This window comes from Pezoporus flaviventris, unplaced genomic scaffold (genome assembly GCF_033815535.1).
Source record: "Pezoporus flaviventris isolate CSIRO_AGI_PZ_B2104156 unplaced genomic scaffold, CSIRO_AGI_Pfla_v1 ptg000103l, whole genome shotgun sequence".
Taxonomy (NCBI): Eukaryota; Metazoa; Chordata; class Aves; order Psittaciformes; family Psittacidae; genus Pezoporus; species Pezoporus flaviventris.
Window position 1 is genome coordinate 681,054 of NW_026892651.1, and position 142,695 is coordinate 823,748.

Here is a 142,695-nt window from a genome sequence, read left to right on the forward strand (position 1 = left end):
ACAAAAAAGTTGCACAAGACCAGTCCCGATACCAATCCCTGAGGGACACCACTCATTACTGGTCTCCAGCTGGACATTAAGGCATTGATGACAACTCTTTGCATGCGGCCATCCAGCCAGTTCTTTATTCACCTAGTGGTCCACCTGTCAAAATTGATTGACAAATTGATGTCTCTCCAATTTAGATGGAGAGATCATCCATCATTTAGATGGATCTCTCCAAGGATGTTGTGTGGGACAGTGTTGAACACTTTCTGCAAGTCCAGGTCGATGACATCAACTTCTCTAACCCTGTCCATCAGTCCTCTGTAGCCCCATCATAAAAAGCCACCAAATTGGTCAGGCAGGATTTCCCCTTAGTGAAGCCATGCTGGCTGTCACCAACCACCTTGTTGTTTTTTATGTGACCTTTTCATGCCTTCCAAGAGAATCTGCTCCAAGATTTTGCCAGGCGCAGAGGTGAGACTGACTGGTCTGTAGTTCCCTGGGTTATCCATTTTCCTCTTCTTGATAATGGGGGTTATATTTCCCTTTTTCCAGTCATCAGGAACTTCACCTGACAGCCATGATTTTTCAAATACGATGGACAGTGGCTTAGCAACTTTTCCTGGGTTCAGCAGTAGCAGTCATTTGGTCTCCTTAGAAGCTGGTTCAGTGCTGTGGTTTTGACTTTCGGCCTGGGAACAGTGCAGATAACACCGATGATTTTAGTTACTGCTCAAATGTTTAGTCTGGCCAACGACTTTCTGAGTCTCATGCTCTGCCAAGGAGGAGGGGAATCCGACAGGGAGCAGAGACAGGACACCTGACCCAAATTAGCCAAAGAGGTATTCCATACCACAGCACATCATGCCCAGCATGTAAACTGGGAGTTACCCAGAAGGGCTAGTTCACTGCTTGGTCAGGCTGGGTATCGGTCGGTGGGTGGTATTGTATTCTCTTCCCTTGTTATTTCCCGTATCATTATTGGTGGTAGCAGCAGTGATTTGTGTTATAACTTACTTAATAAACTGCTCTAATCTCAGCCTGCCGGAGTTACATTCCTTCGATTCTCCTCCCCAACCATCCGGGAGTGGGGGAAAGAAAAGGGGGGGGGGAGGGGGGGGAGTGGACTGCGTGGCTGACCTGCCGACAGGGCTTAAACCATGACAAAACTTCATTCTCCAGCTCCTTCAGGATCTGCGGATGGATTTCATCAGGTCCCAGGGACTTGTGTACGTTCAGGTTCTTAAGATGGTGTTGAACCAGATCCTCTCCTACAACAGGCCTAAAGCCTTCATTCTCACAGTCCCGGCATCTCTCTTCCAGTTCTTGGGTGCTGTGGGCAGAGCATTTGCCAGTGAAGACTGAGGCAAAGAAGACATTGAGAACCTCTGCCTTCCCCAAAACCAGGGTAGCCAGTTCTCCTGATAGGTTCTGGAAAGGACCCACTTTGTCCCTAGTCTGCCTTTTATTTGGAATGTAACTGTAGAATACCTTCCTGTTATCTTTCACATCCCTAGCCAAGTTTAATTCTAACTGGGCCTTAGCTTTCCTAACCTGGTCCCCAGCTTCCCAGACAACATCCTGTATTCTTCCCAGGCTGCCTGTCCTTGCTTCCACCTTTTATAAGCCTCTTTTTTTTCCCTCTAAGTTTCCTCAGCAGCTCCTTATCCATCCAAGGTCTCCTGGCCCTCCTGCTGCACTTCCTTCTAGTCGGGACGCAACACTCCTGAGCTTGTAGCAGGTGATCCTTGAATATCAACCAACAGTCTTGGGCCCCCCTGCCTTCTAGGGGTATATCCCATGGAAACTTATGAAGCAGGTTCCTGAAGAGGCCAAAGTCTGCTCTCTTGAAATCTAGGGCAGTGAGCTTGCTGCACGCTCTTCTCACTGTCCTGAGGATCTCAAACTTGACCATCTCATGATCACTGCAACCAAGGCTGCCCTGGAGCATCACATTTCCAGCGAGCCCTACCCTGTTGGTGAGCACGAGGTCAAGCATTGCACCTCTCCTTGTTGGCTCCTCTATTTCTTGCAGAAGGAAGCTGTCTTCCACACAATCGAGGAACCTCCTGGATTGCTTGGGCCGGGCCATACCGTCACTGCAACAGATATCAGAGTGGTTGAAGTCCCCCATGAGGACATGGGCCTGAGAGCATGAGGCTGTTCCTATCTGTCTATAGAGGGCTTCATCCACAGAGTTTTCTTGATCAGGCCATCTGTAACAGATCCCCACAGTAATGTCTCCCATCGCTGTACTCCCATTAACCCCGAACCACAGATTCTCTGTTGACTGATCACTGTCGTGCTTTAAACCCAGCCAGACAGCTAGTTCACCCACTCCCCACCTTCTTGCCCTCCCCCTACTCCCAGAGGGACGGAGAGGAGAATCGAAAAGAATGTAACTCCCACGGGTTGAGATAAGAACAGTTTAGTAACTAAGGTATAACACAAATCACTATTGCTACTACCAATAATAATAATGATAAAGGAAATAACAAGGGAAGAGAATACAACACCTCGCCACCAGCCGACTAATAACTCGCCCTCCCCAGCCTGACCAACCACCGACCGATACCTCCTCCAACCCCGCAGTCTACCAGCCCTTCCGGGTAACTCTCCAGTTACATCCTGGACATGATGTGCTGTGGTATGGAATACCTCTTTGGTCAGTTTGGGGCAGGTGTCCTGCCTCTGCTTCCGCCTGGCTTCCTCTCCTCCCTGGCAGAGCATGAGGCTCACAAAGTCCTTAGCCAGACCAAAACATCATTGTTATCAGCTCTGTTCCCAGGCCGAAAGTCAAAACACAGCACTGCACCAGCTACCAAGAAGGAGAAAAATAACTGCTACTGCTGAACCCAGGACAATCACCTCTCCCCACACGGAGTTCCATACACTCCAGCCTATCCCTAACATAAAGGGCAACTCCCCCTGCCCACCTGCGGGGCCTGTCTTTTCTAAAGAGCCTGTAGCCTTCCATTCCAACACTCCAGTCATAGGAGGCATCCCACCATGTTTCTGTGATACCTATTATATCCTTGTAGACGTGCACAAATTTCTAATTGCTCTTGTTTGTTCCCCATACTATGGGCATTTGTATAGAGGCATCTGAGCAGAACTCCAAATGAAGCTGGCTCATTGACTTGGGCGGCTGGAATATCTCTACATTGCTCCGAGCATTTACTGTAGGTGCTGGTAACCGACTGGGAGTGCTGGGATGGAATGATGCCCCCCTCCTGCAACACATCTAGTTTAAAGCTTTCTTGACCAGCCTGGGAAGTCTCCTACCAAAACCTCTCCTCCCCTTACGTTTTCAGATCCACCAGCCTCCAGTAGACCTGGCCTCCAAAATTGAGTCCCATGTTCTAAATACCCAAACCCCTGACTATGGCACCACTGTTCTAACCATTTATTAACCTGGAAAATCCTCGCAGCCTTTTTAAGCCCCTCCCCCTTTATCCTGGAGAATTGATGAAAATACTATCTGAGCTTCAGAGTCCCTAACCACCTCGCCCAGGACTCTGTAGTCCTTAATGTTCTCTGGGCTACTGCTGTCTATATCACTAGCACCCACATGGAGAACTAGAAGTGGGTAGTAGTCATTGGGACTTACTAGACCAGGCAGCCTCTCTGCAGCATCCCTGATCCGAGCCCCAGGTAGGCAACACACCTCCCTTGAGACTGGGTCAGGCTGACAGATGGGTGCCTGTATGTCTTTCTAAGTAGAGTCCCCTACTACTATGACCCACCGCTTTTTCCTGGCAGCACCAACAGTAATCTTCTTTTCCCGTACATCAGCTGGTTGTTCATGTTGTGAGGTGTTTCCTCTTTAGCCCCTTGCAGAACTGCAAAGCAATTCTGGGTGAGGACATCAAATTTAGGAGGAAGCCCCTTGCTTTTAATTGTTCTCTTCCTCCTTTTTTTTTTTTTGTTGTTGCTTTGTTTTGGCTTGTATTTTTTTTTTGTTACTAGTTCCCAGCTTCCTGCGTTTAATGGCCTCCTTCTTTCCTCCATGAGCTAGAGTGAAAGCTTGAGGCCCCTGCACATTTTGGGCCTGGGGCAAGCAGTCCTGCTTCGTCTCAGCTTCCCTGACATCCTTCAGCCTATTGACAGCATCCTGTAGCTCAGCCACCTTCTGCAGGAGGACCTTCACCAGGGCGCACCAAGTACAGCCCTGCCCATTTTGCACCCTCGCCTCAAGAGACCAAATGAGGCACTCTCTCCCCTATGAGCTCTTCACTGCAGCGTCCCCTCTCATTGGCTCTGCCTGGGTGCCTACGTTGGCCACCGCTGGGGCAGCCAGAGCGGAGCTCCCAGACCGGGCCCTGGTCATAAAGCGAGTGCTCACCACCCTATTCACCTGCCAGCGCAAACTGACACACCACAGCCTATTTGCCCGCACTCCCTGGAGCGGGTTTTTAACCAGTCAGGGCTGGTAACGCCCCTCATGGCTCCGCCCCCTATGAGTCAGCTGCTCCTGTCAGCTGAGCTGCCAGCTCCTGGGGAAGTCCTATCGAGGACTTGAGGCTCTCTCGGTGAACTTCTTCATTACGAGATTTTCTTTTTTTTTTTTTTTAAAGACTTCAAGTGCAAATTTGTGTTGGTTTTAATTATATATCCTGCTCTATGTTTGCTATGCAAAATAACAATATAACCCTCACAACCCTCTCTGTGTATTTTGTCTTAAAAACTCAGCTTTTAAAGAAGCTGTCCCAACATGGCACCTTGCTAATGAAAGCATGATGACCTGTCAACAATTGAGTGTTTTCCTGAAGTAAGTATTTTTAGAGCTCTTGCGTTGCTAGAAAGAAAGGCTGTGGAGGAAGGAGTGACTATATAACATAACATGGAAAGGACTGATTTATAATGAAATATATGATATTGATTGTAGAATCACAGAATGGTTTGGGTGTGAAGGGACCTTAAAGCGCTCTTAGTTCTAACCACCTGCCCCAGGGGGGGCAGGGGGAATGGACACCTTCCGCTAGACCAGGTTGCTCCAAGCCCTGTTTAACCTGGCCTTGAACACTGTCAAGGATGTGGCAGCCACAGCCTTTCTGGGCCTCGCCAACCTCACAGGGAGGAGCTTCTGCCTAAGATCTCATTTCAATCTCCCCTCTGTCAGTTTAAAGCCATTCCCCTGTGTCCTATCCCTACAGGAACTTGTCAAAAGCTCCTCAGCCGTGTTTGTTGTTGGCCCCTTTAGGCACTGGAAGCTGCTCTACGGTCTGCCCAGAGCCTTCTCTTTTCCAGGCTGAACAAGCCCAGCTCTCTCAGCCTGTCTCCATAGGAAGATGAGAAAAGCAGTCTCAAGCAACTCAACTGAAATTATACTGACACAGGAATATCAAACCACCGTGTAGAAAATGAGGAGAGAAAAAACACCAGTGACACTCCCTTGTATTTACAAAACACACTCAAACATTGCGATTTTTACATTAAGTCATACTTTCAGATCACATTTATGGTGGCGTGCCAGAACATTCTGCCTGCACTGGGATAAAAGAGCTGGAAGCCTGACTGTGATCAAGCTGCTGAAGTTTTACCTGGCAACCACTACAGAACCCAAGAGACAAAGTTGCCCAAATCCCTCTGAATTTGAGGAAGGCTGTTAGGTCTTTGAAACCAGTTACACAAAAGTGGCATGAGCATACTTCAAAGGCACCAGCGCACTATATTCCTGAAGTTTCAGCAAAAAGCACAAACAAGAAGGAATGTTAGGGCAGCCAAGAAGGCAGCCTTTGATGGGGCTATGAAAACAGAGACCAGGGGAAACCAAAGCACAGACAAAATAAGATTCTTAAGGAGCCAAACTTTTCCTGGAGCATCTAAAATGATGCCAAAGTTTATCCTGAGGGAGAAACACCCCCTGATTAGACATATAGATGACTACGGTAAATAAAATGTAGGAGAGTAGAGATAGTCTACTTTTTGACTTATCACACCTATTCCAAAATATAAAAATAAGGCCTGTGCTTTTTAAGGGGATGCATTTAATCCATCCTCATTAAAAAAAGCATCTGGGTCCTCCATTTCATTGAGTTCGCTGTTCAGCTCTTCTATTTTTTAAGTCTATGGTGGAACACTATAGCTCAAAAAACACATTCCATATGTTCCACAATTTAAACCAGATATTTTAGAAGAAATTTTGACTAGTGACCACTAACTTAGACGAATATGAAGAACACAGTTAACACTGAAAAGTCTCAGGAACTGAAGCACTGGCTACATTTAGCATCAAAGCAAATCCAGCAATGCTACAAACTTCTACATGACAACAAACTTGTTTGCTATCCAGATTACATAGGTGCAATTCATATTACCAAATTCTCTTTTACCCATATATAATTTGCTACATATTTCCTATATATTTTCTACTGGGGAAGTACATTTTTTCTCAGTCAGTAATAAGGGCTGGTCTCAATTACGATGCATCCACACCTCAGAGGAAGTTTCATAATGATGCTTGGGAGGCCTGGTTTGTATGCTTGGCAAAAATATTCCAGCCAGAATCATTTATGTTGCTGAGAAAAACGAATGTCTCAGGATGCTCCAGAATCCCACTCTCTTGTTAACCTTGCCCTATAGCTCTTTTTTATTATTAGATTATAAAACTTTGTTCACTGAAGCAAAATATTTTTCCTGTGAAAGCCCACAGCTATCAAATTCTGACTTTAAACTGTTCTTTTAATTCTTCAACAGCATCTATTGGTCAGAGAAAATAATGTTAAGTTTGTATTTTGTAACCGCTGTGCTAGCTGTGACACCATCATTCCCCAGTGGTATTCCAGTCACAGGCTTCAGAGAGGCACATGGGTTTTTTTTCCTTTTTAAAGTAGCTATTCTCAGAAAATCTATCTTTTTAGCTACAGACCTCAATCGTTACACTGTCCATAACAATGATAGATATGAAGGAAAAAGTGTAATTTTAAAGTCATTTTCTCTAAGAATGCATCAAACTCAAGGCCACAGCATCATGCTGAGAACAGTCACAACTCACTCCTACAGTCTTCCAGGGTTTTGATTCAACTTCCCCAGCACCTGCAACTGAATTATGCAGGCTACACAGCCGAGCAAACATGCATATGCACCTATTCTTAGTTTCACAGGAATAAGGACCACATACATTAGTAATATTTAAACACAGATGACTCTTTAACAAACAAACAAACAAACAAAAAAAAAGCCTCAAGCTCTTGCTGCTTACATAGCCTGGTGTGAATCCTTCCTTCCAGTAAGATGGTATCAGCAACAAAGCAGACAGTGTCTTATGAGCTGTGAAACTTAATGGACCAGAAACCTAAGTCTATTACAGCCACAAATGGGGCAGCTACCACTATTATTACTCTGCAAGTTCATACTCTTTAAAAAAATGATTCTAAACTAGAGTAGATTTTTTATTATTTCTTTAAACACAGAGGAATTTTGACTTCTCTTTTTCCCCTCACAGAAACATTTGGACAAATTTTTGTTTGAATACTGCAAAATGAAGTTGGGTTTGGGTTGTTTTGTGTTTTTTTTTTTTCCATGTTTTTACCCCATATTTACTGCTTATTATACTGCAGTTTTTCTCACTAAAGTAAATACAAAAAAACCTTTCCAAATCAGGAAAGAGGAAGTCTGGGGATGTGTTTAGCTTTTGATTTTTGCACTTGGGTTGAAAAAAGCAAGAATTTTTTCAGTCAAACATTTTTTACCAATTTCTGCTTTAATAATAACTGGAGTAAAAGAGCAAAGAGATGACAAATCAATTTATCACTTTAATGTTTTACTTGAAATGGAAAATGCAATTCTCAGCATATTGAACTTCTGGAATTAATCTGGCATTTGTATGGAGAAAAAAAAAACAACACAAAAACCAAAAAAAGCAAAAAAAAAAAACCAAAACCCAAAATAAGTGTCAGTTCTTGTACTGACATCAAGGTCTGACTAATGAAAAACAAGCCAATTAACCACAGTGGCTGAAGTCTGTTACTTTTAAGTTCTCTTCTTGATCATTAGCATTTGAAGATGCTCTGAATAAGACCTGCTGAATGCCATCTGCTATTACAGAATCAGAGCTAGGGAAAATGATCTTGTCAGTTGTGTTTTTCTGGTCTAAGCATAACAGATTTAAAGAGATACTATTCACTTCTGGGAATAATTGAAACAGCATTGATTTTCTTTAAATACAGATTTGTCTGGAAATGTCTTAAGCTACTTCAGGAGAGAAACAATGAGAAAGTTAAAATCTCTTTCAGTATTGACAAAGTCTGAGATGTAGGATTCCACTTATAATTTTACAGTTTATATAGATTTTAGATAGAGGCTGAAAGGAAAAGGCTTTTCCACTTAGAGATTGGACTTGATGATCTTTAATGTCTTCTCCAACTTAGCTGATTCTAGGATTCTATTCTATGATTCTATACTTGATGTTTCAGGCAGGGAAAAACTGTAAAACAAAATAAATACTTATGAAACAACCTGTCTTAGTCTGATGCAATAGAATAGGAATAGGATTAAAACCTTGTTAAAAACAGGGAATACTGGTACTTCACTCTAGAAGATGCTGGCTTCCAACACCCCACAGGAATCATCAGGCTTGACCAAATCTAACAAAGCATCAAAGCATTGACTTCGCTAACGGTTCACTGTAGCATGATTGCGCATTGAAAAGTGCTCCAGGAAAGAAGAGACTGACAACACACATGCTGCTGCTGGCAACAAGATCAAGAGCAGGAATAGTGCCCACTTAGTCAGCTCTTTTGTAACATTCTAGAAATTCTTTCATTCCTCTGACTCTGTTGGCTTTGCTGCAAGTTTTCATCAGAGCTTTCCAGAAAAATCAAATTATATGGAATTACTATACAATGAGAACAGTTAAAATTTAGCAGAATTTAACTGTGGCTTCTAGTAGCGTTGCAAGGTAGTAAATGTGTTGTGATACTCTTAAAAAGAAAGATACCTTCACAGAAAAAGAGGCCCCACTTCAGATGTGCTGAGTTTTCTCATTAACCAAGTCAGTCTCTATCTACGTCATCAGTGAGACAAAATTCTGCTCTTTTAAAGGCCAGTGACAGATTGCTAAAAAATCCAGTCTGACAGCAGTCCCCAAATACATTCCACTATCTTCCCATAATAATGAAGAAGACACTATTCAATGCATGGAAAACTAAAGCACCTGTGTATCTTCAATAAAGCAACTCCAGAAAGTCCCAGATATTGGTATACCAAGGCTTCTGTTCTTCAAAACAAGTGATCCAAATTACCTTTTCCCAAAGGAAAGGAGCATTTCTAATGAAGACATTTATAAGCGTACATAGGAAATGTTCTTATATAATGGTATTTTCTAAAACAACAGAAGAAAGCACCCCCTGAACAGTTTCCTCTACCCATTTCTAGGACAGTCATTCAGAATCCTGGATTTCCTCAACTACTATTTACCTACTCCAGATAACAATCGCAGAATCAAATTTCCATCTTAATTTGGAAAATCTCCATGGAAGAAGGAGCATCTGTTCCCTGTGTTTGGGAATTTTAAGTATATACTGACATGAATGCTCATGCAATACAATACAATCAGGAAACTCAGAAGTGATTCTTTTGCTGTCAAGAGTTCAGTGGTGGACTAAATGGACTCCAAATAATGGTAAAGCTGTTAGCATAGCCTGAAAAAGAATTAGGCCAATGACAAGAGTTCTTGACAGCTCCATTCCCATTATGCAAGTGTAAGTAATTTTGTTTAATTCAGAACAGATGATTGACTGATCACTCCTTCAGGTTTCAGAGTGGCTCTTTCACATATCACCATTGACAATGAAAAATAAACACCATCATTTGGTATTTTACCACACACCTTTTAAGATCAGCATCCTGTTCTCTGGTAGTGTATGTGGAGCAGTCATTACTTTAGGAGATTTAAAACCTGGGTTTGCACCAAAATGAAGCCCATCAGCACATGCTGTGCGAGACATAAACAGGGAATATCATATGCCAACCTTATCCTGGCTGCATCAAAAGGAGCGTGACCAGCAGGTCGAAGGAGGTGATCCTGCCTCTCTACTCTGCTCTTGTGAGACCTCACTTGGAGTACTGTGTACAGTTCTGGTGTTTTCAACATAAAAAGGACATGGAACTGTTGGAACAAGTTCAGAGGAGAGCCACGAGGATGTTCAGGGTGCTGGAGCACCTCCTGTATGAAGACAGGCTGAGAAAGTTGGGGCTGTTCATCCTGGAGAAGAGAAGGCTGCGTGGAGACCTCATAGCAGCCTTCCAGTATCTGAAGGGGGCCTATAGGAATGCTGGGGAGGGACTCTTCATTAGGGACTGTAGTTATAGGACAAGGGGTAATGGGTTAAAACTGAAACAAGGGAAGTTTAGATTGGATACAAGGAAGAATTCTTTACTGTGAGGGTAGTGAGGCACTGGAATGGGTTGCCCAAGGATGTTGTGAATGCTCCATCCCTGGTGGTGTTCAAGGCGAGGTTGGACAGAGACTTGGGTGACATGGTTTAATGTGAGGTGTCCCTGCCCATGGCAGGGGGGTTGGAACTTGATGATCTTAAGGTCCTTTCCAACCCTAACTCTTCTATGATTCTATTTGCAAGCAAGTAACAAATCGCCTCAATTTATTCTTTCCACCAGTCTGAACATTTTTACAAATGAAAACAAGTCATTTGTGGAAAAAAAATACAAATCCTAACACCAGTATTATAATAATGGCTGATTTTCACATCCCTGTACATTTTACTACTTTTCATCAGCAAGCCAAAGAAAAGCAACCCGGTTTGTGATGTGAGGAAGGTAACAGTGCAAGGCTCCACAAGCCAGTAAGAAAGATATATTTGGACCTGAGGCTTCTGAACAGAAAACCAAAATAGCTGTGTGACATAATGTCTAAATCTTGAGAAGCACAAGGGAAAAAACTCTGTGTTTAAAACATAGACACTATATTATGTGATTACAGCGAAATATCTGTTGGAATTTACTGTTTGCTCCTAAAACAAATCTTTGCCTGAGTCACAGAAGGGAAGCATAAAACCAGGGTAAAATAGGAATCTTCTGTTATTAATAAGACACTATTTCTTTACTGTCACACTTCGCCAAAAGCTGAAGTGACAAAAAAACCAAAAACCAAAACATTGTGTGGCTGTTGATGATGGCAATTAATAATAATTCCTAGATGGGTAAAAATTTCTTAAAGAAGTTGACTTGAAAGGCAATTGCAAATTTTTTTACATGTTATTTTAGGTGCTATACTAAGATACTGGATGAGAAAAAGTATCAACACAATAAAATTAAAGACATCACAATTACAACTGCCCACAGACAAGATCAAGGACTTCACATAAAAAAATCAGAGCAGATGCCAGGAAATAACAAAGTGACTGATGAGGAGTTCAATAGAAAGTTAAGCATTTTTGAAGCAGTGCTACATACTGAAGATGCTTGTCCTTTTACCAAATGGCAAAACAAAACTGGCTTTATAGGTCTCTGACCAGAAACTATGCAACCCATGCACATTAGTGAACTTCAGTGGAAATAGAGCAGAGGGGAGACATGCTCATGATCTCCCAAGCCCACATTTTAAACTGTAGATTAACAACAACTGATGACCTTTGAGAGACTACAACATATAAATATCTACACACCAAACCTTAACTACACTAAAATGACTTAATATTTGCTGTGTCAACAGAGCAGCAATTCCTTTCTTCCACTCTTGATAAAACCAGTTAAGCCTGTTTCTTTCTTCCTTGTTTCCTTCCTTTCCTACCATGTAAAAACTATTTGGATACATTTATCTCAAAGTCACCATGAAGTCCTTTTTCCACCCTCTATTACATTTAGATGAAAATTTCACCACACAGCAGATCAGTTCAGTTGTGCATTAAGGACATAAAAGTGTAATAGGCATTACTTGTGCTATCCCAAACTTACACAAAGATTTCGCTGTTTATTTCACCATCATATAAAGGCTGCTATAAAGTTGGCAGAAAATGCAAAAATACTTGCTAATTCTGCAGTCTTTAATCAGTCCCCCCTCAAGGTTGATTAAAAAAATCAAGTTAACCCAGCACTGAGGAGCAGCAACCAGAAATGAAAGACCCTTTTCAAAAGCTGGAGATAACACAAAGAAAGTAAATTTATCCAAGCTACTTTTTTTTTCTTAGCAGCATGGCATTTAGCTAGCTAATTTCAGTTAAGTATTAAAAAGGCTGGGAAATTGTGTCAATTGTTGTACAAAAGTTGTACATTTTCTGCATACACCAGGGCAAGGACTCGTTTTGGCTTGTCTGTTCTTCCACCTGCTTCATGTAAATTTAAGTAACATATGGAAAAGAGGCAGAAGCTCTAGAAGTCCCTGCTAAGCACTCTCAAAATGAGGAAATATTTATCCATCACGATTAATGAAATAAAAGCGCAATTTCAGGAGGACTAAACTACTTCAAAGGAGTGACAATGTATACTTGCTACATCTTAGAATGCAAAATGTAGTAAAAAACGTGTCTTAGAGTGGAAAACGTTCACATACTGATGGCAGTCAGGTGTAACAATTTACATTTGAGAATGGGCCATGCTGCTGGATAAATGTTTTTCCTCTTGACCCAGTTCAGGATACTGTGCTTGGTGATGTATCAGCCATGGACATTGCTGAGTGTCTCCAGAAAATAAATCAGTATCTTCTGGCACAAAATACTGTGGAAAGAAAACTGAATGTAGCCATTTTGTAAATGAAAATTATGACCCAACAACATCTGCAGGGATCTGATACCACTGACTTTCTGCTACAACAGAGATTTTTACTGCCTTCCCAGCAGCATGTACCATGAGTAAGAGGATGGAGCCAGCACAATAGAAAGAAAAACTTAAATCTCAACAAGGTGAAGGATAAGACTGGTAAAAAGTATCAGCAACTATGTATCCTTTGTTGTACTGTTGTGGTTTAAGCCCAGCCGGTAACTCAGAACCATGCAGCTGCTCGCTCACTTGCCCTGTTCTTTCCCACCCCTACCAGAGGGATGGGAAGGAGAAGCAAAAGAATGTAAACCCCACAGGTCAAGATAAGAACAGTCCAGTAACTAAGGTATAATACAAAATACTACTACTACCACCAATAATAATAATGATAAGGGAAATAACAAGGGGAAGGAATATGAAACTAAAAGGGGAAAGGGGAAAAAACAATAAACACAAGTGATGCATAATACAATTGCTCACCACCTGACCAATATCCAGCCAGACGTGAGCAGTGATCTGGGCCTTCCGGATAACTCCCCCCACTTTATATACTGGGCATGATGTGCTGCAGTATGGAGTACCCCTTTGGCTAATTTGGGTCAGGTGTCCCATCTCTGCTTCCTCCCGGCTTCCTGTGCCCCTCCTCACTGGCAGAGCATGAGAGACTGGAAAAGTCCTTGATTGGGGTAAGCATTACGTAACGCACCAGTGTTTTAGTTGCTATCAGCATAGTTCTTGGACTAAAGTCGAAAACATAGCACTGCACCCACTACTAAGGAGAAAAAGAACTGTTACAGCTGAACCCAGGACTTGTACTCTGCTCAAAGTTTGCCAGGGTCATCCTTCCAACCTCCTTTTAAACAAATCTTAGTTTAGGAAAATAATTAATAGGTTATTGCAATGAAACTCTTTCCAAGTTTAAAAAAAAAATAATAAAATTTTGCCTTTTCTCTCTACTCTAAATCTAAAAAGAATAAATTAAAAGATATTTTAAAAACCCACAACACTACTAATCACTTGTTAAGTAACAGATTAAAAAATGTGCTAGCAAAATATTCAGGTTTTCCATTCTTTAAGGAAAACAGAATATTGTACACATTTTGAAATTTAAAACCTTTATAATAAAATTTAAGCTATTCTCCAGTCATGGTGGCTTTCACTATCTGATACAATTTTCTATGCTGATTAGTGACCTCCGTCATCCAATAACTAATTTCTGAAGTTTTCCATAACTAGACACAAAGAACCACTCCATATTCTCATTATTAAAAGTACATTCACTTTCAGGCTCTCCAAGGAGGATCTCCCATCTCAGTAGCACAGACACGGAAAGAAATGGTCCTGTCACCATAACTGCATCAGAATTGAAGCCTTAACAAACAATACCAAATCCCTGGATTTGCAACATAAGTTTTTTTCAGAACTGTTGATTCATTTACAGAGCAAGGCCTGCTGACTTTGAGTGAGCTTCAAAACCACTCAGTATTCTCCCCACAAGTGGATAATTTATGTTATATATTAAAAACCATATGGCATGTTCAATGAAATATCCAAATTAGTTCTTCATTCTGTAACTGCAGAGAATGTCTTTTCCCATCAATCTCTCTTAAGTAGTGGTTCCCATTCTGTCATTTTGTTCCTGTTTTGTGATGTTTTGTTGGCTGCTCTGGAGACTGTCTCCCCTCCCCTCCCCCCCCCCCCCCCCCCCCCCACTGTCTCCTTGTATTCCGGTAAAAGAATCCTGTTGTTCTATCATCAAATGTAACAACCTGGAGCAACCAATTAGCACAGATTCATTTCAGGAATCTTACACAGAGTGATGACAACCAGGACCACCGAAGATCAGTTGCTATCTACTGGACAGTGTCTCACCCTACTTTACAGCCACAAAGTAGGTACAAATCTACAAATGCATTTTAAATTCTGCAATTAAGCTACACTTAATATAGTTTATTACAGCTACTTTTTTAATTACCCATGCTTAATAACAAATATGTTACTATATTTCTTAGAACATTAATTTTTCTAGAGCTATTTTGCATCACCACTTAAGCAGTAGCATTTTTTCCCCAAGCTTTTTTAATCCACACACCTTTGTAAGTCTTAGTATACTTAACTGTTTTAAAATTTTATTTCTCAATTTTAATTTGCTAAAATACTACTTCCTCTAGCAAAGAGCTTTCAGAACTAAAAATATGGTGGGTGTTTTTGATCATCGACTTTGAGGAACAGTCAAAGTGGAGAACACCTCTTTTGTGAATGTCAAATTAAAAAGTGTATGTGCAGGAAGGACTATTGTAAAAAAAAAAAAATTGTAAAATGCTCACATTTAGGTATTTTAAGCAATCTTCACCCATAAATATATTATGCTTCTCAGTGAAATTTGCATAAAGCACATTTTGTTTCAGAACTATTCTCTTCATTTTTGCTCCTAAAAAATAGAGCAGACCTGCGAGACTTAGGTACAACCTCTTAGCGAAGAACTATCAGTTAGAAATAATCCTTTATTTTTTTTTACATAGTTTTTAAGTTCCAGATGAACTATATTGGACTTGTAATTTTGTTGGTTTTCTTCTAACAATCCTGATTATTTCTCTGTGCATGTTATTCAAAGCAGGTATGCTGAAACAAGAAAAAACCTTTTCAACTGACTACAGAGGCTGGTACAGAAGTTAGTCACCTTCCTTTCTGCACACAGGCACATGCTCACGCACACAGCCCCCATGCCAGCAATGCATGCATAAAGACTCGCACTGTGAATGTGTCTCTGTCCCCACGGTGTGAAAGTTTACAAGGGTGATGTCAGAGCAGCACATTTCTCATACTTCAGTTTTCCTCCTCATTGCTTCAAGCTTTTGCAGAGAAAGGAACTGATAATCATCTTACTACTACTGCCCTCTACTGCTCAGAAATCAGGGACAGGAAAAAACCCTATATTGAATTAATTCTTGACTGAGGAACTTGAATAAACTTTTTAATTAACTGCATTATAAGAAAACTAAGAAGCACGGAAAATGGTTCTTTCCTCTGTTTTGGACAATGTGTTATTATTGAGGTTGTTAATATTGACAGAAACTGCAGTACCTATTCCAAAGGCTTAGGAAAAGCAATTAAAATGCATATTCAAAAAATATATTAAGCGGCTTCCCAATAAAATGACATCTGCAAAATGAACATAAGTGAGCAAAGATGAGCTCATATGTCAACACATTTTGTTTATATATCTGAAAATCATGCTCGAGTGTCGTGGTTTAAGCCCAGCTGGTAACTCAGAACCATGCAGCCACTCACTCACTCCCTCCCTTCTTCCTCCCCCACTCCCGAAGGGATGAGGAGGAGAATCAAAAGAATGTAACTCCCACGGATTGAGATAAGAACAGGCCAGTAAGTAAGGTATAATACAAAACCACAACTACTACTACCAACAATAATAATGTTAAGGGAAATAACAAGGGAAGAGAATACAACTGCTCACCTCCCACCAACCGATACCCAGCCCGACCCGAGCAGTGATCGAGCCCTTACGGGTAACTGCCCCCAGTTTATATACTGGGCATGACATGCTATGGTATGTAATACTCCTTTGGCTAGTTTAGGTCAGGTGTCCTGTCTCTGCTTCCTCCCGGCTTCTCCTCCTCACTGGCAGAGCATAAGACTGAGAAAGTCCTTGATCGGAGTAAACATTACTTGGCAAGATCTAAAAACACTGCTGTTATCAGCATTGTTCCCAGGCCGAAAGTCAAAAACACAGCACTGCACCAGCTACTAAGGAGAAAAATGACTTCTGCTGAACCCAGGACTTAGATTCATAGATTCAATTGGACCTTTAAAAATATGCAGTACCCTCACCAAAAAAGCAAGGTGTGACTATCTCACTAAAGATCAGGGGGGTAAACAGAGATAAAAAAATTAGATGTTAACAGAGCTGGTTTAAGACTGACCAACAGGTTTGTTAATAATTTCCTCCACAAGTCAACCTATTTTCATTTTAGTTTGATCCAGTCACAAATAAGATTCACTGGATATTACATGGAATTACTAGAATAGGTTTTCTTTTTTTCCCCTGAACATTTTTAACCATTTCCTATGCTTTCCTCCAAGATTTAACAGCTTTCCCTTTGCTTCAGACTCAGCAGAGCACAGAAAGTAGACAAATGTTTCAAATGTAGATGATGAGGTCACATCTCCTCCTGAGCTGCATTACAGGCTTTTACTATGTGTATTGAAACCAGATCTGAACAAAGCATCAGATTCATACTCCTCCAGAGGATATAAAAGACAACCTCTCACTGATCTATTTCTCCCACATCTATATTCTAACCCTTCAGGCCCAACAGCAGCTAGATGCTATTAAGCAGCACTGAAGTCTGCCCTATTTTCTCCATCACTACAGCAGTTTTACAAGAACATATTTTCCCATTATGTATTTGTTTACTCTCGTATGATCATTACACATTACAAGGATGCTTTTCTAAAGCTTAGTTGGTGATCTACCCCCACAGCCCTGCATCTGAACTCTTAGACCTTAGAGCTGCCATAAAGCTCACAGCAGCAAGGTCAGAGTAAAGGTTCAGAAAAAGGCAATGAAATCACTGCTCCATACCTCATTAAGCACCAGAAAGATGTGTTATTAATGTGAACCCCTCTCTCTACGTATATGTAACTCCATAGTTATGGATGGGCCTCAACGCACAACTGATTACAAACTTATCTGCAAGAGACTGTGTCTACAACTATGTAAGATGCCAAGTCCTTATGCAACAGAAGCAACTCTGCATGTTTATTTGCACATGGTATTCATTTTTATGCATTTAAGACCAATTAATACAAAAGCAATTTTCACTGGTTAGTTTTTTGCTGCTAAACCTAACCTACATGCTGTTTGTTCTCGATTCTCCTGCTTTTTCTAACTTACCTACAGATACTGATTCTAAGTGAACTAAATACAGCTACTCTTATTAATTTTTCATTCATGGAGCAGAACAAGCTGCTAGCTCTCCAAGAATACATATGATCATATTTTAGATGTTAAAGTGCATTAACTTCTTAATTTAAGAACTAAGGTTATTAGTTGAAGACCATTTGCCTGGTGTCATTTTAATTAATTTATAAATTGGAGAAACACTGGCTTGTAAGGACATACAAATGGAATGTCTAAAATACAGAATCAAGGACTGTCAAACCACTGAAACTGCTCCACCTCGTTAAACCCCACCTGTACTTCTGAACACTATGGTACTACCTCATCTTATACAGGACACACATGAAACACCTCCTAGGATACAGAACGCTGAAGCTCAAAGGGAGAAAAGGATGGAGTTAGGGAGAAAGGAGGGCAGGTATTTAGAGGAAAGACACACAAATTAGAATACTTGGTAATTCATAAGTATGAAATGCAAAGTCCAAAAAAATCCCTGCTGGTCCGAGGCTTCAAGTATTAGTTAATATAAACTCTATTTTTTGCAGTTTGGTGTTTTTATTAAAAGTGCACTGAAATATGAAAATTTCAGCTAATAGAACACGTGTAGGTAGACAGCATTCTTTTTGGCATTATTTCATCAGTTCCACGAACAATGATGCCAGAAAAACAAAATTAAATTTGGTGCAACTACCCAAACTGACAATTCAAGAGGGGAAAAAAAGATAAAAATCAACAACTGGCAGCATTCTGCAGAGAAGCTGCTATTTATTACTACTGTTATGAAGCTTAAAACATACCTTGGAAATTTTACTGATAAAGTTTCACAGTAGATTTATGCCATTTTATGCTTTAGTTCATATGAAACTAACAACTTTATTCTTTGCAGCCCCAGCTTTGGTAAAACTTTTACTTGTGATTCAGAGTGAGAGCCTGCATCAGGTGGCAGTACTAAACCTCATCTGAATCAAGAGAATACCCAAAAATCTGTGTACAGTAACAGATGGAAAACAGCAGCATGAGATGAATTTCCAAAGGGAGCATTTGGTAGCCAAGTTAAAATCTAGTACCATTAGTAGTCAGCTAAAAACATTCAATAACAGAAGTAACACATTATTCACTTATCAGTATTCATCAGTGTCCCGTGGCAGCACGTATTTAGAGTTCAAAACACAGAAGAAAAGTAATGGACATGTGAGAAAACTACAGAAGTCTCCTTGCACACAGGTCATGTACAGATGACTGCAAGCTACTGGATTGTTATGACTTACATGACCACTGAACCATATCATATGACAGGTTTTTGTGCTCTTATCCCACTACAAGCACCAAAGAAAATTTCTTAGTTTCAACCTCCATTCTTAAACCAAACATGGTATAACTCATTTTCATTTGCAACTTTTATGAGCTAATAGCTCAAAAAAAGTTACTTAGCACAGATCAGCTGATTAGCAGCAGACAGTTGAGGCACAGAGATCCCCTTTACCCCCTCATGTTAATGCACGCATGGAGCTGTTGCAAGGAATCATGTGAGTGCTACTCATCCACTTCAGTGTAAAACAGGCCCACATGGCTTAAACTGCTGATGAAGGGTTAAATATCTAATGAAGAATGGAAATAAAAATTGCCTAAATATTTGCTTGCTCCTATTTTTTGCTCCACTGGAAAATAGTTGAGCAGCAAATGCTTCTGGAGGAGCTTGAGGGTTCCTGGGGATTTGCAGATTCCAGCTGAAGCTTGACAATGCCTGTTGATGCTCAAGAGGCAGCAGTTACTCTTCTGCACCAAAATGCTGCTAAGGGTGTGAAGAAAAACAACCCCAACACTTCACTATTTGTTTTCAAGGAAAGTCTAAAAGCAGGGCCCAGAGAGTACAGTTAGTTAAAAACAAAAAAAATGGATGCTAAAGTGATTTCCTACATACAGATGTGCAGCCACAACCACTTTGGCAGAACTGAGAATATCCCAAATATGACATACAAATACTATATATACAAATATGTACTATGTCATAGTACAGATGCCTTTTATATAAAGTGATCTTGATTTCAACACAAAAAATTTGATTAAGTCATGCTTTTCTTCCCTATCTTGTGCTCTTACACACCCCAACATATATCATTGTCCTGGGTTCAGCAGTAGCAGTCATGTTTTTTTTCCTTTGTGTTAACTGGTGCAGTGCTGTGTTTTGACTTCTAGTTTTGAGAACAGCGTTGGTGAAGCCGATGTTGTCGGTTGTTGCTAAGTGATGTTTACCCTGACCAAGGACTCTGTGAGGCTCATGCTCTGCCAGGGAAGAGGGGAGGCTGTGAGGAAGCAGAGGCGGGGCGCCTGACCCGGGCTAGCCGGGGAGGTATTCCATACCACAGCACGTCATGCCCGGGGTGGGGGGTAACTGGGAGTTACCCGGAAGGACAGGAGCTTCCGGGTGGAACTCGTTTTCTTGGCCGGTGGTATCGTATTCTCTTCCCTTGTTATTTTCCCTTATCATTGTTTTAGCTGATAGTAGCGGTGGTGATTTGTTGCTGGACTGTTCTTGTCTCAACCCGTAGGAGTTGCACTCTCTCGATCCTCCTCCCCGTTCCTCCGGGAGCAGGGAAGGGGAGAGCCCCGGTGCAGGGAGGGGGGGGGAGACGAACACGGACCTTGATTGTTGTCAGCTCGGCACCACTCACTGGGAGTGAGTGAACAAGTTACCTGACTGGGTTTAAACCACGACAGTTCTTTTTGGCGCCCAACGTGGGGCACGAGGGGTTGAGATAAGAACAGATCTGACTGGATTGATAGTCACTCGTCACAATGCTGATTTATTGGCTCTCAAGGTTTTTCCTCTTGATCTCACAGTTTCAGTATACCATATCTTACGTCCATCCGGTATTGGCTGTATTAGTGTTTTTTAAGTGTGGGGCTTGGGCTAAGGTTTTTATCCCATTGTACTTTATGGTAATGACTTGTAATACAATAGAATCATTGATCATGAAACTGATCTGGTTTATGTTCCCAGTGTGGTCACCACCTTTATACTTTGGGAGGTATATGATGGAGGTGCTTAGCAATTACACATCTTTTTTCTCCTTCTCAGGTGCTCAACCTGTGAAGGAGACATCCTTTTACCCTCCTAGTCGTCCCCCCAGACCATTTACATTTGAGAGTTTTGAATTTTTTAAATGGCCTTTTAATGCTCTTGAGACTTGTTTGCTGATGGTGATGGGAATCACCATGCTAACACGCATACAGAGTGTGTTTTGCCCACTACTGATTTCAAGAGTTAAGCAGATTCAGGTTTGGGTCTTGTCTGGGGTCAAACGACGATGTAGGAGGACCGAGAGATTTTCCCAGAGGCTGGACAGCCATGAGTGGCAGGGTGTGTGGGATAGTATGGGCAAGTATCTAGGTCAGTGGGCCCCTCCAGTATTTTGGAATTTCACTACCGAACAACTGCAAAATCCAGAAGAATTAGTAAAACACTTAAATGAGGTGTGTGGTCATTCTGGCCATACCAGAGATGGACAAATCACGGCAACGTGCTGGGGCTTGGCCTATGCTTACAGGGCCTTGTTCAACACTATCCAGCACCTTCAAAAGGAAAAGAATGTCGGCGGATTTGAGGGCAAAGTGACAGTCGCTACTCAAACTTTGGCTGCAATGAACTGCGCAGCTACCCCAGCGGCAAGTACAGCAGCTGCTCAAACTTCAACTGCAACAGACAGCGCGGTTACCCCAGCTCCAAGCACGGTAGCTACACCACCCCCAGCAACAAGTACAGTCGCCACTCAAACCACAGTGATAATCACTGCAGCCAAACCAGAGGACCAATTCGTACCAATATCGGTTGCCCCTGTACGCAAGAGAACAAGCAAAAAGGAGGCAAAAAGGGTGAAACGAGATGAAGAACCAATGAATTCACCACCCGGTCCAGAATCTGATCAGGAGTCATCCTCACATGACGAAGAAGAAGAAGAAGAGGTAACTTCTCGACCTCGGACCTCAACCGAGCTGCGGAATATGCGAAAAGATTTTACCCGTCAACCAGGGGAGCACATCATCACCTGGTTACTCCGATGCTGGGACAATGGGGCCGATGGTCACGAACTAGAAGGTACAGAAGCCAAGCAGCTGGGATCACTTGCTAGAGAAGGGGGAATTGACAAAGCAATTGCAAGAGAGAAAAAGTCCCTCAGCCTTTGGAGGAGGCTCTTGGCAGCTGTGAAAGAAAGGTTTCCGTACAAGGACGATGTTACGAGTCATTCGGCCAAGTGGACTACTATAGACAAAGGCATCCAGTCTCTGAGGGAATCGGCCATCGTAGAGATGATCTATCACATCAAGCCGAATAACGGGGATACACCTATAGATCCAGATGAAGTTGAATGTACACGACCCATGTGGCGAAAACTTACACGGAATGCACCGTCATCATATGCCCATTCATTGGCAACAGTGACCTGGAATGACATAGTACCACTAACAGTGGATGAAATGGTTCATAAACTCCGAGAGTTCGAAGACAATCTCACTCCTTCCATCATCTCAGCTGTGAAAAAACTGTCCCAGGACCTCGACAAATTGAGGGACGATGTATCTGATTTATCCAGCTCCTCACGTGTACCAACACGCGTCTCAGCTATTAACAAAAGACGTCCTATTGTTCAAGAGAGGAGATACAGAAGGTATACGCCACGGGGTACCCTATGGTTTTACCTGCTGGATCACGGAGAAGACATGACAAAGTGGGATGGAAAACCTACTTCAGCTTTGGAGGAACGGGTGAGTGAACTGAAGAGGGGAGCAAGGGCCAAGACTGATCGTCCCATGAGAGCTACGGCTTCAGTCTCTGGTGAGCAGTTTCCCAGATGGAGTGGAAGAGCTGATTTTACTCCAGCTCCTGTGATAACGAAGAATAATCCCTTTCACCACGACTTAAGTGTCCAATGCTGTGACGACCATTAGAGGGGCCCTGCCTCCAGCCAGGTGGAGGTAGGGGACAATCGGATTTACTGGACTGTGTGGATCAGATGGCCTGGCACATCAGTCCCACAGAAGTATAAGGCTCTAGTAGATACCGGTGCACAGTGTACCCTGATGCCATCAAGCTGTCAAGGGGTGGAACCCATCTATATTTCTGGAGTAACAGGAGGATCCCAAGAGTTGACTGTGCTGGAGGCTGAAATCAGCCTGACTGGGAGGGAGTGGCAAAAGCACCCTATTGTGACTGGTCCAGAGGCTCCATGCATCCTCGGCATAGACTACCTCAAGAGAGGGTACTTCAAAGACCCAAAAGGGTACCGGTGGGCTTTTGGTATTGCTGCTTTGGAGACTGAGGAAATTGAGCAGCTGTCCACCTTGCCTGGTCTCTCAGAAGATCCCTCTGCTGTGGGGTTGCTGAAAGTTGAAGAACAACAAGTGCCAATTGCGACCACAACAGTGCACCGGCGGCAATATCGCACCAACCGAGACTCCCTGATTCCCATCCATCAGCTGATCCGTAGACTGGAGAGTCAGGGGGTGATCAGCAGGACCCGCTCACCCTTCAATAGCCCCATATGGCCAGTGCGAAAGTCTAATGGAGAATGGAGACTAACAGTAGACTATCGTGGCCTGAATGAAGTCACACCACCATTAAGTGCTGCCGTACCGGACATGCTAGAACTTCAGTATGAACTAGAGTCAAAAGCAGCCAAGTGGTATGCCACGATTGATATTGCCAATGCATTTTTCTCCATTCCTTTGGCAGCAGAGTGCAGGCCACAGTTTGCTTTTACTTGGAGGGGTGTCCAGTTCACTTGGAACCGACTGCCCCAGGGCTGGAAACACAGCCCTACCATTTGCCATGGACTGATCCAGACTGCACTGGAACAGGGGCAAGCTCCAGAACACCTGCAATACATTGATGACATTATTGTGTGGGGCGATACAGCGGAAGAAGTCTTTGAGAAAGGGAGGAAAATAATCCAAATCCTGCTGAAAGCCGGTTTTGCCATAAAACGGAGTAAGGTCAAGGGACCTGCACAGGAGATTCAATTTTTGGGAATAAAATGGCAAGATGGACGTAGACAGATCCCCACAGATGTGATCAACAAGATAACAGCAATGTCTCCACCAACTAATAAGAAAGAAACGCAAGCTTTCTTGGGTGCAGTGGGGTTCTGGAGAATGCACATCCCAAATTACAGTTCGATTGTAAGCCCTCTCTATCATGTGACCCGGAAGAAGAATGATTTTAAATGGGGCCCTGAGCAGCAACAAGCCTTTGAGCAAATTAAACGTGAGATAGTTCATGCAGTAGCCCTTGGACCAGTCCAGACCGGGCCAGATGTAAAAAATGTGCTGTACACTGCAGCTGGGGAGAACGGTCCTACCTGGAGCCTCTGGCAGAAAGCTCCAGGGGAGACTCGAGGTCGACCCCTCGGCTTTTGGAGTCGGGGATACAAAGGATCTGAGGCCAGCTATACCCCAACTGAGAAAGAGATACTGGCAGCGTATGAAGGGGTTCGAGCTGCTTCGGAAGTGATTGGCACTGAAGCACAGCTCCTCCTGGCACCCCGGCTGCCCGTGCTGGGCTGGATGTTCAAAGGCAGGGTCTCCTCTACACATCATGCAACTGATGCTACATGGAGTAAATGGACTTAACAATGGACACTATTGCCCAGGTTATTCATGAGTGTGAAACATGTGCTGCAATTAAACAAGCCAAGCGGTTAAAGCCTCTTTGGTATGGAGGACGATGGTTGAAGTATAAATATGGGGAGGCCTGGCAGATTGACTATATCACACTGCCACCAACCCGCCAAGGCAAGCGCCATGTGCTTACCATGGTGGAAGCAACCACCGGGTGGCTGGAAACATACGCTGTGCCCCATGCCACTGCCCGGAACACCATCCTGGGCCTTGAGAAACAGATTTTGTGGCGACACGGCACCCCAGAGAGAATTGAGTCAGACAATGGGACTCATTTCCGGAATAACCTTATAGATATTTGGGCCAAAGAGCATGGCATTGAGTGGGTATATCACATCCCCTACCATGCACCAGCCTCTGGGAAAATCGAACGGTACAATGGGCTGTTAAAAACTACACTGAGAGCGATGGGTGGGGGAACTTTCAAGCATTGGGATACACATTTACCAAAGGCCACCTGGTTGGTCAACACCAGAGGATCTGCCAACAGGGCTGGCCCAGCCCAGTCAGAACTTTTACATATTGTAGAGGGGGACAAAGTTCCCGTGGTGCATATGAAGAATTTGCTGGGGAAGACAGTCTGGGTTATTCCTGCTTCAGGTAAAGGCAAACCCACTCGTGGGATTGCTTTTGCTCAGGGACCTGGATATACTTGGTGGGTAATGCGGGAAGATGGGGAAGTCCGATGTACACCTCAAGGGGATTTGATTTTAGGGGAAAACAGCCAGTGAACTCAATTGTATGCTGTTGCCTGCTGTGTAATGCTTTTATAGCCCATCAACTAGATGTCTCCAGGTCACCAGCGACTGGCCCTGACTTCCCTCCAGCCATCATCCCAACAGAGAATGAACTTGGAACATCATGGACCGAACGGACTCGGCAGCATTATAGGGATTGGTCCATGCACTAAGAAAATGATTTTTTTTCCTCTTGGTCTGTATGTATATGGATGTATATATGTGGGAGAGCGATGGTGTATTGAAAATGTGGGATCTGAGCACGACGTGAATGGTATGGAATAAGGGGTGGATAATGTCCTGGGTTCAGCAGTAGCAGTCATGTTTTTTTTCCTTTGTGTTAACTGGTTCAGTGCTGTGTTTTGACTTCTAGTTTTGAGAACAGCGTTGGTGAAGCCGATGTTGTCGGTTGTTGCTAAGTGATGTTTACCCTGACCAAGGACTCTGTGAGGCTCATGCTCTGCCAGGGAAGAGGGGAGGCTGTGAGGAAGCAGAGGCGGGGCGCCTGACCCGGGCTAGCCGGGGAGGTATTCCATACCACAGCACGTCATGCCCGGGGTGGGGGGTAACTGGGAGTTACCCGGAAGGACAGGAGCTTCCGGGTGGAACTCGTTTTCTTGGCCGGTGGTATCGTATTCTCTTCCCTTGTTATTTTCCCTTATCATTGTTTTAGCTGATAGTAGCGGTGGTGATTTGTTGCTGGACTGTTCTTGTCTCAACCCGTAGGAGTTGCACTCTCTCGATCCTCCTCCCCGTTCCTCCGGGAGCAGGGAAGGGGAGAGCCCCGGTGCAGGGAGGGGGGGGGAGACGAACACGGACCTTGATTGTTGTCAGCTCGGCACCACTCACTGGGAGTGAGTGAACAAGTTACCTGACTGGGTTTAAACCACGACAATCATGTTCCCATATATATGCACAGACACGTGCACACACACATTTACAAACACCTACTGTTAGAAAGCCTTTCTTCCAGCATAGCCTTACTCTGCATGTTCTAATGCAACTGTTCAGATGATCAGCAAGACTCCACTTACAGATATTTAGAGTGTGGAAGTTTTCTACTACTCCAGAGTTTACAGGCTTTTATTCCACGACTATTTTAGCATGAAACACAGCTGAATGGCACTGTTGTATGAAGGGACTTGCCTCTCCTGCCTAACACAGGGGGGTCAGGAAAATGCGGTCATCCAAACACTTCCTTTAAAACCAGCATGAACTCACAACATTTTAAACTACATGGCTTGGTTTTATTTAAGAAAGGGAGATGCAATTTGCAGAATACTTGTGTCCTGGGTTCAGCAGTAGCAGTCATGTTTTTTCCTTTGTGGTAGCTGGTGCAGTGCTGTGTTTTGACTTCCAGCCTGGGAACAGTGTTGGTGAAGCCGATGTTTTCGGTTGTTGCTAAGTGATGTTTACCCTGACCAAGGACTTTGTAAGGCTCATGCTCTGCCAGGGAGGAGGGGAAGCTGTGAGGAAGCAGAGACGGGGCGCCTGACCCAGGCTAGCCAGGGAGGTATTCCATACCACAGCACGTCATGCCCAGGGCGGGGGGTAACTGGGAGTTACCCGGAAGGACATGGGCTTCCGGGTGGGACTCGTTTTTCAGCAGGTGGTATAGTATTCTCTTCCCTTGTTATTTTCCCTTATCATTGTTGTAGTTGATAGTAGCGGTGGTGATTTGTGTTGTACATTGGTTGCTGGACTGTTCTTGTCTCAACCCGTAGGAGTTGCACTCTTTCGATCCTCCTCCCCGTTCTTCCGGGAGCGGGGAAGGGGAGAGCCCCGGTGGGGGGGGGCGGCCCTCGATTGTTGTCAGCTCGGCATCACTCACTGGGAGTGAGTGAACAAGTTACCTGACTGGGTTTAAATCACGACAACTTGTTATGAATAAATATTACAAGGGGAAAAATAATGGTACTAGGCTACAATATTGTCCTGCGTTCAGCTGTAGCAGTCATTTTTCTCCTTCTTAGTAGCTGATGCAGTTCTGTGTTTTTTACTTTAGTCTGAGAACTACACTGATAATACACCAATGTTTTAAATTGTTGCTAAGTAATGTTTATTCCAATCAAGGACTTCTCAGTCTCATGCTCTGCCAGTGAGGAGGGGCACAGAAAGCCAGGAGGAAGCAGAGACACAATACCTGACCCAAGCTAGCCAAAGGGATAATTCCATACCACAGCAGGTCATGTCCAGTACATAAACTGAAGAGGGGGGGAGCCAGTGAGCAGCTGCATGGTTCTGAGTTACTGGCTGGGCTTAAATCACAAAAAATATTCTTTAAAAAGTAACTTAATCTACATGACACACTCAGAGTGATATAAACCACCCAATACTATTCTTTAAAAATGTAATTTGGACAGCAGTATTTCACAAATAAGAAAAAAAGAACAATAAGTCTCAAAAAAAAAAAAAAACACCTTCCCTGGTCTCACTTCTGTAGAAGTATTTTTGATTAAAGTCTCAGTAAAGAACACTAAGTGTTGGGGTTTTCTATTCTTTGAATACAAGTCAGAGTCTTGGGTGACATGGTTTAGTGTGTGGTGCCCCTGCCCATGGTCCTTTCCAACCCTAACTATTCTACAGATTGCTTCCTCGCACAAATATTGTATGTGGGCAAAAGTTCAAAGTACTGGTAGCTTTCTCAAAGCCTTTATGTTCAAGAACCTTCATGATGTGAGCTGCTTCACTTCAAGGAAGCATTCAAGTACTAGCCATATGTCTCACAATTTATTAATATTCAACAGGAACAAAAAAATTCATAACACATCCAAGCGGCCTGGCTAGAAAGCTTCTTACAGGAATATTTTTGTGCTGTGGATATTTAACATAGCTCAACTTTTAGTAAAGTGTGGCTGAGATACATTGTTAGAAATTTTGCTGATAACTGACACATTCTGCTAATTTAATCACTTACTGACTCATCACTCAAAATAAAAGCTTGTTCTTACCTCATGTATGCATAAGCACCTAATAAAGCCATCTTATCAAAAAGAACAAAAGCAGATGTGAAAGACCTGTTTCTCCCAAGACAGCCATATAATGAAAAAAATAGCTGCTTAAGCCTCTGCAATAAATGTTCTTCGGTTTGCATGGACCACAGTCCACATCTGGCCACAGTGACAGTTTATAACAGAGAAAAGAACATACTGTACACAGTCTAATCAATCCAGTTAATAGATGTGAGAGTGAAGAAGCTAAAGACAAGAAGGTATAAATTGCAGGGATAAAGCATCTCACAGGAGTAATTAAATAAGCTTGGGCAAATATTTTGAGTCCACAGACAAAATACTTAGCTTACATTTTACCATTTTGCAAGATGTTTAAATAAACAGAAAGACCAGAACAGATTTTGCTCTTTAAACCAGCCACTAATAACGTGAGATCATTCCAACTGCAACACTAATTTTAAAGACCAAAGTAAAATAACGCTTAAAACTCAGTTCTGTTCCTACCTGCCCATCTTGACCCACATGAACTTGATGTATCTGCAGGTTTCCCTGTAAAATAAGAGTAGTGACAATAAACATGAATTTGGAATTTTAAAAGTTGCTCTGTCCTGAGAAGGGCCTGTTTCTTATCTCATTATTAAACAACTTCAATATTAAGGAAATCTATTAATTTAGGAAATACTGCTGAGGCAGTTATCCTGGCAATCCAGCTACAATGTGACGGTCAGCACTTAAACCACAGAGGATAAACAGACTAAAAAGCAAGGAGGCTTTTCAGCACGAGCGTGTTTTGCTTTTTGAAAGTTAATGTATGATGTACAGTATTTTTATGCAGAGTTTGTTTGCATGGCTTCTGAGGTAAGATTTGGGATTTTCCTTACCTATCTAAAACTGCAAATTTAAGTCAAACCCTTACTAAACTAGAATTAAGAGTATAACACTTTTACATGTATGGAGCACTATTAGTAAATAGTTAATATTGGTTGTTATAAAGTTAATGCCTGAGCTAACAGATTATTATCTAAATTCAATACCAAAGACCAAGATAGTCCTGTCACTGGGATTACATCTATTACAAAAAATTCTCAATATTGCAAAGTATTTGAAAGGAAACTATAGTTACAAAGTCTAAAAAGGACAGCAATATCTTTACAAAATGAAGCTTTTATTCATATGTTCAGATATGCCTTTTCAGAAGAATATTTGAATTATAAACACAGCTTCCCAAGCACTTACAGTGAAATAGCACATTTCTTTGAGGAAAAAAGCATATTTTCTGCATTTTCTCTTACTGGCAGTACTTGCTCTTATCTGAAGTTGTGTACATTGCAATAAATTTAAAACCAGATGTTTTCATCTGTCACAGACAAATGCAGTCCTTAAAAGTCTTACATACGGAAATTTCAGAGGAAGCCAATTGACACTTCAGGATCAATTAGAACTGGTATCTGCTGAATCATAATTTTTTCAGGGTCTCTTTACCCAAGAACTGTTTCAGTTTTATTGTAGTACACTATACATCCCTTTAGACCCAGAACATTTTGATCCTTCCTTAACTCTCTCCAGGTCTGACAAGCTCTTCAAAGGAGACAGCCTTTAACTATAAGATTTATATAAAATTCACAATAATATTTATCCTACAATAACTCCCTTTGTTAACAGTACTCCTCTGCACCAAAAGTAGTTTTATGAGATGTGATTTAAGTTACTTTGGAAATGGATTAAACCAACCCACAAGCGGGTGTGCTTAACACTGAGTAAAGCACACTACAGGGAAATAATAGATTAAAATTGTAGGCTGCGTTTATATTTAGCCCTAGTTTGCTATTGCTTCTTCAGGTAAACAAAGTGCACAAGAAATCTAACAGCATTCGTAGAAGTTAGGGACCTCTACACAATCTTACATAACCAAGAACAGCATGTTCACCCATGTAAAATCAGCTGGCGTTAACAGCTGTTATTCCTGAGCAGGAGGAAAGAAAAAAAAGTTGAAATTAGAGAGTTCACTACTGGATTTACCCATTTCCATTCTAGCATACTATTTTTATAGAAAAAAATATGAAGCGAAAGTAGTACACTGTCAGATTGCTTGACCAGCACCGAAAGCAAGTTCACTTTGGCACAAGCCATCCAGGAGGTTCCTCAATTGGGTGGAAGACAACTTCCTTCTGCAAGTAACAGAGAAGCCAACAAGGAGAGGTGCCATGCTTGACCTCGTGCTCACCAACAGGGAAGGGCTCATTGGAAAAGTGAAACTCCAGGGCAGCCTTGGATGCAGTGATCATGAGATGGTCGAATTCAAAAACCTCAGGACACTGAGAAGAGCATTCAGCAAGCTCACTGCCCTGGACTTCAAGAAAGCCTCTTCAGGAACCTGCTTTGTAAGATTCCATGGGATAAAGACCTAGAGGGCAGGGGAGCCCAAGACTGTTGATCGATATTCAAGGATCACATACTGCAAACTCAGGAGTGTTGCATCCCAACTAGAAGGAAGTGCAGCAGGAGGGCCAAGAGACCTCCTTGGATGGATAAGGAGCTGCTGAGGAAACTTCGAGGGGAAAAAAAGAGGCTTATAAAAGGTGGAAGCAAGAACAGATGGCTTGGGAAGAATACAGGGATGGTGTCTGGGAAGCTGGAGACCAGGTTAGGAAAGCTAAAGCCCAGTTAAAATTAAACTTGGCTAGGGATGTGAAGGACAACAGGGATTCTATAGGTACGTAGCAAATAAAAGACTAGGGACAACGTGGGCCCTCTCCAGAAGCTATCAGGAGAACAGGCTACCCTGGATTTGGAGAAGGCTGGGGTTCTGAATGACTTCTTTGCCTCAGTCTTAACTGGCAAATGCTCTGACCACACCACCCAAGTCTTGGAAGGCAGACACAGGGACTGTGAGAATGAAGACCTTAGGCCCACTGAAGGAGAGGATCTGGTTTGAGACCATCTTAAGAACCTGAATGTGCACAAGTCCATGGGACCTGATGAAATCCATCCGCGGGTCCTGAAGGAGCTGGCAAATGAAGTTGCTAATCCACTGCCCATCATATTTGAAAAATCATGGCAGTCAGATGAAGTTCCTGACAACTGGAAAAAGGGAAATATAACCCCCATTTTCAAGAAGGGGAAAATGGATGACCCAGGGAACTACAGACCAGTCAGTCTCACCTCTGCGCCTGGCAAAATCTTGGAGCAGATTGTCCTGGAAGGCATGCTAAGGCACATGAAAAACAACAAGGGACCTCAACACACTTGTGAGGTGGGCTGATGCCAACCTGATGAAGTTTAACCATGCCAAGTACAAGGTCCTACATCCAAGAGGGAGCAATCGCAGGCACACCTACAGGTTAGGCAGAGAAGAGATTCAGAACAGACCTGTGGAGAAGGACCTGGGGGTGCTGGTGGATGAGAAACTTAACATGAGCCAGCAGTGTGCGTTTGCAACCCAGAAAGCCAACCGTATCCTGGGCTACATCAAACAGAACGTGACCAGCATTTGAAGGAGGTGATCTTGCCCCTCTACTCTGACATCGCAAGACCTCACTTGGAGTATTTTGTACAGTTCTGGTGTCCTCAACATAAAAAGGACATGGATCTGTTGGAACAAATCCAGAGGAAGACCATGAGGATGATTCAGGGTGCTGGAGCACCTCCCGTATGAAGATAAGCTGAGAAAGTTGGGCCTGTTCAGCCTGGAGAAGAGAAGGCTGCGTGGAGACCTCCTAGCAGCCTTCCAGTATCTGAAGGGGGCCTATAGGGATTCTGGGGAGGGACTCTTCATTAGGGACTGTAGTTATAGGACAAGGGGTAACAGGTTAAAACTTAAACAGGCAAAGTTTAGATTGGATATAAGGAACATGTTATTTACTGTGAGGGTTGTGAGGCACTGGAAGGGGTTGCCCAGGGAAGTTGTGAATGCTCCATCCCTGGCAGTGTTCAAGGCTGGGTTGGACAGAGCCTTGGGTGACATGGTTTATTGGGAGGTGTCCCTGTCTACTATGGCAGAAGGGTTGGAAGTTGATGATTTTAAGGTCCTTTCCAACCTTAACTATTCTATGATTCTATATGTACATATGCAAACGTATGCATAGATATGTCATTATTGAGATTAAAAATTAAGGGAATCAAAAATATAAGAAAGTCAATTATTGTATTGTAGCTTCTTACTGTGTAGCAAAATACTTAATTTCTCTGGCCATATTACTTAGTACTTGGTTTTGTCCTGGGTTTTTTTTTAGCCTGTGGACAGTGGGAGCTACTGTTCACAAGACAAAATGAAGAGGGCAGAGGAGGGAAAGGAAAAATAGTAAGATAGAGAAAACCAGACGATAAGTGAGACAAGGAGAGAAGTGGAACTAGAAAGCAGATGATAAATTAAAAGGATAAGAGATTAGGTAAAATTCAGAGAAAAGGGAAGCAAAATATTTTAGCATCAGCAACAAAGGAAAATGCACTATGTCCTCTGGAAGGGACTTTAACAGCTGTTTCTGGCACTAATGTCAGGGTAACAGAAGACATGCCTGTGCTGCATACTGTCATCTGGTAGACAAATTCATGGCATATGTAAATAGTTTAAATGAATTATGTTGAGCACTGAGAACTGTCTAGCCAGAGCAGCATGGATGCTCTGTGGTCTTCTTTCTCCTGCCAAGACTGGTTTGTCTGTGTTGTAATGAGTAGGGAATAGTCTGTTCAGTTTTTCATAACAGCCTCATTACCAAAGCACGTGAACACTTAATATGATCATAAAGTTTACAGTGTTCATGCTTATTACTCATGATCTGGATCTGAAAATTAGATACTTTTTTTTGTTCCTTTTAGTAACACAATTGTTTGCATGTAACAAAAATTAAAATAATGAAAACTTTAGAGTATAATGTTTGGGGGGGGGAGGTTTGTCTTTATACATTGAAAAATAAATTCCTTGCTTAGCTCTAAAATAAATCCATTCAGGAGGTGGTTGAGATAAGTGGTTGAGATGTTGTCTCTCAAGCTATAATCAGCTGATTTTTTCAGGATACATTATTTATGAGAAATATGCAATTTATTTTATTAATCAAAAGTTTTTGTTATTTAATGGCTGAAAATATATAAAATGCTAATTTCTACTTAATGTGAAATGTATTTTTTCCCTTTGAAAGTCTGGATAACACCTTAGAGGAAATTATATTTAAGCTGGTGCCTGGACTTCAGGAACTTAAGTTTTTTGTTTGGTTTTGGGCCACCTGCTTGGGTTGATGGAGAGAATATGGTCAATTCTAGTGATATACCTGTAGTATTGATTTAAAAATTCACGCTTAATTCTGCAATGTATCTTTATTAGATAGAGTCTAAAGGTTTCCCCAAGTCCTGTTCAACAGTCCCCACAGTTAAAGACACTGAGTATTCTGAACACAGAGTTCATAAACCTAACTAAAATAATTTCATTTTGCAAAGGCAGTGCAAATACCTAAGCTGATTTCCTATAATACTCTAAGTACTAAATTTCCAACAAAGACCATCAGCCATATACAACAATCATTCATGTAACACACAGAACTATCTTGGTTGGTCAAGCAAACAAAAAGAAATACCCAGCACACACACACACACCCCCGAGACAAACAACATATTGCATTTACTGCCATAAAGCACATTTCATCCTGGCTCCACCACACACCCTCACTTCTACCCCCACTGGTCTCAGTATTGTAACAGACCCCTGAGGTTCAGCTTTAGAACTGGGGCCTTAAATTCTGGCCAACATCTGATCCACAGTCACCCAAACTTTTGGCTCACCTCACTGTCCTGCGTGATTTGGACTTGCTCACCTTGAGGAACCTGGGCTATGTGGAGATGGCCCTGTGGGATCCACAACAAAAGAAAACACCAAGAAGCATCAGAAGACAATCATAACTAGAGGAAGAGGAAGAACCTTGGATTCAATACAGCTTAACATATAGAAGCAAAATGCTTATTCAATGAAAAACACTAAAGACAGCTTTAAAAATAATTGAGTGCATACATCTTGTTATGCAAAGTATAAGCAGAGGGACTTTGAGGAAAGAATGGTTCATTTTCACATAAGATGAAATAAAATAGGCATAATAACATTTATGTAGCACATTTTTCTATAGATAAAGTGTCTGCATTTTTGATTGAGACACAAAGTATGGGACTGACTTGCTTTGGCAGATTAGCATTGTGCATGAAACGTTAATCTCATTTAAAGACCTTGGAAACTCAGTTCTTAAAACAAATATGCCAAGACTACCTATTCACTAAGAGTGAGATTTGAAAAGGTATTTGTAAGTGTCCATAGATCTTTGTGCATTCACATAGTTATGATTTAGCACCATGCTAAAGACTCTCAGGCTGCTGTAAATTGGCATGAAATCATCAATTTGAATGCAGTTATACTGGTTTATGTTAGTGGAGAATCGTCCTTAACAGTTTTAATAATGTTAATACTTTGTATTGCTGACCATACCCACCACTTCAGAACAGTATTAACCCTAACATTTGATCAAAACAGAGATATGAGTGGACAGAATTCCTCGTGCATCCTGACTAGCCTAGCAAAGCCTTAGCTACTGTGATTTACCTGAAGGGAGATTGGATTATAAATAACCTACTTCAGGGTTTATAAGGCTTTGCTTTCATTTTAATATGCCTGCATGAGACAGAGATGAAAGATAATAATTTAGAATTCTGTCAAAGCCTCCTCTTATTTTATAACACGAGAATAATTGCATGTGATTTTCAAAGAAACACAGATCCCTCTATTTCAAACAGTTTCATTTCCTCTGAAAGGAAACTGTCTATTCATAGAAAGAAAAAACATACTGTAAGTATCACTCTGACAATATGGACTGTATATAAAATTATAGCACAGCCCAGTCCATGTTGATATTAGAATCACTTCACCTCTTTAACATCAAGCTCTCAGGGCTTCCAGGAAAAAGCACTGAACATTTAAAAGACCCATTTATAGTGTTTTCAACTATAAGCCACCCTTTCTGACTAAAGGGAGGGGGGAAGAAGGCGACTTGATTAATCTTTATATCATGCAGCACTCCAAAAAAGAACTTCTCACTCATCTTTTGCAGATACATAGCTGGCCTTCAAGAACAGTGCTTTTTGTTTATTCATAAATTCAAGTCAATACTGATTTATTTTGCTTTTAAACGTATGTACTATAACTAACTACTACCTTACTAATGACTCTTAGCCTGATCTATAATGCAATTTCCTCTCCACACCTCTTACAGTTGCTGTCTGGAGTTCTTCCCAATAACTTTCATCTCAAACCCTTTCCACTTTCATGCGCTCCTTAAAAAATATCCTGGGTAATGTTTAAGTTCTCCTTTTAAGCAATGCTTACAAGCTCTACCAATTGCTATCAACACTGTGCTGCACATCTTGAAATCTTCCCCCAGTTTCCACGATTCCTCTACTACTAACTCTGGTAAACTTTCTGCAGGTCTTATAGACATGTCTATTTTCTAACATTCCAAAAGCATCTGTCCTTCATAGCCCTTTTTTCTTCATCATCTTTCAGAGCAATGTCACCATTTCCATGGTATTTGCAGGTCTACATGACCAGACTTGAGTATTCCCTATGTTGATAGAAAGCTTTCATTCTTTATGTGTCAGTTATTCAGTTGGGTAGATTTGCTCCTTCTCTCCTGCACTGCCTCTCTTACCTGGGGAAAGAATACTATAAATATCTGTCAAAGAGGCTTCATTATCCCACTTCAAACTCTTTGTAATGGTGTTGACTAAAACCCTTGCAACAACCAGACCACCAGGTACTACAGTTTATATCATTATATAACATCTCTCAGTAATTCTTGATTATTTGCCCATTTCCACCTGTTTCTTTAGCCTGGTTTCTAAGGAAAGTGGGCTTATGTGGTCATCATGCCTGTGCATGCTTCTGTTCTGTGCTTGGATACTACCTTGCCTAGTTGAGTGGAGTTTTAAGGATTGTGTTTTGGTTTAATTTGAATTTAAAACAATCCTTGTAGCCAAACTGTATCACACAGGAATTAAAGCCAAGGTGAGGTTTTTCAGAGTACACTAAAACCATATTTAAAAAAAATTCATGGCCTGAAGTATGGTATGAGTCTCAGGCTTAAAAAAATGTAAATATCACTTTTAATTAAAATACATGTATCTAAATGAATACACACATAAAGGATTCAGCTAGCAGATATTCAAAAACGCCTGAGAATGCAGGGGGGGTTAAATGAAAATAAATAAATGAATTCTTGTTTTGAATGTCATAGCTGGAACTACCTCTAAAGTGTAAATCACACACTTAATAGGTCTGCCATTATTATTGTGGCAAGTGCAAGCAAATGGCCAGGTAGAGACTAAGTCATTCTATATATAGTAATGGATGTGCATTTATTTGCAAGAATTGTGAAATCAAATCCTGCATGAAGGTTTTTGCCAAATAGGGTTTTTTCATAAGCCTTCAATATTTATTTTCTGAAAATCACACTTAAATAATGAAAGGTCACTTCAAAATAAATAAATGAAAAAATTAAACTAACCCAAAGTTTGCAATAAGCTACTTTGTTTAAATGGAGTAATTTAGAAAAAGTTGAGTACATACTACTTGGACTTGCCCATCTTCTCCTATTTGGTGGATCTGAACCTGCTGAGCGTTGGCTAGCGTATAGTGTAGTGCTTGGGGCTGGTTCTGCTGAATCTCATTAGAAGCTGAAATTGAACTCCGTGAACCCTCTGAAAGAGACAAAAATCCAGGTTTATTAAATGTGTCGATCTCATGGCAGTGGCCATGGAACAATGCATTAAGATTTAAAAACTGGAAAACAAATACAATCAGTAAGTAGACATAGATCATTTGTACGTTAGTATTCTTACACATTCATTGCTCACCTGTAGATTTGCCTACAAATTCCCAAAGAGTTCCACAGGCTATTTTGTCTCTGAGAAAGCATATGTTTAAAAGCATCTTTTGAATCTATATTAAAGATTCTACAACAGTAAAAGTCATATTACAGCAAAACCACACACGTTTCCTAATCAGCAGCCCCTACAAAAAAAGAAGACACCTGGTGTTATCTTCGGGGAACAGGAAAACCATTGCGTGATTTCAAGTGGATAACAACTTGCTATTAGAAGCAGATGCATCATAGATTCCTTTCTACGTTTTCCAGCTGCAGGGAAAGGATTCTTCTAAATCTAATGGTACAAATGCTTTCCTACAGACCAAGACCCCACTAGCAGGTAAATGTATCACTAGATTACATATTCCCTCCAGCAATCAGGGAAAAATCCTGGGGCTATTGATCAATGACATAGCACATGTAACAAGTTCAAGTAGGCTTTGGAAGGAAAAACCTTTAAAATGCCCCAGAATCATACTAATATCATATAGCAGCACACTAAGATTCTGCAACAGTAATAATTTTCTTCTCTTTTTTTTTTTTTTTGAGACATATTTGAGAATAGGACTGTCAGAAATGAATTTTAGAATAATGCATTGCTTGAAGAAATACATTTTACATACAGCAATCCTGTAAACAATTTTAACATTTGTCTTTTATAATGCCACAAAAATACACTGAATGAAATCTCTGAAGCATTGAGTGGTTTAATTTTTTTTGAAATTACTTATTCCTCCGACAATTACTTCTATGCTAAAAAATAATGTAAAACATACTGACATACAATATGGTCAATTGCTGAGGCGAGTAGCTCAAGAGAGGACGCCTTCAGCATCAGAGCGGAGAGGAAATCAGCATCCAGAAGCCTCAACTCAGAGCAGCAAGAGCCACTGAGGAAGCCTCAAGTTCTCGACAGAACTTGGCCAGGAGCCTGCAGCTCAGCTGATGGGAGCAGCTGACTCACAGGGGGCAGAGCCAGGAGGAGCGGCACCAGCCCTGAGTGGTTAAAAACCCACCCCCAGGGAGCACAGAGAACAGGAGAGGTTGAGGCAGTTTGTGTGGGATGGTGAGTACTTACCTTATGACCAGGGCTCGGTCTGGGAGCTCTGCTCTGGCTGCAGCCACAGTAGGCACCCAGACAGAGCAGATGAGAAGGAAGGGTGCAGTGCAGAGCTTGGACTATAGAGAGTGCCTGCACTGGTCTTGTGAGAGAAAGGTGCCCAATGGGCAGGGCAGCACTTGGTACTCCCTGGTGGAGGTCCTCCTGCAGCAGGTGGCTGAGCTGTGGGATGCTATTAATAGGCTGCAAGATGTCAGGGAATCTGAGAGGAAGCAGGACTGCTTGCTCCAGGCCCAAACTGTGCAGAGGCCTCAAGCTTCCCCTCTACCTCATGAAGGAAAGAAGGAGGCCATTAACCCGGGAAGCTGGGAAATAGTAACAAAAGAAGCCAACAAAAAAAGGAGGAAGAGAACAATTAACAGCAAGGGGCTTCCTCCTAAATCTGTTGTCCCCACCCAGAACTGCTTTGCTGTCCTGCAGGGGGCTCATGAGGAAACCCATTCCCACCAGAAACAGCTGGCTGATGCACTGGTAAAGAAGATCTCTACTGGTGCTGCAAGGAAAAAGTGGCAGGTCATAGTAGTAGGGGACTCTACTTTGAGAGGAACAGAAGCACTCATTTGTTGGCCTGACCCAGTCTCAAGGGAGGTGTGTTGCCTACCTGGGGCAGGGAGCAGGGATGTTGCAGAGAGGCTGCCTGGTCTAGTAAGTCCCAATGACTATTACCCACTTCTATTGATCCATGTGGGTGCTAGTGATATAGATAGTAGCAGCCTGGGGAACATAAAGAAGGACTACAGAGCCCTAGGAGAGGTGGTTAGGGGCTCTGGAGCTCAGGTGGTCTTCTCATCAATTCTCCAGGATACAGGGGAGGACCTTAGGAAAGCTAGGAGGACTGGCTAGGTTAACAAATGGTTAAAAAGGTGGTGTCACAGTCAGGGGTTTGGGTGTCTTGAATATGGGACCCAAGTTTGTAGGCCAGGTCTACTGGGAGCTGGTGGAGCTGCTAAAGGGGAAGAGCAGTTTTGGTAGGAGGCTTGCCAGGCTAGTCAAGAAAGCTTTAAAGTAGATGTGTTGCAAGAGGGGGGCATCATTCCATCCCAGCACACCCAGTCAGTATCCAGTACCTATAATAAATGCTTGGAGCAATGTAGAGATATTCCAGCTGCTCCAGGCAATGAGCCAGCTTCATTTGGAGCTCTGTTCAGACGCCTCTATACAAATGCCCATATTATGAGGGACAAACAAGAGGAAATAGCGCTACGTGCATGTCTATGGGGGTATAATATAACAGCATCACAGAAACATGGTGGGATGCCTCCTATGACTGGAGTGATGGAATCCAAGGTTACATGCTCTTTAGAAAAGAAAGGCTCGGCAGGCGGGGAGGGGGAGTAGCTATTTATTTTAGGGACAGGCTGGACAGTATGGAACTCTGTCTGGGGACAGGTGAGCAGTCAACAGAGAGTTTGTGGGTCACGGTTAAAGGGAGAACAGCTATGGGGGACATTACTGTGGGGATCTGTAACAGATGGGCTGATCAAGAAGAACCTGCAGATGAAGCACTCTATAGACAGATAGGAAAAGCCTCACTCTCACAGGCCCTTTTCCTCATGGGGGACTTCAAACACCCTGACATCTGTTGGAAGGATGGTATGGCCAACCATAAGCAATCCAGGAGGTTCCTCGATTGTGTGGAAGACAACTTCCTCTTGCAAGTAACAGAGGAGTCAACAAGGAGAGGTGCAATGCTTGACCTCGTGCTCACCAACAGGGTAGGGTTCATTGGAAATGTGACACTCCAGGGAGCCTTGGATGCAGCGACCACGAGATGGTTGAATTCAAGATCCTCAGGACAGTAAGAAGAGCCTGTAGCAAGCTCACTGCCCTGGACATTGACAGAGCAGACTCTGGCATCTTCAGGAACCTGCTTACTAAGATTCCATGGGATATAGCCCTAGAGGGCAGGGGGGCCCAAGACTGTTGGTTGACATTCAAGGATCACCTGCTACAAGCTCAGGAGTGTTGCATCCCAACTAGAAGGAAGTGCAGCAGGAGGGCCAGGAGACCTCCTTGGATGGATAAGGAGCTGCTGAAGAAACTTCAAGGGGGGAAAAAAAGAGGCTTATAAAAGGTGAAAGCAAGGACGGGAATCCTGAGAAGAATACAGGGAAGTTTTCCAGGAAGCTAGGGACCAGGTTAGGAAAGCTAAAGCCCAGTTAGAATTAAACTTGGCTAGGGAGTTAAGGATAACAGGAAGGGATTCTATAGGTACGTAGCGATTAAAAAACAGACTAGGGACAATGTAGGCCCCCTCAGGGAGGTATTGGGAGAACTGGCTACACAGGATTTGGAGAAGGCTGAGGTTCTGAACGACTTCTTTGCCTCTTCACTGGCAAAGGTTCTGACCACACCGCCCACGTCTTGGAAGGTAGACACAAGGACTGTGAGAATGATGACCCTAGGCCCACTGAGGGAGAGGATCTGGTTCAAGACCATCTTAAAAACTTGAACGTACACAACTCCATGGGACCTGATGAAATCCATCCGCGGGACCTGAAGGAGCTGGCAAGTGAAGCTGCTAAGCCACTGCCCATCATCTTTGAAAAATCATGGCAGTCAGGTGAATTTCCTGATGACTGGAAAAAGGGAAATATAACCCCATTCCCAAGAAGTGGAAAACTGATGACCCGGGGAACTACAGACCAGTCAGTCTCACCTCTATGCCTGGCAAAATCTTGGAGCAGATTGTCCTGGAAGGCATGCTAAGGCACATGAAAAACTACACAGTGGTTGGTGACAGCCAGCATGGCTTCACTAAGGGGAAATCCTGCCTGACCAATTTGGTGGCCTTCTACAACAGGGCTATGGAACTAAAAGACAAGGTTAGAGCAGCTGATGTCATCTACCTGGACTTGTGCAAAAGGTCCACAACTGTCCCACACAACATCCTTGTCTCTAAATTGGAGAGACATCAAATTGACAGGTAGAACACTAGGTGGATAAAGAACTGGATGGATGGATGCACACAAAGAGTTGTGGTCAATGGCTCAGTGTCCGGTGGAGACCAGTAACGAGTGGTGTCCCTCAGGGGTCAGTGTTGGGACTGGTTCAAAATGTTTGTTGGTGACATGGACAGTGGGATTGAGTGCGCCCTCAGCACGTTTGCCGATGACACCAAGCTGTGTGGTTCAGTTGATACACTGGAGGGAAGGAATGCCATCCAGAGGGACCTTGACAAGCTTGTGAGGTGGGCTGATGCCAGCCTCATGAAGATTAACCATGACAATTGCAAGGTCCTAACACCTGGGTCGAAGCAATCCCAGGCACAGCTACAGGTTGGGCAGAGAAGAGATTCAGAGCAGCCCTGCAGAGAAGGACTTGGGGGTGTTGGTCAATAAGAAAATGAACATGAGCAGGCAGTGTGTGCTCACAGCCCAGGAAGCCAACCCTATCCTGGGCTGCATCAAAAGGAGCGTGACCAGCAGGTCGAAGGAGGTGATCCTGCCCCTCTGCTCTCGTGAGACCTCACTTGGAGTATTGCATGCAGTTCTGGTGTCCTCAACATAAAAAGCGCATGGATCTGTTGGAACAAGTCCAGAGGAGGGCCACGAGGATGATTCAGGGAGCTGGAGCACCTCCCGTATGAAGATGAGAAAGTTGGGGCTGTTCAGCCTGGAGAAGAGAAGGCTGCATGGAGACCTCCTAGCAGCCTTCCAGTATCTGAAAGGGGCCTATAGGGATGCTGGGGAGGGACACTTCATTAGGGACTATAGTGACAGGACAAGGGGTAACAGGCTCAAACTTAAACAGAGGAAGTTTAAATTGGATATAAGGAAGAAATTCTTTCCTGCTAGACTGACGAGGCAGTGGAATGGGTTGCTCAGGGAGGTTGTGAATGCTCCATCCCTGGCAGCGTTCAAGGCCAGGTTGGACGAAGCCTTGGGTGGCATGGTTTAGTGTGAGGTGCCCCTGCCCATGGCAGGGGGGTTGGAACTAGATGGTCTTAAGGTCCTTTCCAACCCTAACTATTCTATGATTCTATGTAGTTAAATTCAGCACCACGGGGCTTTCAACCTTTCCAATATCAGTAACTATAATGAAAATATGTAAGAAGCTTTAGTACTCCACTTCATTTGTAGATCATTTCCTTGCAAGATTTCATATATTGCTTAAATAAGCACCAGATAGGCCTTGTCCTGCTCAGATATGATTGATGGTTGATATACTCTGATTTTTAGAATGATTGGGTTTTTGAACCAACACAGCAGGAAGCCACGTTTTATAAAAATTTAATAAATCTACTTAATACTTTAAGATTCACAAAAGCCAATGTCTCTCTCACTCTGGAATATACGCTTTCATTTCTGGCAAGTCCATAGTTTACTACTGTTTTGGAGACAGACTCCCTTCTCCCTCTTCTTGTGAAAACACACACATAAGCAGATCTCACTTTGTAGGACCATTAATGCACTGCAACCAGGAGCGTGACTGCAATTTGTAGATGAAACAGTATTAGAAGCTCATCCTACCAGGAATCTTCTTTAGTACAAGCACCCCAAGGTTGGTCAAAGCCAAACCACCCCAGGAGATGCTTGGCTTCCACCAAAGGTCCATGATTATTTTACTACAAATGGTTAGCTACACTTAGTACATGGATACACTCTTTGAGAAGCACTGTAGATATACACATGTTGTAATAGAGAGGCCTCTTTGACAATGATAAATGTTACTTCTAAAAAAATATGCAAGAATATAAAATCCACTCCAAAACTTCAATTGAGAGAAAAATGTGTTTCTCTTTGTTATGCAAAAATATCCACATTTGTAGGTACTACATGCACCTGCTGCAAATATAACTTAAAATAAAAGTAATTTTCAGGTATACTGAAAACCTAATGTCATTATTGCTTTAAGTTTCAGTTTCTCTTGGGGTTGGTTTTATTGCTGTGGGTTGGGGGAGGGTTGTTTGTTTGGTTTTTTACCTGAACCACTGTAAGATGATGATGGTGTTCGCCTTGAAAAGCTTTTCACAGCAAGACTCTGCCCTCGTTGTTTCCGCCTCCAAGCTGTTCGGCATTTAGAATCTATGCTTTGCTTGATTCTGTACCAGTCAGATTCTGTTATTCCAAATTTGTAAAATAGGTGACCTGTAATTAGAAAAATAAAGGGCTGAAAATTAGTATAAATCCATATTTTTTGAGAAAATGCACAGATGGCACACAGTCACACACACACACTCGCTTTTGTTCGCAAGCAAGAACCAATGTTCAAATCTCATTAAGCAAAAGCTTAGGAGGAAGGTATGTGTGCATCAGGAAAATTAAAGAAGCCAGCTTTAAAAGCTGACAGGTGCATTACACTAAGTTTTCCCTTCCGCATTCTATACACACATTCTTGCCAAAGTTCCTATAAAATTATAACACAACTGACACATCAAATTCTACAATGATTCTTGTGCATTGTAAAATAAATCTTTATGTGGTTCAAATAAAAATAATATTTGGAAATACAGTGAAGACAATCTGGTACAAGCACAAAGATCATCACAGAAATTATGCCCAATTTATATACTTCCAAACTTATGGAGCATCTACTGTACAAAAGAAGGGGAGAAAGGATTGGTTCTGTTTAAAAACAGAGCTAATTAGGGAAAAAAAAAATCCATGAAAAGAATGTTCCTGAGAAAGTAATCTGCTCTTTCTTAAAGTTCAGAAGTCAGTCAGCAGAAGCAATCCACACAAAACATTAAATTGTAAAGAAATTTAATTAAGAACAAATTTAAGAAGACATTTGTAATATCAAAACCAAACATGAAATAGTCCAGGAAGACACCACATTCAAAAACTAGCCTCCTAAAAAACAAACAGCATGTCAATAGCTTGCACTCAGGTATTGCTAGGTTGTGCTGCCTCCCATTCTTCATGTACATCAGATTTCTTCAGAAAATTAAAAGGGTTTTTTTTGTTCACACTGTTCACAGACTCGGCAAAGTTCCCTTTGATGCCCTTTATGCTGAGACAGGACAGACTTTCACCCTCTGTTACTGTTAGAGTTTGAGAGGTTAGGGAAAGCGTTACCACCAGAAAAATCTAACTACCACATTCATGAAATAAAGACATATTTACATTAAGTGTGTAACCCAAAGAGATTTGGTTAACTGTTCCTTCCATTTTCAAATTCAACATAAATTTTAAAATGTACATAAAGAGCAGCAGGATGTCTGTCATGGTTTAAACCCAGTCAGGTAACTTGTTCACTCACTCCCAGTGAGTGGTGCCCAGCTGAGAACAATCGAGGCCCCCCCCCCCCACCGGGGCTCTCCCCTTCCCCACTCCCAGAGGAACGGGGAGGAGGATCAAAAGGGTGCAACTCCTATGGGTTGAGACAAGAACAGTCCAGCAACCATTGTACGACACAAATCACCACTGCTACTACCAACTACAACAATGATAAGAGAAAATAACAAGGGAAGAGAATACGATACCACCGGCCAAGAAACGAGTCCCACCCGGAAGCCCGTGTCCTTCCGGGTAACTCCCAGTTACCCCCCACCCTGGGCATGACGTGCTGTGCTATGGAATACCTCCCTGGCTAGCCCAGGTCAGGCGCCCCATCTCTGCTTCCTCACAGCTTCCCCTCCTCCCTGGCAGAGCATGAGCCTCACAAAGTCCTTGGTCAGGGTAAACATCACTTAGCAACAACCAAAAACATCAGCTTCACCAACACTGTTCCCAGGCTGGAAGTCAAAACACAGCACTGCACCAGCTACCACAAAGGAAAAACATGACTGCTACTGCTGAACCCAGGACAATGTCCTATTCCAAATTCAAATGATTAAACTGATGAACAAACTTACTTTTTTAATTAACAAGAATATGATGGATATTATGAAAAGCAAAGACTGCAGATTCTGTCTGCACAGAATCACGAAGATGGGCAATTATTCGAGGGTTTGGCTAACAAAATGCATTTTTTCACATAAGGGTCATACATTTGGAATTGTTTTTATTAAATGAATAGCATATGGCAAAATCTGCTGTACTAAACAGCAGAGGAAAAAATTAAGCATCTCTGAAGTTATTTCTTAATGATTCAGACTCATTTAGAATAGTTAGGGTTGGAAAGGTCTAAGGTCCTAAGATCATCTAGTTCCAATCCCCCTGCCATGGGCAGGGACACCTTGCACCAAAACATGTCACCCAAGACTCCATCCAACCTGGCCTTGAACACTGCCAGAGATGGATAAGTTTTGCACCTTCAGGCTTCAGTTCTTCAAACATAATTACACTCATGCACTGACCATACTGAAACGATTTTTAGGAGTAATTGTTTACTCATTTGACAGCGGGGGGGGGGGAGCTCCACAACTGGGATGCAGTTTCCCCCTCCACAACTCCAAAGTGTTTAGCATTGGGCAAAAGGATGCAGGAAGGGGAGAGCAACATCATCCTCAGACAAGGAAAACTTGGCCCATTACAACTGATGGGATGGCAGAACCTTGGCAACTTCTCCAGCGTCACATGCCTGTGAACATCAATCATGTCACCAGATAATTACTTTCCATAACATGGTTCTCATCCACAGGCTAAATAGCATCCAAAAAGAGATGGGGGGAGCTGTTAAAAAACTCAGAGAGAGAGGGAGGAGGGAAGGAAAATTCAGCTACCAAGCAATTACTCTGTTTTCCATTTTATTTCCACAGTTCCTTTTACTATTACACTCATACCTTTCAAACAGCTATAAATTTACAGACTACTAGGGACTGAAGTGTGCACATGCTGTAATACAAACTGCAGTCGGGGGGTACTGACAAACAGCCTCAAATACAACAGAAACCCTATTCTACTACACATACCTAGAGAAGGGTTTACTAAACCTGTGTCTGTAACCAGAATATTTTAAATGGCAAAATAGAAAAATCAAACACTTTATAGTGTTCACAAAGTCTGATTTTTTTTCTGGAAATTTTCAATTGTCAGGTTTTAAAGAAAAGAAATGCCCCACTTCCCTAGGTAGAGGAGAGATGGTTAAAGAGGATTTCTGCAAATAATATTCCATAGAAAAGAGATTATTTTATTATACTCTTCAATTAAGTTATAATATATAAACCTCAAAATTCCATGTTAATCAAATCCCTTTCTACCTGGATACTAAAAACTCAAGCCTATACTCAAGATCACGAGGAGTCTTATCTTACATAACTTTATAATAAAACACAATTGCTAATTTTACAACTGCTTTACAATGAATACCCAGAAATTGTTTACCTACAGTATGAAAATTAAATCTGTCATTAGAAGAGAGCAAGGAAATTCAGAAATACCATGAAGAACACAATTGAAAAAGCCAGACATGTTTGAGGAAACACTCCAGATGTGAAAAGCATCCACAAAGCTTGCAGTCTTCAGCGTGAGCATGTGATTAGATGATTTAGGGAATAAGGACTAACTTTAGGGACACTAAAAAAAAGTTTTATCCACGAGTGGATCGCTCATATTGCATAATTCTCCTGGCTCCAGATGCCATCATGATGTGGGTGTTACATTAATACAAATGTCAGCACATTAAGGAACCAAACTCTAAACGCTGTATTTTCATACCTTTTACAAGATAGCTGAAATAAAAGTGAGACTGCAGGCATAAATTTCTGCACACTTAAGCAACAGCAGCCTATCACCATCCCATTCATACTCCCCACAAGCCCAGTAACACCAGTCTTGCAATTACAAAGACACCATCTGTCCCAAACTGTGACTACTATAAATTCACTGAGTTCAACAGGGTGGGTTGAAATAACATCTGTCATGGTTTAAGCCCAGACAATAACTCAGAACCACGCAGCCACTCGCTCACTCCTCCCCCCGCCCCCCCACTCCCAGAGGGATGGGGAGGAGAATCAAAAGAATGTATATCCCACAGGTTGAGATAAGAAGAGTCCAGTAACTAAAGTATAATACTAAACTACTACTACTACTACCACCAATAGTAATAATAATAAGGAATAAAACAAGGGGAGAAAATATAAAACTAAAAAGGGAAAAGGAAAATAAAAAAATAAACACAAGAGATGCACAATACAATTACTCATTGCCTGCTGACCTATACCCAGCCTGACCCTAGCACAGACCTGTGCCTTCTGGGTAACTCCCCCCAGTTTATCTACTGGGCATGACATGCTGAGGCATGGAATACCCCTTTGGCTAGTTTGGGTCAGGTGTCCTGTCTCTGCTTCCTCCCAGTTTCTTGTGCCCCTCCTCACTGGAAGAGTATGAGACACTGAAAAGTCCTTGATCAGAGTAAGCCTTACTTAGCAACAACTGAAAACATTGGTGTTATCAGCATTGTTCTCAGACTGAAGTTGAAAACACAGCACTGCACCAGCTACTAAGAAGGAGAAAAATAACTGCTATAGCTGAACCCAGGACAACATCCTATCACCCACTGCTTCCCTTTTAGAATGAAAATTTCCTTTCTAATATATATTACACTATTTAGACACATCTGCTGATAACAATACTATGCAAATAGAACACTAAACCAGGCAAGAAAGCTTTCTTCAAAATGTCAAATTACTCTGTGTTGAGGAAACAGTTCAGAAGTGACCTTGTTTTAAATATCTACCTAACAGCATAAAAAGTCTTTGCACATATAGGCTCATGTCTCAACAGATTAAAGTGAAACTGAATTATTCAGTGCTTCAGTTGTTACAACTTCCTCTGTCGAGCTGAAGATCTGAACATCTCGTGGATGCAGACAGGTGGCTGGAACCACATTTAATTTTCACATTTGCCTCAAGCATACCAAGGCCTGCTCCATAAGAGAATTCACCTTTCACAAGGAATTGCTAGAAAAATCTTGCTGCTTTGGGTAAAGTATGTGGGCTCCAGTGTTTTGTTTGTTAGGGTTTTTTAAAAAGAGTTATGAGAAAGCTGTACAACTCTAAAGGCATGAGGTTTCTCTTTCTCTGTTCTTGCTCTCTGTAAAACATAGATAGAATGTTTTGCATTTTAAAAGATTTAAAGCATTTTGAAACCAAACACTACATAAGAAAAGTAAGCATATTCTGGATGGCTATATGCAGATCTGGCTGAGGCTTCATTCTGGCAATGCACTCTTCCACAAATGAAATAATAACGACCTTCCAATTATCACAATATTTAACATCTATTTTTTATTTTATTAAAAGCTTTTTGTCCATATATTTAACACTTATTAATATTTATTTAGAATATTTTCCTGAATATGTCATTTTTAACAAATTACAGAACCAGAGGGAATAAAATTAAATTTTAGTTTAAATGTCCTTGGTCTACAAATTAAAAGGACCCATGCAGGCTACAGGACCCTACCAGAAGTTTTAAAATAAAATTAATCAGTATCTAGAATCTCCAAATTCCACTGATATACCCTCTTCTAAACAAAAACAGCCAGTCTACTTTTATCTCTTTTACCAAGAGGAGAACCTGGTTTATTTTTACAAGAGACAGCCAAAACCATGCAAATAATGCCATCTAGTGGAACCTCAAATTTACCATTCTGTCAAGAATTGACAGCATTTCGACCTGTACATGTGTATGTTTGCTCAATCTCCAGCTCCCTTGCAGTATACACCAAGTGCTACAAAAGGTTAGCAGGACTGCAGAACAAGATGTGCTATGAAATGGAAGCAACTGAATTAATCACTATGAAAAACAGAGTATTTTTCATGTTCCTGGCCATACACTGTGATTGAAGCAAGCTCTACATGGTGTGTTATACCAGTGGCTATAAGGCATTCCCATAGGGGTCTTCCGATCACATTTCTCTGATGGCGACATAATGTCAACACCTGCATAAATGTAACTGTTTAATAACTGAAGCCTAATTATCAAAAGCATTGTCTAACTCGTTAAATGAATAAATCAACTCCATGAAAAAATAATTCTAGACCAAATCATAGGTTTCATAATCCAGAACAGAAAAGTTTTCATGTCATGCACTACAGGCTTGCTATAGTTCACATATCACATGACAGTTACTCCACTATGATGATGCTGGACAAATGACATACATACATTTCTATTTTTTTCCTTCATTTTTAAAAGGAAATGCATTTCTTGCTCTAAAAAAATAAAAAATAAATTAAAAAGAGCACAAAAAGACACAGCAAATAAAGCAAGATACCTTGAAAAAAAGATCTGTTTCATATCCTCCCCAAATATATTTATTCCTGCAACATTTGGGTCTCCACATTAAAACAACATTACATACTTCATATAGATATAGCTGTACAGCTAAGAATTGCAGTGGCAGCATTCCATAGAGACCGTACAAGCATTTTCAGCTGAAATAGCTTTTCATGAAAATTAGGACCTAAAGACTCCAGCACTTGTTTGACTTACCCAGCCACCAACAATCTCCTTGCAAACTAAATACCTAATGTGCTTGTAGTAACAGGCAATTAGAGGATATCATGCTCTTAAGCCTTCACTTAAATTTACTTTTTAGTTTTGCACATTCAAAATGTCAGTGTTCATTTATGACCACAGTCAACAAACAAGGATCTTACTATTTCTTTCACTCATGGGAAGAAACAATCCCACAAGGTTTATCTTTTTGTAATGGAACATACCTAAGTATATGATGTGTTTATTGCCAAAGGATCAACTTAATGTTTGAAATCAAAGTCCGATACTCAAAGCAAATGGAATCACCTAAATGGAAGCAATAACGCTTGATCAAAATGTTTCCAATTTTAAGGAGCTGCTGCAAATAACCACACATCAGGTCATTTTTGATAGCCACAACCTTACAGTGAAGTTGATTAAACAACTGTTTATCTTTTACACAGCAGCACAATGTGATCTGACAGAAGCAGTGGCAGAACCGATGGAAAAAGGAAGGCTGTTGCTTTAACCACCCTCTTCCTGAGACATCCCATTACATAAGCCCTCACCACAGAGCATCAGGAGCCTATCTGGATGCCAAACACCACCACACGTCACTCACTTATGAATCAACAATGAAAATTTCTCCCCTTCCGAAGGAGTTTGTGGGCTTGGAAAGGACTAGCATGACAGAAACCTAAATGCTGCAGGAATTTATTTACATTTTACTTACAGTCAGCTCAAGGCATCTCCTCACTTTGCTCTTTAACCCTTGTGAAATGGAGAAAAGAAAGTTCAAAACCCAGAAAGGAGAAGCTATGCAACCTTCTGGAATTCTGTTTATGAGATTTTGGGAAATCACAGCTTCCCTTGCATGCAGTAATGGTACTTTCCAGAGGAATGTACATTATTGCTGCGCTTATCAACCTGCATTAGGTGGCTGAGCTGCATTTCCTCTCAAAACGACAGGGATAAAATACTTGGACATGAAGAATCTTCTAAAACCACACAGCTAAAGTTCAAGTTTGTCATTTATAAGCCTTCAATAGTAAAGAAAATATTTCTTGTCTGGAGTACACTGAAAGTTCATTAGGATACTTTATGCAGGAACTGAGCCCAAGTGGTACTGGGTTACCACCAGCCTCCTCTACAGATGAGTAAAGCATGCTCTGCATTCTTCAGCATTCAGCCCTAAAGGGACACCACTGCTGAACACTGGAGTAACTACTTTGCAGACAGTCATAACACTGGAGAAGTTCCATGCATGGAGCCCCCCCCCCCCCCAAAAATCAACAAAAAACACAAAAACCCACACAAAACCAGTGATTAGTAAAACAGTGATACAAAGAATCCTCTATTTCACTTGTAGATTCATAGCTTATATGGATCTTCAGTATCGATAAAGATGATCCTTGGATATCACACGCAGCACACTGATTATAAATGGTCCAATACTTCTTGCTGACATCAGGGTTTGGGGCTTGTTAATACATGAATTTGTAATGACTTCAAAATCCATGCAGGACTCCCTTGACTTTTTAGGAGAAAAAAAAAAAGAAAAAAAAACCACAACAAACCCATAGCAGTAACTTTCCCAATGAGCACACTGTTCATACAACTTAGAGAACACACCCCTTTTTCATCACACATTCCACAAGCAACATTTAAAGTCCCTGAGAAAACAGCACAGGCTTACCTGTTTGGTTTTAGCTGCCTCTCAAGAAGTGAGGACCAGCAAAATTCAGCACATACTTTAAATAAATCCAGACAAAGCGGAAAAGTATTGACAAGATGGAACAACTGTGCACTGGCTGGAAAGAGATGGTCCAAATTACCTAATGCATTAGTTTTCTTCTTTCTGTAGAGCCTAAGAACTCACAAACACCTGACAGCACATCATGCACAATCAAGTTATATGCAACCACAGTAGCAACCAACAGGCTAAGCAGCTGCTTACATTTAAGAGTGGAAAATTAAATTCATCATTTGTATAATGCAAAGACAACAAGGGAAATGAGAAGGAAAGAGAGAACTACAGACCAGTCAGTCTCACCTCTGTGCCTGGCAAAATCTTGGGAGCAGATTCTCCTGGAAGGCATGCTCAGGCACATGAAAAACAACAAGGTGGTGGGTAGCAGCCAGCATGGCTTCACTAAGGGGAAATCCTGCCTGACCACTTCAGTGGCCTTCTATGATGTGGCTATGGAACCGATGGACAGAGGTAGAGCAGATGATGTCATCTACCTGCCAACCATACCCTGGGCTGCATCAAAAGAAGCTGGACCAGCAGGTCGAAGGAGGTGATTCTGTCCCTCTACTCTGCTCTCCTGAGACCTCCCTTGGAGTATTGTGTGCAGTTCTGGTGGCCTCAACATAAAAAGGACATGGAATTTTTGGAACAAGTCCAGAGGAGGGCCACGAGGATGATTCAGGGTGCTGGAGCACCTCCCGTATGAAGATAGGCTGAGAAAGTTGGGGCTGTTCAGCCTGAAGAAGAGAAGGCTGTATGGAGACCAGTATCTGAAAGGGGCCTATAAGGATGCTGGGGAGGGACACTTCATTAGGGACTATAGTGACAGGACAAGGGATAACAGGTTCAAACTGAAACAGGGGAAGTTTAAATTGGATGTAAGGAGGAAGTTCTTTCCTGTTAGGGTGGTGAGGTACTGGAATGGGTTGCCCAGGAAGGTTGTGAATGCTCCATACCTGGCGGTGTTCAAGGCTGGGATGGACAGAGCCTTGGGTGACATGGTTTATTGGGAAGTGTCCCTACCCATGGCAGGGGGGTTGGAACTAGATGATCTTAAGGTCCTTTCCAACCCTAACTATTCTATGATTCTATAAAACACACTGCCAACAATTTTTATTTCCCAAAATTGCTGCCTTTTTTTTTTTCTTTCAGCTTATTAAACAGTAACTGGACATGTCAGTAACTGAAATAAACAGAAGTGCTCGGAAAAGAAGAAAACAACAGCCAGCATTAAATTACAGTGCTTACATAAAGTCAGTAAGCAAGTACCAGCATTGATGCCATTTATGAGAACTGCAGTGCCGAGATAAACTCAATGGGTTCTCATATTATCTTCTTCCCTAGCCTCAAAAAAGGTTATCACTTTCCTTTATGTGGCAACATTTAATTAATTCACAGAGAAGCAGCTATTTGAAACTGAAGCCAGACTTTTGCTGCTCTGAGGAAGATAACATTTGAAAAAAGCAGCACTGCTGCCTTTCCTGAGGGTACTGAACAATAAAAAACACCACACCACAAAAAAAAAAAAGGCACAAACACACACACTACCCCCCCAAAAAAAACAAACCAAAACCAAAAAACACACACAACAACAAAAAAACACAAGCACACACTAATGCTTTTTGGATACAAGAAAAACACAACAGAAATGCTTTCTTTCACTTCTTTCCATTTAAAGATGTTCTGAACTCTCTTCTTGAGTATGAGATAGTTCAACACAGCTGCAAACTCTCCCTCCTCTGTTTCCAAGTTCTGCCCCTAACAAGTCACCACTCTCATGGACTTCAGCATGAACCACAAAGCAGCTTTTCTTAACTTTAGCAAGTCGACCTCCTCCACCTGACAAGACTCAAGTAGAGGTTTTGAATAGCACATGGCTCAGAAGAACCTGCTGCAACTGCCACAGGCACAAATGCTGCAGAACCAGGCCAATTCCTGTTTGCTTATACTCAACCCTTCAAACTGTAAACTGAAGCCTGTCATACTTCTAAGCCATGATCTGGCAGTTGAGGGGAAATGCACTGCAGCATCTGATAACACTGCAGTCCTCGGACAAACAGGCTGAAGTGAGTTTTTATTTCCAAAGACCTACAGTCCATGTTATTTATTACTAAGTGAAGAAAATGGGATCACAAGATTATCTCATCCATGCAGATACAAACCACACAACTTCTTTTTAGATCACTATAGCTTGGAAGGTTAACTAATATGCTACATAATGAAGAAACAGGAGCACGGGTTAAAAAGAAAATATCAGAGGTCCTCAACAAATACTACCTTGAGCACTGCCACTAACCAAGTTCTTCCCTCAGTCCTCAAGAGTACCCAGACCGTGACTGATTCTTAAGTCTGGTTCTTCAAGGGGGACAGACTGAAAAAACAATTAGCAATGTAGTCACAACAATCGCATTTACAGGAAATCATCCATTTCTAGTGCTGATAAGATATTCAAGAGATAGGACAAAAAGCCAAATTGAAAAAATTTATTCTTTATGTTCTCCAACAGTGTCCGGATAGAATCCAAGGCCTAGATACATGTCTACAATTGCTGGTAATCAAGATTTGTAGTGATCTCTGTTGCATCTAGGTGTAACACTGTTTTAAACCATTATATATATATATATACACACACACTACACAGTGTAATAGCTAGTGACTAGTATGATATTAAGAAATAAGACACATGAAGCCCAGAATTAGAAACAGGAAATGAAAGGAAGACAGAAAGTACAAAAAGCATACAAAGATGAAGAAAGGAAAAAAGAAAAAAGGAAGAAAAAAGTATATAAAAGGAAAAATGGGTATAATTTATAAAAATACAATAAAAAAGAATTTTAAGTGAAAATGAAAAACCAAAAAATACCAAAACATTCTGTATTTATAATGTACATCTTGAGTAACTGTAGTGTTCATTTATATAAAGCATTCTGCATAATAGCAACAGTCTACAGTATCTCATAAAATAGATCCACTAGTGAGAAACATTAGAGCTAACCGTCTCTGAGAAGCTACTTACTCCCCTTCCTCCGGTATTTAAAAGCATGATAATGCTTGAGAAAGACTGAACTGAAATGTGGTATGTTTGTTGTTCATCCCACATTGCTATTAAGATCAAAATCTTCATTACAAGCAAACGAAAAGCTGAAACAATACTGACTTACTGTGATCTGCAGTTTTTACATGACGTGAGTTACGAATTGCTTAAACCAGCCCAGTCTGCATTACATTTGGGTTCTGCACATAAGGATATATATATACACACACATATATACATACGCTGATCTGACATATGCTACACAATTAAGCAGGAGTCAAATATGTTTCCTATTAAACACATGTGGGTGGTCTCAAGCGCTACCGTGTCAATGAATTTTCTAAAGCAGTATAGTGCTTAATTTCATTTGAGCAGCCCTCTGAAGAGGATGTAGCTGTGATTGACTCTTGTAACAAAGTATATTAAGATCTCCTACAAGTAGTACAGTAGAAAAGTGGTCCCATCTTCACCAGAAGCAGTATTCATGGCTTGACTTTGTGAATGAAGATTTGGGAAGGGCTTTACCCACGCTTACTACAAGCGCGCTGATGACTAAAAAGACCAATGTGAGATAGGCAAATCCGGCTGAAAAAAGCACCACAAAAGGTCTCCTTGCGTGGTATAGGCGGGGTGCAATTCTTTCTACATTGTCTTTTCTCCTCGAGACTGGTTCTGTGTGAGTTCTCAAAAGAGTCAGTAACTTTATGTATGATGTGTCTCCAAGTCTCCTGATTGGAGGCCAAGGTGGACCACCGATGGTAGTCAATACGGCCAAGGCTAAGGTATTGTTTCATGGAGTCCTTATATCTCTTCTTTGGGGCACTTATCTTGCGGCAACCGCTGGCAAGTTCACCGTAAAACACGATCTTAGGGAGGCGGTGATGCTTCAACCTAGAGACGTGCCCTGTCCAGCGCAGCTGCAATTTCAGCAATAAGGCCTCGATACTGGTGACCCCTGCCTGTTCAAGGACAGAAACATTTGGCACATAGTCAGTCCAATGGATGTTTAGAATTGTATGGAAGCAGCGCTGATGAAAGCATTCGAGGAGTCGCAGGTGATGACATAACAGAAACACCATGCTTTCATTCCCAATTTCTATTCTACATTATTAATTGTATCTTTAAAAGCATTGTGGCATTTGAAACAGAAGATATATCATTTATCATATAGCGATGTCATGGTTTAAACCCAGTCAGCCATAAATCACACAGTCTCTCTCTCACCTCCCCCTTCTTGCCTTCCCCCTCCTCCCGGAGGGATGGAGAGGAGAATCAAAAGAATGCAACTCCCACATATTGAGATAAGAACAGTTTAGTAACTAAGGTATAACACAAATCACTACTGCTGCCACCAATAATAATGACAAAGGAAATAACAAGGGAAGAGAACACAACACCTCACCACCCGCTGACCGATAACTTGCCCCACCCAGCCTGACAGAGCACTGACCAATACCCCGTCCAATCCTGCAGTAAACCCGCCCTTCCGGGTAACTCAGTTACATCCTGGGCATGACATGCTATGGTGTGGAATACCTCTTTGGTCAATTTGGTCAGGTGTCCTGTCTTTGCTTCCTCCCAGCTTTCCCTCCTCCATGGCAGAGCATGAGGCTCACAAAGTCCTTGGTCAGTCTAAACATTTGAGCAGTAACTAAATACATTAGTGTTATCAGTGTTGTTCCCAGGCCGAAAGTCAAAAAACACAATGCTGCACCAGCTACTAAGAAGGAGAAAAATGACTGCTACAGCTGAACCAAGGACAAGCAAAAAATCAGACTTTAGCATAAGGTATTTTCAGGTAATATTTTTTTCCTATGCTATTTAAAAAATGGGGATGTATTCTGGATGAAACAAATATTAACCTGTGGAGGCAGTGTTCTCACAGGAGAATGGATAATTGGTACATAAATTCTGAATGATCCTGAAAGATACAGCAAGGCCATGAGAGGCCCAAGGAAGCCTAAACAAGCAAGATACGAAGAAGATGGATTTCACCCAGTTAATGAGAACTGTGGACTGTTGGCAAGTTTTCAAGGTCAAGTTCTCACACCTGTGCTTAACCAATTATATGTTAGTCACTAAGGGTCTTCAAGACATGTATCCAATCATAATATGCCAAATCACTGTAAGTGCATGTAAGAAACAGTATTTAAAGGGTTAAGGCTTTGTAATAAATGGCTTTTGTCTGATCATATTGATCTCTGACTGAATCCATATATTTTCTGTGGCAAATGGCGCCCGAACAGGGAGACCATTATTTTTCATATTGCAACTGAAGTAATTAAAGCGCGTGGCACCGAAGAAAGTGGAAAACACAGGGACGTCGGCTGGGTTCGATCCGGCAGGACCAGGATCGGGAGGTAGACGCCTCGGAACGGAGCCTTGTGAGCCCGGAAGACACTGCGCAGTGCAAATAAGGTAACAACCAACCGGGTCTGGAAAAGGGTTAGGATGGGGAATCAACAGTCCTATGTTGACAACACCTTTATGGCGGTAGCTCCAGCTGATACTCGGGAGCCAGTAGCAGCTACTGAGCAACTGAAACAAACTGATGTTAACCCTTTTCGTGCTGCTACTGCCCCTAAACTTAATCTCCAAGGTTTCTGTCTGGGTGGGAGTCTCCTAAGGAGGAGAGTGTAACTCCGAATAAATACCCACCTCCGCCACATAAATCACCGCTTGCATCGCTCCCACTGGAGCTGCAAAATGAGTGGAACTGGGGACAATGGACAAAATCCTTAGATAAACAATTGCAGGACTTGCGGGACCATCTGGACAAATTGGGGAAGGAGAGGGAGTAAGCCCCAGAAAAAACGAAAAAAACAGGTAAGATCAGTCGTTGTGATGTGTCCTTACCACCGACTCCTACATCTAATAAAGCTAATCCAAGTGCCATGAGATGGTGAAGCTGCATTCAGGATGCAATCATAGACGGTACTATTTTACCGATAGATGTTCCCGCTGCATTTCCTGTTATTATAAATTCTCAGGGACAGTCTGCCTGGACTCCTATGGACTGGAAACCTATGAAAGAAATTAAGGGAGCAATTACTCAGTATGGGTTGTCTTCCCCATATACACAGCAAATGTTACCTGCTTTCTTTTCTAGTACTGTTCTAATTCCAAATGATTGTCTCATAGTGGCTGTAATTTTATTAACTCCTTCACAGTTCCTACATTTAAAAAGTGGGTTTGAGGAGCTTGCTGCAAGGGCTACAGATGAGAATTTAGAGTGTAATCCTCATCACCCTTTACACGGTGTTTCATCTGAAATGTTACTGGGAAAGGGACAATTTCACCCTGATGGAGTACAAGCTCAATTTTCTTAAATTGAAGTTTTACAGCAAGCACAGCAATTGGCTTTAGCTGTTCTGAAAGCTGTGCCAGAAGCAGGAAAACTTAATCCTTCATATACATCAGTAAAGCAGGGACCTACTGAGCCATATATGCAATTTATTGACAGATTGACAGAGGCTATCGAAAAGAATATTGATCTGGCATCTAATGCTAAAGAATTGATGCTTATGTCTCTGGCTATGGAAAATGTTAACCCAGCTTGTAAGTGTATTTTGCAGGTTTTGCCAAAATCTGCTGGTCTTCAGGAAATGATGGATGCATGTTCTAAAGTGGACACAGCAGAGGAAAAGGCTGGATACATGGCTACTGCCTTCGCTGCTGCTGTTAAACCCCTTCTACAACAAGGTCAGGGTGAAGGGGGCCTATAGGGATGCTGGAGACGGACTCTTCATTAGCTACTGTAGTGACAGGACAAAGGGTAACGGGTTAAAACTTAAACAGGGGAAGTTTAGGTTGGATATAAGAAGGAAATTTTTTCCTGTTAGGGTGGTGAGGCACTGGAATGGGTTGCCCAGGGAGGTTGTGAAAGCTCCATCCCTGGCAGTGTTCAAGGCCAGGTTGGACGAGACCTTGGGTGATATGATTTAGCGTTAGGTGTCCCTGCCCACGGCAGGGGGGTTGGAACTAGATGATCTTAAGGTCCTTTCCAACCCTAACTCTTCTATGATTCTATGATCGTGAGGGTACTAAAGGTACGAGATGTTATAATTGTGGACGGATGGGACATTTTAAAAATCAGCGTACTGTAAAGAAAATTCACCAACACCCCCCCCCCCCCCCAGTGTGGGGTTACTGATTTTGCAGACAAATGTATTAAATGTGACAAATTTGGCCACAAGACAATTGAATGTCGTTCAAAGTTTAAAAAAGATAGGACACCGTTGGAAAACTTGAATGCGAGTGCGATGCCACCCTGCGCGATGACATAAAATCAGGGTGTCTGGACTGCATCCCCTCTGCCACCGCAGGGAGTGCCGGAGTGGATGTGGCAACAGCAATAGATTTTGCCATAACTGATACTTCTGTTCATTGCATTCCATCTAAATTAAATGGGCCCCTTGGTCATGGGTTATGTGCTTTGCTACTGGAACAAACATCAACATCGAGGAAAGGAATCTTTGTTTTATCCGGTATAATTCATGCTGACTATACTGGAAATATTGGGATAATGGTGCAAACACATGCTCCTCCGGTCAACATCCCTGAAAATTCGAAAATAGCTCAATTAATTCCATTTGAGGCAAAAGTCCCTCAGATGGGGCCAAAAATTAGAGGAAATCAGGCCTGGGGTTCCACGGGAATAACACAAATTTTATTTGCTTTAGACATAGCAAAGCACAAACCTGAGGACCAAGTCTCTATAAGAGGTTGTGATAATCAAACAATTAAGCTATCTATGTTCAGCAGGAGTTGTTGGAATAGGGGAATGCAATCAACTCAAATCAGTAAAGAATTGGTGGATGTGCTTATGTCTGATGGAAGTCATACCCAAATTAGACCATGTGTTATGCCTTCTCCTATTGCATTGCTTGGACAAGATGCTCTCAGTCAAATGGGAATGAAACTGACCATAGGAAATTTTTAGTGGCGGCCATTGAGGGACAGACAACCTATAAATTGCAATACCTTACTGAAACACCTGTATGGGTTGATCTATGGCTGCTGACAAAAGAAAAGCTGTCCCATATTCACCAACTGATCAATTAACAGTTAGAAGCAGGCCATACTGTGCCATCCACTAGTCCGTGGAATAATTCAATATTTACCATTCCTAAGAAAAATGGAAAATGGAGACTGCTACATGAGCTCAGAGCTATCAATGCAGTTATGAAAGACATGGGAGCTTTGCAACCTGGCTTGCCTAGCCCTTCAATGATACCTCAGGGTTGGGATTTAATAATAATTGATTTAGTGAAAAATTTGCTTTCTCTGTCCCAGCAATTAACAAAGGAGAGCCTGCTAAGAGATATGAATGGGTTGTTTTACCTCAAGGTATGAAACTCTCCTGTTATTTGTCAATTGTATGTTACCTGGGCATTGCAACCAATCCAACAAAAACTAGAAAAATGTGTTATCTATCACTATATGGATGATATCCTAATTGCAGGCAAAGATTTAAATAAGAACCATCTGCTCTGCCTGCTGCAATCAGAATTAGCGAAAGCAGGACTGGTAATTGCACCAGACAAGGCGCAATGTGAAGCCCCTTGGAAATATCTGGGGTGGATCGTTTCCGGAACTGAAATTAGGCTTCAAAAAGTGAAAATTACCACACAGATAAAAAACTTGTCTGACCTGCAGAAATTGATGGGTGATATCCAATGTGTCTGCCCTTTGTGTGGAATCACAAATGATGATCTGACCGATCTCATGCCCCTTTTAAAGGGTGAGTCAAAGGCAGAACAAAAAAAGAGTTCTATCAAAAGCTCAGTATGAGGCCTTAGATCACATCATGACAAAAATCACTAGCTCTTATGCTTCTCAATGGAATCCAGATTTCCAGGCTATTCTGTTTATTTTTAACAGTGAGTATCATCCATTTAGTCTACTAGCACAGTGGGATCTTCAAAAGACTGATCCTTTATGCATTTTAGAATGGATTTTCCTGCCTCATTGATTACGTAAAACTGTAACTACTCGGTTAGAAGTATTTGCTCTTTTGATTGTACGAGGACGTTCACGTCGTCAGGAAATTATGGGCTGTGATACATCACAAATTTGTTTGCCACTTACCAGGGTATGGTTAGACTGGGCACAACAATCTAGCTCTGCTTTTCAGTCTGCTCTGATAGGTTTTGTTGGTCCTCTTAATATACATGTTCCACCTCATAAGATGTTTACAATGCTAAAGAATAATCAATTTGAAGATGTTACCTTTTACTCTAGTAAACCTGTTGTAGGATTAACTGTCTTTACAGATGCAAGCAAAATCAATCACACAGCCGGATATGTTTGGCAAACAGATGATGGCTGGAAAGAGCAGAAGATACTTGGTCATTTTTCCGATTCACTACAAACACTAGAGCTAAGTGCTGTTATTGCAGTATTTCAGCAATGGCCTGACACCCCTCTTAATAGTGTCTGCGATTCTTTATATGTTGTAGGCACTGTTCAACGTATAGAAAGGGCAATTTTACAAGAATTCGCTAATCACAGGTTGTGGATCTTGTTAAAAACCTTATTACATCTTGTGAATACTCGTAAATGTACATATTTTATTATGCATATTCGCAGTCATTCAGGCCTTCCAGGAAGCCTTAGTGAAGGCAATAACAAAAAGTGGATAAATTAGTTGCCCCAGCACAGGCAGGACCCTCTGTAAATACCTTTCAACAAGCTCGAGCATCCCATGCCTTCTTCCATCAATCAACAAAAATGTTAGTTCCACAGTTTGGACTGTCCCTAACAGATGCCCGAGGCATTGTGCAATCTTGTCCCGATTGTCAAGGCCAAGCAGTAGGTATAGGCCTTGGAGTCAACCCTCGAGGCCTCCAGCCTCTTCAGCTTTGGCAAATGGATGTGACTCATGTAACCTCTTTTGGGAAACTGAAATATGTCCATGTTACTATTGAAACTATCCTCTTACAGGACAAGCTATTATTGAATGAAAACTTTGAAACAGTTGTTAGAAAAACAAAAAACAGGGGAAGAAGGACTTACACCGGTAGCAAGGATACAGAAAGCTGTGTCTGTTATGAATTTTTTGTGATTGACAGGAGACTTTAATGACCCCCCCCGCCATAATACATGGTCAGGCATTAGGTTCAGGTTATATGACTAAAACTCCAGGTATTCTGGTCCAGTACAAGGATTTGGAAACTGGCATTTGGAAAGGTCCTGTGAAAGTAAAACTAACTGGTCAAGGTTATATGTGTGTAAATTACAGATTCCGGTCTGCGGTGGGTGCCAGCTCGATGGGTGAAACCCTAGAAAGAGTCAGCACCACCCCAGGACACACCCCTTGTCAGTGATTGAATGAATTGAAATTTGAGCTTAGGACTTCCGTTTTATGGATGTTTTCAGGCCTTCTTAAAGTGAAGGGAGCAACCTTTTTTACGTTAAAGTAAAAAAAAAAAAAAAAAAAACCAAGAAAAAAACAACCCCACCCACCACCACCCATCCCCCCTCCCCCGAACCTCCAGGGAAGGGAAACCAGCATGGGATACAGACGTACTGTGTGTGTTTCAGGTGGTGGGAAGGTCTCTCATATACTCTTATCAGGGGTACTGGGCATACTGTGACGGACTGTGGACTTGGGACCCCATATACAACTCATTTAATACAGTGATACTCATGTACTAAAAGTTGGTAAATTTAAGTATGTCTATGTTTCTATCGACCTTTGGAGACCTTTGTAGATATTGCTGGCCACTTCTTCCAACATAGGCTGGCCACCTGTGTCAGAATGAGTGTGCATTTTGGTCAGTATAAAAGCCCAAGCCTCATGTGATGTGGGGGAGGCAGAGCCTCTGTGGGGACACCCGATAAGGCTGAGCCTGCCACCTCGCACTGCAATGATGCTTCTCGGAGCTAGTTTCCTGTTAGTCTCCACAGTGTCCTTGTGCCACATTCTGTACGTGGGACTGTAGTGGGAGTAATAATTGTCTGGATTTTGTGTTTCAAATATTGTAGTTGTGTGGATTGTGATTGTGGGATCCCACACGTGTGTGCGTGCATGTGTTGAGGGCAGGCGGTGTTCTGTGTATTTTTTGTTGTTGGGTTCATGTAAAAGTTTTTAACAGGTAGCAGTTTAACATTTCAGGCATGAAAGGATTAATGCAAAAGTGCAGTTGCCAGCAAGTATTTATAGTTGCTGCTGAAGCAGGCAGGCAGGCTTTTATAGCTGCTATCGAGCAGGCCAGCGTTTGTAGGGTGAGTGACTTTGTATCATTAAAAAAAAAATAAAAAGAGGCAAAGATGCAGCAATGTGCAGTTTAACCTGTCTACTTCTCAAGAAGTGATAACCTGGAGGAGGGGGCATATTTGTGTCCACCTGACTACAGGTCCATGGCGACTGCCTGCAAAGTTTGTCAAGCCTTGCCATGAGCTGGACAAGACGAATGGAAAAACCTGATGCCTCAGCTACAGGAGCTGACCATGAATACCCCAAGCAGAATGAGATAGAGGAAGAGAAAAATGAATGACTGCAGAACATCAATTGGGGGCAACTGAAAAGTAACATCCTAAATATGTGTGCTTGTAAAGTAGCTATTATTAGAGGCTGTGATTTTGTGTATAAAACCACCTGTATTTACTAGCCAACTGCTAATAAGAAACTACACCTTGTATTATATAGATTTGTCACTTGTAAAAGAGATGTTAGAGTATGGAAATTTGCAGTAGCTGCTAGAAAATGCTAAGGCAAAAGCTAGAAAGATTTTAATACAATGGTAGTGTTATAAAGCAGGTAATGGAACAAATTAAGAGGGTGGGAGAATTCCACTGGTAAGAAATTTCTTTGGCTAGTCCCTCGCTGCCATCAGCATCTTCAACATGCTGCTGCACCCTGCAATAGTTACTCTGCTAATGTAAATTTGTGTGTGCCTTGCTGTAGTAGCATCTTGTTACTGGATGAAGCAGGTGAAACTCTGCATTGACAACAAGGTGCAAGGACTGAGGCTGACAAAAGGCCTGCTACCACAATCAAGGGCAAGACTGGGTTGGCCTCTGTGTTTGCCACCAAGAAGAACCTTTAGCTCCGCTGTTGGCTGCAACCCAGCAGGCGTGAAGCGGTGGGGACACAAGCCATGCCAGACCTTGATGTGAAGGATGGCCTCCCCTGTTACCAGAGAGCCATACAGGAGAAAAAAGGGGCAGGCCCAGCAGCCTGTAGTCGGCATATGTTGGAGATATGATCTAGCCCAAATCCCCTGCTCAAGTAGAGTCATCCAAAACATATATAAAACAAAAAGGGGGAGATGTGGAGACAGTGTTCTCATGGGAGAATGGATAATTGGTACATAAATTCTGAATAATTCTGAAAGATACAGCAAGGCCATGAGAGGCCCAAGGAAGCCTAAACAAGCAAGATACGAAGAAGATGGATTTCACCCAGTTAATGAGAACTGTGGACTGTTGGCAAGTTTTCAAGGTCAAGTTCTCACACCTGTGCTTAACCAATTATGTTAGTCACTAAGGGTCTTCAAGACATGTATCCAATCATAATATGCCAAATCACTGTAAGTGCATGTAAGAAACAGTATTTAAGGGGTTAAGGCTTTGTAATAAATGGCTTTTGTCTGATCATCTTGATCTCTGACTGAGTCCATATATTTTCTGTGGCATTAACCCATTTAACTAATGTTATTTTGTTTTCATCTTTTCATCTAATTTCTTATTTTAAGAATTACTCATTTTGTTTTATGTACTTCAGAAATCCCCTCAATTTTTTTCCAAGGCAATATGTAACATTATCCTTTGTGCTATCAAGTTTCTTATAAATGCAAAATTCTGAATTTGGAAACCTGTTTTTTCAAACTTATTCATGGAGATTGCTATAAAATCTCAAGAGAGCTAAACCTGCATTTTCTGTTACACAGAGAAAATTACAACTGTGGATATTCCTATACTGTATTTCACCAGAAAATGTCTACATTTTTAGTAGATCTGAAGTAATGAGCTACTTAATGACATATAGTGTGTTTAAGTCTTTTTGGTTTCTTGCCCAAAAACTCTCAATACCCCTGCCACCACACAAGCAAATTTATACCACAAGTGAAAACTTATACTTCCAAAGATAAACTTTCATCTCTCTTGTAGTAAACCTAATGCAGTATATCAAGATTTTTTAATAACCATACATCTCTTCATTTTCAATAGCTTCTGCATATTATACAAAATATTTTCTATTAAATGCAGATTTGGTTGGCATTTTCAAGAAAGGAAAGACTATCTTTCCACTGACAAGCTTAAAGAAATTTGAAACAAAAGGAAAATTAAAATCCTTTATATTGGCTTGAGCTTTTCTAGCTATGTTTGGCAAATGCAAGGCTGATGACATTAGATTTTTAATTTTAGTTTAAAATAATGCATCGAAGTAATACTGATCACAGCAGAAGCAAACCACATTGGTAGGACAACCACCTAATTTAGTTTCCATGCTAGTGCTGCACTCAGGTTTTGGTAGATTTTATGGAACAACACTTCACTGATAAAAAACAGCTGGTCTGTGGACTTGGAAAGCAAAATAGCTATGGCATGGCAGGGCTCTTCCCAGTAGATATGTTTCAGATACCTGGATCCCAAACCTTATGAACCGTGTTTATGACAAAGACAGTGGTTTCTGTGCCCAGTCCATCATTCCAAGTACTGCTGCTTGCAATCCACTGCTGTTACATTTCTGCCACTGCAGACCTTTTCCAACTGCAGGGATCAACTTTTATAATCCAGTTTCTTCAGGGTCAGAAGATCTCATATAAATGACATAATCCCTACCTTGAAAACTCAGTCACATGCACACATTCCTTCCCCATGCCCACATTTTCTAAAACCTGTTCTTCCCACACAAATAGTTTTAAACTCCATCATTTGATTTGTGCTCACAGATTTAAGCGATAGGGAAAAGGGCTGATTGTGACTTGCTTTAACATCAGAGCAAGCGTCGTTTCTTCATGTTTCTAAAAACTATTGTCAAACAAAATCTAAAGTTTTAAAACCACAATGGAACAAGATCATTTACACTGAGATCAACAGATAAAAAGGTTTTGGAGTTCACAATTACTTTGAATAATAATCTCCCTTAACTATACAAATTTAATATGTTTGGGTAGAAGCCTGAAGTCTTCTGTTTCAGGTATGTAACAAGACAAAAATTGGCCTGATGCAGCAAATTGAAGGAGCTAGGTCTGCCAATCAATTTCTCTGAGATAGCCAGCAAATTACGAGAAACAAAACTGGGTTAATAGGACTGTATTTCCTCAGTTCAATTCAGTGTAAAGAAAGCATAGCAGTCAAATATTCTCTATTTTCTTCCATGTGACTACTGAAACACAGTGTCCTAACAAGCATAAAAACAAATCATCAAATTCTTCAAACACCATTCAAAGTAAGCTCTCTCTAGCTGTGTTCTCAAGCCTTAACTGGCATTTCAAATAGACAATTGCATACAAAACACTCCAGTATAACAAATCATTGCCAATCTACTAATCCACTGGTGACCTACGTAAGATGTGACTATAAAGTATCTTTTAACAGCGAGATCTACTGGCATATTAAAAATTAGTTCAGTTAGTAAAGTTGGTCATTTTCAGACTCTCTCAGTTCCACACTAACATTTGAATATGTTTCCTCTTTACATGTATAGCAAAGATATCCACATGAGAGCTGTAACACTTGTGCCAGATGCTGTCACCTACCTCCTTTACCCAAAAATATTTACACCATAGTACATGAAACACACTTGGCTGCCCTCAGTGTATTCACAGAGTAATCCTCTACCAGTCACCCTATCAGGGCAAGATCCCTATGTCCACATTCTTGTTCACTCAAAACTAGTGGCTATTATAGTCTATATGTCCTTGCTCTGTATGAACAACATGCATATGGTCCAGATTCTTCTTTTTACTTAAAACTAGTATTATGCCCCCTATATTCCATATTGCCATGGTTTAAGCCCAGCTGGTAATTTAGTACCACACAGCTGTTCGCTTACACCCCCCTCCTTCCTCCCCCCACTCCCAGAGGGATGGGGAAGAGAATCGAAAGAATGTAACTCCCACGGGTTGAAAATATAAAAACAGTCCAGTAACTAAAGTATAACACGAAACCACTACTGCTACCACCAATAATAATAATGATAAGGATAATAACGAGGGAAGAGAATACAACTGCTCACCACCCTCCAACTGATACCCAGCCCGACCCAAACAGTGATCTAGCCCTTTCGGGTAACTGCCCCCAGTTTATATAGTGGGCATGATGTGCTGTGGTATGGAATACCTCTTTGGTTAGTTTGGGTCAGGTGTCCTGTCTCTGCTTCCTCCTGATTTCCCCTCCTCCCTGGCAGAGCATGAGACTGACAGAGTCCTCAGTCAGAGTAAACATCACTGAGCAACAACTAAAAACACTGGTGTTACCAGTGCTGTTCCCAGGCTGAAAGCCAAAACCACAGCACTGCACCAGCTACTAAGAAGGAGAAAAATGACCACTACTGCTGAACCCGGGACACATATGCAAAACATATTTCATTCCTTTTAAATTGACAAAAATGCATCTTCAATATAAGTAATATCTGCTTATTACTACGTAATAGCTTTAATAAGCAAAAGACCCATGCACACTGGAGCAGACTGAAGTATATTAATTATGCATTTCTTATGAATCCACAGACTTTATGAAGCTTAATCTCTCCTTTAGTATGAATTGCAAATTTCTTCTATCTCAGTGTAAGCAAGTCTTCTGAAATAATACACAAAAAATGTGAAGAAAAAACCTAAAAGTCAAGACTACACTGCTTTGGACACTTGAACAATATTTAAATTTGTATAATTTGTTTCATTATTTGTTCCATTATCTGAGAAAGTAATATTTATCTGATTTTTACTACACTTGGTGTGCTCACAGCTGGTAGATGCAAAGAAATCCAAATTCAGATTTCAAAACTGAAGAATTTCTGCTGAATACACACAACAAACCAGATTAAACCAGCCCATTAGGAATCCTTCATAAACAAAAGCTAACAAAGCATCTGTCTGGTAACAACAGTACATACCCCTTTCTTACAAAACCTAGTTTAACTGCAAGTAGCAGATAACTTCTGCCTCATCAACACAGGATAAATTCAAAAGTTTCAGTATCATACTCACAGCGAATTCCATAAATCATGAGAGGATCAAGTTGCTTCTTCCCATGCTTCCCCTGGCCTGAAAGGTTGGAAATGGCCTGAATTTCCCGATGGAAGAGATAATCAAGCAATGTCAGTGCCATCTTCTCAGCTGTGCGGCAGTTCGTGCTGATGTGCAGCATGTCAGCCGGCGTGATGAGGCAACGGACCCGCATCTCAGGGTTATTTTCATCTCCAAGCCATGTCCCATTGGGGTAATCCTCTAAAAAGAGAGATTGCGCAAATTCTAATGTGGCACAGAATGAAATAGGTTTAAGTTACAGTCAGCATTTCTTAAGCTATCATGAGCTCTTCCAGTTTTCTTCATAGTCTCTGTAAGCATCCTGAAAATTTAGCATAACTTACAGGCACACAAGGTTTGCTACAGATAAAAAGTTACTCTCAAATGGTCTCAATGGTGACCAAAGTTATTGCCATTAATGTTCTAGTCTATATGGGGAACTGGTGCAATTAGTACAGATGTCTAACTCGCTCTCAGATTCCTTTTAAAGTGTCTCATACTAGATACCAACAGCTGAAAGAACACACTATACTCACAGTGTTTTCATTCATCAAGTTAGTCATCCCCTAAAAATGAAGATTACTGCTACTCCATAAAGTACAGCTAACTTCAAGAATCTAGCATCTTTGAACTACATTTTCCCCCAGAAGCATCGGATTAAAATAAGTCTAAGCAAGGTGATAAATTTAAAAATTTAAATGATAAGCAACAGTGAGCATAACTTATTTAATCACTTAAAAACAGTATTTCAAGCAATCATTCAAACTTGGCAGAGATCCCAATCAAAACTTTGGTCTTTCTTCAAATTTACTAGTCAATAGTTTATATTATCTACAAAATTATATTATCTACAAAATCATCAACCAAGTGCATCTTCTTTCAAGCACATGGTTATTAGCAGCAGAACTATTCCCAAATTATCTTGTTCATACACACACATTTATATACAAGAACGTTCTTTATTTCTGTCCCCCAGCCTTTCAGTTTGGCCTATTCTTTTTAAGAGGAATACTAAGCCCTCACTTGAAATTAATCCTTGAAGGCAATGAGAAAAGTTGGTGCCTTCCAGACTACTGAGAAAGCAGAACTGAGCTCATAAGGATGACCAATCCCTACTGAAGCAGGGGTTGCAACACAGGACCTGGGATGAGACTCTCATTCCAGATTTAAAAAATTTCCAGTACAAGTCTTGACAATGCTAACAGGAGCTGGATGGAACTAGATAGAACATTCCAGTCCTATTTCAAAGCTCACTGACACAGATCATTTGGATTTGATTTCTATGTTTGCTTAAATTTGTGGAGTAAAACAAAGCTTTCTGACTTATTAGACACTCATCCTTCCCATACTAGAGCTTTATCATGTTTCATTGTTCTTCCACACGCATTCAGAAGGGTAAAAATGTGAAGAAGTCATTCAATTAACATGGTGTATTTTTCAATAAATTCCTTTAGAATTTTACTATATTTATATAAAGTCACAAATCATCAAATCATAGAACAGTTAGGGTTGGAAAGGACCTTAAGATCATAAAGATCCAACTCCCCTGCCATGGGCAGGGACACCTCACAATAAACCATGCCACCCAAGGCTTTGTCCAACCCAGCCCTGAACACCACCAGGGATGGAACATTCACAACTTCCTTGGGCAACCCATTCCAGTGACTCACCACCCTCACAGTAAAGAGCTTCCTCCCTATATCCAATCTAAACTTCCCCTGTTCAAGTTCTAAACTGTTACCCCTTGTCTTATCACTGCATTTGGTATTCTTACTGCTATGCAGGACCAGAATCAGTCTCAAGATGCTGAGGCTGACAAGTTCTTCTGACAAATTAGGAAACCTTGAAAGTATTTTCACATGTTTTTCTTGGAATCAAACATGTCAAGATTGGGGTGGGGGTGGGGTGGGGGGTTTGTGCCCCCCCCCCCCCCCCCAACTTAGCCTTAAAAAATAACAAAAAAAAATAACAACCCAGCTCATAGCCTACAAAAATAAACCACATCTCTAGAAAATCAAGAACTATTTTGGCTGATGTGTAAAAATTACAAATAACCTTCTTAAACTTCTGAGAATTAGTCCAAATCCTTTGCCTGTTCAAACCATACATAGCTCACAGGGACAGTGATTAACTGACCAAGACTACAGAGCACTGACTTCATTAAGGCCTGGGTTCAGCTGTAACTTAATTCTCTCCTTCTTAGTAGCTGGTGCAGTGCTGTGTTTTCAACTTTAGTCAAAGAACAATGCTGATAGCACACCAGTGTTTTAGCTGTTGCTAAGTAATGCTTACCCAATCAAGGACATTTCAATCTCATGCTCTGCCAGTGAGGAAAGGTACAAGAATTGGGAGGAAGCAGAGACAGGAAACCTGACCCAAACTAGCCAAAGGGGTATTCCATACTACAGCACTTCATGCCCAGTAGATAAACTGGGGGGAGTTACCCAGAAGGGCCAGATCTGTGCTCGGGTGGGTCTGGGTATCAGTCAGTAGATGGTGAGCAACTTCATTGTGTATCACTTGCGTTTATTGTTTTGGGGTGTTTTTTTTCCCTTCCCTTTTAATTTTATATTGCCTCCCCTTGTTATTTCCCTAATTGTTATTATTAGCAGTACTAGTAGTAGTTTTGTATTACAATTTAGTTATTGGACTGTTCTTATCTCACCCCATCAGATTTACATTCTTTCACCTTTCCCCTCCATCCCTCCAGGAGTGGGGGGGGGAAGAAAGGGGGTAGCAAGCAAGCAGCTGCATGGCTACAAGCTAGAAACTGGGCTTAAACCAGGACAGACATCTTTTTAAATAAACTTCTGTCAGTTAGCCCAACTCCTTTGTCCCTACAAACCATACACAGCTCACAAGAGTAGTGACCAAGACTACAGCACACTAACTTCATTAACTGACAATCATCATAATTGTCCATATAGCACAAAGGATTTGGTTAACAGAGACACAGCTGCAATTAACTTCTAAGCCCCTAAGGTTAGGGGACTGTCACACTATCCAAGATACTGTGAAAATATATCCTGCACTCATGGTTTCTTCAGTTGTTTAACAGACAACACATAGGGCAAGAAAACATACATAGGCACACAACACCAAAGCATATTTGTCTGTGTGCATAAAAGTTTCAACATCAGCAAGATTACATATTTGTTAAAAATACGGCCTGAGTTTTAATATGTGGTTAAATCCATGAGATGAAGAGGAGATAACACTTTATGACTCATGGAAGGCCAGGGAATTTATTCAACATAAGTAGAAAATGAGGACTAAGCAATCATCTGTAATTTAAAACAATCAGAAAAAAAAAAATCCAAATGAAATTGAGAAAATTGAAACATGTGGCCTTAAAAAGCTTTTAAAGCTCTTAGAAAAGGTGTTTCGTGTCAGAAAAGGAGCATATTTCTAATTTCTCACTGTCTTTATCTGGTCATAGGGAACTTGGCAGGAAAAGCAAAGTGCTGCAAATGATCATATAACATTAGAGATTTGATCTCACAGTGAACTGGAAAATCCTGTGGATGGATAAGTCCTGGCCCCATTCAAATAGCTGCTTGGATTCACATTTGGAAAGCAAATTCTGAGCACTATTTAATAGTACTATTGTAAAATGACCCTTCAAGACGTGAAATTCAAGAGACAGTGTGTGACTACATTTTCTTTGGAAAAATATTATTCATCCTTTAACACACCATGTAGACCAGTTTTCCCTTATCTTCTAAAAAAAAAAAAGCAACAACAAAAAACAAATATGTTTACATTCCTAATTCTGTATTTTTAGTCTTAAAATGCAGTGAAAAGAACGCAGAGAAGGCAGATATGACACAAAACTTTCCTAAATTGGCTCCAACATTACATGTCAGTGTATCAAGTGCAAAGTTCATTGAACCAGTTCCAAGTCAGTGGATCTTGCCATTTTATTTGTATCACTTAAAACCAGCTTTTATGGAGCTGTGTTCAAAAGCATTTAACATACATGGGAGAGACTAAGGACTGTGTTTGTTTCTTCATAGCTTCAAAGTCTCAGCTTTGGCATAGACATTTTAAAAAATATCTGCCTTTAAAGCAACATAGTAATGCTCAATGGAATATTTTTATACCCTGAAATGAGGACTTGATTTTTTTTTCTTCCATATTGAAAATAGGACAGTAACTACTCTGAAACTTTAAAAGGATAGCATAATGTGCGTTAATGTTTTAGGAACAGATGCTCCTCTTGTTTGTACAATAAGTCACAGAATATTTTAAATGCTACCATATACTGAAGATGTTTAAGAACAGCATTTTTAAAATATTCCTTACATCTTGAAGCCTCTTGTATCTTGAAAGCAATATCTAATATTAAGAAAAATAATACTCTCATCAGATCTCCTAGAGAAACATGCAAGAACAGAATAATCACAGTATCTTTGATAGCTTATTCATTAGTTGAACTGCAAGTATTCAACATTTTTGTTTTGTTGAGCTAATCTGAAGCAGCTACTTAAGCTAACATTTTTCCTATACATAAGCTGCATTAAAAAAAAAAAAAAAAAGCAAATTCTGGTTTTACCCATATTCTAATGTGAAATTTTGAAGAGCAAGTTCTTGCAAAGTTTTTAAAAATGAAAGTCAACACCTCAGAGGAAATGCAAAACTGCCAGATCACAGAAAAACTAGTTTATAAAAAAGATTATTAAATATATTTGGATATTACCTATTCTTTGCTTTCTGCTGTTTGCACACATCTCTTGGTAAAACAGTACTTAAAGTAAAATTCTGGAACTACTATTTAGTGCAAGCTCCAGACTTAGCAGAAAAAGTTCTTTATGAGCAAAGTGTGATCTTTTCTACATGAATTCCAAGCAGTTTACCTAACAAATGAGAAAATACAAGTAAGCAACAGCCACAGTTTTTGACTGTTTCCTATAAATCCAAGAGTGAAACTGTCGTGGTTTAAACCCAGCCACACAGCTCGTTCACTCATTCCCCCCCTTCTTGCCCTCCCCCCGCTCCCGGAGGGATGGGGAGGAGAATCGAAAGAACGCAACTCCCACAGGTTGAGATAAGAACAGTTTAGTAACTAAGGTATAACACAAATCACTACTGCTACCACCAATAATAATGATAAAGGAAATAACAAGGGAAGAGAATACAACACCTCACCACCCACTGACCAATAACTTACCCCACCCAGCCTGACCGAGCACTGACCCATAACTCCTCCAACCCTGCAGTGAACTCGCCCTTCCGGGTAACTCTCAGTTACATCCTGGGCATGACGTGCTGTGGTATGGAATACCTCTTTGGCTAGTTTGGGTCAGGTGCCCCATCTCTGCTTCCTCCCGGCTTCCCCTCCTCCCTGGCAGAGCATGAGGCTCAGAAAGTCCTTGGCCAGACCAAACATTTGAGCAGTAACTAAAAACACTGGTGCTATCAGCACCGTTTCCAGGCCAAAAGTCAAAAACACAGCACTGCACCAACTACCAAGAAGGAGAAAAAAAATGACTGCTACTGCTGAACCCAGTATAGTAACACTCTTGCATTAGAATCAAGGACTGAGGAAGGTAATACGTACAGAACAAATACAACATCCTTACCCAGCAATTTTACAACCCAAGGACAAGGCAAAAGACAAAAGGTAGATTTGATGCAGGTGTCAACAATGCATTGAGATAGTAGGCATCATCAAAACTATCTTAAAGGTAGTATCTTACAAGAAAGGTACCCCAACTATAGCTAAATTTTATGTAAACATCATGAGAAAATAAAATTTTAGGAGCAAGTATTATGGATAGTTATCCTTCCAAGGAAGGAAAAATCAGTATAGAAGTCCTGGTGCAAACATTACAAGCCAAGAAACCCATCATCTATGGCCGAGAAAATCAGAGCAACACCAGATGGCATAGGACAGGTATTCCTTCATAACAAGGGCTCCACAGAGTAGGGAAAGGGATGCAAGGGGAAGTTGATGGAGTTAAAATGATGAGTTTGTAAAAACCATATTTCCAACAGCTTTCTGAAGATAAGGCCAAAGAGGAGGCCTTACAGTAAATAAGGGGAGGTAACTGGAACCTGGGAAGAAGAGTATTATTTAATCTCAGATGCAACTTGCTTTACTTCATCTACTGCTAAAACTCTTCAGTTAAGTTTAGACAAATACATTTGAGAATGTCAGAATATTTTCTAACAGATTTGTGGTGAGCATGGAAGTGCATACAGCTGCCAAGATACAGCTTAGTCAAATTGAAAACCAACCCTTGACAGGATTACAGCCACATACCACTATGAGAGAATTTATTAGTCAGAAAACAATATAGGTACTTAATATCATAGGTTTAAAACTTCTGTCATTTAAAACTAGTGTGGATCTAATGTCCTTCACAGTATTTTTTGTAGTGGAAGGCAAAATCCAAAAGAATGCAACAATATTTGGATAAAACTTGTCCTGAGACTATACACGAGGCCTTCCATACCACATAACTAACTAGCGACAATATCTTAAGAGATACAAAGGCCTAAAGAATGGATTCACAAATGAAGTTCTGTGCAATAAAGTCGTTAAGTATCAACTGCAGCATTTTAGGTTGGTGAAATCCAATTCAGAGGCTACAGGAGTTCTAGAAAAGCACAGGAAAATGGTTGCCTCAATGTAAAAGCCTAAGCTTTTCCTTCTATTACCACTCTGAAAGTGTAACACGTAGAGTATCAGACAACTGAAGAGGGAAACAGAAGCATGCCACCACACCATTTAGCACAAACTCCCACACAACTTGAAAAAAAAATAATCAAAATTCAGCATTCTTAGTATATAAAATTTCATGCCTCTCCCACTCCAAACTGTAGCAGCAAAATTAATTAAATCTTTCTGTGCTATCTTTTCTTTGCACAAATCACTGAACTGTATAAAGTTGGAGAGTGCCTATGACATTTAAGTTGCAATTCTGCACAGTTTCAATACACCTGAGACAAACATCAACCCCATCCCAATCACAGTTGAAGAGAGGGATTAAAGTCCCTGCATTATAAACTATGTAATGCACAGAGCAACTAAATCCTTACAAACACAAATGGACAAAAACGGGCTTTGTAAAAGTTTCTGAAGATCTACAATAATTCATTACAAAAATGACATGCAAGTAGACACCAGGCCAAATTGATGATGTTTTAAAGATGTTCTTCATTAATTAATTGCTCAATTTTAAGCCTACTGTCGTGGTTTAAACCCAGTCAGGTAACTTGTTCACTCACTCCCAGTGAGTGGTGCCGAGCTGACAACAATCGAGGTCCGTGTCCCCCCCCCACCAGGGTTCTCCCCTTCCCCACTCCCAGAGGAACAGGGAGGAGGATCGAAAAAAAAAGTGCAACTCCCACGGGTTGAGACAAGAACAGTCCAGCAACCAATGAACACAAATCACCACCGCTACTATCAACTACAACAATGATAAGGGAAAATAACAAAGGAAGAGAATACGATACCACCGGCCAAGAAAACGAGTCCCACCCGGAAGCCCGTGTCCTTCCGGGTAACTCCCAGTCACCCCCCACCCCGGGCATGACATGCTGTGGTATGGAATACCTCCCTGGCTAGCCCGGGTCAGGCGCCCCCGGTCTCTGCTTCCTCACAGCTTCCCCTCCTCCCTGGCAGAGCATGAGCCTCACAAAGTCCTTGGTCAGGGTAAACATCACTTACCAACAACTGAAAACATCGACTTCACCAACACTGTTCTCAGGCTGGAAGTCAAAACACAGCACTGCACCAGCTAACACAAAGGAAAAAAAAAAACATGACTGCTACTGCTGAACCCAGGACATTATCCACCCCTTATTCCATACCATTCACGTCGTGCTCAGATCCCACATTTTCAATACACCATCGCTCTCCCATATATATACATCCATATACATACAGACCAAGAGGAAAAGATCATTTTCTTAGTGCATGGACCAATCCCTATAATGCTGCCGAGTCCATTCGGTCTATCATGTTCAAAGTTCATTCTCTGTTGGAATGATGGCTGGAGGGAAGTCAGGGCCAGTCGCTGGTGACCTGGAGACATCTAGTTGATGGGCTATAAAAGCATTACACAGCAGGCAACAGCATACAATTGAGTTCACTGGCTGTTTTCCCCTAAAATCAAATCCCCTTGAGGTATACATCGGACTTCCCCATCTTCCCGCATTACCCACCAAGTATATCCTGGTCCCTGAGCAAAAGCAATCCCACGAGTGGGTTTGCCTTTACCTGAAGCAGGAATTACCCAGACTGTCTTCCCCAGCAAATTCTTCATATGCACCACGGGAACTTTGTCCCCCTCTACAATATGTAAAAATTCTGACTGGGCTGGGCCAGCCCTGTTGGCAGATCCTCTGGTGTTGACCAACCAGGTGGCCTTTGGTAAGTGTGTATCCCAATGCTTGAAAGTTCCCCCACCCATTGCTCTCAGTGTAGTTTTTAACAGCCCATTGTACCGTTCGATTTTCCCAGAGGCTGGTGCATGGTAGGGGATGTGATATACCCACTCAATGCCATGCTCTTTGGCCCAAATATCTATAAGGTTATTCCAGAAATGAGTCCCATTGTCTGACTCAATTCTCTCTGGGGTGCCCTGTCGCCACAAAATCTGTTTCTCAAGGCCCAGGATAGTGTTCCGGGCAGTGGCATGGGGCACAGCGTATGTTTCCAGCCACCCGGTGGTTGCTTCCACCATGGTAAGCACATGGCGCTTGCCTTGGCGGGTTGGTGGCAGTGTGATATAGTCAATCTGCCAGGCCTCCCCATATTTATACTTCAACCATCGTCCTCCATACCAAAGAGGCTTTAACCGCTTGGCTTGTTTAATTGCAGCACATGTTTCACACTCATGAATAACCTGGGCAATAGTGTCCATTGTTAAGTCCACCCCTTGATCACGGGCCCATCTATATGCTGCATCTCTGCCCTGATGGCCTGAAGTGTCATGGGCCCACCGGGCCAAAAATAATTCACCTTTATGTTGCCAATCTAAGTCCATCTGAGCCACTTCAATCTTAGCCGCTTTATCCACTTGTTGGTTGTCCTGGTGTTCCTCAGTGGCCCGACTCTTGGGTACATGGGCATCTACATGACATACCTTCACCACCAGGTTCTGCACCCTGGCAGCAATATCTTTCCACAGTGCAGCAGCCCAGATGGGTTTACCTCTGCGTTGCCAGTTGCTCTGCTTCCATTGCTTCAACCACCCCCACAGGGCATTTGCCACCATCCATGAGTCAGTATAGAGATAAAGTACTGGCCACTTTTCTCGTTCAGCAATATCCAGGGCCAGCTGGATGGCTTTCACCTCAGCAAATTGACTCAATTCACCCTCTCCTTCAGCAGTTTCTGCAACTTGTCGTCCAGGACTCCATACAGCTGCCTTCCATCTCCGATGCTTTCCCACAATACGGCAAGAGCCATCAGTAAACAAGGCATACTGCTTTTCACTTTCTGACAGTTTATTATATGGTGGGGCCTCTTCAGCACGCATCACCTCCTCCTCTGGTGACATTCCGAAATCTTTGCCCTCTGGCCAGTCCATGACGACTTCTAGAATGCCTGGACGACTGGGATTTCCTATTCGAGTTCGTTGTGTAATTAGTGCAGCCCATTTACTCCATGTAGCATCAGTTGCATGATGTGTAGAGGAGACCCTGCCTTTGAACATCCAGCCCAGCACGGGCAACCGGGGTGCCAGAAGGAGCTGTGCTTCAGTGCCAATCACTTCTGAAGCAGCTCGAACCCCTTCATAGGCTGCCAGTATCTCTTTCTCAGTTGGGGTATAGCTGGCCTCAGATCCTTTGTATCCCCGACTCCAAAAGCCGAGGGGTCGACCTCGAGTCTCCCCTGGAGCTTTCTGCCAGAGGCTCCAGGTAGGACCGTTCTCCCCAGCTGCAGTGTACAGCACATTTTTTACATCTGGTCCAGTCCGGCCTGGTCCAAGGGCTACTGCATGAACTAGCTCTCATTTAATTTGCTCAAAGGCTTGTTGCTGCTCAGGGCCCCATTTAAAATCATTCTTCTTCCAGGTCACATGATAGAGAGGACTTACAATCGAACTGTAATTCGGGATGTGCATTCTCCAGAACCCCACTGCACCCAAGAAAGCTTGAGTTTCTTTCTTATTAGTTGGTGGAGACATTGCTGTTATCTTGTTGATCACATCTGTGAGGATCTGTCTATGTCCATCTTGCCATTTTATTCCCAAAAATTGAATCTCCTGTGCAGGTCCCTTGACCTTACTCCGTTTTATGGCAAAACCGGCTTTCAGCAGGATTTGGATTATTTTCCTCCCTTTCTCAAAGACTTCTTCCGCTGTATCGCCCCACACAATAATGTCATCAATGTATTGCAGGTGTTCTGGAGCTTGCCCCTGTTCCAGTGCAGTCTGGATCAGTCCATGGCAAATGGTAGGGCTGTGTTCCCACCCCTGGGGCAGTCGGTTCCAAGTGAACTGGACACCCCTCCAAGTAAAAGCAAACTGTCGCCTGCACTCTGCTGCCAAAGGAATTGAGAAAAATGCATTGGCAATATCAGTCGTGGCATACCACTTGGCTGCCTTTGACTCTAGTTCATACTGAAGTTCTACCATGTCCGGTACGGCAGCACTCAATGGTGGTGTGACTTCAGTCAGGCCACGATTGTCTACTGTTAGTCTCCATTCTCCATTAGACTTTCGCACTGGCCATATGGGGCTATTAAAGGGTGAGCGGGTCCTGCTGATCACCCCCTGACTCTCCAGTCTACGGATCAGCTGATGGATGGGAATCAGGGAGTCTCGGTTGGTGCGATATTGCCGCCGGTGCACTGTTGTGGTCGCAATTGGCACTTGTTGTTCTTCAACTTTCAGCAACCCCACAGCAGAGGGATCTTCTGAGAGACCAGGCAAGGTGGACAGCTGCTCAATTTCCTCAGTCTCCAAAGCAGCAATACCAAAAGCCCACCGGTACCCTTTTGGGTCTTTGAAGTACCCTCTCTTGAGGTAGTCTATGCCGAGGATGCATGGAGCCTCTGGACCAGTCACAATAGGGTGCTTTTGCCACTCCCTCCCAGTCAGGCTGATTTCAGCCTCCAGCACAGTCAACTCTTGGGATCCTCCTGTTACTCCAGAAATACAGATGGGTTCCACCCCTTGACAGCTTGATGGCATCAGGGTACACTGTGCACCGGTATCTACTAGAGCCTTATACTTCTGTGGGACTGATGTGCCAGGCCATCTGATCCACACAGTCCAGTAAATCCGATTGTCCCCTACCTCCACCTGGCTGGAGGCAGGGCCCCTCTAATGGTCATCACAGCGTTGGACACTTAAGTCGTGGTGAAAGGGATTATTCTTCGTTATCACAGGAGCTGGAGTAAAATCAGCTCTTCCATTCCATCTGGGAAACTGCTCACCAGAGACTGAAGCCGTAGCTCTCATGGGACGATCAGTCTTGGCCCTTGCTCCCCTCTTCAGTTCACTCACCCGTTCCTCCAAAGCTGAAGTAGGTTTTCCATCCCACTTTGTCATGTCTTCTCCGTGATCCAGCAGGTAAAACCATAGGGTACCCCGTGGCGCATACCTCCTGTATCTCCTCTCTTGAACAATAGGACGCCTTTTGTTAATAGCCGAGACGTGCGTTGGTACACGTGAGGAGCTGGATAAATCAGATACATCGTCCCTCAATTGTTTGAGGTCCTGGGACAGTTTTTCCACAGCTGAGATGATGGAAGGAGTGAGATTGTCTTCGAACTCGGAGTTTATGAACCATTTCATCCACTGTTAATGGTACTATGTCATTCCAGGTTACTGTTGCCAAGGAATGGGCATATGATGACGGTGCATTCCGTGTAAGTTTTCGCCACATGGGTCGTGTACATTCAACTTCATCTGGATCTATGGGTGTATCCCCATTATTCGGCTTGATGTGATAGATCATCTCTACGATGGCCGATTCCCTCAGAGACTGGATGCCTTTGTCTATAGTAGTCCACTTGGCCGAACGACTCGTAACATCGTCCTTGTACGGAAACCTTTCTTTCACAGCTGCCAAGAGCCTCCTCCAAAGGCTGAGGGACTTTTTCTCTCTTGCAATTGCTTTGTCAATTCCCCCTTCTCTAGCAAGTGATCCCAGCTGCTTGGCTTCTGTACCTTCTAGTTCGTGACCATCGGCCCCATTGTCCCAGCATCGGAGTAACCAGGTGATGATGTGCTCCCCTGGTTGACGGGTAAAATCTTTTCGCATATTCCGCAGCTCGGTTGAGGTCCGAGGTCGAGAAGTTACCTCTTCTTCTTCTTCTTCGTCATGTGATGATGACTCCTGATCAGATTCTGGACCGGGTGGTGAATTCATTGGTTCTTCATCTCGCTTCACCCTTTTTGCCTCCTTTTTGCTTGTTCTCTTGTGTACAGGGGCAACCGATATTGGTACGAATTGGTCCTCTGGTTTGGCTGCAGTGATTATCACTGTGGTTTGAGAAGCAACTGTACTTGTTGCTGGGGGTGGTGCAGCTGCTGTGCTTGGAGCTGGGGTAACCGCGCTGTCTGTTGCAGTTGAAGTTTGAGCAGCTGCTGTACTTGCCGCTGGGGTAGCTGCGCAGTTCACTGCAGCCAAAGTTTGAGTAGCGACTGTCACTTTGCCCTCAGATCCGCCGACATTCTTTTCCTTTTGAAGGTGCTGGATAGTGTTGAACAAGGCCCTGTAAGCATAGGCCAAGCCCCAGCACGTTGCCGTGATTTGTCCATCTCTGGTATGGCCAGAATGACCACACACCTCATTTAAGTGCTTTACTAATTCTTCTGGATTTTGCAGTTGTTCGGTAGTGAAATTCCAAAGTACTGGAGGGGCCCACTGACCTAGATACTTGCCCATACTATCCCACACACCCTGCCACTCATGGCTGTCCAGCCTCAGGGAAAATCTCTTGGTCCTCCTACATCGTCGTTTGACCCCAGACAAGACCCAAACTTGACTCTGCTTAACTCTTGAAATCAGTAGTGGGCAAAACACACTCTGTATGCGTGTTAGCATGGTGATTCCCATCACCATCAGCAAATAAGTCTCAACAGCATTAAAAGGCCATTCAAAAAATTCAAAACTCTCAAATGTAAATGGTCTGGGGGGACGACTGGGAGGGTAAAAGGATGTCTCCTTCACAGGTTGAGCACCTGAGAAGGAGAAAAAAGATGTGTAATTGCTAAGCACCTCCATCATATACCTCCCAAAGTATAAAGGTGGTGACCACACTGGGAACATAAACCAGATCAGTTTCATGATCAATGATTCTATTGTATTACAAGTCATTACCATAAAGTACAATGGGACAAAAACCTTAGCCCAAGCCCCACACTTGAAAAACACTAATACAGCAAATACCGGATGGAAGTAAGATACGATATACTGAAACTGTGAGATCAAGAGGAACAACCTTGAGAGCCAATAAATCAGCATTGTGACGAGTGACTATCAATCCAGTCAGATCTGTTCTTATCTCAACCCCTCGTGCCCCACGCTGGGTGCCAAAAAGAACTGTCGTGGTTTAAACCCAGTCAAGTAACTTGTTCACTCACTCCCAGTGAGTGGTGCCGAGCTGACAACAATCGAGGTCCGTTTTCCCCCCCCCCCACCGGGGTTCTCCCCTTCCCCACTCCCGGAGGAACGGGGAGGAGGATCGAAAAAAAAAAAGTGCAACTCCCACGGGTTGAGACAAGAACAGTCCAGCAACCAATGAACACAAATCACCACCGCTACTATCAACTACAACAATGATAAGGGAAAATAACAAGGGAAGAGAATACGATACCACCGGCCAAGAAGACGAGTCCCACCCGGAAGCCCGTGTCCTTCTGGGTAACTCCCAGTCACCCCCCACCCCGGGCATGACGTGCTGTGGTATGGAATACCTTCCTGGCTAGCCCGAGTCAGGCGCCCCCGGTCTCTGCTTCCTCCCTGCTTCCCCTCCTCCCTGGCAGAGCATGAGCCTCACAAAGTCCTTGGTCAGGGTAAACATCACTTACCAACAACTGAAAACATCGACTTCACCAACACTGTTCTCAGGCTGGAAGTCAAAACACAGCACTGCACCAGCTAACGCAAAGGAAAAAAAAAAAAACATGACTGCTACTGCTGAACCCAGGACACCTACTTAGAAAGTTTAAGATACATTTGTTTCTTATTTCATTCAGTGAGAAAGATGTGTAATCCATGCTGAGGAGGATGGCGTGAACAATGAACAAGAAAAGTTCCTATGAGTTTCCTCTAGATTACAGTAAAAGCATACAGTACCTCAGGAGAACGCAGCAAAAACATTACTTTTCATTATATTTACACTGTTTTCACCTACCAAAACCTTTCAAAATGTAGCCTTTATCCAAATTCTAAGATACTTGCACAGTAAAATGGTTTGTTTGAAAGTCTGACAAGTCACGCTATAACTCATGTTTGGTGGTTTCCTTTCTCGAGAAAAGGCTTCTGCTAACACAGACATGTTCATGTATTCAGGGAGTAACAGCTACACAAAAGACATCTAAAAACATGCGTACAGCTGGGTACTTGTTATTCCTAAAAGCCACACTTCAGAAAGAAGTTTATATGAAGACACAAAGGCATGCCTCCTGATGTAAACTGCTTCAGTGCATTCCTACCACAACACAGGAGATAACTAAGCAGCTCTGATGTTTCAGAAGACAGAGAGAAAGAGAAAAGAGAAAGTGAAGAGAGAAAGAGAAAAGAGAAAGAGAAAAGAGAGTTTAACCAGGCTAGAGGTTTATTTAGTCTTGTGCACTGTGGGTGAGAAGTTTCAGAACTGTCAGAGGAGCTTTCCAAAAGCTCTTCCAAATTAGAACTGCTTAGCTAAGATAATAACTAAGATGATTATACAACAAAAATTTCTCTGGTTTGAAACAATGTCTCCTAGTTAAAGCAAGGACTGTTTTCAACATTATTCATGTATTGTGTTAAATATAAAGGAGGGGATTTTTTCCTAAATCAGAATAAATAAAAAGAAAAATGATGGGTGATGATTAAGTCAATTAGACCTTACAGTCATTATACTTTTAGTTTGTGTAACTGTAATATGAAACAGTGCTTACAATTAACATTTTAGCATTGCTTGAGCAGTTTAAATTACCAGAACAGAGCAGGTTGGACACATTTATTTGGTAGGTTCTATGGTTGCTGTTTCAAGTACTTTCTGTTTTTTCACTTCACACAAACGTGAATTCAGTAGTGGGTCACAGTTCGGCTTCTTCATTCAGTACCTTGTTTCAGTACAGCAAAGTTCAGTATAGTTTTAAGTTGATGTCCCTTCCCCACTTAAATCCTGAGAGGATCAACAGCATTCAAGTCTTTCAAACAGTGTTTCTGGAGGAAGATATCTTCTTAAAAAGAGAAGTTTGGTAAAACAGAGTTTTGAGCTTTGATTTTAGTATTAAATCATCCTTCAATTTGTAGATATGTAATTTTACATATACACATCCATAACAACTGCTCATCTCTCCTTTCTACAGAAGACCCGCTTGGGATGCAGAAAAGAACAGGCATATACTAACATATGCATTCAAACCAACAGCAGACTAATCACTTTTGACAGTTATTAATATCTATATAAAAAAAATACACTCTCTTTGTTGGGCAAATAAGAATACATTTGGTATTTTCTATGCCAAAAGTCTGACGTTAATGAAAATAGTAAGTCACTTACTAGTAAGCCTTCTAGCCTATTTTAATTTTATTGCACACTGATAATTCAATACTGAACAATTCTACTCTTGTTGGGTTTTATCTTCAATTGCGTGAGATAAATTCACAAACACCACTTCTAGAACTGCAGTCCAATGAATACATCAGGTGTTGATATTTCTACTATCATCCCCTTGTAAAAGAATATTGATTATTCCAAAGTGAAATATGAGGGGAAATGACAAAATTTCACAAAAATTAGAGATTAAGTATCTCTAGGTGGTTTCAGTTCATAAACACTACATCTTAAAATCAACACTTGGCAGACCATTAACTGCATCTGTGAAATGGATGAGCATTTTCAGTTTTCTGAAAAGCAAAAGAAAGAATCAAGTAACTGCTGCTCAAAGAAAAGAGAACATGCACTTATTGCACATGCAAAAAAACTAATATACAACTGAATATTGAATAAGGTTACAGTGTTTAGTCAGTAAAACACCCCAAACTAATTCTAGATAATTACTGGAAGTGGGAAGAGGGCTCCATGATTTTGTATAATTATTTTTCAGCAATAGAAAGGCAGTAACACTAATATTTTTAACTACTATACATGACTGAATGCTCTTTGAAAATAGCCAACAGAAAGCAAGCAATACCCTTATATAAGTCTATTAACTAAATTCTGAAAATACCCCCAGGTCAATGCCATATCCAAAGTCAACTAGAAGCCCAGCTATAAACACAGTTTAGGTCTGCTTTCCAAACACAAGATGACAGATAGGAGTCATGCTGAAAAACCCTTGTTTAGTTTCAGTGTGTAAGGGCTGAATTTTGCCATTCTCAGACCCTCATATTTTACAATTAGATTCCTTTGAGAAACTCGGTCACTTGGAATTCCTCAAAAGACTATGAAAGCAAGCTGATGGGTGCTATAACTTTTGCCTTTTACTGCTTAAGAAAAAAAAAAAAGTCTACAAAATAGACCCATTGTTCTTCACCACTTCATTTATTAATATTTTAATTTCTGCTACATACTGCAGACTAGCTTGCTTAGCATTCCTTCTGTGCAAGCAGTCCTCTCATCTTCATGAGGGCAGGAAGAGGTAGGCATGGGGGATGACTAATCCGATTCTCAAAACATTCATCAATCTCAGATTTTTAACAGATGAGTGTTCTAAACATCTGAAGAAAATCATAACTGAAGACATTAATGGATTAGCCGTTTCCCTCAAAATTTACATATACAACAACAGCACAGAAGGCCAACATCACATTTGTTTGTGCAAATCTGTGCCAAGCAACCAAGTCAAAAAGGGCATTAGACAATACCCTCCTAGTGCTAGAAACTTCGCTGCTGGCATAGCTGAGGAGCCTCTCAGCCTTAGTCTCCTTTAATTCCCCATTGACCCAAAATTAAATACCCTTTAGAAGCAACTCTGTCTCACCACATACAAACTGGACAGAACCTAAAAGCTCTTTATATGTGTATGCTGTATGTGCACCCATAAAAGTCAAAGAATCCTAGGTTCGGATGTTGTAGCACAAGATTTTCAGAAACAATTTTTGATGCATGAGACTTTCAGTAGACTGACTTGCAAAGTTTAAGTAACAAAGTTATAAAAAAACAAACAAAAAAAAAAAAGAAAATCGAGATGTTTTAAGTCAGTTCCAAATATTTGTATGCACTTTTAAATACTCATCTTCAGGAAATCTCAAATTAATCCCTGTCACTAATTGTATCCTAACCTGCTCACACCCAACATGCTCTTGCTAGTGCCTGGAGATCATGCAGAAGAAAAGGAAACTGAACCACTCCTAAATTAGAGTCCTCCTGTTTAAACATTACAGATATAAAAGAGACAACATATTTACCTCTTAAGTACAAGGGTAACTGCCTAAGTTCATTCAAGTGCAATAACTTCCTGAAGTAGCTTACTCTTCGATGGCACATTAATGTAAATCTGAACTCATTCATGGCTTGACTTAGCAAATAAAGACATGGGAAGGGCTTTACCCACGCTTACTATAAGTGTGATGATGACTAAAAAGGCCAATGTGAGATAAGCAGATCCCTTTGCAAAAAGCAAAGTGAAAGGTCTCCTTGAAGGAGAGGGTATGAGAAAAAAAATGTCCTGCTTACAAATATTAAAGTGAGCCAGCTCATTCTGAATATCATGTAGAGAAAGGCAATTCAAGGGAAGAGAATACGATACCACCAGCCAAGAAAGCGAGTTCCACCCGGAAGCCCCTGTCCTTCCAGGTAACTCCCAGTTACCCCCCCACCCCGGGCATGACGTGCTGTGGTATGGAATACCTCCCCGGCTAGCCCGGGTCAGGCGCCCCGTCTCTGCTTCCTCACAGCTTCCCCTCCTCCCTGGCAGAGCATGAGCCTCACAAAGTCCTTGGTCAGGGTAAACATCACTTAGCAACAACCAAAAACATCGGCTTCACCAACACTGTTCTCAAGCTAGAAGTCAAAACACAGCACTGCACCAGTGAACACAAAGGAAAAACATGACTGCTACTGCTGAACCCAGGACAGGTGGTATAGGCGGGGTGCACGATTCTTTTCTCCTAGAGACTAATCCTGCGTGAGTTCTCAAAGGAGACAACAGCATTATGTATGCTGCGTCTCCAAGTCTCCTGATTGGAGGCCAAGGTGGACCACTGATGGTAATCAGTATGGCCAAGGCTGAGGTATTGTTTCAGGGAGTCCTTATATCTCCTCATTGGGGTACTTGTATTGCGGCAACTGGGGGTGAGTTCACCATAAAACACAATCTTAAGGAGGCGGTGATCCTTCATCCTAGAGATGTGCCCTGCCCAGCGCAGCTGTGATTTCAGCAATATGGCCTCAATACGGGCGACCCCTGCCTGTTCGAAGACAGTAACATTTGACACAGTCCAATGGTTGTTTAGAATTGTACGGAGGCAGCACTGATGAAAGCGTTCTAGGAGTTGCAGGTGATGACGGTAGATTACCCATGATTCAGACCCATATAAAAGAGTAGACAGTACAATGGCTCTATAGACACTAATCTCTACTTTTCTTCAGATGTTTATTGCACCAGGCTCTTTTATGGAGCTTACTGAATGCTCTATATGCCTTTGCTATTCTGTGCTCTATATCTTTGTCGATCGTGGCATCCAAGGAAATAATGCTTCCCGGAGAGCTGAGCTGCTGAACTGACTTAAGCTCTGACTCGCCAATAGTAATGTGGGGATGATGATAATCTTCTTGTGGTGCAGATTGGTAGGGAACTACTGTCTTCTTCAAGCTGACTTCCAGCCAAAAAAGCTCAGCCACCTCCGCAAAGCAAGGTGTTAAGCGCTGCAGAGCTGCTTCTGTGTGGGCAACAAAGTCAGCAAAAAGCAATTCATGGACAAGATGATTTAGGGTCTTAGTGTGGGCCTTCAGTCGCCTTAGATTGAATAGGCTCCCATCAGTACGATATTGAATATAAATGCCATTTTGTTCATCGAGGTCTACTGTAGACCTTTGGAGCGTCATACAGAAAAAGACTGTGAACAAAGTTGGTGTGAGAATGCAACCTTTTTTCACACCATTGGTTATTGGGAAGGGCTCGGAGAGTGAATCACCCTATCTGACTTGGCCGTGCTGATCCTCATGTAACAGAATAATCATTTTGAGGAACTTGAGGGGACAGACTAATCTTTCCAGGGTCAGCCACAGGCCTTTTCTGCTCACAGTGTCAAAAGCTTTGGTGAGGTCAACGAAAGTTACATAGAGCCCCTTATTCTGTTCTCTACACTTCTCTAGCAGTTGTCTGAGAACAAATACCATGCCTGTGGTACTTCCGTTAGCTCTGAAACCACACTGACTTTCAGGTAGAAGTTCTTCTGCGATAGAGAGCACTAATCTGTTCAAAAGTATTTTTGCAAGGATTTTTCTAGCAATGAAGAGCAGAGTTATACCTCGGTACCTTGAACAGTCTGACTTTACACCTTTTTTCTTACACAGAGTGATGATAATTGTGTCACGAAAATCTGATGGCAGTTTACCTTGTTCCCAACCATATGCAGAATAGTACTTAAGTAAATATTTATTAAATGTTGGGTTTTATTGGGGGGGGGGGTTGTTTTTTGTTTATTAAGTGGGTTATTTTAAAGTCATTAGGAGATTATTAAATTGTAATTTGAGCCCTAGAGTTAATCTGTGCTTAAAAAATAAAAAAATAAAAAAAAACACTGATACCTTCAAACTAATCGTTGTGGTTTAAACCCAGCCAGACAGCTTGTTCACTCAATCCCCCCCTTTTCCTCCCTCTTTCTCTCCTTCCCCCCCCACCCCCCCCAGCTTTCCCCACTCCTGGAGGGGTGGGGTGGAGAATCAAAAGAATGCAATTCCCATGGGTTGAGACAAGAACAGTCCAGCAACCAACGTACAACACAAATCACCACCGCTACCACCAACGACAACAATGATAAGAGGAAATAACAAGGGAAGAGAATACGATACCACCCGTGGAAAAACAAGTCCGACCCAGAAGACCCCGTGTCCTTCCAGGTAGCTCCCAGTTACCCCCCCAGGCATGACGTGCTGTGGTATGGAATACCTCTTCAGCTAGCTTGGCTCAGGTGTCCTGTCTCTGCTTCCTTCTGGCTTCCTGTCCTCGCTGGCAGAGCATGAGACTCACAAAGTCCTTGGTCAGGGTAAACATTACTTAGCAACAACTAAAAACATCGGTGTTATCAGAACTGTTCCCAGGCTGAAAGTCAAAACACAGCGCTGCACCAGCTACCAAGAAGGAGAAAAATTGACTGCTACTGCTAAACCCAGGACACTAATCATCAAACAATTCACCACATGTTGTTTTCACCTGAAACTGTGTCCCCTTATATCATGTTTGTGTTTAAAATATAGCAAACTATCATTCATTTCAATAGATCCAACCATATAGATTATAAGGCTAATCTAAAATTCTTACATTGCACTACATTTGAATTTAGTATCCAAAGACCTAAAGAATTGCCAGAAAACTGACACTACACACTATCCTGTTAATACTTCTTAAATACTAATTTCCTTATAAAAATGGTTTGGAATTACACTAATGGACTGCCTTAGTAAATTCCAGGGAAAAAAGAGATGGGAGACATTATTGCGGGATCTGTTACAGATGGCCTGATCAAGAGGAATTTCTGGATGAAGCACTCTATAGACAGATAGGAACAGACTCACGCTCACAGGCCCTTTACCTCATGGGGGACTTAAACCACCCTGATATCTGTTGGAGAGACAGTATGGCCAAGCACAAGCAATCCAGGAGGTTCCTTAATAGTGCAGAAGACAACTTCCTTCTGCAAGTAATAGAGAAGCCAACAAGGAGAAGTGCCATGCTTGACCTTGTGCTCACTAACAGGGAAGGGTTTGCTGGAAATGTGACGCTGCAGGGAAAGCCTTGGATGCAGCGATCATGAGATTGTCGAATTCAAGATCCTCAGGACAGTGAAGAGAGCATGCAGTAAGCTCACTGCCCTGGGCTTCAAAAGAGCACACTTTGGCCTCTTCAGGAACCTGCTTCGTAAGATTCCATGTGATACAGCCCTAGAGGGCAGGGGGGCCCAAGACTGTTGGTTGACATTCAAGGATCACATACTGCAAGCTCAGGAGTGTTGCATCCCAACTAGAAGGAAGCGCAGCAGGAGGGCCAGGAGACCCCCTTGGATGGATAAGGAGCTGCAGAGGAAACTTAGAGAGAAAAAAGAGGCTTATAAAAGGTGGAAGCAAGGACAGGCCAGCTGGAAAGAAAACAGAGATGTTTTCCAGGAAGCTAAGGACCAGGTTAGGAAAACTAAGGCCCAGTCAGAATTAAACTTGGCTAGGGATGTTAAGGATAAAAGGAAGGGATTCTATAGGTATGTAGCGATTAAAAAACAGACTAGGGACAATGTAGGCCCCCTCAGGAAGCTCTCGGGAGAACTGGCTACACAGGATTTGGAGAAGGCTGAGGTTCTGAATGACTTCTTTGCCTCGGTCTTCACTGGCAAAAGCTCTGACTGCACCACCCACGTCTTGGAAGGTAGACACAAGGACTGTGAGAATGATGACCCTAGGCCCACTGAGGGAGAGGATCTGGTTCAAGACCATCTTAAAAACTTGAACGTACACAACTCCATGGGACCTGATGAAATCCATCCGCGGGACCTGAAGGAGCTGGCAAGTGAAGCTGCTAAGCCACTGCCCATCATCTTTGAAAAATCATGGCAGTCAGGTGAATTTCCTGATGACTGGAAAAAGGGAAATATAACCCCATTCCCAAGAAGTGGAAAACGGATGACCCGGGGAACTACAGACCAGTCAGTCTCACCTCTATGCCTGGCAAAATCTTGGAGCAGATTGTCCTGGAAGGCATGCTAAGGCACATGAAAAACTACATGGTGGTTGGTGACAGCCAGCATGGCTTCACTAAGGGGAAATCCTGCCTGACCAATTTGGTGGCCTTCTACAACAGGGCTATGGAACTAAAAGACAAGGTTAGAGCAGCTGATGTCATCTACCTGGACTTGTGCAAAAGGTCCACAACTGTCCCACACAACATCCTTGTCTCTAAATTGGAGAGACATCAAATTGACAGGTAGAACACTAGGTGGATAAAGAACTGGATGGATGGCCACACACAAAGAGTTGTGGTCAATGGCTCAGTGTCCGGTGGAGACCAGTAACGAGTGGTGTCCCTCAGGGATCAGTGTTGGGACTGATCTTGTTCAACATGTTTGTTGGTGACATGGACAGTGGGACTGAGTGCATCCTCAGCAAGTTTGCCGATGACACCAAGCTGTGTGGTTCAGTTGATACACTGGAGGGAAGGAATGCCATCCAGAGGGACCTTGACACGCTTGTGAGGTGGGCTGATGCCAGCCTCATGAAGATTAACCATGACAATTGCAAGGTCCCTACACCTGGGTCGGAGCAATCCCAGGCACAGCTACAGGTTGGGCTGATAAGAGATTCAGAGCAGACCTGTGGAGAAGGACTTGGGGGTATTGGTTGATGAGAGACTTCACATTAGCCAGCAGTGTGCACTCGCAGCCCAGAAAGCCAACTGTATCCTGGGCTGCACCAAAAGGAACATGACCAGCAGGTCAAAGGAGGTGATCCTGCCCCTTTACTCTGCTCTCGTGAGACCTCACTTGGAGTACTGTGCGCAGTTCTAGTGTCCTCAACATAAAAAGGACATGGAACTATTGGAACAAGTCCAAAGGAGGGCCACGAGGATGATCAGGGAACTGGAGCACGTCCTGTGTGAAGACAGGCTGAAAAAGTTGGGGCTGTTCAGCCTCAAGAAGAGAAGGCTGCATGGAGACCTCCTAGCAGCCTTCCAGTATCTGAAGGGGGCCTATAGGGATCCTTGGGAGGGACTCATCATTAGGGACTGTAGTGACAGGACAAGGGGTAACATGTTAAAATTTAAACAAAGGAAGTTTAGATTGGATATAAGGCAGAAATTCCTTAATGTGAGGGTGGTGAAGTACTGGTATGGGTTGCCTAGGGAGGTTGTGAATGATCTGTCCCTGGCAGTGCTCAAGGCCAGGTTGGACAAAGCCCTGGGTGGCATGGTTTATTGTGAGGTGTCCCTGCCCATGGCAGGGGTGTTGGAACTAGATGATCTTAAGGTCCTTTCCAACCCTAACTATTCTATGATTCTAAAACATGGTACAAGTTGATTGTATATCCCAGAGAAGGCATTTACTTTCCTGAAACATTTTTTCAATAGGAAACCCTGCAGGTTGTATTTGTTAAAGGATTTAAAATAATAAGTTACACTGCCACAATGAAGGATATTTTTTTACAAATAATTCAAATTAGCTGTTCTGCCTTCAAAGTGAAACAACCAACCAACTCATTGAGATTGTTTCACTCCTATCCAGTGCTTGCTGTGCTGCTTAACAGTTCCAGGTTGGACCTGTGATATGACTTCAAAAGCTTCCAGTTCAATCTTAGTTCATTACACCACCACATTTACTCTGCCCAAGTAGCCTTACAGTTAGGTGCGCATACCTTCAGAGTTCAGTGTAATAAGGGTGACGTTGTTCCCAATACCGTGACTTCCTATTTGTCCACTGTTGGAAACTGAGTCACTGGCCTCAGAGCCACTCTCTCCATCTTCATTGTGACTGTCCTCATACCCAGGAACTTTCACCACTATGGTGTTCTGCCTACGTCCAGGAACAGTACTAGGGGAGAAAAAAATCCTTGATTAGGAAGAGCATCATCATAAGGAAATTGAAAACAGACAAAATTAAACGTATTAAAAAAGCATACTACTTCCTGTTCATACCTCAAGGCTAACCAGCAAAATAAAACTGAAAGAAAACAGCAGAAATGAAATTTTAGATATACTTTCTAAATTTGTATTAATGGAAAAGTCTAGGCCCAATATGCAAAACAACAAAATACATTTAAATCATTTATAAAATTATTTAAGAACATTTTCCTACCCAAAATCTCCAGTTCCACTTAATTTAAAAAGTGCTTTAGACAGTATAAATTCTGACAAGCCTTCCTGGGTAGGTGCATATTCCTTCTTCAGTTGGTTAAATCATAGAATAGTTAGGGTTGGAAAGGACCTTAAGATCATCTAGTTCCAACCCCCCTGCCATGGGCAGGGACACCTCACACTAAACCATGTCACGCAAGGCTCTGTCCAGCCTAGCCTTGAATACCACCAGGGATGGAGCATTCACAACTTCCCTGGGCAACCCATTCCAGTGCCTCAACACCCTTACACTAAAGAACTTCCTCCTTATGTCCAATCTAAACTTCCCCTGTTTAAGTTTGATCCTGTTACTCCTTGTCCTATCATTATAGTCCCTAATGATGAGTCCCTCCCCAGCATCCTTATAGGCCTCCTTCAGATACTGGAAGGCTGCTATGACGTCTCCACACAGTCTTCTCTTCTCCAGGCTGAAAAGCCCCAACTTTCTCAGCCTGTCTTCATAGAGGAGGTGCTCCAGTTCCCTGATCATCCTTGTGGCCCTCCTCTGGAGGAGGATCTTGGCACATTCCCAAGTGACTGTGCATCTGTGTAAAGTATATGTAGCTGTGGACCCTCAACTAACACTGAACTAATCTCACATCCTTCAAGATATTCTCACCCCATCAAGAACAAAGCATTGCTCTATACCTTACCTGCTGATACAAGGTCTCTGTAGGCAGAACTGTCATCCTGATAAAATATTCAGGTACCAGTTGCATGTCGTCCCGTGTCCGTCCCTGTCGTCCCGTCCCGTCCCCCGTCCCCCCACTATTACTAAAACTTTCCTCATTTTTCACTTCAAATTGCTGCAGAGACTGATATTGACCTGTCAAATGAGAGAATGAAAGGGGAGGATTCCCATAACCACTACTAACTTGCTAAGAATATTTTCCAGAGAATCCACTGCTCTTCTTCGTGGCTCTTCCTGCCCAACCATCTTGGCTACAACAGAATTCTGCCGGTCATTGTTCAGTATTACTGTTGTCTGAGGGACAACACTACAAGACAAAAATCAGAGAGTAAAATGGAATGCAAAGGAGCAGACCTTATACATAATACATTAACACAGTCTTATGGTTTAAACAGTCTACTTCGAAACAGAGACTTCCTCTAAGTCTTGCTCTTTCTCCCAGCACCACAGTTCTGTATCAAATGCTAATGCCAGCAATCCATCACATCTGAAATCCATACCATTTCAAGTACTCAAGTTTTCTCAGAGGATGGATGGCTTCAATGGAATTACATAGAACTCTACAACCCCTGGCAAAGCAATAAGGAATTCATCACCTCAAGATACACAGGAAATATGTAAAAATCACTGCTCCAAAAAGCCACCAGTTTCTTGTTTTGAACCATCTGACTGCAAGCATTTTCAGAGATACTAACATATCTTACAAAGTAAAGCACCATTTTTAGTAGGAAAGTTCCTAAAAACATAATGGTTAAGTACTTATTACAAAATGGGATGATGAGCTTAGTTAAAAAGCATATAATCTTAGAGGGCTGTGGGGCTTGCGGAGGGCAGGGAGATAAGAGTGGTACCAGGTGCATCAGAACAGAACAGGGACAGACTGTAGCTTTAAATAATGACAAGAATGAATTATTTCTTGTGTGCATTTCATATACAAAACAAACACAAACAACAGAAAAACATTTAGCATGTGAGAAACCAGAAAGCCTTCACTAGCACTTATAGAAGGAAATAACTAGCATTGCACAGGTCTACTGGAGGCTGGTGGAGCTGGTCTGCCAAAGAAGAGGAAGCAGTGCTTTGGTAGGAGACTTGCCATGCTGGACAACACAGCTTTAAACTAGATGCATTGGGGGAGAGGAGTATAAAGCCATCCAAACACTCCCAATCAGTTGCCAGCACCTGTAATAAATACTTGGAGCAATGTAGAGATATTTCAGCTGCTCCAGCCAATGACTTGGCTTTATTTGGAGCTCAGCTCAGATGCCTCTATACAAACAACCACTGCATGGGGAATAAAAAAAGAGGAATTACGTGTGTGCATGGCTACAGGGATATGATATCACTGGCATCACAGAAACATGGTGGGATGGCTCCTATGACTGGAGTGTTGGAATGGAAGGTTATAGGCTCTTCAGAAAAGACAGACCATGCAGACGGGGAGGAGGAGTAACTATCTATGTCAGTGATAGACTGGAGAGTAAAGAAATCTGGGGATGGGTGATCAGGCAACAGAGTTTGTGGGTCAGGGTCAAAGGGAGAACAGCGATGAGGAACATTATTGCGGGGATCTGTTACAGGCCACCTGATCAGGAAGACTCTGTAGATGAAGCACTCTATAGACAGGGGCAGCCTCACGCTCACAGGCCCTTATCCTCATGGGGGACTTCAAACATCCTGATATCTGTTGGAGGGACAGTACGGCCAAGCACAAGCAATCGAGGAGATTCCTCGATTGTGTGGAAGACAACTTCCTCTTGCAAGTAACAGAGGAGTCAACAAAGAGAGATGCCATGCTTGTCCTCATGCTCACTAACAGGGAAGGGCTCATTGGAAATGTGATGCTCCAGGGCAGCCTTGGATGCAGTGATCATGAGATGGTCGAATTAGAGATCCTCAGGACAGTGAAGAGAGCATGCAGTAAGCTCACTGCCCTGGACTTCAAGAGAGCAGACTTTGGCCTCTTCAGGAACCTGCTTAGTAAGGTTCCATGGGATAACACCCTAGAGGGCAGGGGGGCCCAAGACTTGGTTGATATTCAAGGATCACCTACTGCAAGCTCAGGAGTGTTGCATCCCAACTAGAAGGAAGCAGAGCAGGAGGGCCAGGAGACCTCCCTTGATGGATAATGAGCTGCTGAGGAAACTTTGAGGGGAAAAAAGAGGCTTATAAAACATGGAAGCAAGGATAGGCAGCCTGGGAAGAATACAGGGATATTGTCCAGGGAAGCTAAAGATCAGGTCAGAAAAGCTAAGGTCCAGTTAGAATTAAATCTGGCAAGGGATGTGAAAGAACCAGGAAAGGTTTCTATAGGTATATACCAAACAAAAGACAGACTAGGGATAACATGACCCTCTCTGGAAACTATCAGAACTGGTGTCCTGGGTTTAGCAGTAGCAGTCAATTTTTCTCCTTCTTCGTAGCTGGTGCAGCGTTGTGTTTTGACTTTCAGCCTGGGAACAGTGCTGATAACACCGACGTTTTCAGTTGTTGCTAAGTAATGCTTACCCTGACCAAGGACTTTGTGAGGCTCATGCTCTGCCAGGGAGGAGGGGAAGCCGGGAGAAAGCAGAGACAGGACACCTGACCCATACTGACCGAAGAGGTATTCCATACCACAGCACATCATGCCCAGGATGTAACAGAGTTACCTGGAAGGGCTGGTAGACTGCTGGGTTGGAGGAGGTACCGGTCGGTGCTTGGTTGGGCTGGGGGGAGAAGTTATGGGTCGGCTGGTGGTGAGGTGTTGTATTCACTTCCCTTGTTATTTTCTTTATTATTATCGGTGGTAGCAGTAGTGATTTGTGTTATACCTTAGTTACTAAACTCTTCTTATCTCAACCCAGTGGAGCTGCATTCTTTTCAGTTCTCCTCTCCGTCCCTCCAGGAGTAGGGGGAGGGAAAGAAGCAGGGAGTGAGTGAACAAGCTGTCTGCCTGGGTTTAAACCACAACAATTGGCTACCCTGGATTTGGATAAGGCTGAGCTTCTCATAGAAACATAGAACAGTTAGGGTTGGAAAGGACTTTAAGATCATTGTCGTGGTTTAAAACCAGTCAGTCAACTCGCTCACTCACTCCCCCCCCCTTCTTGCCCTCCCCCTACTCCCAGAGGGACAGAGAGGAGAATGGAAAAGAATGCAACTCCCAGGGGTTGAGATAAGAACAGTTTAGTAACTAAGGTATAACACAAATCACTACTGCTACCACCAATAATAACAGTGATAAAGGAAACAACAAGGGAAGAGAATACAACATCTCACCACCAGCCGACCAATAACTCGTCCCCCCCCCCCAGCCCGACCAAGCACTGGCTGACACCTCCTCCAACCCCGCAGTCTCCCAGCCCTTCCGGCTAACTCCCAGTTACCTCCTGGGCATGAGGTGCTGTGATATGGAATACCTCTTCGGTCAGTTTGGGTCAGTTGTCCTGTCTCTGCTTTCTCCCGGCTTCCTCTCCTCCCTGGCAAAGCATGAGGATCACAAAGTCCTTGGCCAGACCAAAACATCAGTGTTATCAGCTCTGTTCCCAGGCCGAAAGTCAAAACACAGCACTGCATCAGCCACCAAGAAGGAGAAAAATGACTGCTACTGCTGAACCCAAGACAATCATCAAGTTCCAACTCCCCTGCCATGGGCAGGGACACCTCACAATAAACCATGTCACCCAAGGCTTTATCCAACCTAGCCTTGAACACCGCCAGGGATGGAACATTGACAACTTCCCTGGGCAACCCATTCCAGTGCCTCACCACCCTCACATTAAAGAGCTTCCTCCCTATATCCAATCTAAACTTCCCCTGTTTAAGTTCTAACCTGTTACCTCTTGTCCTGTCACTGCATTTGGTATTCTTACTGCTGTGAAGGTCCAGAATCCGTCTCAAGATGCTAAGGCTGACAAGTTCTTCTGAGAAATTAGGAAACATGTTTTTCTGGGAATCAAATATGTCAAGATTAGGGTGGCGGGGGGGGGTTTGTGCCCCCCTCCCATTCCACAGCTGAAGGAACTATCACTACAGAGGATAAAGAAAGAGGGGCTGACAGTTATTCAAATGATTCCTTTGATTCGTGGAATTACATAAACTGAACTTTTGAATGCATACAGAACTATAATTTTCATATCAACATGTCTACTATAGCTGAAGAAGGTATCTGGATTTTTCATCTATCCACTTATATAATTCAAGTCACAACTGCTCTTCAAGACTAAAACACTATTCATCTCTATCTGGTATTATAATGTGATAGTAGCCAACCTTAAGAAAGCCATACAAAACATACTGAACACATTCAACTTGAAAATGAAAATGTGCAGGTTTGTGTGTATATGAATGCACAGGTAACAAACCTTTATCTCTAGCTTTTCAGTAAGGACTTAAAAAAAAAAAAAAAATTGATCAGGCAAAACCCCCAAAACCCCAGTGGGAGATAGAACTGAAAACAGAAGCCTCAAAGGCACCGAAATTAAAAGCACTGTGAGCCAATCAACGCAATTATAAATGTGCAAATTATGACTCCCTTAGCCAAGCTTCCACTTTACCAGAAATCTTTTATCCAAATATCAAGTTTTTGCTTATATTTGTTAAAAAAAAAAAACAAACTGAAATTCTAAACAATTTTTTTAAATTCATAAAAGGGGCAAAATCCTCCAAAGTCATGAAGTTTTAATCATGATCTTTAACTCTTGCTAATATTGATTTTGTTCCCTAATTGTGACTATGCCCAGAATGAACACGGTAAAAATTAACTGCCGAGAGTTGTGCCATTTTCCTTCAACCCACTCCATACCCAGACATAAACAGACTGGACTTACATGAAAGAGCTATTCACACCAGGACAACATAATCATCCTCAATTCTTCATGAAACAAACCCATTAATTTTAAACAGAAATGTTAAACAGAACCTATAGACATGACACTTGAACTGGTAATTTAAAATGAATGTTTGCACACTGATGACAGAAAGTAACTGAGAAAGGTTATTTATTGATGCCCAAGGGTCCAGTCCAAAACAGTGATGAAAGTTCATTTGTGATTTTGTCAGCCATTCCCAAGCTTGAAGGTTTGCACTAAAGACACTACTGCATGAGGTCCCCCCAAAAAATACTCTAACACAAAACATACTGAAGTATAAATAAACCTGGCTTGCTTATAGAAAGCAGCAAGAATTTCTAAAAATCTGATGGAACTCCAAAGCTGCTCAAATAAAACCTTTATAATACATTCTGATTAGCACCCCAAGTCACTGACATCTTTTTCTGAGCTGCCTGCTGAGCTGTCTTGGGAAATGGATCTCCTTCCAGGGAAATATTTTTTCAGGCCTAAAGTTTAGTGAATGAACTCAGGCTCATAGCAGGCAGAGTAATGTACCTGCAACTTGAATATAAACCATATACTATACATCTTTCAGGATACTATATTCCTCGATACATACTTTGTTTCAAACTAGCTACTTTATCAAACCACCAAAAAACCACAAAACCACACACGCCACACAAAACAAATACAAATGCCAACACCTCACCCCCACAAAAAAAGCCCCACAACAACAAAAAAAAAAAAAAACACAAAAAACACAAAATAAAAAAAACATATTCCTGTAAATTGAGGGCCTTCAGACCTTTCAGCTTCAGTTAAAGCCAGTAACAATCCCCAAGGTTTAATATGCTAATTTATTACTGAATTAATTTTATTTTTTTTAAGCAAAAATAGCTATAAACTTGGATAGTGGTTTACATCACCTAATGAGTTAGAATATCAACTGCAGCAAACATGGGAAAGAGAGTAACTATATATGCCAGCAACTCCACAGCCACTATTTAGTGATTAGAACTGAAGGATTACTATTCTAAAACCTTAGATTAACATAGCAGGATAGTTTATCGCAAATCTATAAAAACCCTTCTGATTTTAAGAAAAAGGCAACAAAAATGAAAAAGCTATTCAATACATGATAACATGAAATCAGGTTGGTCAAGGGGTTGTAAGTCACAGGGAAAAATAGAATTCTAGCTATTTTGTTTTTTATACCAATAAGTTGATTATAATTCTTTAGGTTTGAGGTTTTTTTCCCCCTAAAGACTTCATGCAGGAGCAACAATAGTTTCACTAATTTTAGAAGAACAGTTATCCTACAATTTTTTCCACCCCACATCCTCCTGTTTTACAATTTTGTTTAAAGCTATCTCAGTTTTCAATTTTACATTATGTGATTACAAAGCCACTCATAAACAAAGAAACAATCACACACCAGAAACACAGATCTGGAACCTGGGAAATCTGTAGCCACACAATTTGCCAAGTGGCATGCTGCAAACCAAGTAGATGGACAAATCCTGTTCTTCAAAACCTATTACATCCTTTTGATTACACTTAACGGTAAGACAAATTTATTAATGAAATACACATTCATCCATCCCATCTGGTTCACAACTTCATCAAGCGTTCTCTTTTGTATGTTAAGAAAACAAAATAAATTAAATTTGTTTCCTAGCATGTCAAGAGAGACACATGCTGTTTTTTAAAACTAGTTGACTGAATCTACCAACACCACAATTACCTGCAGACAAGACTACCTGAAGCACCTCCACTTTAAGAATTATAGAATGGTTTGGGTTGGAAGGGACCCTAAATCTCATCTAGTTCCACCCCCCTGCCACAGGCATAGACACCTTCCAGTAGACCAGGTTGCTCCAACCCCCTTCCAACCTAGCCTTGAACACTGCCAGGGATGGGGCAGCCATACACAGCTTCTCTGGGCAACCTGTGCCAGTGCTTCACCACCCTCACAGGTAAGAGCTTCTTAAGATCTCATCTCAAGCTCCCATCTGTCACTTTAAAGCCATTCCCTCTTGTCCCATCCCTACAGGCCCTTGTAAAAAGCCTCTCTCCAGCTTTCCAGCATAATAAACTACAGTCCAACCCACCAACCAGCCTTGTTCAAGGATACCATGTTAGGTCTTTGTGCAGTAACTGAGTGCATTAAATTCCACAATTCCATTTAACTCTCCAGTTCCCATTATTAAAGACAAAAATATGTGCAATTCTATCTCTACACTTAGTGATCAGTATCCTTAATCGGTTAGCCACAAACACATATGGTAAAGAACCAGATGTACGTGGTCTGTATTTCAACTTTAACATAACAAAGGCTCAAAGGAAATAGCTAAACAAAAGAAAAGCTGCATTAACCTATGAGTTTCCATATTTCATCAGAAACACTTTTATTATTAAATATGAACACCAATTTTCAATTTAAATCCTCTCCAGAATTACAGCATTTTAGAAACTACTTTCAATTACATCTATTCACCCAAGAAAATTGTCCAAAATAACAGCAGAACCATACAATGTAGTATTTGCAGAAAATACCCATAAACACAAATGATGGAGGGTTTTGTGAAACCAAACCAAATTCCTATGTTATCAGAAGCAACCAACCTTAACGATTTATACTTGAAATTTACATTATTCATTCTTCTGAGTGGGTAAGACACTGACAAAAATAACACTGTTCCTAGAATGAAATATTTCAGATGAATTATTTTCTTCAAAACATGGATAAGATTTGAGTCGCATTTCCACACTGTACATTCATCAATTTTTAAGTCTCAAGACCTGAGTGCATGCTACATCTCAATCATCATCTGAGGCTGCCATGCCAACAAGCCATCAAGCATTGCAGCAGCTCTCCTATCCAAGAAGCTTTCAGCAGCTACTGAGATTTCTGACCAGCATGGTACGTCATAAGCAAAGAAATTAGAGGAGTTTAAAAGCCATACTGTCAGGAAATGTTGCAGACAGAGGAAGAGTCAATCACTTCCTGGATGGAAAAGCAGGGCTGTGCTAATGCTGCATAAAACCAAACAAAGCTCAGAACACTGGGAAAAACATGTACTAATTTATTACATTATTTTCCTGCTGGTCCTTGGCTCTTTTCTCAAGCTCCATATAGTTGAGCGTAACTTTGTGCAACCTAAGGATTTCTGCCATCTATTTTACTAGTTTCAAAACCTTCTGACAGGCTTTTTCTCCAGTCCCCAAAGAAATTTTACACTTAAAACCAAATCTGACAGAAAATGCCTGAGATACACTAAACACATGTTAAAAACTGAGGCTGGGGTAAAGACAAGCCCACAGCAGCTAACTCCAGCAGTTAATAAATGTTATTATCATAGGAACAGCACGGAAAATTTCAAAACCTCACAGCAGGGATCATCACAGACCACACAGGAAATACAAGGCTTGTTCAGTGAAAAGGTAGAGGATATAGGACAAAAACCTATACAAAAATTCGGCTTGTTCAGTTCTGCTTTTCCTGTGATGACTTATTGAAATACAACAGCTACAAGTCATTCCATATTGTTTGTGGCCTGTTATTGTTTCACAGACTTTTAGAATAGTTTGGGTTGGAAAGGACCTTAAGATCATCTAGTTCCAACCCCTGCCATGGGCAGGGACACCACACACCATGCTGCCTAAGGCTCTATCCAACCTGGCCTTGAACACTGCCAGGGATGGAGCATTTACCACTTCTTTGGACAACCTGTTCCAGTGCCTCACCACCCTGGTGGTTTCTCCCAAGCCAGTTTAAGTCTCACAAATTCAGAATGACTTTTTTTTCAAAAGATTTCTCCTGTTAGTTTTTGCTGTAGCTTAAACTTCTCACTTGGAGATCCAGAAGTTTGCCTATTGTTTCACTGTATCTCAACCATTCATACAAACCATGCATTATACAGCACCACGTACCCTTTTACTTCATTCCTTATCGGCACTGCATTTAGCTAGAACATAATGAAGTACCATAACAGCAGATCAGGGTAAACAATATGAACAAAAGAACTGAGGACACAATTCAGGCTTCATGATGATGTATTTATGCAAAATATCATGACCAGTAGACAAAACTGTAATTTCTGAATTTAAAATGTTGTTGTTTGCCAAGCAGCATCAGCAAGCCTTCCAAAAGCACATATCCAGAAAAAGATGTTGGAAAATTTCCACACATATCACTGATCATGTGTTTAATAAGGAGACAGAAAGCAGAATGAGACTCTAACATGCGCTGCATTTCTGCCCTGGGAACTAATAATATGGGGTGGTTCCTGACTTATTGCAAATCTCCTTGAAATCTTCCACTTTATATCCTTAATCAGAATTTTTAAATGTTGGAAACAACAGTTTGACACAAAACTGTCAGAAGTTATCCCAATATGTTAAGTTCACTAGTAGAGACAACTTATTATCCGATATAAGGCTGATAAGTGTTGCAAAAATGAGACTTCTGCCTCCCTACTGCAGCTATATGGATAGATTAACACTCCCTCTTATAAGCAGCCAGTGCACAGTGCTGCACACAGCACAAAATTCCAGATCAAGCCAAATCAGGCCATAGTGAGTAGCTGTGAATTCACCCAGTATTCTGTAACTACAAAATTCCACAAGATGACACAGAAGAAAGCTCCTCTGCCTAAGTTGTCCTTGTTTTCATAGAATCATAGAACAGTTATGGTTGGAAAGGACCTTAAGATCATCTAGTTCCAACCCCCCTGCCATGGGCAGGGACACCTCACACTGAGCCATGTCACCCAAGGCTCTGTCCAACCTGGTCTTAAACACCGCCAAGGATGGAGAATTCACAACTTCCTTGGGCAACTCATTCCAGTGCCTCACCATCCTCACAGTAATGAACTTATAAACTTCTACCCCTTCTCCTATCACTACAGCCCCTAATGTCTTTCACAGACACCCCCTTATCATGGGGAAAGAGCTTGTGTGCCCTTGTGAGGTTGGGAGCTATGCTGGTGGTGGCATATGCCTCTGGTAGGGTCTCCCATACCAGACAGGTCTCAACTGAAGGGTCAGACAAAGTGTGTCCATGGGCAGGATGGGCTCACTAGCCTTCAGGCAACCATCCTAGGAGAAGGACAACTCTAACTGCAAACCCAAGCAGATGGAGCTCGTTTAGCCCTATAAGGTCATCAATATAAAAGAAGGATACTCTAATCAAACCTACAACCTGAGGACTTTGCTGTCACCATCCAAGCTCACTAGGCCTTGGAAGATAAACCTCAGGTGTAAAGGGTGGGGCCAGTTCCCCGCACACTGTGCCTCACCTAAAAAATCCACTGCGCATGCCCGAAGGGTTTAGCCACACTTGCAAAGCCCTGTAACAACAGGGGAGGGACAAAACGGCAGATGATAAGGTGCACTGGAAGTCACAGACCCAGCCCTGCATGCAGGCGGTTTAGGACATCAGTCGCTCAAGACTGACCCAGGAGATGACAGTCTTGTTCGGCAACATCCTGAATGACCAAGCAGCCTTTTTTCAAGGATAGCACTGCTTGCTCCATATGGAGAGAGACCTAGAAAAGGCGGACTAACCAAAGCTCATCTCCCCCTCTACCTGGTTGTCTAGCTGCGGCCAATGGGCATCTTCTGTTGCAGTCGATTAAAGACAAAGAGACAAAGGCATACACCTGCCTCCAATGGTGTGTCCAGATTGACACTCGCATGTTGGAACATCAGAACCATGCTTGAGACAGTGAACAGTGGGCATCCCGAGTGCCGTTCTGTGCCAATTGCCCACGAACTGTCACGACTCAACATTGATATTGCTGCTCTCAGCGAAGTTTGCCTTCATGAGGAAGGTAGCCTTAAAGAACATGGTGCCAGCTATACACTCTATTGGTCAGCCAAATCCAAAACTAAAAGTCATCTTTCTGGAGCTGGCTTCATGATTAAAAATTCCATCATCTCTAAACTTGAAAATGTGCCAACAGGTCATTCCAATGGTATTATCTCCTTACGTCTTCCACTAAACAATAAGCAACATGTTGGTCTTTTCAGCATATATGCTCCAACGCTGCAAGCTGACCCTGCAGAAAAAGAAAACTTCTACTCCGACCTACATCGCCTCACTCAAAAGGCTCCTATAGATGATTAGATCATAATCCTTGGTGACTTCAATGCCCAAGTAGGTAAGAACTTTGAAGCCTGGAAAAGAGTAGTAGACAAGCACAGTGTTGGTAGATGCAATGATAATGGTCGCCTCTTGCTAGACTTTTGTGCAGAGCAGCAGCTTACCATCACCAACACTATTTTCCAGCAGAAAGACAGCCGGAAGACAACCTGAATGCATCCTCGATCTAAACATTGGCGCCTTATTGATTATGTCTTACTGCGCCAAAGAAATGTTCGCGATGTCTGTCACACCTGAGTGATGCCTAGTGCAGAATGTCAAACAGACCACCGCCTTCTACATTGCAAACTTAACCTCCACTTCAAGCCCAAACCCAAGAGGGGCAGCATTCCAAGGAGGAGGCTCAATGTTAATAAACTTCAAACAGCTGCAGTGAGGGACAGCTTTCAGGCTAACCTTCAAACTAGGCTTGAAGACCATCTTATAGATTCTTCTCCTGAAGGGCTTTGGCAACATATTAAAACTAGTATCCTGCAGTCCTCCGTAGAATCCTTTGGGTTCTCCTTAAATAAGAACAAGGACTGGTTTGACAATAACAATCAAGAGGTCCAGGAATTGCTAACAAAGAAGAGATCTGCCCATTAACCACACCTCACTCAGCCACTCTGCCATGTGAGAAAAGAAACCTTTCGTCTTGCACATAGTAAACTCCAACAGAAACTTCAAGACATCCAGAACAAGTGGTGGCTCAACCCAGCAGAAACGACTCAATTATGAGCAGATTTGGGTGACCACAGAGAATTCTATGAGGCTCTGAAAGCAGTGTATTTCAGGTTCAAAGCCCCTTACTTAGGGAAGATAGCCAAACGCTTCTTACAGATAAAATCTCCATCCTGAATCATTGGTCTGAACATTTTCAAACACTCCTCAGTGCTAACTGCGTAGTCCAAGGCGAAGGAATTCAGCACATTTTACAACATCCGGTGAAAAACGAATTGGATATAGCCCCTGCCATGGGAGAGACTCGTAAGGCTATACAGCAGGTGAAAATTGGCAAGGCAGCTGGGGTGGATGTAATCCCACCCAAAATCTGGAAGCATGGAGGCCAAGCACTTCATGCTAAATTTCACAAGCTAGTTGTGCACTGTTGGGAACAAGGTAAATTACAATCAGATTTTCGTGACACAATTATCATCACTCTGTGTAAGAAAAAAGGTGTAAAGTCAGACTGTTCAAGGTACCGAGGTATAACTCTGCTCTTCATTGCTAGAAAAATCCTTGCAAAAATACTTTTGAACAGATTAGTGCTCTCTATCGCAGAAGAACTTCTACCTGAAAGTCAGTGTGGTTTCAGAGCTAACGGAAGTACCACAGGCATGGTATTTGTTCTCAGACAACTGCTAGAGAAGTGTAGAGAACAGAATAAGGGGCTCTATGTAACTTTCGTTGACCTCACCAAAGCTTTTGACACTGTGAGCAGAAAAGGCCTGTGGCTGACCCTGGAAAGATTAGTCTGTCCCCTCAAGTTCCTCAAAATGATTATTCTGTTACATGAGGATCAGCACGGCCAAGTCAGATAGGGTGATTCACTCTCCGAGCCCTTCCCAATAACCAATGGTGTGAAAAAAGGTTGCATTCTCACACCAACTTTGTTCACAGTCTTTTTCTGTATGACGCTCCAAAGGTCTACGGTAGACCTCGATGAACAAAATGGCATTTATATTCAATATCGTACTGATGGGAGCCTATTCAATCTAAGGCGACTGAAGGCCCACACTAAGACCCTAAATCATCTTGTCCATGAATTGCTTTTTGCTGACTTTGTTGCCCACACAGAAGCAGCTCTGCAGCGCTTAACACCTTGCTTTGCGGAGGTGGCTGAGCTTTTTTGGCTGGAAGTCAGCTTGAAGAAGACAGTAGTTCCCTACCAATCTGCACCACAAGAAGATTATCATCATCCCCACATTACTATTGGCGAGTCAGAGCTTAAGTCAGTTCAGCAGCTCAGCTCTCCGGGAAGCATTATTTCCTTGGATGCCACGATCGACAAAGATATAGAGCACAGAATAGCAAAGGCATATAGAGCATTCAGTAAGCTCCATAAAAGAGCCTGGTGCAATAAACATCTGAAGAAAAGTAGAGATTAGTGTCTATAGAGCCATTGTACTGTCTACTCTTTTATATGGGTCTGAATCATGGGTAATCTACCGTCATCACCTGCAACTCCTAGAACGCTTTCATCAGTGCTGCCTCCGTACAATTCTAAACAACCATTGGACTGTGTCAAATGTTACTGTCTTCGAACAGGCAGGGGTCGCCCGTATTGAGGCCATATTGCTGAAATCACAGCTGCGCTGGGCAGGGCACATCTCTAGGATGAAGGATCACCGCCTCCTTAAGATTGTGTTTTATGGTGAACTCACCCCCAGTTGCCGCAATACAAGTACCCCAATGAGGAGATATAAGGACTCCCTGAAACAATACCTCAGCCTTGGCCATACTGATTACCATCAGTGGTCCACCTTGGCCTCCAATCAGGAGACTTGGAGACACAGCATACATAATGGCTCTGTCTCATTTGAGAACTAGTCTCAAGGAGAAAAGACAACGTAGAAAGAATTGCACCCCGCCTATACCACCCAAGGAGACCTTTCCCTGTGCTTTTTGCAGCCAGATTTGCCTATCTCACATTGGCCTTTTTAGTCAAGCGCACACTGAAGCCAGCTCATGTTGAGTTTCTCATCAACCAACACCCCTAAGTCCTTCTCTGCAGGGCTGCTCTGAATCACTTCGCTGCCCAACCTGTAGCTGGGCCTGGGATTGCTTCGACCCAGGTGTAGGACCTTGCACTTGGCATAGTTAAACTTCATAAGGTTGACATTGGCCCACCTCACAAGCTTGTCAAGGTCCCTCTGGATGGCATTCCTTCCCTCCAGGGTATCAACCAAACCACAGAGCTTGGTGTCATCAGCAAACTTGCTGAGGGTGCACTCAATCCCACTGTCCATGTCAGCGATGAAGATGTTAAACAAGATCAGTCCCAACACTGATCCCTCAGGGACACCACTCGTTACTGGTCTCTAGCTGGACATTGAGCCATTGACTACAACTCTTTGCATGCAGCCATCCAGCCAGTTCTTTATCCACCGAGTGGGCCATCCATCAAATTGATGTCTCTCCAGTTTAGAGACAAGGAATCCCCGTGGGACAGTGTCAAACGCTTTGCAGAAGTCCAGGTAGATGACATCAACTGCTCTACCCCTGTCCATCAGTTCCATAGCCCCATCGTAGAAGGCCACCAAATTGCTCAGGCAGGATTTCCCCTTAGTGAAGCCATGCTGGCTGTCACCAAGCACCTTGATGTTTTTCATGCGCCTTAACATGCCTTCCAGGAGAATCCACTCCCAAGTTTTGCCAAGTATAGAGATGAGACTGACTAGTCTGTAGTTCCCTGGGTCATCCATTTTCCCCTTCTTGAAAATGGGTGTTATATTTCCCTTTTTCCAATTGTTGGGACCTTCACCTTACTGCCATGATTTTTCAAATATCACACGATGACCTAAACGTATTTCAAACTGACAAGTCTTGGGAGAGCAATTTTATTTTAAAAGCACAAATAGCACAAAGTAATCAAATTGTGAATTTATAATGCGCAGTTCATACACTTTACTGTGTGTACACTACTGTAAAATAAATTTTGATTGTGTTAAATCCGCACCAAATTAATGCAAATCACTAAATTACCAAGATTATAGTGAATTTTGGTTACAGTAGAGTGGAAAAGTTCATAAAGCCTAAGGTATTTATGAAAAACAAAAGAACGAGTCTGCTTTACTGACAGCATAGCACCACCTGGCTGACATGCTTTTGCTAACTACAATGTTCTTGTTGGGAGTGCTAAATCCAGTATTACACTAGTGGCAGAAGGAAGAGATTAAGATTGAAGAATCTCATTCAGATGCAGAATCTGAAACTCACTATCCAAAATACTGACTCTTGTTGGCATCTCTCCACTGCCATCTGCGATGTAAGGTGAAGAGGGAACTATAGAGTTCATACAACAAAATAGTTCATACAGGGTTTAACTGGAAATAATCAACAAGTGATAAAGTTTTTTATGAATGCGAGACAGGGAAATCAGTGTAAAACACCATCACTGTGAAAGCGACTGGCTACTAATGCAGGTTAAACACATACACCCCTACCTATTTGTAGTCATATAGGCCATAGACTGCTAAAAGAACAAAAAGCCCTCAGTGCTTAGTTACTGGACTGTTCTTATCTCAACCTGTGGGATTTATGTTCTTTTGACTCTCTTTCCCATCCCACGGGGTGTGTGTGGGGGGAAGAAATGGGAGAGTGAGTGAGGGAGCGAGCAGCTGTGTGGTTCTGAGTCACTGGCTGGGCTTAAGCCATGACTGATTACTTGTCAATGTGCTTTTTAAAATAATGTAAATCTGTTTCTTTGACATCAAGTTCTGCAGCTGTCTGCATAGATGTCAAGAGCTTGGAGTGCTGTTTATGAGTGTCAAATTAATTTACCTTGAAGGTAATTTTTTTTTGCAAGATGCATTTGATAATGTGCAGATTCATACCAATACTAACAAATATTTGGGGCAGAGAATCTCACAGTCTTCAAGACTTCTACCTAAATCATGTTCAGACTGTCGAGAAGCCATCATCATAAATGTATCTACCCAAAAGATTAAACACCAAGCTCACCATTAACACACAGGTCATTTCCAATGGTTACAAAGATTTAAAACAAACCACCCACCTCAGATCTGGCAAATACCATAAGAAACAAAAAAAATAGAACAATTTACAGAGGAAACATGCATGGCCCCTTTGGGAGTCTATTAATTCATTTCTGAAAATGTTTTGAAGTCTTTTGTGCACAAAGCACAATAAGTTCAGCTTACACACAAGAACTCTATCTCTAACATAATGAGAAAAAAGAATTAGCAACAGATTTACAGAACATTCCTTGAGAAATAATTAATAAAGGTTATTTAGCAAAAATTTGTGTAATGCTCTAGTTACTTGAACTATGATCCAAATAGTTATTCCATGTACTTTATCTCTTTTGATACAGAATCCAGCCATAATTAACCTTTTCAACATATGACTGGGAAGCTTTCAAAAACACAGGTAGACACAGCACCTACTTTAAAGAAAAATTAAATGGAAAAAGGGAAAAGGCAGATGTCCAATGGTCAGGGTGATTACCAGCACAAGAACAAAGGCCCAAACACTGTATTTGGACATCTGAAACGTTGTTTCGGGAAAAAGTCTGAGGATATCAGCTGTTCCTGACTGGAGAAATAACTGCTACAGCAAGAGGAGCAGAGATTACTCCAATTTATACTGGAAATAAAAAAAGGCATTTGAACTTTTAAAACAAATCAAGGAACATACTGAGTATTGTATTATTTTAGATTCTTAAATACAAACAAGGTATCTTTTTAAAAGATTAGACTCCATTCATCAGAAGTAATCATACTCAGTTAACAACCATGAAGTAACTGTGTTATGCAACAGGTACAGTTACCTGAGCAGAGTGTATCCCTCTCAGGTAGAAACCTCCAACTCTGAACCCTTACAGTAGAACAGTTATACTTCACTCTGCTTCATAAATGCATGAACTGAAAGATGTAAAAATAAAATGGTGTTTGGGGATTCCCCCTCCATTACATCACATGGATGAACCCCAAAATATAAAGCAAGGAACTAATTTTTTCTACAGAGCTCTAGAGTAGCACACCTGAAACTGCACCAAGTACAACCTACCAAAAACATATACAAAGTAACTTTCAGATATTGAGACAGCTCAAAGATAGTGATAAAGATGGAAAAGCAGTATATCTTGACTAGAATGGTATGACATGCCAAAGTTGCTTATGCACCTTTGTAATGGAAAATAAAAAGTAATTATTTAGGAGTATTAAGTTTTTTCTAGTTATAAAAGTATGAATGAGGAGGAAACAGTTGTTAGACAAAAGAGTCTTTTGAGAAGCATATTTCTCGAAAACAAGCACGTAAAACTCAGTTGTATTTCTGGTAAATGAAAAACAAGTAGAATGATGATGAACGCATTAACTCAAAACAGCAACATTTTAAAAAAAAAAAAAAAAGCCAGCAAGTTTAAAAACCTGTCTAAAACATCTGACCCCCAGAGAATGGATGAACCAGTCTTAAGTCAAAATGAAACATGGAAATAGAATGAGACACTGTCCATGGACCAGTGCCTCATTCTAAGTAACATCATGAAATTGGTACAAAAACTACCTTCAAGGTAAATTAATTTGACACTCATAAACAGCACTCCAAGCTCTTGACATCTATGCAGACAGCTGCAGAACTTGATGTCAAAGAAACAGATTTACATTATTTTAAAAAGCACATTGACAAGTAATCAGTCATGGCTTAAGCCCAGCCAGTGACTCGGAACCACACAGCTACTCGCTCCCTCACTCACTCTCCCATTTCTTCCCCCCACATACACCCCGTGGGATGGGGAAGAGAGTCAAAAGAACGTAAATCCCACAGGTTGAGATAAGAACAGTCCAGTAACTAAGGTATAATACAAAACTACTACTACTACCACTAATAGTAATAATAATGATAAGGGAAATAAGGGGAGAGAATATAAAACTAAAAAGGGAAGGGGAAACAAAGTAATGAACCTAAGTGATGCACAATGCAATTAACACCTGCTGGCTGATACCCAGCCTGACCCAAGCAGTGATCTGCCCTTCCAGGTTACTCCCCCCAGTTTATATACTGGACATGACGTTCTATGGTATGGAATACCCCTTTGGCTAGTTTGGGTCAGGTGCCCTGTCTCTGCTTCCTACCAGCTTCTTGTGCCCCTCATCACTGGCAGAGAATGAGAGACTGAAGAGTCCTTGATCAGGATAAGCATTACTTAGCAAAACCTAAAACACCGGTGTGTTATCAGCATTGTTCTCAGACTAAAGCTGAAACACAGCACTGCAACAGCTATTAAGGAGGAGAAAAATAACTGTTACAGCTGAACCCAGGACACTTACCATCGTACTTTATTGCATGTCTGCGTAGCGCCAAGAGGCGAACCTCCCACCATGGGGACTTGGATGGGGCTGTGCTGTTTGTTCATGACAAGATCAAGCTTCTCTTCCAATGATTTACAGGTCGCCTCCAATGCCAGCAACTTTGCCTCAATGCTATTCAACCGCAGACATATTGCCTGATTAATGGAATACAGGAACGACTGGAAAGGGAGAATGAAAGACACTGATTTTAAAGACTTATGCATTTATCTTAAGCAACATACGCAGAAGGAATCTCCACATAAATGTGACTGGAAAACAATTCTAAAGCAACTAGCAGCATGCCTAGTGACAACATTCATCCACATACGAAACTGATGACATCCAGGAGCATTTTACCATTCTCAAGTTCTTCTAGATCTTTACTTGGAAACCAAATTCATCCAAGCCAAACAGATTTTCACCTAAGCACTTTGTTGGTATGATTCTGTACACATGTGAAAGCCTTTCATTCCACAGAAGTAGAATCCTTTAAGTTTTACATCTATGAATATATCCTCCTGAATAAAGTATTTTTTTCCTACCCTAAACAGATAAATTCAGATGATTACAGTGGAAATTATATCAACATGAATAACCTCAGAGACAATTAATGCCACTCACTTAAGTTTTCTCCTGAACAGCAAACCAAGAAAAGTGAATATCTGTTTTCCTAAGCAACCTTATACAAAAAAAGCCTATTCTACTTGGATCCTCTTGGGAAAAATAGGCTATTAAAGGGTAATGTTACACATTCTCCTTTGTGAACAGCGACTATGCCATCTCGCAGCCCACTGTTACAACTTAAACCGGTTTACAGTGCTGTTGTGCTCCCTGGTGCCCTTTCAATACAGAACTTCAGTTTCTATGATGACCATTTTAAAACTACAGAACTACATACTGTTTAACATGTGTGGCAGTAAAACACTACTCTCAGACTTATGCTCCAAGGAACAACAATGAAAAACCCCACAAAACTAAAACACAGTAGAGAAAAGCAGAGGAAGTTCTGCAAGTACAGAAAAGCCTGAGCTACTGAGCCTGAACCAAATCCAGCTTAGCTATTAAGAGAATGTTGTTAGCTCAAAATAATAATTTCAAGCATGCTAAAAGTATATACAAATTGTAATACAAATACATGCTCAAGTTTATCTTTTAGGTCAACTTCATTCACTTCATCAAACAATGTACCAATAGTGACATTTGAGTAACTGTAATGAAATCTGATGACATTTCATACTTTATGTAAAATTCTTGCTACAGATTTTTACACTGGAGAACTAAGAAATTATCCAGATCTTCATGCAAAAAATGAACTAACATCTACAAGAAGGCTATGAATAATTCCAGTCTTATGTAATACCATAATAAACAGTTTATTTGACATTCTTTCAACGTATTTCCCTAAGCAAGCTAACTTTCTTTTATTTGTAATTGAATTAAGGAAAAGGCATCATCATAACCTTAATAGAGGGATCTTGGCAGTTAATTTCTATACGCTGATGTTTCAGAACAGGCTCTACATCATCATCTGTCACTTCAGGATTCTCCAACACAACTGCAAAGAAAAAAGCACTGCCATAGCTTATAATAGAAGAGGACAAGGCTCAAATTAAAAATATATGAAATGGATTAAATAAAAAGTAAAAGGTGCTTAATTAATATATTGCATGTATTATTTCACACTTACTTGGGTTTTCTCTTAAATATATGACAATGGCTTACTGCTTCTCAAAAAAACATTTATCCAAATTAATACTTTGTTTCAAACACACTAAGGATATATCATTCAAGCATTACCTTGGATTTTTTCTTATATTTTTTTTAGGAACTTACCAGGAGGTAGCTGAATTACCACACTGGCTGTTCTGCTTTGACAGATTTTACAGGCTTCTTACCCCCACATTTACACAAAACCATAAAAAGTACAAATGAAGCTCTGTACAAAGGAGGAATCATAGAATACTTAGGGTTGGAAAGGAACTTAAGATCATCTAGTTCCAATGTTCCAATCCCCCAGCCATGGGCAGAGACACCTCACAATAAACCATCTCACCCAAGGCTCGGTCCAACCCAGCCTTGAACACTGTCAGAGATCATTCACAACCTTCCTGGGCAACCTATTCCAGTGCCTCACCACCCTCACACGAAAGAATTTCCTCCTTATATCCAATCTAAACATCCCCTGTTAAAGTTTTAACCCGTTACCCCTTGTCTTGTCACTACAGTCCCTAATGAAGAGTCCCTCCTCAGCATCCCTATAGGCCCCCTTCAGATACTGAACAGTTGCTATGAGGTCTCCATGCAGCCTTCTCTTCTCCAGGATGAACAGCCACAACTTTCTCAGCCTGTCTTCATACAGGAGGTGCTCCAGTCCCCTGATCATCCTCGCGGCCCTTCTCTGGACTTGTTCCAACAGTTCCATGTCCTTTTTATGTTGAGGACACCAGAACTGCACACAATACTCCAGGTGAGGTCTCATAAGAGCAGAGTAGAGGGGCAGGATCACGTCCTTCAACCTGCTGGTCACGCTCCTTTTCATGCTGCCCAGGATATGGTTGGCTTTCTAGGCTGCAAGCGCACACTCCCTTCTCATGTTCATTTTCTCATTGACCAGCACCCCCAAGTCCTTCTCTGCAGGGCTGCTCTGAATCTCTTCGCTGCCCAACCTGTAGCTGTGCCTGGGATTGCTCCGACCCAGGTGTAGGACCTTGCACTTGGCATGGTTAAACTGCATGAGGTTGGCATCAGCCCACCTCACAAGCTTGTCAAGGTCCCTCTGGATGGCATTCCTTCCCTCCAGGGTATCAACCAAACCACAGAGCTTGGTGTCATCAGCAAACTTGCTGAGGGTGCACTCAATCCCACTGTCCATGTCAGCGATGAAGATGTTAAACAAGATCAGTCCCAACACTGATCCCTCAGGGACACCACTCGTTACTGGTCTCCAGCTGGATACTGAGCCATTGACTACAACTCTTTGCATGCAGCCATCCAGCCAGTTCTTTATCCACCGAGTGGGCCATCCATCAAATTGATGTCTCTCCAGTTTAGAGACAAGGAATCCCCGTGGGACAGTGTCAAACGCTTTGCAGAAGTCCAGGTAGATGACATCAACTGCTCTACCCCTGTCCATCAGTTCCATAGCCCCATCGTAGAAGGCCACCAAATTGCTCAGGCAGGATTTCCCCTTAGTGAAGCCATGCTGGCTGTCACCAAGCACCTTGTTGTTTTTCACGTGCCTTCACATGCCTTCCAGGAGAATCTGCTCCCAAGATTTTGCCAGGCACGGAGGTGAGACTGACTGGTCTGTAGTTCCCTGGGTCATCCATTTTCCCCTTCTTGAAAATGGAGGTTATATTTCCCTTTTTCCAGTCATCGGGAACTTCACCTGACTGCCACGATTTTTCAAATATGATGGCCAGTGGCTTAGCAACTTCATTTGCCAGCTCCTTCAGGACCCGCGGATGGATTTCATCAGGTCCTGTGCACTTGTGCATGTTCAGGTTTTTAAGATGGTCTCAATCCAGATCCTCTCCTACAGTGGTCCCAAGGTCTTCCTTGTCACAGTCCCTGCATCTACCCAGAATTACACCCACTACTCAGGCTAGTAGCAGTTCCCCCCCCCCAGTAAACAAAATCCTGCCAGCTTTCCAGAATAATTACTTACATATACAGACCCATAGCCTCTAATAGCCTTTTGTCTAACAGCAAACACTTTGAAGAAAACAGTAATAAAAGAACTGAATTTAGAACTTTAAGGCCTGGCTGGCTAGCAAAAAAAAAAAAAAAAAAAAAAGAAGTGTAAAGCCCTGAAAAGCCTCAGTCAGCATCACCCAAGATGAGAACAAGTTGGAGTTCCTTTACCAAGCTGAGCAAAGGAAGTCTTGTTTAGAGTTGACCAGACCATAGTAGACACTCCTGAACACCAAGTTACCAGCTAGATAGACTACAACAGGGAGGTCCCAGCTTCTCCTCCAACACTTGGGAACATTTCTGAAGTAACTTTTTAGTTTTGTATCAGAAGATAAGTTCTTTTGATATGCATTTCTGTTTTTCATAACTGTAGTTGCCATTCTTTCAGTCACCTCCTCACAAGTAACAGCAGCATAGGATCAGTGAGTATGGCTTATCACTTTTTTGGCTTAGTAGGTCAAGTTCTAAGCAAGGAATATCACTGTATTTGCTTCCAGGAGTATTTTTAAATTTCAATAACATATCAGAGAAACTATTTTACAGATATGTCCTGGGTTCAGCAGTAGCAGTCGTTTCTCCTTCGTGGTAGCTGGTGCAGTGCTGTGTTTTGACTTCCAGCCTGGGAACAGTGTTGGTGATACCAATGTTTTCGGTTGTTGCTAAGTGATGTTTACCCTGACCAAGGACTTTGTGAGGCTCATGCTCTGCCAGGGAGGAAGGGAAGCTGTGAGGAAGCAGGGACAGGGTGCCTGACCCAGGCTAGCCAAAGAGGTATTCCATACCACAGCACGTCATGCCTGGGGTGGGGGGTAACTGGGAGTTACCCGGAAGGACACGGGCTTCCAGGTGGAACTCATTTCTTGGACAGTGGTATTGTATTCTCTTCCCTTGTTATTTTCTCTTATCATTGTTGTCGTTGGTGGTAGCGGTGGTGATTTGTGTTGTACATTGGTCGCTGGACTGTTCTTGTCTCAACCCGTGGGAGTTGCACTCTTTCAATCCTCCTCCCCGTTCCTCCAGGAGCAGGGAACAGGAGAACCCCGGGGAGGGAGGCGGGGGGGGCCTCCATTGTTCTCAGCTGGGCACCACTCACTGGGAGTGAGTGAACAAGCTGTCTGGCTAGGGTTTAAACCACGACAATTCATAATAGATGGGTGATAGTTATCATTTGAGGGAAAGCCTAAAACATACATTTGGTCTGGAGAAAAACAAAACCTTGAATGAAATATGGCCTCCTGCAAAGTTTTTGGCACTAGTCTGCCCCTGCACAAAAAAGCCCCAGACAAAAAGGCCTTTAAAAGAAAAATAATTATTTTTTAAAAAAAACTGATCTAAAGGGTACTGAAGATATACAAGCTACTGAAAACCTGATGTGTAGTCTTAAGAAGCACCTCTCAGAAAAGAATCTGCAGCACTGCTTTATATTAAGAAAAGCTCAACAGCAATTTCCACCTTGTCAATGAGCAATACTATAAATATACTTTTCTTTTGCCATCACTAACACCTCTACTGTACCTGGGTTATCTGGAGTCAGGTCTTCAACAGCAATCTGAACAACATCTGCCAAATCCTGTTCTGACATCATTCAGAACCAGACAGCAATATCCAGTCAAACACCACTGCAGGTCCCCAAACAAGTAATTTTGCAAGTCATACAATCCTGAAAAACAGCAGCAAGAAGAGTGTTAATACAGATTACTTGATATATTAATACTGCCTTTATTTTTTCATTCTTCTTCTATAAAAGGAGATGCAGTTCCCAACACAAATGACCAGCCTACAAGTGATCATCCAGTGGTATCAACAGCTACTTCATTTAGTATCCTCATCAAAGAGCAAAGGACTCAACTACATGCATTGCCCGAGTCAATCTTTCTATATGAGGCCTGAGACAAGGACTCAAGCTTTCCTTGCTGATCCACCTTTCCACATTTTCCCAACAGATAAAGAGAACATTTAGCTTCAGATTTGGCAGCTCATCAGGATAAAAATCAAAGAAAACATTTTATTTTTAAGTTTATTTTTGTTTTAGAAGTTTTAAGACCATACAAGACCATTCCTAAACTGCAGGAGTTTAATTTACAAATTATTGCTTAGCTCTTGGAAGGGACCAGACTTTAGTATTTAGTCTTAATGTCACAAAAGCATATGAAGCTCCCAAGCCTAGCCTAGGTTTGCAATTACTGCATTCTCTACAAACCTACATGTACACAAGATCATAGAATAGTTAGGGTTGCAAGGGACCTTAAGATCCTCTAGTTCCAACCCTCCCTGCCACAGGCAGGGATGCCTCACACTATACCAGGTCACCCAAGGCTCTGTCCAACCTGGCCTTGAACAATGACAAGGATGGAGCATTTGCCACTTCTTTAGGAATCTTAACAGGCCTCTCAAATCTTCAGAAACAGTCAGTGAGAACAGGGAGCTTCCTCACAGCTAATTACAACTAGACTTGAAGCAAAACTTGACTTTTCTTTCCCTTGGTTATTGAACTTACCTGCATTTTCTACAGCAATGCTGATGAAACCATTTTCAGAATATGGTCCTGATTTTAAAGCCAAAATATTTCTCAGCCCTGCTCCCTTGGAATTCTCAGTCAAGGTTATTTATTAGTGTTTTAAGAGAAACTGTCTGTAAAACTGAAATTGAAACACTGGAACCATTCAGGTATGCGCTTTCTCAGTTTACAAAGGGATGGACAATGAATACCAAGAGATCAGCCAATTTTTTTCCTTTTTAACTTGAAGCAAAACACTAGAGAGAATTTGAGATTTAGCAATGGAAATGGTAATTCATCCCTTAACACTGACACGGAATCAAATCCAATTATGCATAAAGATAGTCCTCTTCCACTTGAGCACAAGAACGCCATTAAGCCATACAGGTGGAGTACTAATATTTGAAGAGAGCAACACAATCTACAGAAGAACTTTGAGACTGGCCTGAGCAATCACTGCATGCTGTGAAAGCCCATCTTTGAGATGGGCTTTGAGTCTTGAGGAGGATTCCCCACATATCCCACTTGTTTACTCAAAATACTAGCACTGTCAATACAGTGTCATTTGAAATCCTGATCATGGTAAAAAACTATTGGTACAGCACACACTGTGGCTTCATGCCCAAAAAAAAAGTAGCAATACATTAGTGCATATGGATGCCATTTTGGTAAACTGTATTTGCTATTTCTGTGAAATCTTGTAACCAGCCAATCTTAACAGAATACAACAGCTGTGCTGCAGTTACTGCTTCATAATATTACATACTGCTAGTAATATTAAGAACCCTGCCCTCAACTTGAGGACAGCTGCCACTCCAAATGCACAAAGGACAAACTAGAACAAAACTCAACTTTTAAAACTTTGTCCATTTATACAATTCAAGATTTCACTCATACTTCACATGCTGCATTGAAACCACTTATAGCTACATATATATCAATATTTTATAAAGCATTACAAAGAATTTGCAGTGCTTTTGTTTAAATACACTTTAATACTTCACATGATGTACATATTTAGCCTTCCAAAATTCATTTAAGAAAAAATTTAACCTTTCTTCAACACAAACAACACAATTTCACACTTGTGACATTAGTTCCCCACTTCTCATGGGTATGAAAGTATTCAGCCTCATGTCAGTAAAGTACCATCAAAATATTCTGCTGCAGAGCCTTGAAATACAGGCATAACAACCAAACTATGACTGGCAGAACAGCTATTACACACAGACAGCAGTGTGTCTTCATATCATTAGTATTTATTTCCATGTAAGCAAATTTTATTACAACTTCAGTAAGTCAGGCACAGCTACCAGGCAATTAGGTTTTTTATTTTTATTTCTTTTTATATTTATTATATTTATTTTTAATTACAACCAATATCCTCATGGAACACTTTTGCCTTCTTAACAGGCAAAAGAAAATATAATTCTGCTGTCACCAGAGGCAGAGATCTCCTCTATGAGAACATAAATGGAAACAAATAATTCTGTTACTAACACTAGATGCATGGATTAGAAAGGCAATGCCCAAATAAACCACAAGGGGTACTGCAACCACAGTAGCTATATCAAAACTTTATTAAAATGCCCCTCTCCCAAATTCAGAATTTTAATTTATAACAGAAAAATTTTGCAGTGGTCTAACCGTGTTTTGAGAACCAATGATAAAATCCCAATAAAATTTATCAGATTAGTTTATCAGCTTTGAAAAGCTGGTAAAATTCAGCCTAACTTTGCCAATATAGTTTTCCACACATTTTACTCAGTGAAGCATTTACCAGCATTTCCTCATGAAAAACACTACTTCTCTTGAAATTTTCTATGTGTTCCCAGTCTCCCCCCTCCCCCCCCCGCTTTTTTTCTTATGGCTGAAACCCTAATCCCCACTAATTCCAAAGCCACCAATGCTGAAATATAGCTTAATATTTATTCCAGGTGATAAAAAAATATTAACAGAAAGTCAAGAAACCAAGGATAAACTGCATGAAACGTGCCCACTTTTTCTCCCCCAACCAGCATGTGGAAGTTGGAGCAAAGCAGCACTATTTTACAGTCAATTTGCCATTATCTGGGAGAGAAGTAAGGGAAGACAGCTCATACCAGACAATGGCAAATATCTCATTAATACACTACAGGAGGCCTTGGACTCACAATGACTACGGCTGAGCTATTTAGATCTGCATTGCACTCATCACTTCTCCCAGAGCATTTTTGGAGGGTTGGAAGAGACTGCTTCAACTCTGACCCAATGCAAAAACTGAGGAACGGGTTACGGTGTGTATCTGAGGGATTTCCTCCCACCTCAGCCCTGGATGCCTTCAAATTTGTTACCTCAAATGTTTCAGACCCTTCAAATCTCTTGCATCATGCAGCCAGTACCCAGACTGGCTTCATTACTGTCTGCCCTTTCCCTACCCCAGGCCAGACACAACTTCAGTAAACTTGCATAATAAAGCCACCAGAAACCCATTCCTGTTGTATAAAGCAACACGAATTAAAAATTGACTCAGGTTTGAATCACAATGAATGGAAATTACCATACGCAGCAAGCATATAGCATTAGTTCCTTCTTACCTCCCAAAACTGTTGTTGGTTTTGTTTTGGGGTTTTTTTTTCCCCTCAAAAATTTGCAAACACAGTCTTAAGATTCCAAGATGGAATGAGCATCAATATGGAGTAACAGAACTAAACCTTTAATAATAAATACAGTCTATTTCATCACTCACCAAAACTTTAAAATATTAATTTCACTCTTTATATACTGAACTTTAGCTTCTTTATTACTACTAAATCTACAAAGGAAGATATTCTAACCTTTCTTAGCATCTGTTTAGCTTTCATCCTTATTCTCAATCCACCTTAAAAGGAAAGACGCGTTTTAAGTAAATTTCATAGTAAAACTACACAAGCCTTTTAAGTTTAACCTCTTTAAAAATTAATAATATACAGACATCTTTGGTTCAGCCAAAGATCAGAGGGAAAAAAAAAAAATTATCCTCCCAAGCCCCCACAGAAGCATTCCTTATCTTTGAAAGCACGGACAGCAGCCATAGCTTTCTGGAGACATATAAAATAAATACCACTCAGAGATGCTATGCTAATGGGCTCCAGTACAAGTTCTTAAAATACAGACAGCAACAGAAAAAGAAAGGAAACAGCTGCTCCAAGAATAAAAGAACTTGAAATTTCTTTGAAGTACAAAATCTTACAGGGAGGCAGAAATTCTCAAATATTGCTATGAAAGCTCAAATTATCATTATTTTATTGTTTTATTCCTAGAAGTATTCTACCCCACCTGGTACAAGCCACTGTTTTGCTTGGATGTCTTTTCCTAATTCTTGTAATACACTACTGAGATGGGAAAAGAACAAGCAAGACAGAATGAAGGATAGCTCATTGTAAATAGAACAAACATTTTGCTTGTAACTAAGCGACCTGAACTCCAGGTGGACTCTGTAACAATGATAAGGAAGAGAACTCTTCAGTTAATGTTTAGGGAAACCAGTTAAAACAAACTAAAGGAACTGGCAAATGGACAACAAGGCTGGCCAATTCCAAAGTTCAGCCAAAGGATGAAGTAATGAAGAGGAAGATGATGAAGAAACGACCACCAGGGGTCCCAATGACCAATACCACATTATTGTGCACATGCAGGAAGAATTTTCTAGAGATGATGTAATGCATAAGTAACTTCATGAATATGCACGTAATGTAATTAATATGTACATTTAATGATTATATAATCACAGCTTGCTTGGTGCTCAAATGAGACACACTTGGAGGAGCTGTCCTCTGTGTCTCCCAGCACCGCAATAAAGAACACCTGCTTGTCAACTTAAACTTTGCTGGCAAGTTCTTCGATATTTTCTACAAATCCCTAGTACCAATGGCCACAATCCTAACACAAAGTACAACAAACTAAACCAGAAACACTGCTGCCCTGCTTGCCAGCAAGCTCATACCAGCTTACATTGTTCTGGCAGAAGTAGTGACCGCATCAAGTGTGTGGCCACATGCACCAGCAACTCAAGCACAAATTCTCTGTAGAACTTGTATAAACATTCTTGCTGTTGTCAGGTGCCAACAGCTGCACTGCCATGTCTTTGATATCATTATTCCCAAGTGAGCTAGAAGGATATGTTAACGCCTATTACAACTACATTTTCAGGTGCAAAAAAGTCTGAGTTTACAGACACATAAGACTACCCACATGGCCAGAATGGCCACAAACAGAAAAATAAAACCCACACACAACCAAAAAAACACACCCCACTGAAAGAACCCAAGTTGCACTTATCTGCCTGAATAAAAGGGGTTATTTTAAAAGAGTTGGCATTATTACTCTTGCAGGGGAAATGGAGAGAAAACAACAGATTTTTAAACGTCTCAAGTCACTTCTCAGTAAAAGCTCTGTAAGAGCTGAGGTGGGGGGAAGAAGAGGGGAACTTTCTTTAGAAAGCCAATACTCCAGAAAACACTAGTAGCTGAAGTACCACCAGGTACAAAATCTCTGTGGCACTAACTCAGAACAGGTATCATCCAAAATTCTTGTGCTGCACCATAATTTTCATGAGCAGCAGAAGAAAGTTACACTGCAAACGAGCTTCACCACTTCTACTCAGAAGATCCAGAGTCAAGAAGCTGACTGAGAAAAGCTGTGAAGTCTTCACCCCATCCCAGAAATCATGCACTCTGAGGAAGAGTACAAGCAGTACGAACACATTACAAATATCAGAATGTTGTCTCCAGCTGAGCCTTCTTTGCAGAAGAGGGATCCACATTGTGCTCATGAAACATAAGTTGCTTCACAAAGGATCAAGAAAGTATGTTTTCCCCAGGAAGGATGCTTAAACTGGAACAAGTTTATCACCAGATCTTTGACCCTAAACTTGTACGAGAAATGACTCTGGAGAATACAACTTCCATAAAATTTGAGTTTCATTATTTTTAGTGGGGGTGAAAAAGTGTACTGATATTAAAACTTAATAGTATAGACTGAAATAATACTCAACTTTTAACTAATTTCCCACACAAAGCAGATGCCCAAAAGCTGCAATGTTCTTTAAGAGTCTACATGAAACATTTATAGCTGCTTTCTAGATAAAAGTACTGCGGGATGGTCAGAAAGTCTTCAAGATTGTTTCTGTACTACTGGTTCAGCGCGAAAGGATTTTAAGGAATATATACATAAGAATAACAAATCTATATACCAGCTCTTTATTCCATACTTGAATCCCCTTTGGAAAGTGGGAAATGAAAAGCCTAACAAAAGTGTTTCAACTAAAAATAATAGTTCTAAAAATCCATCATATGCCAGGAGGAGAGAGAAAGCGGGTAAAACATTTTTTAATTTTAAACACTTCCTCAAACTTGCTGAATAAATTAAGCTTCTGAATACTGACCACCAACATAATAATTCATACCTGATAAAAGCACTCGCACACACCTCTAATGTCACTTCAGTAACTATTTCAATAATAAGCAGCTATCCCATAAATTTACTTCCTGCTTAATACTTCAATTCTATTTTACTGTGCAACCATTTGATATTTGTGAAAATCTATGCAACTGATATTATTTAAGTTCATTTCCCTTTTGCGGGACTAAAACTATAGGTCAAGATCAAAAGACGGAAAATCCCATGGGCAAGGCTGTTTGAAGGTAAAGGGGCCCAAGATAGTTGGTTGACATTCAAGGATTGCTATTTCCGAGCTCAAGATCGGAGCATCCCGACACGTAGGAAGTCAAGGAAGAGGGCCAGGAGACCTGCGTGGCTAAATAGGGAATTGCTGGGTATGCTCAAGTGGAAGAGGAGAGTTTACAGGTCATGGAAGGAGGGGCTGGCCACTTGGGAGGAATATAAGGCTGCTGCTAGAGGATGTAGGAAGGCAGCTAGGAGGACTAAGGCCTCCTTAGAATTAAAGCTGGCGAGAAGGGTCAAGGACAGCAAAAAGAGCTTTTTCAAATACATGGCAGACAAAACTAACACCAGAGGCAATGTAGGCCCACTGATGAACGGGATGGGTGCCCTGGTGACAGAAGATACAGAGATGGCAGTTACTGAATGCCTTCTTTGTCTCTGTCTACTCTGCTGCAGGCAGTCCTGAAGAGCCCTGTACCCCTGAGACCCTAGATGAAGTCAAGTCGACGGAGCGGTTTGCCTTAGTCGATGAGGAATGGGTTAGAGACCAGATGAGCAATCTGGACATCCATAAATCCATGGGTCCAGATGGGATGCACCCGCGGGTGCTGAGGGAACTGGCGGAAGTCATTGCTAGACCACTCTCCATCATCTTTACCAAGTCTTGGGAAACGGGAGAGGTGCCTGAGGACTGGAGGAAAGCAAATGTCACTCCAGTCATCAAAAAGGGCAAGAAGGAGGACCCGGGTAACTATAGACCGGTCAGCCTCACCTCCATCCCTGGGAAAGTGTTGGAACACCTTATCCTTAGCGCTATCTTAAGGCACATCAAGGATAAGAGGGTTATGAGGGGCAGTCAAAATGGCTTCACCAAGAGGAAATCATGTTTGACCAATCTCTTAGCCTTTTATGAGGATATAACACAGTGGACGGATGATGGCAGAGCGGTGGATGTGGTCTACCTTGACTTCAGCAAAGCATTTGACACAGTCTCCCACAGCATCCTCACAGCTAAATTGAGGAAGTGTGGTATGGATGATCAGGTAGTGAGGCAGACTGCGAACTGGCTGAAGGAGAGAAGCCAGAGAGTTGTAGTCTATGGGGCAGAGTCTAGTTGGAGGCCTGTAACTAGTGGAGTGCCTCAAGGGTCAGTACTGGGACCAGTATTATTTAATATATTCATCAATGACTTAGATGAGGGAATTGAGTGTACTATCAGCAAGTTTGCTGATGACACTAAGCTGGGAGGAGTGGCTGACACGCCAGAAGGCTGTGCCGCCATCCAGCGAGACCTGGACAGGGAATAACTTGATGAAATATAACAAGGGAAAGTGTGGAGTCCTGCATCTGGGCAGGAACAACCCCAGGTTCCAGTATAGGTTGAGGAACGACCTGTTAGAGAGCAGTGTAGGGGAGAGGGACCTGGGGGTCGTAGTGGACGACAGGATGACCATGAGCCAACACTGTGCCCTTGTGGCTAAGAAGGCCAATGGCATCCTGGGGTGTATTAGAAGGGCGGTGGTTAGTAGGTCGAGAGAGCTCCTCCTTCCCCTCTACTCTGCCCTGGTGAGACCGCATCTGGAATATTGTGTCCAGTTCCGGGCCCCTCAGTTCAAGAAGGACAGGGAGCTGCTGGAGAGAGTCCAGCGCAGGGCAACAAAGATGATTAAGGGAGTCGAGCATTTCCCTTATGAGGAAAGACTGAGGGAGCTGGGTCTCTGTAGTTTGGAGAAGAGGAGACTGAGGGGTGACCTTATTAGTGTCTATAAATATATAAAGGGGGAGTGTCACGAGGATGGAGCCAGGCTCTACTCAGTGGCAAACAATGATAGGACAAGGGGTAATGGGTACAAACTGGAACACAAGAGGTTCCACTTAAACTTGAGAAGAAACTTCTTCTCAGTGAGGGTGACGGAACACTGGAACAGGCTGCCCAGGGAGGTTGTGGAGTCTCCTTCCCTGGAGACATTCAAAACCCGCCTGGACACATTCCTCTGTGACATTACCTAGGTGTTCCTGCTCCAGCAGGGGGATTGGACTAGATGATCTTTCGAGGTCCCTTCCAATCTCTAGCATACTGTGATACTGTGACTTTTAAGAAAATCCAGTTTTCAACTTGCACTTCTGAAAGCCCAGTTATTCATTGTGTTTTCCAATCATTTCAGTGTGTCCTGGGTTCAGCAGTAGCAGTCATTTTTCTCCTTCTTGGTAGCTGGTGCAGTGCTGTGTTTTGACTTTCGGCCTGGGAACAGAGCTGATAACAATGATGTTTTGGTTTGGCCAAGGACTTTGTGAGCCTCATGCTCTGCCAGGGAGGAGGGGAAGCCGGGAGGAAGCAGAGACAGGACAACTGACCCAAACTGACCAAAGAGGTATTCCATACCACAGCACGTCATGCCAAGGATGTAACTGGGAGTTAGCTGGAAGGGCTGGTAGACAGTAGGGTTGGAGGAGGTATGGGTCAGTGCTTGGTCAGGCTGGGGGGGTCTAGTTATCAGTTGACTGGTGGTGAGGTTTTGTATTCTCTTCCTTTGTTATTTCCTTTATCATTATTATTATTGGTGGTAGCAGTAGTGATTTGTGTTATACCTTAGTTACCTAAACTATTCTTATCTCAACCTGTGGGAGTTGCATTCTTTTCGGTTCTCCTCTCCGTCCCTCCAGGAGTAGGGGAAAGGAAAGAAAGAGGGAGAAAAGGGGGGGGAGTGAGTGAACAAGCTGTCTGGCTGGGTTTAAACCATGACACAGTGTCACAAAGTAATTATTCCCCCCTCAAATAATTACCTGCATTCAAGAAAATAGCTTAATGAACAGTATCACAGATGGTACTTTACACTTTAAATGGTCATGCCATTTCAGTGGTCTTTATCTCAAAGCAATTATTTAATAAGAAATGTTTCCCAAAGAACAAATTTTAGAAAAAATTTTTCAGGAAGATCCCCTCTTCCAGAAGCAGGGCTGGGCTCTGTGTCAGTATGAGAAAGCACACCAATGCACCACGGGACATGCTGACTCCACAGGAAGGAAGGCTAATCACCAGTTTTTGCATCTATGACCACATCCCAACAGTTAAATTACCAGAAGAGCCTGTGGTTCTTCAAGCCTTCCAAAAACATTTATTCCAAGTTTATAAACTAGAGATAGAAGAAAGGCTGGCAACCACACAGTACAGAAAAGAAACCAGAGATGGATAAAACTTCCATCTAAAGGACTGAAATACTGAATTTCTAAACCACAGCTTGTATTGCTAACTCCACAAAACCAAATATCACTTCACAGGCCTAACACTGCAATTTACTGCACACAGAAAATGACTACTTGTAAATAATGTTGCTAAAAAGTGTACAATAGTTGGGGGAAGAGGATGTTAAATGAGTTTCTTCTTTTTTTTATTAGAAGTTACGTATAATGTGTTCTATTACTCCCCCCCCCCCAATTTCATGCTTTCTTAGGAAAAGCATTAAAATAATAATAATAAAATAAGTTATGGTAGATAGAACTATAGACTTTTTAATTCATACCAAAAAAATCTAATTATGCACTTTCATAAACATTTGGTTTAGGTTGGAGGCTATTATTTGCTCTAAAGAGTTAGAAGTACCAGTAAATTCAGAGTACATTTCAAACTGAAGTCTCAGCAGTAGGCAGGCATAAGCACATACGCATTTGACCAAACTAAAAACTGGCTCTGACACAGATCGCTCCAAGTTTAATACCACCCATATTTTTCAATTATAAAGAATCAGAAAGTTATCTACTCAAAGCCAAGTAAAGGATTTAGAAACTTTTAGTGCAGAAAACTATTTGTATGTGTTTCTGAAAGCAGACACACAGCAGAAATAACCACTGCTGCCTAGATAAAAATGCCAGCAAAAGTACCTATATCCTTCATCTTGCAGCTGGACTTGAGCCATGGGCACCCCCAACATCATTACTACATCATGTTAATAACAACCACTACGCTCAGATTCGATGAAAATCCCCAACAGTAAAATTCCAAACACTGCCAAGGAAGACATCTTGCCCCACACTGGACTGCAAGAAAAAAAGCACTGGTGAGGAGCCACTTCTATCAGGCTCAACTGTTCTACATCCAGATCTGCTCCTCTCAGCTCCAAGACACTGTGTGCATGTCAATTGCTCTACCCCAATATCTCATTTATCACATCTGTGAAGTGGAGGACAGACACTATGCCAGAGTGTTTTCCTTTGACAATCATATTCTTTCACCATGTTAAAACTAGCTCTTCCACAGAAACAAAATATAAATGTGGAGTCAGGGCATGGGAATAAGGCCTACACCTCAACCCAACCTTCTTCAGCATGCTCTGTAGGACACCCTTGCTTAGTGCACATTTTCCATTGGCAGAAGGAATTAAGACTCTAATACTGTAATCTTCCAGTTAGATTGCTTTGTTGCGCTAAAGAGGCTTTGCCTTGGAAAGCTGTTCAGTCTCAAGGCAGCAGCCATCCTAGGACCATACACTATGACAAACACCTGCCTCAGTTCAAGGGAAATGCCTGCAAAATGCTTTATTCTATTCTGTTTGGTTTACAACAGAGGGGGATAATATAATTTATATTTTTCCTAGTATGCATACTGCTGATCTTCTATACACCAGGAAAACTTTCCAATCTAGCAATTCAGGGGGGAACGGACGGGGCAGACACAAAGACAAAACCCAACGCTGGCACAGACTTTTACTACCAAGAAGCATGATGGCAAATATAAAACAAACAAAAAGTAATCTGCTTACTCAAAAGTCTTGTAACACTCACCTCCTGAAGCTAGCTAGAAAAAGGAAACATTCGATCTGATGAAAAAGACCTTAGCACGGTTTTAAAACACAGGGATAACAGTAGTATTTTAATTCTTAACAAAAGCACTTGGGAAAATAAACTGAGAAGCATCATTGCAGTAGAAAAGCATAGACCAAGTATTTCTTCACATTCTGAAACACTTTCATTAGTATAGTCTGATCCTCTTTGCCATTCCCCCTCCCACCTCCAGGAAAACAACAAAGTATAACACTGACTTTACACTTGCAAGACCACATATTCATGGGATGTTAGAGAGAGGTATCTTGGTAGTAAGGCATGTTTGTATCTAAGGAGCAGTGAAGAAAGGGGTATTCAACCTTACAGTTACTGTGAAGTCACTCCATGGATAGCAGTGATTCGGAGAAAACTCCAAGAACAAACTCGCCAACAAAGTTTTCAAGTTGACAAGCAGGTATTCTTTATTGCGGCGCCGGGAGACACGGGGGATAGCTCCTCCTAACGTGTCCCCCAATTGCCACACAAGCTGTCCCTTTATAGCCACTGGGCATACATACATATTCATGAGGCTACGTATGGATTACGTCATCTTCCAGAAAGTTCCCCGCATCCATACAGAATTGTGGTGGTGGTCTCTGAGGGTCGTTTACTTCTTCCAACAATCTTCATCACTTCCATCAGCCTTTGAAGCATGCACAGTAGATGCTCATACCAGTTTAATTGGTTCATTAGCACCAGAGACATAATAATCCTCCTATCCTCCTACTTATCAGTTAGTTTAACTGTAGCCCATCCTGGACACCTGCAGTTCCCAGATACTCCTTATCCCTCTGTCCTGTTCTTGTAGACTGTTTTTCTTAAACTATGTCACAACTATAACGATTTATCTTGTGAGAATTCTCAGTATGTTCTCTAGCTGTACTCTTTTTTCTCTATGTATCATGCACCTCAGTAATTTTCCATTGCTACTGTTACAAAGCCATCAAACTTAACATTACTTAAAACTAATTCTAAAGGTTTCTATATTCCATTTTGTGATTTTGAGCCCCCTTTTCTCAGTAGAGATGCATTCTTTTGTCCATCATAAAATACAGGAAAATTTGAACTTAATGCATTTTTCCCTTAAGTGGTCTAAGGGTTTTACAAACAGGAAGCAAGATAAAATAATTTGTAATGTTGTTTGTAGAATGGAATTATTTTCAAGTCCAAAACGCAAAGGATTTTACAAAGTTAATCCTTCCGTGCACTGTTGCTAAACATCATAAGGTGAGTCTAACAACAGTAGGCAAAATCAAGTGCTTAACAGTAGCTTTACAAACCTAAAACTGGAAGGAAACAAGTGTTTGACATTGTAAAGATATTTTATTCCTTTTTTTAAACTTAAGAAAAAAGAATGATGATTTGCTTTTAATGATATGTTAAAAAAAACAAAACAAGTAAAATTATTTCAAAGGTTCACAACTTAACGTCAAGTTTCAAACTAAAGGAAACCAAGTCAGTGAAAATAAAATTATTGGCAAAATTTAGTATATAAATAGACATGTTGTTCTAACTAATCAGCTTTGCATTGTGTCCTCATTCAAATAGCTCATGCTGATACAGGGTTAACCAATGTACAGGGGGGTTGTAAAAGGGGGTTAGAGGAATTCCCTTGCTTAAACAAAAGTGTTGTCTGTACCTATCATGCCTACTAAGCAGGACAAAGGCACTAATCATTGATAAGGAAAAGCAGACACCTGGTTCTATTGATAAGGAAAAGAAGACACCCGGTTCTACTGATGAGCAGCTACTGATAAGGCCTGAAGAGGGAGATGCAGATGGTTTATGGCTGGGACACCGACCAAACCCTAAGGCCATACCTGAAGACTAAAAGGTGAAAAGTTCAAGAGGAAGACTCATTTACTTCATCTTGAAGACCCCTACTGTCGTGGTTTAAACCCAGTCAGGCAACTTGTTCACTTACTCCCAGTGAGTGGTGCCGGGCTGACAGCAATCAAGGCCCCCGATCCCGGAGGAAGGGGGAGTAGGATTGAAAGAGTGCAACTCCTATGGGTTGAGACAAGAACAGTCCAGCAACCAATGTACAACACAAATCACCACTGCTACTACCAACAACAACAATAAGAGAAAATAACAAGGGAAGAGAATACAATACCACCAGCCAAGAAACGAGTCCCACCCAGAAGCCCATGTCCTTCCGGGTAACTCCCAGTTACCCCCCACCCCAGGCATGATGTGCTGTGGTATGGAATACCTCCTTGGCTAGCCTGGGTCAGGCACCCCGTCTCTGCTTCCTCACGTCTTCCCTTCCTCCCTGGCAGGGCATGAGCCTCACAAAGTCCTTGGTCAGGGTAAACATCACTTAGCAACAACCAAAAACATTGGCTTCACCAACACTGTTCCCAGGCTGGAAGTCAAAACACAGCACTGCACCAGCTACCAGGAAGGAGAAACATGACTGCTACTGCTGAACCCAGGACACCTACCCACAGGAGGGAGACTCAGTTACTTCATCTTGAGACCCCTGCCCATGACCAGAGGGGGCACTGCACAGGCGCAAAGGACCTTCTAACTCATTATAATACGAAGCAGGGATAGGACATGAATATTTATAGGCGTATTGTGCAACCTTATGAATATATATAACTTTTAGAGAATAAATGTAGAGGGAAACAACACTGAGGCACACATGTCTTTGAGGAATTATCCCCGTGCATCTCAGCGCTGAATAAAAAGCATACCTACTTTACAACTTTAACGAGTTGTGGAGTCAATCCGCACATCAATGCTTACTTCACATAAAGCTGGTGCTCATGTTTCTGTAGATCTCTGGGACAAGAGCTTCTGTGCACAGAGAAATACCCATCTCTTCCTTTCAAAACAAAGGTACTGAGAGAGCCTTCACTTTCTAAGGAACATCACAGCCATTTCAATTCAAGGCATTCCTCAATGAAAGATCTGAAGACATTCAAGTTCTGACACAATAAAGACACGTATTCTTCCTGCACAAACGATTCTTTACAAGTTTACGGAAAAACTCAAAACCTGTCTCTACAGCCTCAAGTCCTTGAAAGTGTTAGCATATTACCGTCATCAATGCAGGTCTGAATCCCACAGCACTACTCCTCACAAAAACCAAGGTAAAACTGTAGCACCTATGGTTATGTGAGGCTATGACTATAAGCTCATCTCTCTTCACCTCATCACTCCAAACCAGTATAGAACAAGTACATTGTACTGTGTTAAAAATGCCACAGGCAGGAAACAAGACTTATGCAAACATGCTCAGCAGAACACGTGCTGATAAAGCCTTTCCAACTGTGAACAATGATCATCAGCATTCACTATATTACTACCATATCCTTAATGTTATTATTCAATTACTCAGAATGCTATTTAGCAATTTCTCCTTTGAAAGAGCCTTTTACTTAAAAACCTGTCCTGTAACCACACAGCAAGGTTAACATGGCTGGATAATTAAGACATTAAAGCCAGTTACTGTTATTGTAAAACAGATTATAAATTTAAAAGGTAAAAAAATACAAAATACTTTTATACTCGGAAACTCAGCCTTTTTTACTCTCTTCAATAAACTGCTCTCTTTGGAACATCTTCTCATGTATTACTGAAAACTCATCTACTGCCAAGATGTCACTTAATGTATGAATTAAGGCTCACAGTTTCAGAATCAAGTTCTTGTTATTCCTGTTAATTTCTATGGACATCCATTTTAAGTATATATTAACACTTTCTAACAGAGAAAATTCATTGTTTCAAGAGGCACTGCTACAAAATTATTAAGACAAAGGAATTGCTTGGGTTTTGTTTGTTGGTTTGTTTAAGCTCTTGCTTGGGTATGCAAAATCCTACAAAGGTATGTTTGCTTCCTGAAAGCCTGACATCAACAGGGTACTCCACCTAAGGCAACCTCACACAGAAGGCAAAAAGTATCGAAAAAAATGCTGTTATTTTACAACAGGTTTAAAGCTGTTTCCACTGAAGCAATCACTCAGTTGCTAATAACCCTATAAACTCGTTTACTTGACACACACACACAAAAAAAAATAAACCCACAAAAAAAAAAACACAAAAAAACCCACAAAAATAAACCAACTATATTTGGTTAAATACCAAACTTCCACTGCAAAAGGATTTAAAAATAAATAATAAAAAAAAACTAATAAAAACGAACAAACAAAAAAAATACACACACTTAAATTTAAAATCAGGAAAAAAAGGAAGACAGAGTGTGGTGTTAAACAGATCACTGATAGGAAGAGACTAGAAAATACCAACCCCTATACGGATGTGAAAAACGCTCACTGCGACTCAATGTCCACACACGCAAAACAGTACATCAGGAAACTATTTTCACACACACGCTCGCAGGCACGTGAAAAGCAGCAGCCCTTCTCGACTACCTGCCAGCGGCAAAGGAAGAAGGCAGTACCAATATCACCAACCGCTAACACTCTCCTGCGGCAGGGATGGGGGAGAGAGTACTGCCGTCGATGCCCCTTCCCCAAAACGCGCCTGCAGCGCGGCCCAAAGAAAGGATGAAGGGAAGGAGGGAGAGCTCCGACCTGCCCCGTCCTTCAGAACGGGTAAACATAACCCTCGGGGAGACGGAGAGGGAAGGAGGGCACGATGCTCGGGGACAGAACACACCCTCCACCTCGAACACCGCCCCGCAGGGGTGCCGAGCTCCCCGGCAGCGGTAGAAGACGGAGACCCAGTAAGGAGGTAACCTCCCAGGCCTGGGCACAGAGAAAACAGGCGAGAAGCGAGGCAGCGACAACGAGGAGCCCCCCACAGAGGGGCCAACTCCGGCGTCCCTCAACGGGAAGAAGCAAGTCCCTGCTCGCTACCCTCCCCTGCAACCGTTTCCGGATGAGGGGCAGGAGCCCGCAGCCTCCCCGCCTCTGCTCCACCCCTCCCCGGAGCCACCGCCTCATGGCCCGAGTGCTCGGTCAGCGCTGGGAGGAGCGGAACTACAAGCCCGGCAACAGACACCCCCTCACCCTAATCCCCCGAGAGCTCATCCCCAGCCACGCGGCCGCTAAGCATTACAGTTACCGTGTACAGTATCAAATTCTCGTGATGCTTGTTGAGCAGCTACGATAACGGCGTGCTTCCCCGCGAGATATCCCCCTCTCCTCAGCGCACACGCGTCACCACGCTGCACCCACTCAAAGCCCCGCCCGCCCAGAGAGCCCAAGCAGGCGCACGGGGAGGGCTCAACCGGCCACGCGGCCGCCCTTCACCAAGGCACCGCCGGAGGAAGACTACAATTCCCAGAGGGCAGCGCAGTGGCAACGGCGGTACTGTACCCGCCAAGTAGGCTGGGACCTGTAGTACACGCGGCAGGAGCAGGGCATGCTGGGAGTGGTAGCCCGCACCACACACGCCTTGCACCCCCGTATCCACACAACGCCTTGAGGCCCCGCACATCCAGCGCTGCCGCAACCTTCAGCGCTCCACAAAACCCTCCTGGCTCAGCAGCAGGGTCCTGAGTGTGCCCCGAGATGGTGTTCATACAATCAACTAGGTTGGAAAAGGCCTTCAAGATCAATTCCAACTGTTCCCCCAGCACTGCCAAGACCGCCACTAAACCATGTCAATAAGGGCTCGTCTACACGTTTTTTCAATGCTTCCAGGAAGAGTGATTCCACCGCTGGCCTGGGCAGCCTGTTCCAATACCTGATCACCCTCTCAGTGAAGAAGTTTTCCCTAATAGCAAATCTAAAACTCCCCTGGTGCAGCTTGAGGATGTTAACTCTTGTCCCATTGTGATAAACACATGAATGTATTGGCTTTCACAAATCATAGGTGTTGCTGTGATAAACACATAAATGTATTGGCTTTCGCAAATCACAAGTGTTGCTATGTGGATATAACTGTATGAGTTCGCAAAGCTCTCTAGAGACACAAGATTAGACAACAAGTTGAAAATGGGCAGAACTCTTCAGCAAAATGGAGTCGCATAGCAAAAGAATTTGTAAAGGTAAAAGAAGGGGGGGGGAGCTTGATATGAGGAAAGCTAGTGCCTGGAAAATATAGGGTTAAAGTACTTTTAGTTTAACTTCAGTTGAAGATAAAGAACAGTGTGTTATAAGTCTGTGGTGAGATAACAGAATTTAGTGACCCAGCTAAACATGAGTGAATTACTTCACACTATCCTTCTACTTATGAGTTAGTTTAGAGACAGTGCCTCCCAAACATCTGCTAGCTTTGGATACTCCTTGTCTGCCCCTCCTGTTTTGCTTGCAATAAATTTTACACGAAGGTCACACTGTTCAAAATCTTTGCCAGCTGTCAGAAAAGTTACAGATATGGCTGGTTTCAGCTAGTTTTATGATTACTGGGGCATCCAACTGTGCCAAAGGTGAAAAGTACACCATGAGGAAGACTGCTTACTTCATCTTGAAGACCCCAGTCTGCATGAGGAAGACTGCTTACTTCATCCTCAAGACCCCTGCCCACAATCACCACAGAGCAGTGCACAGACGCCAAGAGGAGGAGACTTATGATAATAAGTTCCTGGAGCTAGTTATAATATTCCCTGCCTATAAGCAGGAATTATGAATAAGTATATGGCTAATGCAATAGTGAAAGTATATAAACCTGTAACAAATGCTAATCAGTGAGCCTCTGGCTACGGTCATGTGCCCAGCCCTGTTGCTTTTGCTTTATTGACTTTGCCCCTCAATAAAACCCTGTTATCTCAATTAGAGGACTGACCTTGTATTTCACACTATCACTCCTTACCTGGGAGAAGAGACTGACCCCCACCTCACTGCAACCTCCTTTCAAGTAGTTGTAGAGAGCAATAAGGTCCCCCCTGAGCCTTCTCTTCTGAAGATGGACCTGTCAGTGTTTGGCCAAGGCAGACAAACTTTTGGTGTGGTCGTGGCCCACATCCTGCAGGCCACACTCTGGACATCCTGCTCTGACAGTGTCTCAGGGCTACTGCAAACTCCAGTGCTACATCTCTTTATTGTTTCCAGACCCATCAGGCAATGTAGCCACAGGCTTTGGCTAGCAGAGCTGTCAACAAGCAGATCAAATGTGTATCCACATCTTTTATGGTAAAGAGAACTGCCTGCACTGAACCGCTCACTGACACATTCCCTTTCCGTGCACGTTCCCTTTCCGTACTCCTTCCTCAGGTCCTTCCATTACGTTTCTCCCTGCTCAAATGGCTCCTGAGAACTCACATCACTGAGATGGGATGATCTGAATGTATGCTGTCACATTAAGGAGAAAAATGTCACCATGCATGCAAACACAGCTCAGTCAGCGCTGTGCTGTGGGAATTTGCTAAATTAGCTCATCAGACAGATTCTTCTGTTGCTTCATCCCTGTATTTGGTGTGAGAACAGAATGACTGGGCAAAGGTGGAAAACCTGTTAAACTACTGGGAATGATAAATATATGCTAAAGCACAAAAAGGAAGCATGGAGGAAGTATGCAATTAGCTTTGAAAGATGACAAAGATCAAATTATTTTACTGTATCCTTATATATCACAGTATTGTCCAAACAAGATCATCACCATACTTCCATTTTTCAGCTTCATCAGAGCCAGAGATGACTTTCAGTCTTCTTCATAAAAATATTATGATGTGTAATTGAATCCATCTGGTTCCACTGTAATTGGCCATCCCAACATTTACAAGCCTATAGCTAACTGGAGCTGTTGCCCCGGCTGTCAGGCCAGTGGTTTGAAATGCTGTTCTCGCACACTGTAGCTTTGCTCAAACTCAAAGTGTCTACTGCAGGACTTTTGTATGAAATGAAACAGTGCATGTCACAAAAACTCCAAAGTGTTTCAGACCCCAGGAGTCCAGCAATTCCTCCTGTTCTTCTGTCTAGAAGTTACAGAGAACAGGACTTGAGGGGGTTCGTGTTTCAGGCAGGGAAATTTATGCTGACAAGGCACGTCTTTGAAAGTGCTTGTAGGGACTTCTCAAGCTGGTGCTTTCTGTATTGAAGAGTCCTCATGAGCCTGTGAATTAGCAATTGGTATGTTAGGAAAACCCTTGCTTCTGCTTCCAGATTTGTTCAGCTGAGTCTGTCTTATAAACCGACTTTTACACAGGATTATTTCATGCTTTGCTGCACAGATTTGCCCTGCAACAGATGTGCCAAACAGTTTCTGCTGCACTCAAGCAATTGCCAGGTCCCAGCTAGGAAAACAGTGATAAAAATACCAGCGTACTACCCACTGTGGAAAGTTGCTAGTAAAAGCCTTTGCCAGACTAATCCAAACCTGATGTCAAAGCTGTCCTGTTTTCTTATCAGTACATTCCCAATTTATTAGCCCACGTTCTGCTGAGGATGTGAGATCCTGCTCGTCTGCCAGTAAATCATTTCTCACCTAAAACAACACAAACCAGAAAGACTTTCACTGTCATAAAACAATTATACTATTCACCTATAGTCGTCAAATTAACTGCAGGAAATGCTGGCAGGATCCAGCTGATGTCTACATCCTTGACCAGAGATAGCAACATAATAAGATTTATCACTGAGAAGGGCTGCAGCACTGTCTTCTACTAGTGAGTCTGTCCACTCTCATCATTACAGCAATCCAGAATATGCAATTAATTCACCATTTATAAGGGTTTTTTTTCTCTTTACCAGAGATAAGAGTTTAGAATTTTTTCCTAACATTTCTTCCAAAGTAGAGGACATTGTCTTTTAAAATTTGGAACTACACCAATAAATCATGAAGAGTCTGTTATCATAGCCTATCCCTTCTTCCCCTTGAGATTGACACAGCCAGATACAACCTACTCTTCATGCAAGCATAAACTATGGCAGAAAACATTTGTATACAGCAGAAGAAACAGATCTTCCTGTTCACAACCTAATAGTGGAGACCTCCTTCGTGCTTAAATCAGAAAGCCCAAATTTGGTTTTAATCTTTAATTTACAGTACCAACACACAAATGACTAACCAAAGATAATCGTTTCCTGTGCTTCACAATCTCCTAAGCTTAATGCGCTTTCAAAAATGTGCTCACCTGAGTATTTCTGCAATAATGTAATGAAATTCAATGTAAGTCAGTCCTGCTCTAGTGAATGAAGGCTTCACTTTACCATGGGGTAAGCTACTGCCTATGAGCAAGCACTGTGAAGAAGTTGATGCATTCTAAGTTATATTCTGATTTAAACCATGATAACTTGCTCAAGTGCCTATGTCAAACCCATTCTCACTTTCCTTCCCCTTTATAAGAATGAATAAGAACTTCAGGGTGCTAATATATCAATTTAATTTTTTAATTTTATAGAAGAAGATGCACTCTGTCACCGTTAGGCTGTTGACCCAAATAAAATAACAAAATGTTTCTTTGTTATTTCCTCACCTTTGTCATCCTCTGTTTTTAGTCTCTCTCTTTCACACATTTTATGTATGCGTTAACTTTTCTTTGTCATGTTATGAAGAATCATTTGGTCCCAGGAAATATCTAGTTTATTTTACTGTGGTATCAGCATTCATTTACTATTGTTTCCTAAGGAAGTTGCTGCTTTCACGTGTTTTGCGTGGATCAGGAGAGACTGGTATCTCATTCATTGGTTTCCTCTTTTTTTTTTCCTTTTTTTTTTTTTTTTTGGTTAGGAAAAAAAACCTTACCATAGCATCAAAGGTAAAAAATTAACACACTGTGCACACAATTTTGCAGCTACATCAGCAGCAGGAAAACAAAGGTTGCTAAACAATTTGTTTAAACAAGTGACAGGCATTCATAATTACACTCACTGCTGAGCATGAGAATATAGAAACAAAGGCATGAAGAATACAGAAGATATGATCAGGGCACAGGAGTAACTGTGGAGTGTTTGACATAAGAACTCTGTAGGAATAATTTCCTTTCCTATGGAGGAAACCCTTGACACATCCTATGCTATTAAAAATACAAAGAGTACCTGAAGTTTCCCTGTTTATTCAGTTTCCATGTTAGTTACTTTATTCACTTTGTATATACTGATTCTCATAACTGGAGAGGGATACAACCACATCCTTGTGAAAACAGCATACACTATCTTGTGACCTAGTGATGCTTAATGAAAATTTATATAAAATACATTTTTTAAACAAAGGTAATATTAATGCTATTTGTAAACTCACTGCAGCATTTCTCCTTTTATCAACAGAAAACTTCACTGCTGTTGAAACCTGTTTTCAGTTTTTCTCCTCCAAGTACACACTTCCTCATTGCTTACTTTTCAGACACCATGTCTATTTTCACTTGTCTCAGAAATGGTCTTTGTTTTTATTACAGAAAATAGCTCAGGATCAAATGGGTTTTGCTCCTGAACCTACTTCAGCTAGCTTTATGACTTTGGGCAAGACAGACATTTTCTAACTCTGATCTCACCTCTGGTTTACACTGAGTAAACTCAATTACATTCAATTTTAGATACTTATAATTTTCATTAATGAGGATGGAAGAAAAGGTCTTGAATTCCCACAGCAGAGAGAAAAACATCATTACATATTTGGTCATCTAGCTGGTCAAAGTTTATGGTCTTGTAAGGTCATTTTTGCCAGTGTGAGAAATAAGGTGAGGAGAGTCAGTCTTGCTCTCAATGTTCTCTTATCTATTTACATACTGTTCCATCTCCCTGTATACCTCATGAAAAAAAAAGAGGCTATTCCCTTCCTCTGCCATTCTAGCAAGTTCTATATGTGTATTTTGCCCAACTGTGATCTTCCCAGGATCATGCTCACAGCTGTGTCTGCTGCCCTTTTACCTCTGCTACACAGCTGATAACTAGTATTTGCTAGTTTTCCCAGCTTTGTTTAGGTTTGCCCCAGACCATGTTTACTTGGTCAGGTACTGTTATCATCATCATCATCAGTCTTCTTTAATCTACTGGGATTATTAAAAGCCTGAAGGAGCTTACTGATTTTAAAGGATTTTATCCTTTACTTCAGACTGAGGGTGACCTGAGAACTGCTTTTCCATTCAGTGTGTAGTACCCATCTTTATATTTATTATATTTATTTCAGAAATACAGATACAAAATGTTACATAGCATCAATACTTCATTAACTCTTCTAAGCAGAATTTGACTGTCTCCTAGTTCTGGACCTGAATCAGTTTAGACACATGTTCAAAATTATTTGCAATGCAACCCTATTTTTTCAGGTGTGAGAGGTAAAATAAACTAAGTGTAAATCTTCATCAGTGGCCAGAGTGACAAAATACCCTCTCAGTTTCCATGTAACACCATGTTTGTCATATACAGGACAGGAGGGCTATCATTCAGAGGGGTCCTGACAACCATAAATACCTTCCAGCAACTGCACTTTTGCATTAACCCTTTCTTGACCAAAATGTTAAACTGCTACCAGTTGAAAACTTTTACATGAACCCAACAACAAAAAATACACAGAACACCGTCTTCCCTCAACACACACACACACGTATGGGATCCCACAACCACACTCCACACAACTACAATATTTGAAACACAAAATCCAGACAATCATTACTCCGACTACAATCCCACGTACTGAACGTGGCACAAGGACCCTGTGGAGACTAACAGCAAACCAGCTCCAAGAAGCATCATTGCAGTGCGAGGTGGCAGGCTCAGCCTTAGCGGGCGTCCCCACAGAGGCTCTGTTTCCCCCACAGTGCATGAGGCTTGGGCTTTTATACTGACCAAAATGCACACTCATTCTGACACAGGTGGCCAGCCTATGTTGGAAGAAGTGGCCAGCAATATCTATAAAGGTCTCCAAAGGTCGATAGAAACCTGGACATACTTCTATTTACCAACTTTTAGTACATGAGTATCACAGAGAAACTGTATTAAATGAGTTGTATATGGGCTCCCAAGTCCACGGTCCGTCACAATATGCCCAATACCCCTGATAAGAGCATAAGAGAGACCTTCCCGTCACCAGAAAATAACACAATACGTCTGTATCCCACGCTGATCTCGCTTCCCTGGAGGTTCGGGGGAGGGGTGGTGGTGGTGGTGGTGGGTTTTTTTGGGTTTTTTTGTTTGTTTACTTTAACGTAAAAAAGGTTGCTCCCTTCACTTTAAGAAGGCCTGAAAACATCCATAAAATGGAAGTCCTAAGCTCAAATGTCAATTCATTCAATCACTGACAAGGGGGGTGTCCTGGGGTGATGCTGACTCTTTCCAGGGTCTCACCCATTGAGCTGGCACCCACCGCAGACTGGAATCTGTAATTTACACACATATAACATTGACCAGTTAGTTTTACTTCCACAGGACCTTTCCAAATGCCAGTTTCCAAATCCTTGTACTGGATCAGAATACCTGGAGTTTTAGTCATATAACCTGAACCTAATGCCTGACCATGTATTATAGCAGGGGAGTCATTAAAGTCTCCTGTCAATCGCAAAAAAAAAAAAAAAATCATAACATATACAGCTTGAGTATAAGAGGATTTTAACCCATATGTGGTCACTGCTTGTCAGGCCTCCTTAACTATTTGGAGATCAAAAGCTTCCCACTCTTTAACCCCCTGCTGTGTAGTAAACACAGGATATGCAGAGAGGCCCACTGAAGAAAATTCAACAGTAAAATCACATCTTTGATTAACCCATGCCAACGGTGAGCAGGATTTGTGCCCCCTGATACCTCTCCCACCCCCTCCCTTGGTTGCCTTCTTTAAGGAAGGGGTTTTGCGGAGGATAAGGTGGTGGCACCGATGGAGATGTCTCAATCTGAGTCTTGAGGGCTTCAAGCTTTTTCATCAATTGTTGCAGCTGAGCATCTCTAAGGCCAGCAAGTAGTTGCTGATGAGCCGAGCAGACCGACCCGGGAGACGATGAGTCAGAGTCTGGAAGCAGAGGATATAAATCTGGCTCGGATTCAGGGGATTCGGGGGCTGATCCTGCGCCGAACTCGGGGTCTCCGTTGTTTGCAGCTATGTCTTTCTTGTCAGGTGTCTCTCGTTTGGTATGTGGCTGTCTGCGGACCTGGCTCTTGCTTTCATTGGCTCGGGGCATTGATTTTTTCGGCGCCATTCCAGGTACCACAGGAGATGCAAAAGTCATAGCCGCAGCACTATGATGGGGATTAGGGGAGACAGCCCCCTCTGGAGCTGTGGTGGCAAATACAGAAGCTACTGCAGCCCTTTCAATTTCATCTCTTTCAAAGTCTCAAACACCTATCTCCAAAGTGTAGAGTGTTTCTGTGCATCTTTGGTCCCTTTACTAACCTCGCGATCATGGGACTGTTATAAATGTGGCTCAAATAAATTGACGAGAGCCAGACCAATGAATCAAATTGGTTTATTGAGTAAGCGACAGCAAGAAAAACAGCGCTGGGCGGCCGGGAAGTCTCCGCTCTGCCAACGGCACGCACCCCACTTCCCCAAAGTCACTGGTTTTATACTCTTCTTCATCCGATATACGTGTCACCTCCTGGCGTCCTCTGCGTCTGTGTGATCTGTAGATAAGGGGTCTGTCCTGGGTTCAGCAGTAGCAGTCATGTTTTTCCTTTGTGGTAGCTGGTGCAGTGCTGTGTTTTGACTTCCAGCCTGGGAACAGTGTTGGTGAAGCTGATGTTTTCGGTTGTTGCTAAGTGATGTTTACCCTGACCAAGGATTTTGTGAGACTCATGCTCTGCCAGGGAGGAGGGGAAGCTGTGAGGAAGCAGAGATGGGGCGCCTGACCCGGGCTAGCCAGGGAGGTATTCCATACCACAGCACGTCATGCCCGGGGTGGGGGGTAACTGGGAGTTACCCGGAAGGACACGGGCTTCCGGGTGGGACTCGTTTTCTTGGCCAGTGGTATCGTATTCTCTTCCCTTGTTATTTTCCCTTATCATTGTTGTAGTTGATAGTAGCGGTGGTGATTTGTGTTGTACAGTGGTTGCTGGACTGTTCTTGTCTCAACCCGTAGGAGTTGCACTCTTTCGATCCTCCTCCCCGTTCCTCCGGGAGCGGGGAAGGGGAGAGCCCCGGTGGGGGGGGGGGACGGACCTCGATTGTTGTCAGCTCGGCACCACTCACTGGGAGTGAGTGAACAAGTTACCTGACTGGGTTTAAACCACGACAGTTCTTTCCATTCTCCCCAAAGAGAGAGAGGCCTCACCACCTACGGCCACACCACCCTGAAAACGCCCGATCTTGTTGCAGAATGACTCTAAGAGCAGGACCATAGAGTTCTGGAGGACTGTGCAAGCAAGGCAGGGGGTGGCCCCCACAGGTGGCCGGAGACCAGACCTGGGAGGAGAATGTGAAGGAAGCTGTGGGGGCTAACCAATACTGTTATGCCAAGAAGGAGTGGCTGAATACCACTCCTATATATGTGTGAACTGCGTCACAAATAAAGTAGAAGTTGCTTATCACCCATATTGGGTTGGCCTGTCTGCTTCTCCTCGCTGCTTACAAATGGCGCCCGAACAGGGACACGGACTACAGGGCCCTGGTCACTGGGGACCCGGATTACAGGGCCCCGGTCGCTGAGGACCCGGATTACAGGGCCCCGACTAGCGGGGACCCGGGATACAGGGCCCCGACTAGTGGGGACCCGGGATACAGGGCCCCGGTCGACGGGGACCCGGATTACATGGCCCCGGTCGACGGGGACCCAGATTACAGGGCCCCGACTAGCGGTGACCCTGATTACAGGGCCCCGACTAGCGGGAACCCAGATTACAGGGCCCCGGCCGACGGGGACCCGGGATACAGGGCCCCGACTAGCGGGGACCCGGATACAGGGCCCCGGCCGACGGGGACCCGGATTACAGGGCCCCGACTAGCGGGGACCCGGATTACAGGGCCCCGGCCGACGGGGACCCGGGATACAGGGCCCCGGCCGACGGGGACCCGAGATACAGGGCCCGGGCCGACGGGGACCCGGAATACAGGGCCCCGGTTTAACGGGGACCCGGATACAGGGCCCCGGTCGATGGGGACCCGGGATACAGGGCCCCGGTCGACGGGGACCCGGATTACAGGGCCCCGACTAGCGGGGACCCGGATTACAGGGCCCCGGCTGACGGGGACCCGGGATACAGGGCCCCGACTAGCGGGGACCCGGATACAGGGCCCCGGCCGACGGGGACCCGGATTACAGGGCCCCGACTAGCGGGGACCCGGATTACAGGGCCCCGGCCGACGGGGACCCGGGATACAGGGCCCCGGCCGACGGGGACCCGGGATACAGGGCCCCGGTTTAACGGGGACCCGGATACAGGGCCCCGGTCGATGGGGACCCGGGATACAGGGCCCCGGTCGACGGGGACCGGGATTACAGGGCCCCGACTAGCGGGGACCCGGATTACAGGGCCCCGGCCGACGGGGACCCGGGACACAGCGCCCCGACTAGCGGGGACCCGGATACAGGGCCCCGACTAGCGGGGACCCGGATTATAGGGCCCCGACTAGCGGGGACACGGATTACAGGGCCCCGGCCGACGGGGACCCGGGATACAGGGCCCCGGTTTAACGGGGACCCGGATACAGGGCCCCGGTAGATGGGGACCCGGGATACAGGGCCCCGGTCGACGGGGACCCGGAATACAGGGCCCCGACTAGCGGGGACCCGGGATACAGGGCCCCGGTCGACGGGGACCCGGAACGGCGAGTGAGCGGCGCCGGCGGCAGCGGCCGGGAAGCGCGGGCAATGCTGCTGCGGTGGCGTGACGGACCCGGGTGCTTCGGCTAACCGAAAGAATCCGCCGCTGGGGCGAACCAGACACTGCTGCGTCGGGAGGCCGATCCGGAGACTGAGGTTACAGGACGACCCAGAAGAAGACGATCCGGAAAAGGCTGGCCATGAAAATGGACCGAGAGGTAGCCCTGGACTTATTACAGTGCTTCTTATAAAAGCGGGGAACTGAGCCCTGAACTTTTTACAGTGCTTTTTATAAAAGCGGGGAATTGAGCCTGAGACTCTAAAGCAGCTAGCAGGTCTAGTGGCTAGGGAAGGCTAAGAGATTTTTTT

At 42.4% G+C, this 142,695-nt stretch overlaps 1 protein-coding gene across 4 annotated transcripts; it reads right to left on the reverse strand.

Annotated features, from left to right (window-relative positions):
• Positions 1-18,441: 18,441 nt before the first annotated feature.
• On the reverse strand, positions 18,442-116,088 carry LOC133281583 (protein BANP-like). Of its 4 annotated transcripts, none has more exons than XM_061477311.1 (11): positions 115,346-115,418; positions 111,598-111,709; positions 110,117-110,316; positions 92,329-92,451; positions 90,976-91,151; positions 67,254-67,493; positions 42,926-43,090; positions 36,583-36,713; positions 33,759-33,821; positions 28,491-28,535; positions 18,442-18,607 (listed from the first exon to the last, which is right to left on the reverse strand). In XM_061477311.1, exons 3-11 carry the CDS (start codon positions 110,200-110,202, stop codon positions 18,572-18,574), a joined length of 1,065 nt encoding a protein of 354 aa, XP_061333295.1. In that variant the 5' UTR covers positions 110,203-110,316; positions 111,598-111,709; positions 115,346-115,418; the 3' UTR covers positions 18,442-18,571. The 4 variants fall into 4 exon arrangements, with proteins under 4 accessions (XP_061333295.1, XP_061333294.1, XP_061333292.1 ...); XM_061477308.1 differs by having other exon boundaries at positions 18,446-18,607; positions 111,598-111,692; positions 115,346-116,076; XM_061477310.1 differs by lacking the exon at positions 92,329-92,451 and having other exon boundaries at positions 18,444-18,607; positions 111,598-111,692; positions 115,346-116,088.
• Between the last annotated feature and the right edge of the window lie 26,607 nt (positions 116,089-142,695).

Bases quoted from the DNA above. Each gene is read 5' to 3' on its own strand.
- LOC133281583 (XM_061477308.1), bottom strand. From the start codon at position 115,415: ATGATGTCAGAACAGGATTTGGCAGATGTTGTTCAGATTGCTGTTGAA. The intron at 110,317-111,597 runs GTTATGATGATG...CTCCCTTTCCAG, and splicing joins GCCAAGATCCCTCTATTAAG to TCGTTCCTGTATTCCATTAA. The intron at 67,494-90,975 runs GTATGCGCACCT...CTCTCTTTTTAG, and splicing joins TATTACACTGAACTCTGAAG to AGGATTACCCCAATGGGACA.